This window comes from Pithys albifrons, chromosome 5 (assembly GCF_047495875.1).
Source record: "Pithys albifrons albifrons isolate INPA30051 chromosome 5, PitAlb_v1, whole genome shotgun sequence".
Lineage (NCBI taxonomy): Eukaryota > Metazoa > Chordata > Aves > Passeriformes > Thamnophilidae > Pithys > Pithys albifrons.
The window spans coordinates 70,616,015-70,737,910 of NC_092462.1; the positions used below are offsets into that span (position 1 = coordinate 70,616,015).

General features: G+C 44.4%; 3 protein-coding genes across 5 annotated transcripts; 1 reads left to right on the forward strand and 2 right to left on the reverse strand.

The window, feature by feature from the left end:
* Positions 1 to 7,230: 7,230 nt before the first annotated feature.
* On the reverse strand, positions 7,231 to 10,520 carry FOXI3 (forkhead box I3). Its single transcript, XM_071555267.1, has 2 exons — positions 9,821 to 10,520; positions 7,231 to 8,490 (listed from the first exon to the last, which is right to left on the reverse strand). The coding sequence occupies exons 1-2, from the start codon at positions 10,518 to 10,520 to the stop codon at positions 7,901 to 7,903; spliced, it is 1,290 nt and encodes a 429-aa protein (XP_071411368.1). The 3' UTR covers positions 7,231 to 7,900.
* Positions 10,521 to 63,494: 52,974 nt separating this feature from the next.
* On the forward strand, positions 63,495 to 84,211 carry LOC139672622 (histamine H2 receptor-like). Of its 3 annotated transcripts, none has more exons than XM_071557029.1 (7): positions 63,495 to 63,541; positions 64,357 to 64,561; positions 69,674 to 69,947; positions 72,339 to 72,515; positions 73,482 to 75,511; positions 76,612 to 77,666; positions 80,758 to 84,211. In XM_071557029.1, the coding sequence occupies exons 2-5, from the start codon at positions 64,357 to 64,359 to the stop codon at positions 74,158 to 74,160; spliced, it is 1,335 nt and encodes a 444-aa protein (XP_071413130.1). In that variant the 5' UTR covers positions 63,495 to 63,541; the 3' UTR covers positions 74,161 to 75,511; positions 76,612 to 77,666; positions 80,758 to 84,211. The 3 variants fall into 3 exon arrangements, with proteins under 3 accessions (XP_071413130.1, XP_071413133.1, XP_071413131.1); XM_071557032.1 differs by having other exon boundaries at positions 80,817 to 84,211; XM_071557030.1 differs by having other exon boundaries at positions 77,539 to 77,666.
* EIF2AK3 (eukaryotic translation initiation factor 2 alpha kinase 3) lies at positions 76,846 to 120,582 on the reverse strand. Its single transcript, XM_071557028.1, has 17 exons — positions 120,169 to 120,582; positions 113,187 to 113,316; positions 98,170 to 98,364; positions 96,193 to 96,323; positions 94,160 to 94,394; positions 93,749 to 93,908; positions 92,744 to 92,881; positions 92,107 to 92,229; positions 91,330 to 91,550; positions 90,913 to 91,025; positions 89,753 to 89,875; positions 88,388 to 88,537; positions 86,588 to 87,353; positions 82,048 to 82,215; positions 81,412 to 81,513; positions 79,149 to 79,211; positions 76,846 to 78,054 (listed from the first exon to the last, which is right to left on the reverse strand). Exons 1-17 carry the CDS (start codon positions 120,459 to 120,461, stop codon positions 77,878 to 77,880), a joined length of 3,288 nt encoding a protein of 1,095 aa, XP_071413129.1. The 5' UTR covers positions 120,462 to 120,582; the 3' UTR covers positions 76,846 to 77,877.
* Between the last annotated feature and the right edge of the window lie 1,314 nt (positions 120,583 to 121,896).

A 121,896-nucleotide genomic window follows, 5' to 3' on the forward strand; every position in this document is an offset into this window, starting at 1 on the left:
CAAAGATGATTGCACTGGGAGTAGAGAATGGACCTGAACACCTGTAATTATCATATGTCCAGAGCAGGATTCAGCTCATAATGCATTTTAACTCTTTTTTTCTAAGATTGTGGTGTGCAAACTAAACATTCCTACTGCAAAAGCTTGACGTATTTATAATGCAGAGAAATGGATCACAAGTTTCTGATCACTGCAGCTCTCAGTTTGCTGGTATTATTTCTGGCAGGTATAGCACATTTCCAGTTGCCCTGTGCTTAATCACAGGTCTTACACAAAAATATCATAAAATCCCTTGGGAGAGAACCAGTCCCTGAATGTGCAGGTCATTTGTGAGGTTTGGATGGAGGAAGACTAAATGCTGCAGAATTTCCTAGGCAGGAAATGTTCTCCCAGCAGCACCCATGCCTCTGTGTAAAGCCTCTATAGATAAGATTTAGGAAAGACATGTTGGGTTCTGTTGTGCTTTCCTGTAACAGCACCAAGGAAGGATGAGTTTGGAGCCATGCCAGAGTGTTTCGGGCTGACTCAGCAGGAATGGTTTAGTGATGGAGACACTGGAAAGCATGGATTTGACACATAACTCTGCTATTGCACTATGTGACCCTTAACAAATCAGTTTCCCATGATGTTCCTTGACCCCTTGCAGTAAAACAAGGACAGTAATGTTTCCTTGGTCATACTTGTCTCTTTAGGTTGTCACCTTTCCAGAACAGGGAATGAGGTTTCACACTGTGACAAGCAGCTGCTGTGTGGAATGAAACAGCATTCAGAGTCATGCTAAATTACCTTAACATTCATGACATGCTCATTGCTCTGGTCTTCCCACTGCTCACATATTTCCTGGGAAAGGGAAAATAAGTACTGTACCTTGTTCCCTTATAATAAACACGTTTCCTGATTCCTTGAAAGGTCTCCTTGGTTTCTTGTCAGGTCTGCCTCCCCGTTGTCCTGCCAAGGATAAGTGACTAATGTCAGAGAGGAAAAAGACACTAAACTTTTCTTCACTAAAGAATGACAGCTCTTATTATCTTTTGACAAGATATATCCACATTTAGTCACACACCGCCTTGGCTGCCGAGTCCAGCTGCTCTCTGTTGGCTCACATGGATTTACATCCAAGCAGGGATGAAGTGGTCCCTACCATTCCCATGAGCTGAGAGCTCTGTCTGAAGAGGCTGTGGTTTATTTTCACTTGCTAACTTGTGTGAGAGCCACAAACTCATGTTGTCTTCACTAGAGTGTAAATCTGTTTGCCGGAACTTGAAGATGAGCTCTGGTCCAATGAAGGGCCCTAAGGAAGAAGCTCCACCAGTGCAAGGCCAGAGTATCTCACCATAACTCTTTTGTGAGTATTCCTTCCCTCTTGCCCAGCAAAGCTGGTCCAAGCTTCTTCCACCAAACTTGGTTTTGATGCTACTGACCAAATACTAATTTGAGCTCACAGTTTCAAAGCTGCTGCTCCAAGTATAGCTTAGGATGCAGTGGGAACTGCAAATTTCAGTGCACTACAAATCTCAGCTCCTACCATGTCCTGTCAGGCTGACCTTCACAAGCAGTTTTTTCCAGGAGAAATGCAGAGCAGCCTGGACACATAGGAAATAAGATTTCCCTGCACATCCTGAAGCTTTATACTTCATGAGCAATTCTTGCAGCAAGAAAGAGAGAATTGCCTTACATATTGATCACAGTGCACTGCTGAATGATGCTTATACAGTTCACAGCAGTACATGAACAGGAATGCAACATGTAGAGTAAAAAGAGATCATCAAACCTTCCTCTTCCACCTCAAAATATTCCCTGGCTTTCCCCAAAAATGAATGAACCAAAGCAAGGCTGACTTGCTGCTACATCGGAGAAGGAAAGTCTGTGCTGGACATTTCTTCTCCCATAACAAAGGATGCTCATCTATGGATTAGGCCTGTGTCTTGCTTTGAAACCTCCTCAGAGTCCTCCATTTCTGGAGACTGTGGTACTATTTGTAACTAGATACAAGACCCCACAGACAAATGTCCCATATCTGCAGATATCAATGCATTCCTGCCCTTGGGGAGATCTAAAATCTTGGCCTAAATTAGCTCTTCAGGCTTCTTTGGCATTGTGTGGAGAGAAATAGGCATAAGTAGAGAGTAACTTGTCTGCCCTAACTTACCTAGCTTTTTTTTAGGGTGAGACACAATGTCCTGAAGCAAAGAGATTCCCAGGGAACCTTCATCACCTCTAAGGCACCTTCTCCTCTGCTTTGAACCTGTTGCCCAGCAGCTTTACTGGATGTCCATTGTCTGGACTAGAAGGAGTGTAAATGTCATTTCCACACACAGGCAATATAATTTGGCCCTATTTGACTATCATTCACCCTGCTGGAGGAAGCCCAAGCTTGGTTCTGCTCCATGTTTGCTTTGACTTCCTCCACTGCTTTGGAGTTGAGGCACCAACCCTGTGTCTTCCAAGATCATTGTTTGTGGTGGCCCTGAAGTGGTAGACTGAGATGCGGGTTCTGTCACCCTCTGAACAGCCTGGGAGGGAAACGAGACAGCTCAGCTCCACTATTTATGTCAATTAGATATAAAATCAGCACCCCTTGAAGGGTCCAAGGGCAGATTAACCATCTGATTTGTCACTGTTATTGCAAACGTGGACCAGCCGCACAGCAAGAGCTTTGCTTTGTCAATAAACCCCAGACACAACGGACTGCAGGAAAGGGAAAATGATCCGAGGAGTTGGGGTGGATGGGGGAGACAGTTTCCGCTCTCCTACTGCAGCCAATTGCCTGGATCAGGCCTACAATGTTTAATTCACAAACGTGCAATCTTGAGCTCCTTTTTCGTGTCCCCAGGCAGTCTTATAGACACCACTTGAAGTATATTAGAGCCTGGCTGATTATGGGTCTGCTCCAAAGCCCTCTGAAGTCAGTGGGAGTCTTTCCCCTGACTTCACTGTGTTTGGGGCAGGCCCTGGATGAATATCCCTCAGGTTAGACAGTTTAATCATCCATTCAGCACTACACAAAGCACATCACATACACTTTTAGCCTGCATTGTATGGTGTTATGAAACGAGAAGATTATTTGATATGATTCAGAGATAGCTCAGGTATAAGGTAAAAAAAAAATAACACCTTTGATGTTTAACATTACACTTCAGTTATTCCTTGAGGGGCGAATTCTTGTCACCTTACCCAGGTGAATATTGCACTCAGTAATTTGGTCAAAAACATTCCAACAACCTTCTTTTTAATAGAAAATGTTGAGGAGGAAAGTAGGGGTGGAAATTCAGCTTGATGAAGATTTCTGCTCAAAAGAGAGAAAAATAACAGGGAAATTCATATATTCTTTATTTTCACCATCAGAAATAAAAAGTATTTTGGAACAAAAATTAGTTTAGAAGGGGTTTTCTAACAGGACAGTAAACCCAGTCCTTTTCTTGGTTTTTTTTTTTTTAGGTTTTTTCCAAAATCTAAGGAGAAATAACAATTTCCCAACAATCGCAGTCTCCATGTGGCACAGCTATTTCTAGCTGAGGTATCAACCACCCATGTACTGTTAGCTAGGCCTGACTCTCATCTTGACTCTCCTGGGTCAAGCTATAAATTGAGTCTTTGTCACTCCTACTTCATGTACTATCAGAACGAGACTGACAGGACCACCTTCCAGGAATGAGCCAGGTAGAATTTAGGTATATTGCACACAAACTCAGGTTAGATCTGCAGGGGTTGTGAGGCTTTATCTCAGGAAGTCTGATGAGGATTTTTCCATCTCTAGAAATACAGAGAGGGCAAGGGAAGAATACCTTGTAGTTTCCTTGAGTACTGCTTTATCATTTGAACCATTCCTAAAGATTTCAGGAAAAAAAATCATTCTCAATCAGCATTAAAAAAAAGGCAGTAAAACCTTCTGTACAGGCACAGCAGCATACTGTGGCCAAATTCCACGGACTTTGTGAATGACAGGGCAAATCAAAGCCTCCTCCTTCAGAGGAGAAGCAAACCACAATCCATGGCCAGTGGCAGTAATTGAAGCCCCATTTCTAAAAGAGTTGGCGGGGGATGAAACCCAGCGCGGATGGCCCCCGCAATACCCTCGGTGCTGCTGGGGGTGGGGGGTTTAACTTCACTGGCACAGGAGTTTCCTTTGTTGACGGGAGCTGGGTCTCCTCTAGGGGACTGGGCTGATCCAGCTGTACTGGCAAAGCCTTTGTACTGTGGAGCAGCTCAAGTGCAGACCTGCAGTGGGTGCCTGCCTGAACCTTTGCTGGCACGTCGATAAGGCCGGGGCTGAGCAAAGTTAAACGACCCTGTGCTGGAGAAGTGCCACACGTAGGAACCAGCAAGCATCTGTGTTACTGATCCAGTGCATCTCTTGAAGTGCCTCTGGACCGTACTTCTTTTCTAGCAAGGAATGTCTTTTTTGAGGAGTTGCGTGTGCTGGAAGAGCCACAGCCACCCCTGCAGCTGTGCTTGCAGTCCATCAGCACAACCACGGTTTCACGAGTACCACAGTCTTGCCCAGTTGGAGTGGCATCTCTCTAGATGCCTATAAAGACTGGAGGAACTAAGCAAAGACAAGACTTCCTCAGATGCTCAGCTTTAGTGTCCAGCAGCTGGGATCTGTGGGCTGCCAGCCAACCCACGTGTGACGACTGTTCCCCTAACGCCTGAGAAGTTCTGTGAAGAACACATTTTACAGGGTGATTCTGAAGGCTGCCAAGGCAGAACGGATAGTGGCCTGAAGTTTGAGCCTCTCTCCAAGGGAGGGACAATTCTAGGTTGATTTTCCTGGAAGCAGGCTATGCCCTGGGCTTCTGGGCCATCACCCGACCCAGACTGGGAAGAGGCTCATTGTCATGGAGAACCGCCCATCCCAGGCTTGGCCTTGGCATTTAGAGAGGAGTGGCTGCTCTTAGGGTGGGACAGCAGGCTAATTGCCTTTGTCTTTCACCTCTTTCAATCGGGAATCTCAGTAAATCCCTAAACCCATGACAAAAGCCCTGCTACTTTTAAGTGCCTTTCATTAAACTCAATCCTCTTGCCCTCCCTCTCCCAAGATTTGCTAAAAAAAGGTCTCTTTTAATGACAAAAGGAAACCTAAAAGGCTGCCATTAGCTCATTCACTTGGCTCCTCTCTGCAAACTAGGTGTCTATTTGCTGAAATCTACTCTTGTGTCCCTTGGGCAGGGCCTTTACCCTGAGCACAGCAGGGGTGGTTCCTCAGCAGGAGGGATCGCAGATCCTGGTTCCAGCTAAGGGTGTACTTTCCCTGAAAGGAGAAGGATTTAGTGCTAATGGCTGGACAGGTGCACTGGCGACAATTAGACTTGACAAAACCTTCCTGGAGATCACCACCATCCCTCAGGAGCAGAACTGGATCACTGTAATGGTTGAATCCTTCCCTGACTCTGCCCTGGCAGGATCTGGCTATGCCACCACCAACCGATATGGCACAAGGTCCGTTGAGCCATGGGATATTTGCTGAGAACATTCTGCCAGGTGCAAGCCACACAATAACACAAATTTTCCCCTGATTCAGGATCCTCAGGAGCAAATGTGTATGGATAATGCCTGAAGAAAGATATAGATGATTGAAATGGCAGAGGGTAAGTGCTGAAACACGTCTGGATGGAAGAACATGAGCTGGACACACATGAGTGTCTCAATTGGGCTTGTGCTTGCTAAGGTCTGACAGCAGGCTGGCAGGGTGAGGAAGGGATGCAATGGTTACCCAGATACTCAAGTATGCAGTTCCTAGCTTACTTAAGAACTGGCTCTAAACCTTTTGGAGTTGTAGGGAATCCTTCCACTGCTTTTAGAACAAGCTCAGCAGTCCAAAATCCAAACAAAGCTATTCCACACTTAGTGGGATTGAACTCAAGCAGAACAAGATTGACCACCTTGTCTTTTTCCTAGTGATAATCTACTCTTTCCCTTCTATTATCACTACCACTTCATCACCTGAGACAAAATTAAAATTGGGAGGAATTACCCCTAAAGCCAGGAAGATGGTATCTATACTGGGAAGGTGTGATGGAGGGGGATGGATGAGGCAGGAGTTACCGTCCACCCACTGGTCTCAGCGATTGCACAAGTGGTGGTTTGTTAGTGCCGGTCCCAAGCACATGGAAGTCATCTGATGTTTCGTCATGGCTTCATTATATTTTGGATCAGGCCAGCGGTTTATCTTGCATCACTGTTATGCAGGTAGCCAGTGAAGAGGAGCTGCCAACTATTTGGTTTACTGAATAGCCTGCAGGGATGGCCTTACATCACGGCAGAGGCTCCTATGTTAAATAGCTGCAATTTCATGCTTAACTTCATTATTGATGCTACATTCCTCATGAAGACACTTATATTTATGCTCTAACCACACACAGCCCCCAACAAATAGCTTATGCAAACGGCAAGAATTAGGGGTTGATTGTTTAGCATAATGGCTACTTGAGGATGGATTCTCCTTTCCCAGTAGCAGGAAATCGGGACGGATTCTCTGAAGCACTGCCTGGCCCGCTAGCTAGCTGGTCCCACCTTCTCACTGCAAACAGTGTAAGCAGGTGCAATCCTATTAGAAAAACTGAATTGCAAAACGGATGGAGCCAGCAGCCAAACTCGGACCTCACACCTCCTGCTAGGTGGCATCACACTGGAACTGGCTCCGCTGCTTTTACTTTTGTAAGCTTCTATTTTTTTTCATTAAACCAGGCTGAAAAAGGGCCGTTGCAATTCAGAACGTTGAAAAAAAGAAATAAAAAAACCTAAAGTGCCTACTCTGCACAGTGAGACTTCAAGAGGCAGCAAAACAGCTCAGATGTGTCTCTTTTGGGCCCAGAGCAGGTAATTTTCTGCTTTACTGTGCAAATGAAATTGTTCATAAATCTTTGCACTTTTTATCCCAAACGGGGTGAAAGAAAAACCTGTTTCCCACAGAGTTTTAAAATACCTCAAACATACTGAGGAACAACCAGGCCAATTATCTAATAATTGTTAACATTTTATTCCCAACAGCTGTTCAGCCTGAAAAGTTTCATTAATGCACTAACAAACAAAAACAAAAAGAACAACAAATTCGAAACAAATAAAACGGAAAAAAACCGGGGGGAAACAAAGTAAAATAAATTTTAACAAAGTTTAAAACACATTATAAATAAGTACAGTTCCAGAGCATAATTTACAAATATAAAACCATGTAGAAACATATGTACAGAAGAGTTACATTACGTACAAATATGTATAAAAATACCCCAGTGTTTATTCTTGTGCTAAAGCTGCATGGCTAGAGTTATCTTTGGTACTAAGCTCAGAGAAAAGGATTGTTTTACATAACATGACCGCACTGTACAATATGCCATGCACAGGAAGACCCTCCATGGGTTTGAGGAGGTTTTGAGTGGGTGTTTACCCAGAGTATTTCCCTGTGCATTGTATATTGAAGGATCAGGGCAGAAGCAAGGGCTTACAGAGGCAATTGCTGGCAGAAGAGTTTTTTAATACATTGTACAAGGCACTTCATAAGAAATCTCTTCATTTTCTTTTTTCTGTTCTCTTCTAGGACTCGCTGGATGTCTACACTTGTCTCTTGTCGATACTGCTTTACAGTTATAGTTTTTAAACTTCTTGTTCTACATTCAGGATTAAAAACCTTTGACAACATTAATTCAGTTCACGACTGCAGAATTTGAATGGCAAACCACCTAGACCACCTAACATTTTCCAGGGTGGGGAAAAGACTTTGCATCTGCCTTCTGCTGGTGTTTAAGGGGTGTTCTTATTTCAAAAGCGGAGAAGATCTGCCTTCCTGGAAGAACTCCTGGGAAGTGTCCACATTGAAATGCTGTTTGCAATAAGCGTATGGTCCTCCATGCTGCCAGGTACACCTGCAACTCCCATTCACTTGGCAGCAGACTGCCCCAGCATCCTACACCTCAGTTCCATCCCTCGTGTAGATGAGGCTGTTTACCGTGAAGTTGTAGTAGTGGTTGTACTGGGCTCCCTGGCTGCTGCTGCTGGGATGGAAGGAGCTGTAGTAGGCAGGAGAAGGTCCTGCAACCCGCTGCAGCTGGTCTGGTGAAGGCACCTCCTGAGAAGAGCTGCTGGAAGCGGTGAAAGTGCCACTGCTCAGCTGTCCAGCAGAGAAGTTCCTGTGATGCAGGTCACTGCTGAGACCCCCTGTCAGCCGGCTGCCTCCACTGCTCAGGGAGCTCATGCCGCTGAAGAAGGTGCTGAGGCAGCTGGGGGTGGATGAAATGATACCGGAAGGAGAGGAGCTTTTTGGATGGTCCCTGGCAGAAGATGAGGGGTCCAGCTCCGGGGGTGGGCTGTTTCCACATGGTTTGCCTGTGGCTGGGATGGGCCGCTCTTCCTCAGCCTTCAGGCCCCCCAGGGAGGAGGCCGTGGATGCGGTAGCAGGGCCGTTGGGCTCAGAGCGCCGCTTGCGCTTGCGACGGAAGTTCCCATTGTCAAACATCTTCTCACAGTTGGGGTCTAAGGTCCAGTAGTTTCCCTTCCCTGGTGGAACACAGGAGACACGAGAGAGAAAGTAAGCTTCCGTGACAGTGAGCCACACTGCTGACAGATAAGCAGCATCATGTCCAACAGGCACACACCCCACATCTCTCCTACACCTGTTCCTCCTCCCTATTGTCCATCCAGTACATGGATCCAAAACCTGGCTCCAGGACATCACCACCTCCATCCCTCCAACGCCCGAGTAGGCCTTAAGACCACATGAAGGAGGAACCTCTCCATCACAGAGCATAAACCTAAGGAGAGAATCTGCACCTCTACCTCAGACCTTGCTAAAGAAAACGTGGAGTTCCCATTGCTCTGCCTTACAGAAGTTCAGGCACTTGCTGTCATCTCAGCAATGACTAACAAGGCAGTGCCTCTGCCATGGCTCTTCTCAGAAAAGCTGATGGAAAACCGGGCAGGCACTCGGGCACAGAGAGGGGGCAGCAGGCCAGCAGCACTGAGCTGTGGAGGTCGCAAACAAACTGCCCCATGCACAAGATTTGGTGTGAGGGGCAGTGGTGTCATCAGCTGTCTCCACACGCCTACTGCTCACGGTCGGGACGGGCGCAGTGACCCCAACAAGGTCCCGTGCGGGTCCAGTCCGGCACGCCCCCGACCCGCCGGGCCGGACCAGCGCTGTCCGGGCGCGCCTCCGCCCACTCCCGGGCACCGGCTGTGCCCCGGGGCCGCGCCGGACAGCGGCGGGCAGGGAGGGAGCCGTGAATCACGGCCGAAGGAGCCGGACCTTGCACAACCGGCGCTCCCGGGCTGCTCGGGGAGACGGCGAGGGCTGGGGCCAGCCGGCTCCCCGCCTACACCTCCCGCGGGGCAGCGAAGGGCCGGGCTGGGGCGAAGGGGGACGGTCACCTCACCCGTCTGAAGGGACACGGAAGCCTGGTCTCCTTTTTGCCGGCTCCGAGGGGATGGGGCAGCGCAGTGTCATCACAGCGCCGAGCCCCAGGGGACAAGGCAGCGCGCTCTCTTCAAAGTGCCCAACTAGAGGGGACGGAGGAGCGCGATCTGCTCACAGAGCCAGTCCCGAGGGGACGAGAGAGCCAGGTCTCCTTGCAATGCCCGGCTTGAGGAGACAGAGGAGTCTGTCTTCTCTCACCGCCGACCCGAGGACGCGAGGGAATCCGGTCTTCTCTCAGCGCCTGGCCTCGACGGCGCAGGGGAGCGCCATGTCCCCACAGTGCCCGACTACGGGAACAAGGGACCCGCCGGTCACGGGGACCCCTGCCGCCCCTCTCTTCACGGCGGTGCCGGCAGTCTGCACGCCCTGCCCCCGCTACTCCCACCAGCCCTCCCGTCCGGTGCGGGACCTCACCGGGGTCGTCCTCGTCGCGGGGCACCTTTCGGAAGCAGTCGTTGAGGGAGAGGTTGTGGCGGATGCTGTTCTGCCACCCGGCCTTGCTGCGCTTGTAGAAGGGGAAGTTCTCGGCCACGTACTGGTAGATGTGACTGAGGGTGAGCTTCCTCTCGGGCGCGCTCTGGATGGCCATGGCGATCAGCGCAGAGTACGAGTAGGGGGGCCGCACCAGCTTCAGCAACTCCTCCTGGCTGGCCAGGCTCAGCCAGCTCAGCTCCGCGCCGCCCGTCGACGGCGACCCGGGTGCCGGAGGCGAGCCTACCAGCTGCCCGCCCCGGGAGCAGCCGTACGAGGCGGGCGGCAGGAAGGGCGCGGCGGCGGCGGCGGCGGCGCCGGGCGGACCCTGCAGGTAGGGTGCAGGGCTGTTCATGCCCCACAGGTACCCAGCATTGGCGGGCGCCCCGTAGTCCCCCAGCGCGTACCCGCCCGGCCGCTGCCCCGACGAGGCGGCGGCGGCGGCAGCGGCGGCCGCGGCCGCGGCGGCGGCAGCAGCGGCGCCGGGAGGGTGCAAGCTGGGCTGGGGGTAGACGCTGAAGTTCTCGCTGCAGTACACCGCCATGTCGGGGGCTTCCTGGGCGCTGCGGGGCTGCGGGGGCGCGGGAGCGGCCGCCGGCGCCGAGGCTCTGGGCTGCGCCTGCTGCAACTCACCGGCGCTCATAATCCCTGGCCATGCAGGGCGGCCGGCGCTCCCCCTCGCTCCCGTCCTTCTCCCGGCTACACCCCGTGCCCCCCGGCCCCGGACCAAAAACTCCTGGGGGGCTACGGCGTGGCGCCCTTATAGGCGCAGCCGTGCGCCCGGACTCCCCGCCCGCGGCCGGGGACGGGGCTGGGCAGGCGGGCGGCGGCGCGCAGGGAGCAGCCAGTAGCGCTGCTCGGCGATGGGGAGGGAGGCGCAGGGGGGCAAGGCCGGGCCCCGAGAGCGGCGATGGGGGAGGGACCGGCGGGGGAGCTGCGGGAGGCGCCAGAGATTTGGCTCCCGGCAGCGCGGGGGCAGCATCCCCGAGCCGGACCCACCCCCTGGGCTGTGCCCGTCCCCACCACCCCCACTCTTAAGTCCTAGGGGTCTCTCCGCTCTGCTCGGCCTCCCCCGTTCCGGCCGCCCCCTCCCCGGGGCTCTCCGCGCTGCCCCGGCGCTAAGGGATGCGATCCCCCTTTCCCATGGATGAGATCGTCCCCGATACCTTCCGTCTCGACACTGAGGTCGGACAGGGATGAGCATCGCTGAGGTTCCCACGACGGGAACGCGAAGGGTGAAATTCCCTTAAACTCAGTTCCTGAGGTGTAACTTTGCCGCGCGTCTCACAGCAGCAGCCGGGGCTGAGATAGCAGTTCATTAGCTTTGGAAAATGAATTGCTTTGAATAAGGAATTGCCCGAAATTAAACAAACAGCATCGACGTGTTCGCTCGCGCCGCGGGCGGAACGGGCTGATGGGCAAAGGCCGAGATTTAGTGAATAAAGGTTGATTTTCGCCCTAGTGCTCCAGGGCAGCCTGAGGTAAAGCGCATCCCTTTGCAGAGAAGAAGCTCTCGGTGTTCACAACAATCGCGACACACGGCACCTTTACGGGGACCAGCTCTAGCAAATCCTCTGGTCCGAGGCAAAGCACACGTGTAGCAACAAAACCACTCAATATGCGGGAAGATTTAGAATGCCTTTGTCAGTCGCTTACCAGATAAATAAAATTTACATCTCATCCCCGGGTCTTAAATGGGATTGTTACTCAGTTTTCTGCTGGTAAAAATGCCTAAAAGTGCCCTTTCCAGGTACATATGCAAGGCGATCTCTGCAAGCACCGGACGTCAGGATTTGGGAAATAGAGGAGCGTTTGGGAAAAGTCTTTGCGTTTTGTATCTTTGATAAAATAGTTATAAACGCACTTGTAAAGCAGTGAAGCTGAATCGGGGCAGCTTTCCGGGGCTGCCTTCAATTCCAGCTTTTCATCCCTTTTGTGATCTAAGCAGAGATATAATAACTAAAGGATTTCCAACTTTCTATTTCGTTTTAAAACAAGTGAACAAATATTTTAAATAATCACTTAAAAGCGATTAATCACAGATAATCACTTAAAAGTGACTGAGTTAAAGAATTGCCATTTGGGGTTTTCTCCCTTAATCACAATGGGAGGTGTTTGGCGTTTTTTGCTGTTTTGATTTTTGTGTGTGATTTAATTTTTTATTAGTTCTGTTGTTGTTTTTTGGAGGTTTTTGTTTTGTGGATTTGTTTTGTTTTGTTTCACTTTTTCTGTTGTTATTTTGTTTCTGTCACTGTTGCGTTTGCTGATTTTATTTTGCATCCTTTCGGGAAAGAGCTTCCCGTGTGTATTTGGATAGCCAGAACAGCAGGAGAAAAGTTTACATTACGTTTTGCAAGGTGCCTTTCCCCTTCTCAGCTTCCTTGCCTTTAAGATTTATAACAGCTCCGCATCTCCTTAGAGCAGGGTCGCACTGGAAAATGCTGGCTTGAAGTCTGACCGGACAACAGGCATCTAAACCAAGCAGTTTATGGGGAAATCACAGCTCGAAAGGACATTTAAAGGACAAGAAAGAGGTAGATTTTTTTTAAAGCAACTTCCTTCTGTCTTTGAAGAGCTAAGCCGAAAATACTGTTCTCTAAAATGACTATAGATCTGTGTGTCCGTTTGGTCAAAACCCCCACATCGTTGCAGGAGGAAGAGGAGCAGTCAGTGGTATCGCCGTATCGCTGGAAAATGAGGTTTTTGCTCCAGGGATTTGATGTTTGGGGGCAAGGACAGAGCCATCTAGAGGAATAGTCCAGCTATGGCGACACAGGGAAGATAGTTTCCCTCACAGGCATAGTATGCTGCCTTCGAGTTTTCCTGAGCTGATTTCTCTGCTTCCAACAAAGGAAATGGGTGAGAAAATAATGCTGACTTAGCTCTAATAAAAATGCGTGTCCTCAGACAACTCCAGCTTCCTTTACCAAATAATTAGGAATGTGAAACAAAAATAGCTTTAGAGAGGTTATTACATAGCTGGGATGGCACAGATATGCAAACCAACACTTAATTTAAAGAGGGGAGAGAATAAAGCTTTGATGGTGTGATGGCTGTAAAAACATTTAATTTTCTTAATGCAGTTATCCTTCAAGTAGTGTGCAGTGTTGCCTTGAAACATTGTCAGCTCTCAGTACAGACCTGTTGCTGTTCCTTTCTGCCAAGGCACGAGGAGAGCATGAAGAGATCCAGCACTCTGCCTCTTTGCTTTCTAAATGCTGCTTTTTTCCCAGAGAGCTCTGGGAGGCGTTTGCCTTGCAGAAACACACCGGGTAGCTGGCAAAAGACGCTGAAACACAAAACTGAAATCAGTTTCAAGGTAAGAGTCTGAGGCTGGGAGCAGATTTGAGGCTGTGTTTTGGCAAAGCTGTGAAATGACCCTGTTATTACTGAGTGCCTGGGACATTCCTTAGCCTTGGCACCGAGTGTGGGGCAGTGAGGTCTGCTGGGTAGAGGAGCCTGTGGCACCTTGGAGTTGGGCTTAGCCATATCACCGGCCAGCTGCATTTAAGTGCAAACCTCTCCAGTCAGCAGCCTTGGAAAGTGTTTCAAGACTTTCAAGGAAAAATGCTGCAGGAGAGCAAGGTCCTCTCCATCCTTGCCTTGTGCTTGCCACACTGTTCCCTTTGGTGTTGCCTTTGTCCTTGTTGAGCATGTGTCAAGTGCTTTTACCTCTGCTAGGAAGACACTGTCTTTGCCTCTAAGGCCCAAGTCCTCTGAACATGTAGGTACAGGCTTAACTTTCCTGTTGGGAATCTCAGGTGTGTTCAGCTGAACACAGAAACCTGAAAATGCTTCAGACCTGAAGTTGCAGTGCAAGACAGTGTTGCAGTGGGAACCGATACCTGCACCCACCTGGGCCTCTCTCTGTTTCCCAAGGATGTTAAGGTCTTGGCACAAGGTATATATTGGAGGATCAGGACATATTAACACATATTGGCACTACTGGGAGGGCAGAGAAACCAGGATCCCTTCAGTGGCTCCAAATTGCTGCAGTGAAGCAGGTTTGTTTTGTTTTGTTTTGGCTACATTTGCAATATAAGTCAGGCTAGCAAGAAGGTGGTAACTCTATGGCCTACATACAACCTGCACATGAAGTATTCTGTTATATATTTCTCCAAAGTGGTCAATGAAATTGAAACCAAGTTCTTCATCTTCAGGGACAAGTTGGAGAAATTCTTTTCTCTTGCAGTGGTCTGGTACTGTGGCTCCTCCCTCAAGAACAGTAAGGAGTTGACTAAGAGCAGCTCAAATTAAATTTAAGATCTAGTATCACTCCCTTTCTTGCAGGCAAGCATATTGCTTCCTATACCGAGTACTTTACACCTATTAATATACTATAAGAATTAATATACTATAAGAACGTCTCTTTTTTATCAACATCTAATTTGTCCTGCAAATGGCTAACATAATATCTGATGGTGTGCAATAGATGTTTCACTGCCATGAATTTGAGAAGGTTGTTCTGTGTATGTATATACAGGTTGAAGTAATTTTTATCCCTTACCTAAGGAGAATAATGTATATTTCTTCCTTCCTGTATCTAGTCATCTATTGGACTGAAGTTCTGGTGATTAAATTTTGCCAACTTACCTTATGATAAGATCAGAGGTTTTCAAATCTTTCTTGATTTTTCAGACCCTACAACATTTCCTGGGGAGGTGTCCTCATTCCATGATATTCAGGGTACCAACAACAGGCTTGATTTGGTTTTGTTTCAAATTTGTGGTCTCCATAAAACACTGCAGGCTGCAGACTGGGGGTTACCATTTTGGAGTAGCACATATTTTCCCAGTATGTTTATGTGCTGCTGAGTGTGATGGAGCCTGTGGACCCAGCCACAAAGCAAGGACTAAATCACAGTTCATCTCAAGCCATAGTTACTCCAGCTCTTTACTCTGTGGGGAGCAAACACCATTGCTGAAAGAAACTGCTCTGTCTCCACTCCTGGCTGGTCTTTATGGCTGCTGTGCTCACACAAGTGTTTCTGTAGCTGTGGATGGGACCACTAATCCAGTTTGACAGGAACACCCTCTTCCCAATCCTATTTTCAATTTTTTCCCCCTTTTTTACCCTCTCAGGTTAGTTTTAGGCCTGTCTAGCCCTTTCCTGAGTGAGAGCTTGTTAGTGACTGATTAGCTGAAGTTTTGATAAAAGGTTCATTGTATGTAACCTCTGTAAATTACCCGGAGCTGTGCTCCTAATAAAAGTGGGATTAAATAGACACCTTGGGTGTGAGACAGTTGCAAGTGGGAATTTCAGAGTTTTGAGGGACAGAGGGATGTGGCCAGGCTTCAGTAACTGCGTATCAGAAGTGATTTTCCCAAAGCAGGGAAAAAAAGCCTGATTTTCGTGGTTTTTGGGAAAAAGGAATTGGTGGGAGACAGAAGGAAATCAGCTGTTTGCAAGTGGATTAAGCACATGCTCCAGGGCTTTGGAAACACATTTGCAGAAGGCCTCAATACCCTGCATTCCTCCATCCTCTCCTCTGGCTTAAATCTCATAAAAAGTATTTTAAAATCCCTCCTCTGATCTCATGAATTTAATCCTTCCTTGTTTTATTTTTGCAGCAATAAAAAAGTCTGCCCGACAATGAGATGTGTCTGACTTGGTACTATCAAATGGTGTCTTTTCTGTGAGGAGTATTAAGCAAGGAGCTTGTTCTCTCCTGCTTAAAACAAGAAGTTGACCTGGGCTGAAATAAATCACCTTCTTGCTTTTTAACATGGTTTTGATGTGTAAGGAGATATTTGAAATGGAACTTGGTGCTCTGGTCTGGTTGTCTTATAGTGATCACTGTTATAGAAGAAGGTAAAGACCAGTATCTCTTGCTCTTAATTCATTGGAATAAGCCACGTGTGCCCTGGAATGAGTAATGGAAACATAAAAACATGAATTTATGGTCAGCTAAGGAAAAAATAATCGAAGCCATTAGTAGATAAAGGCAGTAACTGTCATCACCACAATCACAAGGAAATGGACAAGGACTAAATTAGTATTTCTTTTCCATGTTTGTCTGGGGGAGACAAATCAGATAGTGTATTAGTAGCAGGTACTGGTGGAAGAGCATTTTGGGCTCTGTTAATAACTAGGAATTATGTTAAATAGCAACCACATAAATGAAATATTTTATGATCAGCCAGTCCCAGTAATTCGCAGCCAAGAGTTTCAGAACTCTTTAGACCAGTATCGTGTGGGCCATTAACTCTGGCTTTCCATTTTGGGACACTGGAAAGGTTTTAGAGGACTAAGAAAGCTGATATTAGCTCATTATTTAAAATGATCTGGCAAATGTTCTAGTCACAGGAACTGGAACTAGTTTATCACTATGTGGGTATAACCAAAACTGGGTATTCTACACCCTTTGTGTAATTTCTCATGGACTGTTAACAATGGACCATTTCCAGCAGCTGCCCAGGGCACACCTGACCCCTCAGGCTACAAGCTGGGTGTTAAAGAACCCTGTGAGACAGAGGAGTGTTTCTGTCTTCACACCAATGACTCAGGTGGGATAAATCCCCTCGGGGAGGTATCAACACCTTCACACCCAGCTTGAGGGGGCATCTACTAATGGGCCATCAATGATTCAAAAAATAGCCCATGACTCACAGAGTTAAATCACCCACTGTGAAACTCCCTGCCCTGGGGAAGGTACCGGGCATTCCCACCTGAATTTGAGCCTATATAATCTTGGGGTTTGGGGACTTCTGGTACCACTCATTGAATCCAGAGAAGGACCAGAACTTCAACAGGACTACAACTGCCACTCTTCAACAGGACTGTGACCATCATCCTCACAGGTTCCTTTTCGTTATACTTTGCACTCAGGGGGCCACGTGGTGCTCAGCACAGGAGCTAAGGAACACCATTCTGTTCACATTCCAGGGTGCTGGGTTATACTTCTGGGGTTTTGTGGGTTAAAACGAGTTTTTCTCTGTATCATTGTATTTATTGTAATCTTTTTTAGTAAATTGTAACTCTGACTTGTAACCTCTCTTGTGTTGGGTTCATTTCTCCCTCTGCCTTACATTTAAACCAGCACAGCAAATGATTGGGTGATGCTAGGACTGTCAGGCTGTCATTGTTAAAGGCAAGAAATATTGGGCACATCACTTGATTAATTAATTCTTAGAGGAAGGCAATGAAATCGATGCCAATGAGTGTATGGACACAGAAAATAGACCTTGTCAAATTAATTTGCTGTTCTCCAGGAAGAGGGAGCAACTCTTGATGTAACTGATTTTTGAAACTACTTGATTAGTACCATCTTGGAGGTGGATTTTTACAAAATGGTATGAAAACCCCATGGTGCTAGTTAAGTGGATCTAACTGGTTAAACAGAGATCTCAGAATGTCACTGTGAAAAATGAATCCTTGAGTCTCTTTTCAGGACAATTTTGTGGAAATTGGTTTATTATTCTGTTTCTGTCATTGATTTAGCAGGGCAATAAAGAATCATTGTCTACTGAATGTGCAGGAGTCTGAAACTGGGGCTATGGAGTGTTGAATAATGATGAAGACGGTTCACTGACACAGAGCTATCTCTGCATGGGAATAGGGAACAAATGGGGAGGGTGTCTTTTGATATAGAGAAGAAAAGGAGACATTTAGAAAAAAAAATCTGAGATTGAAGAGATGATGGAATCTTATCTCAGAAATTAATAGTTTCTTAAGTGGTTCTTGTAAGCAATCAGCTGTTCCTTGTGATTTTTTGGTGAATGAGGCATAGGAATAGGAAATTATAGTAATTTTATATTCATGCTGTATGAAATTATGATGATATCTATAAAATCATGAGTAGTGGGGATGAAGTTACCTATTATCCAGTCAAATACAAGAGCTATGGGATATCAAAACTGGTAGGAACCATGTTCCAGAGCAGATACCATTGCACACAACATGCAGCTATGCCTTGAAGCTTCTCAAGGAACTCTCTTTAATTACTTACAGGAAAGGAATATTATGGGGGACTTGTTTGCAGTCTATGAATATCTAAGCAAGAGTTGATGCATGAGGATGAAGGACAAAGTCAGAATAGGAACCAGTAGCCAAAACTGAAGCAGGACAGACAGAAGGGGCTCAGTTCAGCTGCTCACACAATGATAGTTCTCCACAGTTCTTGCCAATATTACTACATTCCTACCAGCAGTTCTGCCTTGAACAATGGACTTAAACTCCTGCTCCAGACTCAAGGTCTCTTCAGTTACTTTGCCATCTTTGCACTGTGTTTAATTTTACCCAGTACAGACAATTTCAGTGATATTTCCATCCTAGTTTATTGCCTGGTGGGTGATTTTGGAAATCTAGATACTGCTGTGATGCCTAAATTAGAATCATCTTGTCTTGGAAGTGTGGCTTTTATGAGAAGGGCTGAGCACCTTGTTATCCTCTAAACTAAAACCCCACTCGTGGGAAGTGCTCAAAAGATGCATAGTAACAGGTGCTGAGATCAACAGGGCTTTGTCTGCTGTAAAGACTACTGCAAAGAGACATTTTGAGGTCTGCTCACTCTTCTTGGCCATGTAGATGCTATCTGATATCTGTAGCTCGGTAGGTGGCTGATGAAGGGAAGTGCTTCAACAAAAGGATTGCTGGTAATGGAAGCTTTAGTCAGCAGAAACAGGAATCTGAGATCACTCTGGGTAAAATCTCATTGCTAATGAGTGTCTTGGTTTGAGGGGAAAAACCCAAAATGTTTACCCACAAGCGGGGGAGGGGGCCTTCTCCACAATAATCACGCCACTCTTTATCAAATTTGAGAAAAGGAACTTTAATACAAGAAGGATAACTGTCCCTAACTGATCTATCTATCTATCTATCTATCTATCTATCTATCTATCTATCTATCTATCTATCTATCTATGTAGGTATAGGTATAACTATAAACAGACCAGAGCAAACCGCTTCCCCAACACCACAGAGAAAAAAAACAAAACAACAATCCCCACAACAAGAAGTTTCCTTCGGGAGAAGAGTTATACTTATGGCAGTATCAGTGTCACAGCCTGGCTGGCAGCAGGGTGAGTTCCCAGATGAACTCTGCGTCTCTTGTCCTAAATGAAGAAAGGAGGCTGAACGTGGGGAACTGCCGCGTGTCCTGGAAGGCAGCTGCAAACTTCTCTCTCCCGGGTCACTGCCCCAGCCGGGGCGGGCAGGCCGTGACGGTGCAGGCGGCGGTGCAGAGACCGGGACCCCAGATGCAGGAACCAGGAGAAACAGCCGTGGAGAGGAGAAAACGTAGCAGCTCAGCAAGAAGCCACAGCAGTAGCCAGCAGCAGGAGCAGGAGAAAAAAAAAACAACCAGCTTCCCTCCTCGGCAGCACACACACCGCTCCTGCGTTCCGCCGAGCTAAGAATGGAAAAAAACGTCCCCCAAAACAAAAGAGACAACCTGCCCCCACCTAAGCGATCAGCAGGTAACTACTTCTTTTTGTTAACTGCTGGCATGGGAAGTTCGTGGCAGGGGAGAGAATTTACACAATAATCCCAAACTACAACAATGAGCCAGTTAGAGATGTACCAGCATAATACTGTATGCGTTTGAAAATGAGGTGGACAGACAAGGGTGCGATGCCATATGGAAAAACCTTGGTTTAAGGCAGTGATGCAAAACGCAAGAGAGGCATCAGCAGAAATATAAAGAAAATCCTGATAAATTGAAGGTTTGCCATCTTACTGAAATCAGTCGTTCCAATTAGGGCTGTGGAACAGGTTTCCTAATGCTTATAGATGTATGGGCTCCTGTAACAGATGCCGTGGAAGAATTTCTTTGATTTCTTTGAAGAGTCAAGACATGCCTAAGCCATTCCTTGGGAGTGAACCATTCATGTGCCCAGTGACTGATGTTTGTGACTGACCGGCACATGTCAAACACTGGCAAAGACAATACTAACCAAGAGCAGATAAGGGCATGTGCCTGCAGGCTTTCCTGAGGCTCTACAGACTCTACATAAGCAAAAAGAAGGGCAAGTGCAAACTAAACAGGTAAGGGAGCTGAAATGCTCTGATTGGCATTTTAAAAGACCAAAATTAGCAAGTATAGGAAGAGCAAGCCCTGGATTTCTCCTGGAGCAATGGTCTTCCACAGTCATAATCTCCTCACCTGTCTCAATAATATTTATTTAACACTGCTTGGTGAGAAAGAAAGCAGACCACTGAGCCTGGGTGTTGGAAGACATGCTCCACCTGCCCAGTGCTAAGCAGAATGCATAGGTGAAAAGACATACCCTGAACAGGCATACAGAGAGCAAAAGTGAAAATAGCAAGGGCAGTCAAGGAGAATGGATTTAAAAACAAGGCAGCATTAAAACATTCTTGTGGAAGTCCAAATCAAGATGATCTTTTATATTAGACATCAAGAAAGAACTAGTGTATCTTCCACAACATTACTATTGAGAGCTCTCTGCTTTGAGGGGAGGATGGGCTGAAGGATGGGTGAAATATTACCAGAGTTTTTACAGATGACTGATCAAGAGATTAAGAGATTCTCAGTGTTTGAGAGACTATAATGCTTGAGAAGCAGGTTGACAAGAAGAATCTTGATAGCAGAGGTGCAAAGAAGGCTAAGAGAATGGGAATTTTTCAGCCTGGAGAAAAGAAGGCTCTCAGGGGACCTTACTGTGGCCTTTCAATACCTAAGGGAGCCCCCAAGAGAGGTGGAGAGGGACTTTTGACAAGGGTGTGTAGTGACAGAACAAGGGGGAATGACTTTAAACTGTAAGAGGACAGTTTTAAATTGGATATCAGGAAGAAATTCTTTACTGTAAGTGTGATAATGCACAGACACAGGTTGCCCAGAGAAGCTGTGGGTGCCCCATCCCTTGAAGTGTTCGAGTCCAGGTTGGATGGGGCTTTGAACAACCTGGGCTAGTGAAAGGTGGCCCTGCCCTTGGCAGGGGTGTTGGAACTGGATGAGCTTTAAGGTTGTTTCCAACCCAACCCATTCCATAATTCTGTGAAATTTCAGGAGACTGAAGAAATCTGAGGGGCTGAGAATGGATCAGTGGGCCTGTAGCATGGATCACTAACACAACCAGGAAACTGTTATCAGGAAAGAAAATATCCCTTAGACAGGCAAAAGTGTTCCTAGAAAGTGAATTCCCACAAGGGATTTTCCAAATCCTGTGTGTTTCCTAATACCCAAGAAAATTCCTCACTGTGTTCCTTGCTGGAGGATTCAGAAGGTAGATTCAATTTCCACAAAGCAAGATGGACAGTACAGCAAAACCAGTGCAAGAGGCTGGTCACTGTCAAGTTCAGAGATATCAAGAAGCACTTCAGTGCTTTGGTTGCACAATTTCAAGAAGTTATTTGAGCCAGTATGTTGCAATAGGTGTGTGGAGTGTCCTAGGGCTATATGATATGTGTAAGAAGCTCCTGAAAAACATTATGAAGAGGTGAGATCAGCAGTCCTGGTCAAGAACAAGCTGAACAACTGGTTCAACACAATGACTGGTAGCAGACAGGGTGACTTGATAATTCACAGTAACTTCTGGAGCTGCCTGTAGAAAGAGAAGGATGGAGTTACAGTCCCCAAAGACTTTGGGCAAAAACTTGAGGATGATCACATCTTCAGTGGTGGTGCCTGTCCATCAGATGTGCCAAATCAAGGTGCTGTGTCCCACAATGAATTATGCAGATTGAACATTAGTGTGAGCCAATCAAAGACCAGGAGGAAAGGGAGAAAGGACAAGAACTACACAGACAGGTAGCAGCTGGGTGGACAGGACAGACAGCCCTATTTATCTGAGAAATTTTACCACACAGGTCAGCAGAAGATCCCTCACAGAGATCTGAAATAGGATGCAGCTGGCATACGTAGGCATAGATCAACAGCCATGAAAAGACACAGACAAATGATGGAAGCAAAAATCAGGCTACTCAGTACTCCCTGTCCTTTCTTTGTATGCAAAGAAATGAATGGCTGGGAAGGCAAAACAAAAAAAGACAGCTGATCTTTGCAATGAAATGGCACAGATAGAGAGAACATGTCAGAACTGGGACTGTCAGCAGAAGGGTGTGCAAAAAGCACAGCCATCCCTGTGAGGAAGCTCTGACTGCTGGATGGATGGATAATCGCTTTCAAGGTACTCTGTTCTTTACTCTGGTAAAGGGAAGATGGTTATGATCCAGATGTTAGGAGACATGAGTTTATTGCTTTTCTTTTTTTTTTTTTTTTGGTTGTTGTTTTATATTTTTCTCAACAGAGATGTGGACCCTTATGTACTGCACTGATACCTGTAAGCAGCTACTTAATGTTTCCTCATAGACACTTTAAGTCTGCAGTCTGTGGATCAAAGGGCCAGAGGACATAAGGAAAGGAACCTGTACTTGCTGAACAGAGTGGGGCACTTGAGAATGGCTTGTAACTGTCCTCTATGGTCATTAGTCTGTGGGACAGAAAATAAAGGGCTAACCTCTCTGGAAATAGAGGTGGCAAAGGCAAGGGAACTGGGAAGGAGAAGGGGCAAAGGGCAGATTTATGCTTGCAGTAGTACCAGTTCATTCTTGAGCAGTGAAGCTGCTTTGAGTTTCCAACCATGGGACCTGTGTCACCAGATCACTCTAATGGGCCAGGAAGACAGAACCCTGACAGACAGCAACCAGCACCAAAAATGCAGAAGAAGAGGCAAAATCCAGCTCAAATTTTCACACTCTCCCCTTGATCTGGCTCTTTACAGGTCAGGAGATTTCTGAGGAGTGGTGAATTCACATTGCATAGTCCCAAAGTTTTGGATGGAATCCCTAAAAAGAAAAAAATGTTCAGGATGGAGAGAACCAAATGATTTAATCTGGGTTGTAGGAAGGGTGAGTGAGATAGAGGTGATTGAGCAGCATCAAAGGGTGACAATCAATTTGAATTTCCCCAGAAGTGATGTTGATGCCTGTGTTGCTTCTCCTTCTGCCTTTTCTTTAATTAAATACCAAATGTTCCATTAGTAGTTGGAATAACATGCTGTTCTTGGGGAAAAGAAAACCCAAGTAATCCCTTTATCTGCTAAAATAGATGATTTCTAGTAGATTAAACAATGGCCTTTCAGCTACCAGAGCATAGTTCAGGCCATAATTGAAGTCCTCTCCTTGGCCTCTCCTCGGTCCCTCACAGCCAGTAGTCCGTGGAGCCCCATCATCAGAGATAACCTCAGTGACTCTTGTCTGCAGTGAGTGTTTCTCCAGATGAGGAGATTAGTCAGAGATAAAGCATATTACCTGAAAATAATAAGTGATTATGGTCCCGGACTGTCTCTCCACATTCATTTCATGCTGGTTAACCCTTGCAAAACTGGCTGCTGGTTGGGTCTAGGTCTTTAAAGAGGAGGGAGGGTGAGGCAATGTTTCCAATGGCTGAGTGAGAAAGTAGAAAATCTGCCTTTTGTTGTCCATTTCGTTGTCTGAGTGGGGATTTCTGGGAAAGGCAGGAGGTACTCAGCTCCTGGCATTGCTGCAGCCCACAGTCCATGGGGGAACTGGAGCTGTGCCTTGTGGTATTCTTGTGGGGTGCCACCACCCCCTGCCTACTTGTGCTGGTCAGCTTAAATCTATGAGGTCTTAAAACTCCCTTGCAAGTCATATTCCATTTACCTGATAGCAGCATAGGAAAACACCGGGTGCCCAGTACACACGCACTGGCTGCATCTCCACTGCTGCATTGAACAGAACCATGTCATGGGCCCAGCCAATGACCTGCAGCAGTCCATGCTGTTAAATTTTTAGCATGGACCAGGCATGTTTTGGGATTCAGAGTACTCTCCCATCTGCAGGCATGGCTCAGAGGATATAAACTTCTCAGTGGGCAGTTTCCATGGGACCAGTCTGTTATTAGCAGTGCTGGTTGGGCTGTGTGGATGTGAGCTCAGGGCCAAAGAAGGGTCCGTGGTATTTTTCCAGCATGGATGTAGCTATTCTAACTTGACAACACAAAACTATTTATAGCTTCTGCATTCATTCAGAGAAATAGAAAAACCTTGCAAGGCTTTTACAGCAAATTTTCAACAAGTCCAGGAGGAAAAAATTATCATATTGTGGTCTTCTAGAGATTTAATGTGGTTGCCTAGGAGAGAATAAATTTGAAAGAAAGCTGAAGAAATGCCTTGAAATCTGCTTATGGGGCTCTCTGTTGCTTTCACTGCTGGGAGGGAGCTCCTGTGCTGCAGGAAACAAGTGTCCCAGTGGGAAAATATTTTCATTGGTCTCCCTGTAAATATTACAGATGAAGTCCTGGCCCCGTTCAGACCACTGGGAGTTTTGTTAATGATTTCATTGAGACCACTGCAGTTTCATTCATAAAAGGCTTCTTCCCATCTCCCATGCCATTACAGCATCCTCTGTCTGTCATCAAACTGGTCTCTGTGAGTGAGGGGCAAGCAGGTTCATCCTTCTTCCTCTAAATGCTTCATCAGCCTCTCCCTTGAAAACTGTAAATAAAGGCCGCTGGGGATAGCTTTTCTGCTTGACCCCTCACCTGAAATGAAAATAAAGGTGACTGAATTTCATCCTGATGTGGAGCTCCTTCCCGGGCTGGCTCTTTCCCGTAGCTGTTGACAGTTACCTGCCAAGCCCCATGGTTACCTTTGATTTTGCCCTAATGACACCTCCATACTTAGGATGGCTCTGGGACTGTAATCCTCTCTGCAGCCTTAACCAATTTATGGGGTAACCTGAGACCAGGCTCTCTCTCCCGTGGTTTTTCCTCTTGTTAACACTCACTGAAGGCATCAACAAACTAAATGCAAAGGGTTCATTTTATCACACACCCAAGGTTGGTGAATCTCTGCATTCATGCCTGTTGTAAATTTCAGCCTTTAGAAAGTAGCTGCATGTGCTTGCCACATTAAAATAGCACAGTGTTTGTTCCCCCAAAGTGTGCTGCTAAAACAAACACTTCGTTAGCAAAACCCAGGCAGTGCTCCAAGGAGCTGTTGAGGACAGAAGTGAGGATTCAGCAAAGTGGGATTTATCCAGTTTTGCCACAGGTTTTCTGTGTGACCTGTAGCCTGCTTTGTCTCAGAGTGCTTTGTCCTTAAAATCCTTCAAGTCAAAGTCCTTTATATGTCTGGTGTGTTTAAACTGTAAGCTCTTCAGGGGCAGGGCTTTTGTTGTTTGCAGTGCAGCTCTTCTCCCCGATCTCTAGAGGACCTACCTGTGTGTGTATAATACAGTTATAAAAGCTCAGGCTCAGCTTCATCGCAGTGAATGAGGACACAAGTCCTGGTCTCTGCTCCCTAACCTGTATTAATTGGCTTCTCTAAAGGAAATCTTGGGGCAGATGATTTACACAGTGGCGGAAGTAGGAGGAGGATCCCTGGGGAAAGCAAACACTTGAGACTTCAAGGTGGGATGAGTCTGGTGGCACACTTCTCTAATGACCATCTGATCCAGGAGGTGCCCGCTTCCTAAGCACAGATCAAAGGCAAAAGGTGACTTCTGAAATGACATGCAGCCACCTCTCGAATTGCTTAAATTCTCTCCTCCTGCTTGTGTTTGATCTCACTTTACTTTTCCTGTCACTGGGAGCAGGTGGTTGCTTTATTCTCCCCGACAAGTTTAGATCAGCTGAACAGCTAATGGCTGCAGTGAGAGAATCTCCCAGTTGCATATACACTCTAACCCTTGGAGCAGTCAATGGAAAGGCTCCTCTTCACTGTAGTCAGTTGTGGATGAGGTCTGGATGAGCTGATTTGGAGCAGTTGCTGTCCTGCCAAACTTGTCTTTTGGAAGTAGACGAGATTGTAATGTGAGGTGAGACTCGAGGAAAGCCCAGCTGGCTGACACCCACGTACTCCTCCAGACATGTGGGCATACGGCTCCAGGATTTTCCATGATGTGATATAGATGCACATTTCCTTTTTATGTATTGTTAGCAAAAGCTCCTGCTTGTTATTCTGGGCTCTCTGCTCTGTACAGTGGCTCTGCTGATAGCTGGTGAAAATGTCAGGCTCTTGGCCACCATATGGTGTGTTATGAACGAGATTTCAAGTGACAGGCGTAAGTCAAACCAGCGTCTTATTGTAACCAGAGTTACAGGAGATCAAGAGCCTGCCCAAGATTTGGGTCACTTATGTGCGCTGCTTTGAATTTCATCTGTTATTTCAATTTGTCCATAACACCGTTCTGCATTACTCCCGTGAGTAATCTAATTTTTAACCTTCTCCTTTCCAAGGAGAAAAAGAAACAGAATTTACCTAACAGGCAAGCTCTTAACAAAGCCTCGGATACCTGATACACATAATGGTCCCAGAGGCATGTTTACTTTGAACTGAGTGAGTGAGTGAAAACCATTTTGGAAGGACTTTTTCACCTCCAGGGACTTAACCTAACGAGGAGAAAAGTGATGTGGTTAAAGGGCTGTTTAAACAACGGGCATCAGGGAGCAGAGATAGGTTCTCCAACGATACAGATATGCGTTTGTCTTACACAGGTGCATAAATATGCAATGATTTATATCACAGGACACAATGTATAGACAGTGATGAGATTTCAGCCGTCCTCTGCTGATGGATGCATTTTGGGGGATAATCACAAACAAACGGCAGATTGTTTCAGCAGGTTGCAGCAGAACTGCCTAAAGATTTGGGACGCCACCACTGAGTTCACTAGCTGCCCTTGTCTTCTGCACAGAGGAGTGTCTGTGCAACAAGCAGTTTTACTTTGAGGACTCAGTTCTGTGAGTGATTTAGGTGGCTGGAAGAGAACTACTGGGACATCAGATTTAGGCTGAAGGATGCCGCTTTTTTCTGCTCACAAGATGCCCTAAATGCCCTTACCAATTTATCAAGAAAACAGGAGAGAAGGATGAAATAAAAAACTCCATGGGAAACATGCCCATGCTGGACCACTGCACTACCACGAAAGTTCATGTTTTTAGACCCAAATGGGTGACTGACCTCATGCTGACAGAATGGGCTGTCAACACTCATCTCTTGAAGAAGTGTCTCCCCTCTGTGCTTTGTCTCCTGGTGGTGATAACCTGAAAGGAGATGCACAGATTACACCCTGCTTCTTCCACATGTTGGGGGTCCTGCTTACCGATCACTTCCCTCTTTCAACATCCTCATGGGGGCAATGAATCTTATTCCTAGCCCAAAGAGCACTTTTCAGGGGCTGGGTTGACAGGCATGTCCTCCTTGTCCATGTTTTTGTGCCTTGAGTTGTTAATAGCTGAGATGATTCCCCTGAACCCTGCCAGTACCCAGTGCAGTGCCTTGCACAAGAGCAATACAGGCTTAGAGAGCGTCGTTGCATTTCATAGGTGAAAAACCACAACAAATATGGTAAGTTAGGACCAAACTGAAGTGCAGTTTGTGTTGTGTCCTACATGCTACTGTAGTCTTACTGAGGCTACAAGATTGACTTTCCAGAGGAACATAGGTGCCTCAAAACACTGGGGGAATGACCAGCAGGATGTCAGGAAGGAGCTGCACAGGTCAGGTACAGAAATCTCACTGTTTTACATTAAATTAGGCCCTTGACTGTAACTTATACTCTTCCTATCTGATTGCAAAGGACTTGAGTTCAGCTATCAGACATTTGGGCCCCTTGGCAAATTATCCCAAGGTGCTACCAAAACACGTAATTGTCTGCCTTTGACTATCTGGTCTTGGCTGGCTTGTTGCAATTTCCTTCTGTGCATGATGTGGAAGGGTCAAAAGCACCAGCACCCTCTGAAAACCTCTCTGAATGTTTAGTGTTATTATTGCCTTGAGAAAAATGGGCATTTCCATTCAGGTGAGTGGTTTAAGCATCTGATCCCAGAAATCTCAGCCATTGCCTCCTTAGAGTATTGTGAGAATAAATCAATTATTTAAGAGCAATTTTCTCCTGCAGGTGTTTATAGCCCAGTATTTGTCTTCCGCACTATCTGCTGTTTCAGAGGTGTGCAGACAGTATATGGAGAGCAGCCATGCAGAGTACAGTGAGCTCTCCTCAATGAACTGCACCCAGGGCAGTGAAGCTTTAGGAAAATATACAGAAAATATTTATGTGGGGGAAGGAGAGGAGAAAAAGGTACAAGGAAAGCTGCCTGGTCAAAGAAATTATGACAAAACAACCCCACAGCTGAGATTCAAACACTGAAGTGCCTGGTGCTGCTTTGTGTAGCCCAGCAGAGTTTGAAAGATCATGCAGTGGATAATGGTGCAGAGAAGGAGCAATTCCTGCTCGTGTGAGGCCAACACAGTATTTCCACTCATTCCAGCTGGATGTCTCCCATGAGCAGCTCATGCTGAGTGCTGCAGGGATGCCAGGGGAGGGATCTGACATGGAGGAGCATCCTTCAGCTGTGTTTCCCTGTATCAGGGAACTCAAGAGAAAAATGGGACCATTGTAGAGAATTGGATTCACAGGAGAGATAATACCACTGCAGCCCACAGGCAACTGTGAGGGAAGCTGTAAAAAGTCCATATATCTAAAAAGATTTTTTAAAATGAATGTGGCTGGTTTACTTTTTCTCCATATCAGCATTAATGAAGAGGCAGATAAGTTCTCTTGAAGGCAGAGGAAGATGGGAGCTGGGAGTTTGGTTCCTAACTACTTCTATTTGGGATTATATTGGCAATTATCAGCCCAATCTTTTGATATTTGGGGAAAAGAAATGGGAACCTGAACAGTGATAGTGGGCTGCTCCTGCATAAACTATTCTGGCAAAATGCCTTTTAATTTCATGTGAGCTGTGCCTGCGAGAAGATGGAAGGATCAAGCTATCATCAAGGAAGATTAGGATTTGGAGCCAGGTTTTGGAAATTGTCTCCTATCTCAGTAATGAATCAGACACCTTAGGTGAAATTTGGATCCTACTGAATAAGCATTTTCCTTTTTTGTGTTTAGCAGGGCCAGGATTTCATCCCTAACTTCAAACATACCCAAACACTGCTGTGCCTGCAGCATGGAGCTGATTACCAATGTTACATCCTAAAATTTTATCTCATTTATATTAGCCTTGCAGGACCTGATTCTGCCCCCCTGTAACTGATGGATGTTCCAATGCTGAGTTCAAGATGATGGGACTATTCCTCCTTTGCCATGCTGCATTACATACTTATGATATTTTAAAAGTAATTCTTCTTAATTTATATTATTCCTGATAATTCTAGAGTGCAGATTTGGTTTCATTTACACCAGAAATTTACACCTCTCTGCCTGAGAGGAAGACACTCTTAAGGGCTTACTGATATTTGTGTGTTTGACTTTAAGGCAGAAGTTTATTCCTAATTAATTGAATAAGTGCTCTAATCCCTGGCCTGAGGGTTTCCCATAGAGCATTAGCTGTATTAAGAAGGAAATGGAGTGTAATCCCTTTAATATAAGCACAGGAGAACATGAGAGTTTCACATTTCTGGAAATAACTTCTTTCCTTGTTGTATCATTTATTCTAACATTAATTTGCATAAAATGCAGTGGGGACAAAGGGCTTCTCCTCCTTTCTAATGCCAGTGTTGAGCTGTTTGCAGCACATGACCCTTGCCAGAGCATTAGCATCCTTAGGCTCCAGTTGCATGCTGATGCCTAACTGTGCAAAGAGAAATAACTCTTGGAATTCAGCTCGTTCCAACAGTGCCTGTGAACACAAGTCTGTGACCAGCTCTCCTCTGTGGAGGATGTCACCTTTCTGGCTCATCAGCAGTGTTTACTACTATTTGCATCGCTCTAGTAGCAGAACCAACAAGCAGGCTTATGTGTAGCTACAGATATTGGAGTCCTGGATGAGATTCAGCTCACCAAAAACAGGCTTTCTGAGAAAGCAGTTTATTTCAGCCCTAACTATGTGCCTACACCGGTCACATGAATTGGGCTAAATGAGCCAGGAAGTCAGGAAGGATCAGCTCAGAGGGAGATGTTGTCTTTGGGGACAGGCATGATTAGTCCTTTGACAAAATACATCCAAACTAGGTGAAGGCTTGGCAATTTTAAAAAGAATAAATACTGCTTTGTGGATTTGTACCTGGATTTCTGTCTATTTGTAGGACAGAGGACTCAGTATGGGCATCCCCAGTTGTCTCATGTTGCAGTTCATCAGAGGCAGAGAGCAGCAGCATCTGAATGGGACAGTTCAGATGTGCTCAGCCACCCTCGGAGTCCAAGTGGAGACCCTTGCCTGCCTTGCTTTCGCAGCATTCTCATCCTTCCTCACAGTGAGATAAAGATGTAGTTTTCTTCTGCTCAACACATCCACAAAATATGTTCTTTTCTCCCCAGTTTCTCCATCTTTTTCTCACGTCTTTAGCAGGAGCTGGGAGTGCTTCAAGAGCTCAAGAAGGGCAGGCTTTTTCCCTCTCCTGGCCCCATGTTCCCAGCATGGCTGGGGTGCAGCTGAAGGAGTGGGTAACAGCTCCCTTGTAGTACTACTGGGTGCCTTCTCCTCCAAAAAACAGCCCCCAACCCCTCCAGACTCCCCCTCCCCCCTGCAAGGCCTCCAGGGTTCTGAATTATGGTTGTGTCACAATGGGACAGAGTTTTCCCTTGACCCTGGAAACACTGAGGCCACACAGGCATTGGTGGATTCCATCCCAGACACACCCTGTCTGAGGAGGTCACACTTTTTCACCCTCTGGGTGGTTCTGGGGCTGCTGGTGGTGGGATGCCTCCATCTCGTCCCTTCTGGGTTCCAACAGGCTGCATCCCCTGAGGTGTCTGTCTCCATATGACCTGGCTGGGCATATTTTGCTTTGCTGAAGTTGGATGAAGTCAATCATACTCTGACAATTTGAGGTGCACAGGGGTCTTACAACCCCACCTGAATCCCTTTCTTCCTGTCAGTAGCCAGCTTCAGATCCCTAGGTTCCCTGTCCCTTGAGGTGGGATGGAGGAGAGGATCTGGTTTGCTGGTTTTTAACTGAGTGACTGTTCTGGTCCAGGTTCCTGGTTCACCATGGACATAATGAAAAACACAAGGCGCTGGAAGGTAAAGTATGACAGGACTCTCATCCTCACTGGTGTTTGACTAATGGGTTTGTTTGGGCCTGTGGGTCTGGGAAGATAATAGGAACTAGTGATAACAGAATTCTGGATCCTGGCCAAAGGCAGACACTGATCTGCCAAGCCCAAAGCAGGAAATGAGTGAAATGTTAGGAAAAAAGGACTGAGAATATATTCTTGCCCAAAGTGGGTGACTATTGGCATGGCACAAGAAACCCTTCCTAAGGTTCTGTGTGCCTGTGCAGTTATTGTAGGGGTTCCTTCTAATCACACAGACAGAGTGCAGCCCCTACCTTGGCCAGCCAAGCCACCCCTGCATGGTAGACATGTCTGTGCAGTAGGCACCTTCAATTAGAGCTCATCTCCCCCAGTCCTTGCCATGCACTGACAAGTTATCACATTTAAAGTTTTAGCATGAAAACAGCTTTTGGGCCAGCCTGAAGGCTCATCTTGCCAGCTTCCCTGGCTCCAGCAGTGCTCACAGTACATGCTGAGGGAGAAGACACGGCTAGTGCTATCTCCCTAAAATCCTCTCCCAATCTCCAGAAGTTTGCACTGCAAGGTTTTTCAGTGCTGAGACAGGTGTCACTGGCTTTATATCCCCTGGCAGAGTTTTCCTCCGTAGTTTCTCCAGTTGCTTTCCAGAATGAGTATTGACATTTGGCAGCACTTTAAATAAGTGATAGGCACACAGGAAATGTTACTGAGATAGAAGATGGAAGCATGTGCTGATTTAACCTGAGTGACACTAGACCTCAGCAGCTGATCAAAGTATTTTGGCAGCTTCATATTAGTTCTCTGCCTGGGGCCATCCAGGCAGTCAGAGGAGGCTTGAGAGAGGCAGGAGAAAGGGAGTGTTTGTTGCAAGGGACTGTCTTGGACAAGAAGAGCCCCCAGAAACCATTGCCAAAAGAGCATAGGGACCTTCCTGGCCACCCTGCTTGGGGCTTAACTGAGCAAGGAGCTGCCTCTGTTGGACTGGCCACAGGTGGCACATGGGACAGAGACTGTGCCCAGAGGAGCAACTCATCCTCTCTGAGCTATGAGGGAGCATTTTAAGGTTTTATCACTGCTTTTGAAGGCTTCCCCTGAGGCTTAGTGTTTCCTTGAGTTTACCTTCTCTCATTTTTAGCTTCCTGCAGCACTGGACATGTACAAGAGTATGTACCGGAAGGACTTTAGCTGGCATGACACTTACAAGCCACCTGACCAGGACAACCTACAGGTACTGTGGTCTTTTCCTGGCTTGGCTGTTTGGCCCCAGCTGTCAGCTCCACTCTCATGGCTGCAGGACAACTGGGGACTGGGGTGGTGCCAAGGGGGCAGCAGGCACAGGTGTTGCCTGCACTGGCAGGGTCTGCTTTGGTCTCCACTGCTGTGTCCCACCAGCAGGTCCCATCATGCCCAAATGCCCTTGGCTTGTGCCCCCATCCCTTCTGTGGGAAATCCCCCTTGCACCCTCCGGTAAAGCTGTTCGTGGGGAGTGATGCTAATTACACTCATTAAGTCAGGGCACTAACGACTGCTTGCTGAACTGGTGCCTGAGCCTTGGACTTCTATTGCTCCCCGTGGGGCTGATGGAGTACATCAGGATTAGACCCATCCCGGTACCGCCTTGAGGAGGGAGATTGCACTTGGGATGGAGATGGCTCCCTGCCCTGACATGGGCCTGAGAAGACTTCTGCGGGGAAGCTGAGGTTGTTTTTTTTCTAATCTCCCTGCAGTAAGAGCGACCCCCTGAGCTATTTAATCTGATTTGCCTCGCTCCGCCTGCCCTGGCTTAATTGCTTGTGGCAGCCCGGTGGGGACAGCTGCGGTTTGCACTGGGCCACTGCGGAGAAGTGGTGGGGGGCATGTTCGGTTGCTAAAGTGCTTTGGGCTCATATGCTCACGAGAGACGAAAAAAAGTTGAGGCTGGGGAGGAAAAGGGGGGGACAACAACAGAGAAATCATTGTGTGAAGGTGCCTGCCGGGGCATAGGGGCTGTCTGCAGCCACTGCTGCCATCCTCGCCTGGGCAGCAGCCTGGGGAGCCCTCTCCTCTCTTCCCCTCTCCTCCCTTTCCCCTCCTTCTGCCCCGGGGAGCGCTCCCGCTGCCAGCAGCCTTCATTAACGGTCTTGCTCGGGGCTCCTGCTGTTCTCTGGGCTGGCGAGGCCTTCCCGGGCAGCCCCAGCCTTAGGTGACTGCTCCACTTCCAGGAGTCCAGATCCTGGCTGGGAGGGCAGGGTTTAACCCCTGCCTGCTGGACCACAGTTTCTAAGCTGTGCATCTCAGTTTCTTTTTTACCTTTTCCCTTTATTTATTTATTTATTTTCTAAAATTCTATTAATTTTATTTTTGGAAGGCTACGTGCTTGCTGTGGAGGTCCTGATGTAGTTTGGGAGGCAAGAAGGGGGGGAACTGAGATATGTCTGATTCTCTTGGGTTGCAACTTCCTTTGGCTCCTTGTTAGTTCCCAAGGCCTGCTAAGCAAAGCTCTCCCACTGGGTAGCATGATGATGAGGTACTCAGGATGCCCAGGTTTCCCTCTTGGCCCTGATAGGATTTGTTCTTTTTAAGACAATAAAGCAACTGTGATGTTTTTATCCTTGAAATTTTGGGCAGTAACCTGCTCCCAAGGGAAAGGTGGGGAAGTCCTTGGGTTAAGGACGAAAGCACTGGCTGGTGAACCATCCCCACTGTGGGCTCCTGAAGGTTCCTATCCCTCTGGAGGTGCCCCATGACGAGCTCTGGCGATCCTCTGTGGGGGAAGGCCCCAGACAGAGGGAGTTCCTGTAGCTCTACAGCCTTCACTTGTCCTACTATAAGCAAAGTGAAGGAGAAACCACCTTTGGGAGATCCCTGAGAACCCTGGAATTTGGGGGACAGACAGAAACCCACAGAGACTCAAAACACCAAAAAAACCATGGAGACCCAACAACCACCTGTGAAGATGGTTCCTGCTGACCCTAGCAGCTTGGCAGTGCTCACAACAGGAGAGTCCCTTTCTGAGCCCCTAGAAAGAAGCATCTGGAGACTCCGTGTGTAGCTGAAAAGGCTGGAGGCACCAGTCCCTCCAGATCAGCCACACCAGCAGCCCCTTTAGCCTTTCCCTGACATGAACCCTCTCCCACCATAAAACCACTGCTTGTGCTGGGGCCCCCTCCCTCCATCTCTCCCTCCTACTGCGTACCTGGGGCCACTTTCAATGACAGTTATGGAGCTGCTCTGTGGCTGTTGTATCCTCAGGGATACCGACCCCACCAAAGCCCTGGCTTTGCTGTGCACTGGTGGTGAGAGGTGCTTGGTGATGCTTTAGCAACTGCCTTTCCCAATCGCTGCCTCTCCATTCACATGGAACGTTTTTCCTGCAGATTACTTCATTCCATCCTACTTCAGATGGTTACGTACCAAGATGTTACTTACCAAAGTCCCAGCCTCCCATTGCACCGACACCGGGCCGGGCAGGGAAATTGGAGATTCTCGCTGAGCCACAGGAAGGGTTGCTTTGTTGCCAGGGTCTCCCACATCCTGCTCACACAGCTGAAACAGAAGGTAACCCCCACTGCTGGCACCAGCTGCTCACAAACAGCTGACTGGCCACATCCAGCCACCCGAGGGGCTGTCTGCCTGGGCCTCTGCCAGCCCCCCCAACCTATGGACCATGCTGGCTGCACATGGATGGATGGAAGTATCCTGATGCTGTGTTGGTCCTGGGCTATGGCTGGCAAGGATTAGCAGCATGGGCACAGCACCTTGTGACCATGAACATGCAGCTCCCAGGCCAGCTCAAAGCATAGATGTTGTGAGCTGGGGGTCTTAGGAACATTTTGGTGCATGAAGAGCCCCTGCTAGCAAGGAAGAATCTTTTTAGTGGTTTTATCTTCACAGCTCTGTTGGGATAGAGAGACATGCAGTTAACCCCATGTTGCAGGTCACGAACAGAAGTGCAGGGAGGCAAAAAGCCTCTGTGGTTTAGCATGAGGGATTTGGGTGGTTGAACACCCTTCTGTTAGGGGTACCTGTTGGCCACACCATTTAACAGCTTGCTTGCATAGATTAAAATGCTGATAAAAGTGAGGAAAACAAAATGGGACGATTACCAAACATCATTCTTTCATGCTCAAGCATCCTGAAGCAGTGGAGATTTTCCTCAGAGTTCCTGCTTGAGAGGGAAGAGGGCAGCACTGCTCAGCAATACTCCAGAAGGAAACAGGAGACATGGTTGGGGATGTCCTCTCTGTTCCCTTAGCTGACCCCTCCCAGTGTGGGATGTGTATGTCTGGATCCTTTCATGAGGTGGGGAGTGAAGACACAGCCATCTTCAGTAGCTTAAATGCCACCCTGAAGATGAGTTGAAGTAAACCCCAGCAGGCTTACTCCACTCACTAGAAGGAGATTCTGAACAAGCAGCTCAGGTGGACATGTCTCCATATGGACAGTTAGTTGTCCATTTGGACTCCAGTTAAAATCTGAGAGCTTTGAGCATCTCCTTGCCAAGCCCATCTGAAGCTGTCTTGTGCTAATGACAAAACTCCTGTGGGCTCTTCCCTTTCTGCTCTGCCCCTGTGTATCCCAGGAGTGCAGTATCTCCCACAAAGACTTTCCCTATCATACTCAGACCTCCTGCCAAAGGTCTCGTCTCCTTTTAGCACTTCAGGACAATGTGGACAGCATGGCTTCTGCTTGCTTTGCACCAACATAAATCCTTCTCCTACTTGTGCCATGAACCAGATCAATGCAAAATTGATGCACCTCAGCAAGGCTCTGCTAAAGGGACTGTCTCCCCTGATTTATGCCAGCCGAGACTCCATCTTGCTGTGGTTGTTTACTTGCTCCCACTCAAGGGTGGGATTTGGGTGAGTAATTGGTGGTGATTCCTGACTAATGGACTCTCTTTTCCCCCCATGTCTTAGAGACATTGCTACACAGGGAAAAAGTGTCCCCAGGCCTGGTCACCTATGTGCAATTCACCCAGGGTTTGTACCGGGAAAGGCTGGACAATGCTGAGCAATACAAGAACAAGATCCTGGGATCATCTGTTTGCATGGAAGGTCAGTGGATGGAGGTTCTGGCAGCTGCCCCATGTGAATGACTGCTGGTCTTCAGCCTGGCTTTGGGTTTTTTAATTTAATGTGAGAAGAGACTGAGGAAAGCGAAGGAAAGGTGATTGACCCAGGAAGGGACCACAGAGCCCCCATATCCACCTGCCCATCAGTGGGCAGAAGTGGGGCAGATAAAAAACATCTTCTAGAAGAGGTTGTAAATGATGCTTCTTTCATCCCTGTTTCCACCGGGGCCACCCCGTGGAGCACAGCTCTGCTCAATGTGGTCTCCCTGGAAATAATGTCACAGCACAGGAACTGCTGCTGCAACCACCCAGGTTGCATTAACAGCCTGATGTGGTCATGCACGTGGGAGATACCTGTAACCTCAGCCTCAGTGAAAAAAACAGAAATACTCTACTAATGACTCATTATAGGAATGTGTAATTTTTAAAATACAAAGAAAATCTAATGTCTGCAATGGGTGGCTTTGCTTTGTGTGTCCTCCCTGCTTTGCTGTTGTGAGATGTTTATTCACAGGCAGATCTGCTCAGTCAGGACACACATCAAGCTGTTAACATGCAGATGAGACACCTCTGGAGAGCTGGATAGGAGATGGCATCCCTTCAAATCAGCTCCTGCAGGGATTTTTGAGGCAGACAGCATAACTGATGTGATGGTCCTCACTTAGGGGTTAAGTCTGCTGTAGATCTCGTCCCTTGTTTAGTTCCTGATTAGTGGCATGATGTAAAAGAAAATCTGGACAGTAGGGGAAAATATGTGACAAGTCAATGTCCAGACAGGAAGAGCACAACGTACTATTTCCAGGTCTGTCTTATGTGGCTTCTCTCGCACATAAAAGGCTATAGAAAACAAGGACTGAATAATCTCATCTAAAAGACCCTATTTACACCAGGGAAGCAATTCTTGCATTATCCCTTGGCTAACCCCTTCATCGTGGTAGCTCCAACAGGAGCACTGGAAGTACAAACAGCCGATGGAGCTCAGAAGGGGAAACACTCAGACCGTGCAATGCAGGAGATAGACCCAAAAAAGTCTTTAAATTTTATTTGGACTCTCTTTCCCTAGACTGCTCTGAACCTGACTGGAGGAGTACCTACCAGCTACATTTCCCAAGCCGGACAGGAATCCATGGTGGATTATATACGGAGCAGACAAGGCCCTCTCCCATTTTCCCTCCAGAGAGCCGCTTCAACCAGTAAGGGAGGAGGGGTCGGCTGGTGGGAGCTGGAGACAGGGTATGAGTAGGGGAGGGAGGTTTTGGAGCTGGCTGGAATTAGAAAATGTTTCTCAAGTGTATTTCTCCGTGTTCATGTTATGAAATGAGCCCTAAGGAATTTCCTCAGGGACAGATCCATTCTCAAAGCCTGCTTAGCCTTTTCTTGAAAAGTTTTTCAGTGGGGTTGATAGGAGTGGGGAGACAACTGGTGGAACAGCCTCATCCCTGTGGAAAGAAAACACTGAGATGTCAATGGAGCTGAGGCAGGAGGCATGTCTTATCATTTCCATGCCCAGGCTTCCCCTGGGAAAGGGCTCTCTCAAATCAAACAGGGCAGGAGCTGTTTGTAATGTGACTCATCTGCACACTATGAACCAAACAGGCATAAACGGCTCCTGAGTTCTCATTTCTCACTGAAAGACAATTCCTCCCTGCTGCCTCATGGCCCCCACCTCCCCCCTAACACACATATATGTCAGCTCTGCGTTGAAGATTTTGATCTGTGATCCTGGAGTTTTGTGTGGGCTGAAGAATGAGCCTGTGTAATGGTAGATCTAGGTGGGAGATTGATCCCAGTGACAAGCTGTGTGTGTCGCAGCACCTGCACAGTTCCTGATGAAGACAGGCTGTTCCTCCTCTCTCTCGTGCCAAATGCACATGCTTTTGTTTGCTCTATACAGGCTCCTGGCTGGGTGGTCAAATGCCTCAGAAGAAGGGGAGGCAGGTTGCTTTTCCTGGTGCACAAAGCAGAGAATGGAGGTCCCCTCCTGATCCCCTTGTCCATGTTTTCTGCAGGGGCCGTTGGGTATCTGAGTACGCAGACAGCTACAGTGTTTTCCTGAAGAAGCTGGACTGGTCCACGCCAATCCCTTGCCCATGGCTGTTGTCAGGGAAGGATTTGCGATGGACACCATGATGGGCATTGCACGGAGTAGTGCTAAGGTGGCCATGGTAAGTACCAGGATGACCCGTTTTGGCCCTGGGAATTGGGATTTCAGGAACTGAGCCAGTGGGGAAAAGTATAAACAATCATAAGACCTGGTATAAACCACCATGAGACCTGAGTTAGAGCTTCAGTGCTGAAATGTTCTTCTGGGTAGCAACATTTGCCCTGGGTCATTGCCAGAGGACTGGACTAGATGACCTGCAAATGTCTGTTCCAACCCAAACCATTCTATGATTTTCTGGGCTCCTAGAAAGTGATTTTTCAACCACATCTAATTAGGAGGAGAATATTTTTCACCATGAGGATGGCCAAGCACTGTCTAGATACAGAAGAGGGAGGGGAATGTCATGAAGATGTTCACTGGGTGATAAGACTGGGTCTGAGCAGCCTCATCTAAGCTGGCCCTGTTGGATGAGGGCACCTATATTATTCCATGGTTTTCTGATTTCTCTTATTATGTGTTACCTATGTTGTTCTGTGATTACAGCTCTCTGGCCCTCCAAGCTGCCTGTGATATTGCTCATCAGACACCCTGAAAACCTGGAAACCTCCTCTCTTCCAAACCATGTCTGTCAGATGTGAAATATATGGCAAAGACCATTATCATTAAAATTTCCCAAGAACATCAACTATTATTATTGTCAGAAAAAGACTTTTTTGGGGGAACGGTGTGGGCTACAGAGCTAAATTCACACAGGCAGTTTCAATTTATGTACTTTACAGAAAACTTGATCATAAACTTTGTCCCTCAGCAAGAAGTAGTTGTGTGTTAGACAGCACTGTTTGTGTTAATTTACTCTCTAAATCCTTGTGCACTCAGTGGGTGGGAAATACCCATGTTATCCAGGGCAGTTGAGTACCAACCTTGCTGAGTTCCATCCTCTCGTTTGTATTTAACACTTTTCTTCAGGGTTTGATCATCAATTTCAACTAATGCTCGATAAGCTGGAACTGAGTTTGCAATGACAGTTTTGGAGATTTCTAGGATTTCTGAAAGGACCGTGGCTGCTCCCAGCCTGAAGATGGCAATGAAGAGCCGCCGATCCCTGACCCGGGAAGGGCCGACAGCCCTTTTGCCGTCGCTTTAGTGATCTGACTCTGGGTCTTCTAAATTGATGCCAAAATTATCCTGGAGTAGATGGTGTAGAGAATCCTTTCCTTAACTCCTAAAACGTATTTCTGTTAACGGACATCCTTGCAGTATTGAGGGATAAGCAAGAGATTTTTAAGAGCTGAAGTATCAGTATTAAAGAAAAAACCAAAACCCCACTTATTTTACTGTATTATCAAACATCGCTAGACCTACTGGTGACAGGGACTATGTAGACATAGCAGCATGCTGGTCCCTGCCCCAGGGTGTTTATCCTCTGAGGGAATCACCTCTCCTGCTTACTTATACTCCGCAGGTGTTTCAGCCCATCACCAACTTATCCATGGCAAATTTTATTATTCACTTGCTGCAGCACCTTAGGAAAGTCACGTGCATGCCTGTGTTTCTCTCTGGGAAGATTTAGCAAAATAATGTCTGTCAGGGCCAAGCTCCAAGCAGATGAAGGGAAGTAGAAAAGTCCAGTATTTCTGCAAAGCTGCTCTTGCGTGTGGCATTGCTGACCACAGCCCATGCAGCATTTGTGTGACATAGAGTGTTTCCACTGTAGCTTAGTGGACTAGTGCCAATTCTGGGCGACAGAAACAATGAAACTACCTTTAACTTTAAATAGAGGGGAAAATACTTGCTTACATCAGAGACTCCTGAGGAGACAATTTGACTTCTTTGGGGAATGAGACCATGAGACTCTAGATGTTCTTAATGGGAAGATGCACTTTTGCACCACTTAAAATTAATCCCATGGCTGTACTGATAGTTTTCTCTTAGAAAAAAGCATCATTATTCCACATCCTCGTGTGGCAAACAGGCTCCTCAAGCTGATTCCCACACTGCTGTGCTATATTATTTTGTTACACTGACAGGGGCTGTGTCTAGATAAAAGCTCAGAGCACATATACAAGGTAATACCGCTAAGAAAAACATGTTGCTAAATGATGATCAAAATGGGCAACCACAGTGGAAACAAATGTCTGAATCAGAATATACGGTTGTGTTACGTCAGCAGCACTAATGAAGATAATCAATCAGGCAGATGGATGCTGGGTTTGCTAAAGTGGTCCTTAACTGTGTGCCAGGGAGAAGGAAGGAAGCTGCTGATGTTCAAGATAAATGTTCTTCCTGGATTTTCTGGCAGCATTGCTGGTTTAGGCCCTTCCCAACTTTGGAGACCAGGCTTAGAGACGCGGCTTTTGAAACTTGTTCTCCCATGTTTCAGCCCCTGCCCAGGTTACAGCCTGTTGCACCCCCATTTCCTGCCATTTCTCTTCCCAGTTATACATTTATTTTCTTCCAAAGCTTTGTTTCTCCAGCCCTCATTGCCCCTTCTCATTATGGGTCTGTCATGGCAGTGATTGCTGTTAATGCTTTTTTCTCCCTCCAAACTCCCCATTAATGGAAATGGTGATGGTCCCGTGGCAGCTCAAACACAAAAAAGGGCTCTCACACTGCCCGAGGTAGTCACCTCTGCGTTGTAACAGGGGACATCCAGGCTGCATACAATATATCCAGATGACAGAAGATCAGCTTCTCTATTTCCCTGGTACTTCCCTGGATGGATCCTCTTCATGTGAATGACAGTTAACAATGAAGAGCACTGGGGTCAAAAAGAGGTGAGAAGCTCTAGCCAGTACTGGCATTACCTCAGCACCATTTGTTTTCAGCTCTTTTTCTGCTCAGCCTGGGCTCACAGCAGAAGATGACACCATCCATGAGCTCAACAGGACTCAAGAAGGGATGCACCAGGTTTTAACACTAGTAACAAAGTCCAAAACCCGCAAAGCAACAGAGAGAAACAAGCTGGGCATGAGTCAGAATGTAGCTAGTGGAGATTAGGAGATGCTTTCTAGGACTTTGTTGTCTCGTTATTGCATGGCTGACCGTAGGCATATTTCTTCAAAGCATTTGGTGCTGTCCAGTGCCCAAAACAGAGGAACATTCCTGGATGAAGGCTACTGTGATCCACCAGTTCTCTGGGGGGAAACTCACTGGAGCCATGAGAAGGACTTCAAGTCCAGGTGGTAGCATCCACAGAGCAGTCAGAAACGTGTTTCCACTTGGGACTCAGTCAGCCCCATCACAAGAAGCACAGCCCAGTCAATGCAAAGCTTACAGGTTTTCTCCTCAAGATACAACTTCCGGGAAAATAGGGGTTTGGTAAGGCTGAAGTTATGCTTTTTCTGTGAGTGCCTTAGTGCCATCTCCTGGGTGAAAGGGGAAATTCTCATTTTGGAAGTGTACATGTGGTCCAAACACCCTTACTTGTGCAGGTTCAGTCATTAGTAGCTGGGTGTGTGAGTGGGGTGTCAGGATCCCACACTCTGCCTCCTCCTGCTTTACATAAATTTCTTCCTTAGGGATTCATAATGGAGATGTTTGTTGAAGGCAAAGGGTGCTCTGAGTTCATCCCTCACATCACCATGAATTTTGAAGTAGCATTTTCCATCTTTAATTTCATCTTTTCTATTTTCCAGCATGGAAGAACAGATTGAACCCTAAGCTTACTTCTTGCATCCTTTATGGAAAAATTAATTCAAAATGATCATAGGTTAATGCAATAATGACTAGTTTTGTACTTTGGGGTTTTTAGATCTCTCCACAAATTATCTTATACATTAGAGGTGTAAATCCTCCTTGTTTAATAGTTTAATGAATTTCATAGTGCTGAAAGGCAGGTTAAAATATGTCTGTGACCATGCTGGTCCCCATGTAGAATGACTGAACCTTCAAATGTGTTTGATGCTGCCTGCAGTTTGCATGGGAACAGGGAAAAATCCCACCACAACAAAATCCCTTGGAAGAGCAAGGTTAGGAAGAACTGGTGGTTTGTGACAATACAGGCATAAACTTTCAGAGGTGTTTGTAAAGTGTTAATGAGAAGCTGAATTTAACCCCACAGAGTCCCAACATTGGTGCATGGGATTTCAGTGGTATAACGTGATGTTTGTGGAAGAGAAGAATCTGCATCAACATGGCTTTTACGCCTTCACTGCTCTGCAAACAGCACTCGTCATGAATGCCACCACTTTTTGGAAGGCTGCAGGGACATTCAAGGGTTGATCCTCAGCTCATCACTGAACAATCAACTTTTCCTCATGTTTTAAACAGAATTCTTCCCATGGCTACCATTTGACCCACAATTATGCAATAAATCATCCAGTATATGCCTCATAGAGCAATAGTTGATGATGCAAATCCACTGTCTCCTGCAGCCAGGTCTCCTTTGGTCAGTCCTGATATGGCTCAGCCACCAACCTGAGCAGAAGTTATAAGCAAAGGGAAAGAACTCAGCAATTAACATACTTCACCAAACTGTGATTTTTCGTCAAGGGATGATGGCAAAACAGCTTGTTTTAAATAATATAGTTTTAATGAATCCTTCTTGGACAATGATAGAGTTCAAAAAGAGATGGAGAGAAGGAGAGAGAAGGATGAAAGGAGTATTGTGATGGCTCAGTGACAGTCCAGGACAAAAGCAATTTCCATTCACTCCTCCAAATTTCCCTAAAATCAAGACTTTTTCTTTCCAACCAACCTTGACTGTTCTCATGCCTCTTTCCATGCTGTTTCTGTGTGGCAGCTCAGGTGCTTGTCAGTGTTTGGGTCCGTATCTGTCAGGCTTGAATGTGGGGCACTACCTTCACAGAAGCTCATAAGTACTTAAATGGTCATCACTGACTTTATTTGAGCTTGCTTAGTTGAAGAGAATTTCTCCAATTTGGTTAAAAACTGCATGAATCATCCAGCAGAAAATGAAAGGAAATGTATTGCTGAGATGTAATGACTCCATTTCTGGTGTACAGATCTGCCCGACACTGCCGCAAGATAAAAGCGAGTTTACACTTATTATTGACTACATGATGATGGCAAATCCTCTGCATGCAACTCCCTGTCCTGTACTCTGCTCAGAGGCAGGTACCAAATGTTTTGTCTCAATTCTCCTTCTTTTGGAAAGAAACACACATGCCTGCTATTGGGCTTGGCACTGGCACCTCTGTGCTCTTTTTGGTCAGCTTGCTCACTGCTTGATGGATTTGCCTCCATCAGATGGTAAAGCTTGGAATTTTCCACTCATACTATTTTTTAAAGCTTTTTTTTTTCAGGTTGCAAGCAACATATTCTGTAATATGTTTTGATTTTGCCCAGTTTTTTCATTTCTCCTTTGATGAGTTCAAAACAAAATGTTTCAACCAAGGTCTGGGTTGACCCCCACGTCCCACTTTCCTCTTCAGATATTTGGTCACTGGACTTTCAGAAAATTGTCTTTTGGGTGGCCAGAGCTTTCCCTTTGCCTTGCAGGTCATTCCTGGTGCAGAGGATACATCTCAGGTATGGTGGGATCATGTGGCCTTCATAGACATAGGCATTGCTGCTCTCCTAGTGAACAGTGGTGCCATCCAGCCAGGCCTGTTATCCTAATGAGGAGCCAATCTTACATGGAATTCAACCTATAAGAATTATTTCCCTTTTTTAAACATTGTTAAATGGAAACACTCTATAATATTTACAAATTCAATTCTCATCCTTCCATGGTGAGCTGGAGACATCCAGCTGTATGTGTTACTCAGCAGTAAAAATAAAACGAGATGCCAGAGCAATAGAAAGAAATAAGAACATTTTAATTCCTTATAGGCTCAATATCAAGGGAAAATATTCCCAGAGAGGATACGTGGCTCCTGGGTGGGTTACTGATAATGAGCCCATTAATTAAACAGGTCAGCAGGGCAAACAGTCACATCAGAAAGCTCCTGCTTTAATCAACATGTGAGAGTCTTCCAGCCTGGAAGCTGCTACTTCCTCTGCCAAATGCTTCTGCTTTCCATCATGAGATTTCACTGTATTTATCCAAGAAATATGCATATAGAAGACACAAAAAATTGCAAAAAGTTAAAACAAGCCCTCCAGTGTTTTATTTCAATCATATTGTCTCAAGTGTTGCATCAAAGAGCAGGTACAGGCTGAGATGTGCCACCTATATAATTCCCTATACCCTCTTCAATTCACCTGTGATACTTTACAGCAAAAAACCTAATTCACCTGGAGGGCCAGATCAGCTGCATTGCACCACATGTAACAGGGGGGCTCCCAAAATCAGATTGCGTTTCCTACTGCAGCATGATCACCCTTGTGCATTCCTGCAGGGACTGGTGGGGTTCACATACTCTGAAAACTGCATCCAGAGGCTATTAAATTCACTGAAAAGATTTCCACTGGTTTTGACAGACATTTTAGCAAATAAGTAAAATATTTTAAAAATTAAATGTAATAAAAATTAGTGAGAGGAGCCCCCACCATGGCTCTTTGCAGCCCCACAGCTAAAAGGGCTCATCTTCCTCATTGCCCTTCTCTGCCATGGTTCCTGCAGTTGTCACAGCCCCAAATGAAACCAATTTTGCTCCTACAAATCCCACTCTGTGGGTTTTACACTAACTGAGCCTTACACTGGCTTTGCAAGATGTTGGTGCTGAGTTAGGCTTGTTTACATGATCATGCTGCACAGATTGGTGCTGAGTACTACGTGTGATGGAGCAGTAGAGATCAGTCAATAACAGAACCCTCAAAAACAGGGGCACTGAATTAAAACAGAGCACTGAACCTGTGAACACCCCACTGAGGATGTTGGAGAAGTACAGCCTTGAGAGCTGGGAAAAATATGTTTCAAACCTATCAAAGAAGTCAAGAAGTGCTGAAATAGTTTAGCAGCAACTCATGTGCTTGGGGAATAAGATGCTCTCTGAGTCTGTGCAGCACTTGGAAGCTGCCTAGAAACTCTGACATCTTATACAAGAGCAAGACCTTGAGCTTGGAGGAAGCTGAGGGTCTCATAACAGGGGATGAAGGTCCTTGTGGGGTCACAAGCATCACATGCTGCCTGGCCCAGGTATCCTGATGTTTCAAGGAGCTTTTCATTGTGTGGGAGGATGATGGAGAACTTGGTGTGGTGGAATGTGTGCCTGGATCAGGTGTTTGATGGTGAAACCCTCAGTTACATCAGTGTTATTGGTGTGTGTACGTTGCTGCCTTGAAACCCAGGCAGTGCACACACAGGGAATGGTGTGTATTCGGCAGCCACACTACTTGTATCAGTTTCCTGTTTCCCTGACACAAAATAAATGGGATTTATTCCAAATGAAACCGTGCGGCCGGCTGGAGAAATGCCAGCTCTGATTCTTTGGTTTGTCATACAATTCTTTCTGATCCCAATACTGTGTTTTCAGGAAAAACCTCAAAGCAAGCATTTCTGCAATCCTTGGAAGTCATCTGGTTCCCGTCCTCTCTGTAGGTCACACTGGTGAGACATGAAGGAGGAGGAGACTACAGGAACACCCCTCAGAGTTCCCCTGTTGACTTAGAAAGGCATGGGGGCTTAGGAGAAGAGAGTGGTGGTGTGGATCTGTGGGTGGTGTGGATCTGTGGGATGGAGAACAATTTGGAGGTGCCCAGGCAGAGGGGAATGACTGCAGTTTACAGGAACCAGCCCATCCTGGTTGGAGGTGGAGCGTGGGGTGTCAAACGAGTGTGAGGATAGAATGTTTTGTGGTTTGGGGTTAAAATTGCTATAGGTTAAAACAAACGTGGGAATAGCCTTTAAACTGGAATTGGGCCTCTTACTTTCACTGGCACATTTCTAGCTTCTAAAGAAGAGGAAAGGAAACAAAGAAACTGGATAAAGAACAATACTTCTTCTTTTTAGGAAATTCTAACTACCTTTGTCCATTCATTTTGGACCTAATATGATCACTCACTTTTCCCAGGGCAGTGTCAGCAGTCTCTGTGGTCAGAATTATCCCAATCATGCTCACAGGTGGTGTTGAAACCGACTTGGAATTTCAAATGGTTTTGTGGTCAAAATAATTTTTCATCCTGAATGAGCATTGCATTGCAGGGCACCTTCTCTTTCCCCCACATTTCACCTCTGCAAAGGAGGGATAAAGTTTCTGAGTGTGAGTCCCAAACTCCCAGGCCCGCAGCTGCTGGGGAAGGACTGACTGGATGGTTTTGGGATGCTCTTGGGGATGGGACTTGCATGACAGGACAGAAATTTCAGAGGCTGGAGATGAAACTCTCCTGCTGAGTCACCTCAGCTCTGCAATGCAGGTACTTTCCCATCACTGTATTCCTCCCTGTTTTGACCACTTTTCTGCGGATGACCAATGTCTGAGTCACCCCTCATAAAGCTGCTCATGGATTCACATTTTCCACAGTTACTGCTCATCCTGTAATGGATTCAAGCACTGTTTGTTTTTTATTTCCCTTTGGAGGTGGTAGAAGCCCACTCCGCTGTCCCTTGATCACCTCCATCTTGATAATTCAAAACTTTGACCAATATGAATAGCGAAATATGATAGTCTTGTCTGGGGGGGGTGTGGGTGAGTAGCATTGAAAACTTTTTTTAAAATTTTATTATTGTTAAATGTTTCCACATTTAAACAGACCATGAAGAATGGGTTTAAAAGGAATCCTGAAGGCACTTCTATAATGCTAAATGAGAGGACCAGGGAAATTAGCTGAAGCACTGGAACACAATGGTCCACATAACTGTATTAATGGCTGTGTCCATGACTCTCCAAGACAAACTTGTTGTAGTGACAGTCCGTGGAGATGAAAGCCAGTTCTGGCTACTCAAACCTGTGATCAGGTTTTGGTCTTGACCATTTTTTATTTAGCACTGTAAGTACATTTGTGTGCAGGTATGTACGTGCATGTTTCAGCCTAATTATTGTCACAACACTGTGTTTTCAGGAAAAACAGCATGTGCTCCCCATGCTCCAGATGTCCAGCATCCCAAGTGTCCAAGTTACAGCTCCTCTTAATCAATCCCTTGAGCATCACACCAAACCTCCTGCAACCAGTCACCATCTGCCATTTATCTATCACAAATCATTCATGACAACAAATCTTTTACCCACTTGCCTAGACACCCAGGCAAGCTCCATGATGAATTCAGCTTTAGGAGTCCAAATTTTCGTTGGAATTTTCTGGCTGCACATCTCCCTCTATACAGTACCTCTTACAGTGGGCCAGCCTTTGCTCACCTTGTGATACCCTACAGACACTTATTAAGAGATATTCCACAACAGAAAACATCAATCTCTTCCAGCCTATGTTGGGTGCCATCCTCATGTAGCTCTTCTGGCAGCAAAGGCTCTGCAGAGAGCTGAGGATGGATGGTTACATGCCTGACGCAGCATGGGAAGAAACATATTTAACTGCTAGACCACAAGTGGTGAGTGGTGATATCCATTAATGCCAAGAGCATCCTGGTGGTGCCTGCATGCCTTTCACCTCCAGGTTAGCGCTAATTGCATTGCCAGGCTTGGCCACACAGTACAACAGGCTGTGAAAACTAACAGCACTTTTCTTGTGAAGAAAGCTCAGAGATTTAACCAGCTAAATGGAAATCTCCATTGGCGACTCATGAAACCTGTATTATCCCCTCCCATTCTGCGTCCAGGAATACAGCACTGATACTCTATGGAAACCTATTATGGGTGAGTGGGAACTCTGCAGTTATAAAACAGAGTGGCCTCTTTCTTTAGTTAATTTATGGTGCCAAGTGAAAAGCAAAGCTTCAGCTTTTCATGTTGTGAATAAAATATTAAACTCCTGGTGTTTTGGTTTGTGTCACAAGGCTGCCATGTGGTAGTGGATAACAAGAGTATTGGTTTGGTCTAGCACTGAGCTGCAAATTTCTGTGCAGCTCTGATGACTTTATTCTCAGACTTTTCCTGACCTTCAGACTGATTCTTATTGTAGCAGCATTTGTTCCCAGGTGGGGGCCACTGATGGCTACCAACACAGGTTTCACTGCTCAGAGGTTTTGCCTTCTCAAAATTGTACTGTAGCAGGGACAATCTGGCAGAGCAGCAGCAGATCATCAGCTGGAATCTCACAGGGCACAGTGTGAGAACCAGTATGACCAGAGTCCTCACTGGGGACTTCGGCTTATGTCAGAAGTCTCAACAACATTTTCAGGACATGGAAGCGCATTTTAAGTAGGTTTAAATCTTACTTGCGTCTCTGTTCAGACTCATGCCTTGTTTACTTTGAGCCCTGGGTGGGCTCAGAAAAAGCTTTGGGTCAGTCCTGCCATGCAGATGCATGTTGTTTTTGTGAACAGGTCTCTGAATGTCTGCAGGAGCCCTCCAGACTCCAGCAGATTCCTCCCCCTTGTTTATTCATCCCCAGCTGACATCCCAAATGTCCACCTGTGTCAGGCACTGTCAGATGTGTTTGCTACAGGATTCCTATAGGCAAAAAGGAAAACAAAACTCTAGTTTTGCTTTATCAACATTGAAGATGTGTTTTCTAAATGAGGGCCACTTCCCAGAGTGTCTCAGTGACTTAGAGGCCAATGTCTATGCCATAAAGGGATTTAAATACACAAGACCAGATTATGGCTTTGAAAGGAGCCCTTAGGCAGTACTGGAAGTCTGTGAGCTCCCTGTATTTTTGGTAGGAAGGGTCTTTAGGAAGTTGATCATTTGACAAAGAAAGAGGATCCTGATATCTCTTCAGGGATTGTCTAAGTCCATCTATAATTCACTTTTTGGTTATCATTCTGGACTGATGACCTTTTAAACAGGACCTGACCTTGAACACCTGCTGAGAAGGCAGAGGCTGGGAACCAGGTTGGGGTGGGGGATGTTGTCCAAACCTCTCTGCTCTGGTGCTGTTCCTCTTCTCACAGAGTTCCCACAACTCTTCAGGGCTGGCAGGGACCAGTGGGGGCAGGAGCTTACAAAGCACTGGAAAATTGGTGAGTATGGCAGGAAGGTGCTCCTTGGGGAAGGTGGGCAGAAATGCTCAGAGCACCCACCTAACTAGACCATTATCCTCTTAGAGGCACTTGTCTGCCTGAGTTTGATGCCTTAACCCCAACCACAATGCAAAGTGAAAACTGGGTGTGTTGGAAAAGTAATCCAGAAACAATGGAAAGGGGAAGCTGCTGAGTATCTGCATGAGGCAATGCTGAGCCCAGCTCAACCCTGAGAAATCAGGTAGCTCCCCTTGTTTTCATCAGCAAAAAGAAATTTCTCTTCTTTGTAGCCTTTTCCATGTAGCTTAGCCCTGGAATCTGCAGAGTGTGAGGATTCTGGGAGAAGGTGACACTCAGATAGCTTTGTTTTTCAGTTTAGAAATAAAAATTCTTTGGGTTTCCCACTTTACAGTGTTTTTGCCAACTTGGAAAAGGTACCAGTGAGCCCCTATTTAAAGGGATAAAAAGGGTGAATAACAGGAGTCTAAATCTTTAAAGGGTGAACAGGCTGTTTTTTGCTTAAATACAGAGCTGGAAGGGTAAATTTAAAATCCAAGCACTAAGTTGAAACAGGTTATTTTTCCTGTGTCAGAGTTTGAAATGAGAAATGTAGATTGGCTCCCACATAATTTTTTTTTTAATTCCACATGTATCCTTGGTAGAGATGAGGGTGAATCATGGGAGAAGGATGCCACTTCGGGAGGAGCAGCCAAGTGTGACATTGTGACTGGTAACCCATAAATTATACAGGGAGAATTGCTGCTTGTTTAATCTTGGACTCAAAGCCAATCAATATGTTTTCTAGTTTGCACTGATGGAAGTTCACAGGCTCCCCAGGGTACCTTGGGTAGCATGTGCTGGGTGAGCGTTGACTCTGCTGCTAATTCCCACCTCTGAGGACCCACTTCTGCCTCTGCAGTGATGTATTTTCATTATTTTATGTTATACCACAAGCCAGTGAAGAGGTGCTGCGAGGTACCTCCACCTAAGGAGTTTAGAAAATCTTTAAAGACAGACATTTGTCATCTTTCAAAAGATATGAGCACTGAATTTTCCCTTTATTGCTTTCCTAAAGTTTCTGTGTTACAGAAAAGCAATTTCACCTGAGGTTCACCTGAGACTAATGCATCTTTATAAAATATTTCTGTCTTCACTTTGGAGATGGTTGTTTTTTGCTATATATAATTTCTTTTTCAGCCAAACTTAAAATATTTTGCACTTTTAGTGGGATTTTTCACTTTCTAACAAAATATATCAGGAGCCCTATATGCAATCAAGTTTGTGAAGATTCCAAGTAAGTTTCCCTTTCCTCAATATCAAGCATGAAAATCTGGATTTCAGACTCAACCTGCTAACAGCAATGTTTTCTGTATTCTGCTGTCCCCTGTTATGGGAATTTAAGTGATTTTTATAAGCTCAAAGTTATAAGTAAATTGAAGTACTCTTTTTTAAATTGACATCCTCAACCACCTCTTCTGGCCACCAAGTACCTAAGTACCCTCTCAAGACACTGCAGAGAGGAGACTCTGTAACAGTTTATTTTATCATATCTTTCTTTTTTGGCTCCCTTCAGGCCTTCTTTGCCAGGCTCACTCTAGTTTTTTAAGACCTGTTGGTTTAAAATGTGTATTATCATTCAAGTGGTGGAGGATGCTGATGCAGATCAATTACTGCACACCACTCCTGCTTTAACAGAATTGCACATATTGGCCTTGCAAACCACAGAAGCACAGTGCCCACAAATGAAATGCTGCTTATTTTTTAAATGGCAGCATTTCTCTCATAGGAACCTGGGGAATATGGTCAATTCATAAATCAGGGCATCGGGAAAAAGAAATTGAGTTGCAAGGTTCTGCTCCGAGACCTTCAATTTCGTGAGTCATGCAATTCACAAGCAAAGGTTAAAAATCTTCTTGGGCTTTAACTTCTTGTAATGCAGGGGCTGCCAAACTCTACTGGCTGCTGTGTCTCTTAAAAAAGGGAGAAATTTAATATGCAAGATTCTCCTCCTAATGCATGTTTAATTAAAAACTTAATTGGTTTGAGCTAAGTAATTCTGAACTCTGTTAAAGTAAATGAGTATTTAAAACTTGGGACAATCATGGCAAGCACTAGTGAAGAAATAGGATTTTGTTTTACAAAAAAAAAGATTTAAGGTGACAAAATGTAGCATCAGGATCTGTCATACAGCCAAAAGTCTGAACTGGACAGAGGAGGGGAACCTGATATTGCACATTTTTTTTCTCTTGCCAGAAACTCTGTTGTGTTTTCTGTTCCCTAACAATTGTTTTTGTGGGTTTTTTTGGTTGTGTCTGTTATTATTTTTTTTGTGAGGTGGGGGAAGGTGGGGGTGGGAGGAGGTGGTGTGGAGTGAGCAGCTCTTGAGGAGGTTTGTGTGTAATCTTTTTTCCTCTATTTAATGGAATAACATTTCCCAAGCAGTCACCTCACTGGAAAGTGCAAAAATTGCTCTAATTGGAGCAGCCTTTTGGTACATTCTTGCTCTTAGTTTAAAAAAAGATAGCATGCAGTACTCTCCATTAATGCTCAGTGCAACATGAACTATAGAAAACAAAAAAAGGAAAAAACCCCAATTATTAGAATAAAAGCCCTTTGGGTCCCTCTTAATCTTCTGCAATAATCTACAGAAAGTGTCTGACTGCCTAAGACCTGATGACCTATCAAAGGGATCCATTCTCCAGGATGAAGCTTTTTGTTCAGAGATGTTGTGGCTGCCCCACCCCTTGAAATGTTCAAGGCCAGGCTGGATGGGGCTTGGAGCAACCTGGTCTAGTGGGAGGTGTCCCTGCCCATGGCAGAGGGGTTGGAACTGGATGGTCTTCAAGATTCCTTCCAACCAAGGTCATTTTGTGATTCTGATTCTATGAAATGCAGAATTCTGTATTCTGCAAATGGACTTGCAGCTAAATCTCTGCTGGGTTTTCTACACAAACCTCATACATTTGGGAACAACCCTGAATAGGCCAGACAACAAGAATGGTCACCTTTGGGGACGTGCACAGAGAAGAGGACAGAGAGTCTCCCCTACAGCCAAAATGCTGCACAGCTCTGCCTCTTGCATTATCTGATTTCAGCATATCAGAAACACAAGTCACCTGTTACCTTGTCTTCCTCTGTGGACTCATCCCCAGGCCCCAGGAAGGTACTTATCCCTCAGAATTCATGAAGCAGAGAATGTAAAATGCTTTAAATTCAGTCTCTTACATGAGAAGGGTTCAGATGCTCCCTGGGATGCTTTGTGGACCTGCCCATCCCTTAAAGCATCAGACTTGAAGCTGGCAGCATCCTATCCCTGGTTATGCAGCTTGTGAAGTCTTTGGTGTCTGTGGTGCTGGCTTTACCTCAGGTTATTTTCCTCATTTTATTTCTGGGATACTGTGGGATTCATCCTTCAGAGTCCAGGAACTCTTCTTCAGCCACAGTTTTAATAGATAAGTGCTAAATTTTTGACTATGAGTTTCTGTAAAATGCAGCCACTTCCAGCTTGTTATGGTCAGATTGCCCAGATTCCTGGACATGCTCTGCCAGCTGTGCCAAACAAACCACTGGATGGGGGTCAGGAAGGTTCCCTCAGCCCTCTCACTGGGCTGTTCTGTACCTCCTGAATGAAGGGACTCAGGAAAGCTTCTCCTGCTCCTCAGATATTTTGCCATATACTTGAGCTTCTGAGGTGGCCACTGAGCTCAAAAGGACATTGATAAGAATATCTGGAAAAATAAGAAGAAATAAACTTCCACTCTGGATGAACCCACATTCCACCAGTGACAGGTACTGCAGATATCCTCTGGTTTGAATCCATGTCTCTGTGCTACCACATGTCCCTCTCTAGGTACACACATGTCCCAGCTGAGCCAACACTGTGGACAGGAAATCATTACAGTGTGTATTTCTGGTATTGCCAACCCTTATTTCTCCATAAAGGAATTGGTTTTCTCCTGCTTTTGAGACAAGACCAAGCAAATTACCCATTGTGACAGCTGGATACATGTTCTCCAGAGGTTAGAGAAGTTCTTATTGTGAGGGAGTGAATGAAATGTACCTCAGGTGTGCATGCTGCCTAGAGAAAGGAAAGTCTTGCTTGATTCACTTTCAAACAGAAAAGAGCAGAGAAAATAATCTTGAAATTGCAATAATGAGAGAAAAGTCTTGCTTAACTCACTTTCAAATAGAAGAGAGCTGAGAAAGTGTTTCTGAAATTGCTTTATTCTGGGCTGTATTCCGCTGCTGGGCGAAGGCAGAGGTGGCTGCAAGAGGATGCAGGTGTACAACGTAAATGCACAAGAACAAACCCTACACTGTAGACACTGAACAGGGCAGTTCCCAGCTTCAGCAGCACCAGGAACTCAGACAAACATCCCCATGCAAACCACTTCTTCAGCTAAGAAGTCTTTTTAATGAGTTTGAGGAAGCTGAGATAAACCAATGCCCCAGGTCCTCTTGCAAACAAATGTCTGCTTACAACAGCCTTGCTGAAGTTCCAGCGTGCTGATGCTCAGCCCAGGGAGAGGAGGGGAGGGCCCTCAGTGCCCAGCTGTGATTTCTTTGGGCTGGCTCTCCTGACTCTGGAAGGGGAGACTTGCACAGCCTGAGAGATGTGGTGCAATGCAGAGAGCAAAGTTTTGCTTCAGGTGGTGTTCGCAGTCAGGCCCAAAGAGGACAGCGCCTCCCATCAGTGTCCTGCGAGCCTGACGGTCACTCTGACCTTAATCTGCTTTTGTGGACGTGCCTGATAAAGGAAAGACAGCTTTGTGGTTACAGATGGTGTCAGATCTAAAGTGGTGAATGGCAACTTCATCATTAAAGTCAGAAAAACATAGTTTTGAAAAGAAAATAAAATGGGTCAGAACAACTTATAACCTGTGCTCTTGTTTATATGTGGTTCCTTTCTATGTTCAGATTTTACTTCCTTCCCTTGATTAAAACTGATTCAGTCAAGCTGCTAATATAAGTAGTCTGGATGCCAATTCTTTGAATCCAATCTAAATGTATCTGGCATAAATCATATTTGCCCAGCATAAGTCTGTGTCAAATAAACAAACAACCTAGTTTGCATGAAGCCAGACATGAAAAATAGAATAACTAAGATGTAAGCTTTAGTATTTCAGATTAGGCAGTGGAAAGCAGGTAGCTTATTACTGGGAAAGGAGGTCTTTGGGGGTCCTTGGAAGTCAGTCTGACATAGCTGCCAACAGAAATTAATTTTAGGACTTTGTTCATAAGTTATTGGCTAGATAAAGCAATCAGTGTTATAGTTCCACACAGTGACAGCACCTGGTGCATTGCTTTATGTGAATGTCTGGGAGAGAATTACTGAGCTGGGAGAACAGAGGGAAAGGGGGAGGGGGGAAGCAAATATGAGAAAGCAGTAAGATGATATATAGATCTGCTGGGTGGCCATGATTCTCTGGCAGGGCAATGTGCATACACTCTCACCCCCTGCCCCAATTTCTGTTGTCCTCAACAGTGATGTTGTTTTTCATTCCCTTCTCAATTTTCTTTACATCTCTTCTTGGAAAGGATAAGGTTTTGATGAGAAGGGTTTTTGTCCTGTCCCTGAAGAGCCATGTAATACATCTCAAAGTAGTTCATCATTTCAGCAGACAAGTTGCATTTTCCTCTATTCAGCCTCTTCTATATCATGACCTATCAAATGAGTCTCCCTCTCTATTGCTCCTTCTGAGATCCAGCAGATGCTGTTGTGAGGTGGCAGAGGGCACAGCTGGACACAGCTGGGCATCCCCAGCACAGCTGCCTGCAGCTGGTGGCACACACACAGGCCTTTAACCACCTACCAACCTGTGCAATGATAATTGCAGCCCCCCAAACTGTTTGATCTTTTTATCTGCTTTGTCTGACTTGGCATTTATATTCTGTCACTTCTCTTATCGTCCAGATTTAATGACCAATAATATTCACACATCATGCAAAAAGAAAAATCCTTGGACTATAACACCTAATTTCCAACATATGCTTCTTTAATCTCCCCAGGGCTTACTTATCTTTGGAAGAAAGCACCATTTCCAGAGTCTGATTTCCCATCACAGTGAAGCAACATATTTCTCACCTTGCTAGTTCAAACACATCCTCATTTCTACAAACACTTCCATAGGCAGTCAGGTCAGGTGTGTGTTCTCAGCACAACTGTGGGCAATTATCCCACAATTCCTGGTGGAACAGCAACACTTTGAACTGCTCTGATCAGCTTTCCACCCATGGAGCTGTGAGGCATATTGCAGCATCAGTTAAGCTTAAAAGGACAAGTGATGTATGTTTTTTACATGCAAATGCTCTACTGGTATGTCATCACTATGTTACTGAAGCTAATAAAAGGTTTTTCTATATTGGCTATTGAGTTATCTTATACAGCTCTAAAGTATTTTGTAACTGTAATTGTCATTTTATTGACAGGTACTGGGAGGAGGGATCATGTTCTTAAAAAAAAAAAACCTAAAAAACCACCTTCCAATAGGCCAGGTTGCAACCTGGCCTTGAGCACTGCCAGGGATAGTCATTCACAATTTGCTGCAAAAATTTTGTGTAGTCCAGGCCTTAAGGCTTGTATATAATTTTTAGCTCCTCAAGTGAAAATCCATATTAAAATGTGAAATATTAACCTTGCCAGACAACATTTTATTCTTCAACTAATGAATCACATGAGTAAACAAGTCTCTCCTGGATTCAAGACGAAATGCCTTGGAAAAAAAAGTTATTAATTTGCTGTTGCTGTGCTCTTCAGCATAAAGTAGTCTGCACTGTGTATTATGTCCATTCCACTTGGTCTGGGTAGGAAGTGATAAGATTTGAAAGGAGATATCCAATTAAAGCTAAAAATAAGCCACAAATATATTTGTCCAATGACAAAAACATAATGCAGCTTTGCAGAGAAAAGCACGGTGTCTCAATGCAGCATAGGATGCTCTGAGATATTAACCATCAGAGCCTAGCTCTTTTTCTGTACACGATTTCCCTGTCCACCTGAGCATTCCTTTATGATTTGTCATTTCCTACTGTGAGTCTTCTCTGAAGATCAGACACCACCATCCTGACATCACCCAGCGAGATAAAGTCTGTGCTCCAGGATCATTGAAAGGAGCCATCGGAGTGGAAACACACACATTTCACAGCCCAGCAGCCAGCCTTGGCTCCAACCACCCCAGGAAATGCTGTGCATGTGAATGAGACCAAGCACTATGCTCCAGGGATGGGACATTAAACAAGAAGGAAAACATTTTCAAAGTGAAATGAGACTGAATCTTGTTGGAAACAACAGGTCCTGGCATAAGTGCCATGGAATCTGAGGAAGAGCATTAATAAATTCTGTTTCAGAAATATACTGACTATTGCACTATGAAAGGATAAATTGCTTCAAAGTTCTCCAGGGCTTCAGAAGTAACTTTGATTTTTAGAAAAGTTAACTATTTATTATAGCAGATTCATCATGTCTGATGTTGTGAAACTTACCCTTTGATCCCATCTTCCACTTAGCCCAGTGCACTTCTCTTTGGGTCTGGTCTGCTCTGACATGCTTAGAATCACAGAATCATAGAATGCTTTGGGTTGGAAGGGACCTTAGAGATTAGCCAGTTCCTGCCAAGGGCAGGGACACCTTTCACTAGACCAGATCACCCAGAGCCCCATCCGACCTGGCCTTGAACACCTCTAAGAATGGGCCAGACAGTTTCTCCAGTCAGCTTGTTCCATTGCCTCACCATCCTCATAGTAAAGAATTTTTTCTCAATATATAAAGTAAACCTGCCCTCTGTCAGTTTGAAACCACTCCCCTTTGCCCTGATCATCCATGCCCTTGTCAAAAGTTTATCTCCAGCTCTCCTGTAGACCCTTTAGGTAGTGATGTAAGGTCTCTCTGGAGCCTTTTCTTCTCCAGGCTGAACAACCCCAGCTCTTTCAGCCTGTCTCCATAACAGAGGTGCTCCAGCCCTCGAAGCATCTTCATGTACTCCTCTGAACTTGTTCCAATAGGTCCATGTCCTGCTCATATTGGAGGTCCCAGAGCTGGACAGGGTGCTGCAGGTGGGGTCTCAATACCTAGTGTAGTCGCAGGTCAGAGAAGTTGTGCTGTGATATCCAGACGAACCCTGGTCTTCCAGTGAGGTTTGTGAGGAAGTAAAAAGGTATTTAATGTGCAGCACTGTGCAGCCATGTGAGGGGGGCATCCTGGTGAGAATGCCTGGGGTCTCACCATGGTGTACTAGAAACCTTCCTCCCTACCACCTGGTCCAGAGCAGAGCTTTCAGGCACTAGACTTGCTCCTGCACAGGAGATACCCATTAAGATGTAATCCAGAGAGAGATACACTTTTGGTTTTAAAACAGGAGGCCTGAAAGATGGCTTTTCACAGCCGTTCATTTTAAATGAAAAGCTACCTTTGAATTCCTGGGTTATATCTGGACAGACTAATGAAGGCAGGGCAACTTCGGTAAAGCATTCACCTTGTGTTTGTGATACAAATGTAGTTTGCAATCCCATCCACAGTGTTTCCTGAGGTCTGCCCAGGGCCAGAAGTTCAAGCTGTGATAGCAGAGGTTCAGTAGGAGCAGGCTTTGGCTTTGGTTGCTGTGGTTGCTGCAGTAAGAAAGTGCATGACAAGAAAGTAGTTCCTAGGGAATGTTGTGCTCAAGACATTGTTCTTCTTGAGCGTTGCAAAATGTGTGTGTCTCCTTTTCCACTTGGCCAATGGTTTGTTTCTTCATCTCTTCTGGGCTGTACAAACAGTATCACCCTGTGGTGGGGAGTGTCGTTGAAGGCACTGGATTGTCTTTTAGTGGCTTATCTTCTGCAATGTTTCTGGCACACGATAATCCCAGATGCCTGGTGAATTCTTCCTCCTATCTTCTCCCAGTTACTCAGCCTAATCCTTTCCAGCCTGTAATCGAGCCAAGCAGACTTGTGAGACACTAATGTGTTCTGTGATTGCAGTTTGCTTGCCAGCGTTTATGACATTTGGAAAGACAGTGGTGAGTCATGCGAGACAAATGGTTAGTGCCATCTATTTTTTTATGTATGTATATAATTAGGTTTTTCAGCAGAAGAGAAAACAGCCCCTGTCCAGCTTGTCAGGAGAACAATAAAAAGAGAGGGGAAAAATTCTCTTTAGCAACTTTTTGCAGCCTGACAAGTGGTTTTGATAAGTTTCTTAGATGGCTTTTTCGTTTTTTTCTCAGAGTTACACAATAATTTCAATGCTGTTGCTAGAAATATGCAACAGAGCCAGGAAGCATAATTGTTGGAAGCAAGTAAAATATGGCAGCTATACAAATAGATACTTTGTCCCGATACAGTGTGTAGGATATACTGATTTTTTTCCTTCAGTGATTTTGTCTGTGGGTGTTTAGTGCTCTTCTCCCTCTTAGGACACTGTTTTGTGTATCACTGTGCCCACTGACGTCTTTTCTTCCAAAGTCAACAAAAGCCTTTGCAACTCCCCTTGGTAGTCTCTTCAAGAGATCTCTAGTGTCTACTCAGTGGGTTTTCTGACTAGATTTATAATTTTCTCCATCTCTCACCTCTGAAACCATCTAAGAGATAACACATAGAACCACAATTTTTGTTTCAAACCACAATGTTGAGTCATTATTCAGTTTTTGGCAGGCAGTGAAGGCTTAAAAATGTCCACTCACTTCTGATGACTCAGTTAGAGCATCTTCATACCTCTTGGGCTTGAATTTTCTGATGGTCCTTGAGAACTCAAAGAACACACAAAGCCTAGTTACACAATCCCACTAAAAACCCAGCCAAAGTATCCTAGTCTGGATGCTTAAGAGCAGAGGTGCCCATAATTGAGAGCACTTCAGGGAATGTTGGTCTTACTCACTGGGTTTCGGTTTATTCCTTATTAAAATAAGGGTAAAAATACCAAGGCTCCTTCCTGATAATGGGCTTCTGTTTGCACAACACAGTGATCCCCAGGTGAAAGTGCCGTGTTGTAAACAAGGGCAGGGAGTGTGCCCACCTTGAAACCCTGACCATCTGATAACTGGGACTTGCCCTGTACACACAAAAACATTTTGCTTAGAAGTACCATCAAATTTCTGGAGAAATCTTCCACACAAATAAAAAGCACCTGCCCAACAGCTACAAAGAGATAAACAAGCCACTTCAGAGATGTGAACCAGCAGTTTCATGAGAACACGCAGCAGATGCTTGTGCACTTCAGTGCAAGCTGTCCAGAGTTTCTAGAGAGTGTCCTGATGTCTGACAGCTCGTTCTACTGTAAAAATCCTTATTGTTTTCAAGTAGACTCAGAGATAGCCTTAGATACCTCTGTGTGAGTTATAGGATATCTCAGGCATTATCAGCCAGTGCAAAAGGACTGTGATCTGGCAGCATTTAGATCTGTTATCCCTCTATGGCATGAAATGTTCAAGGTCTCCTTAAGGAGTGATGAAGATTCAGCTGGAGCTGCTCACTGTTTTTTGAAGGGAGGCCAGTGTGGATGAAATGAAGCTGCAACAAATAACTCAGACATTCAAGAGCTTTCAGGAGCTGTCACTGTTAGAATGCACAAGAGTTTCACCATTTCTGTTTTTGAACATGCTTTTTTAATTTATGAGCCTCAAACTCTTCTCTAGCTCAAGGGACAATCCATAACAGAGCAGAATTTGAACACAAACCTCCATATATGAGTTAATTCAGCTCAGTACTTGCAGCTGAGAGGTTGTGAGCAAAGGTATGGGAAGAGTGACTACAGGTCCTTCTGGCAACCACACTCTGCTAGTTTGTACCAAGGAGAAACTCATGTAGAATGATAGAAAAAAGATTTTGAAACTCATTTTCATCATTAAGCAGCAACCACTGTCCTCTCAAATGAGTAAGGCAGACTGTCCCTCAGCAGTGCCCTTGCAAACCAGCCCTCTGCATCACTCTGATCTCTGTCACAGCTGGCCAGTCCTGCTCTCTATCAGAGATTACACCTACATCCTGAACATTAGGGAAGACTGGGTTGGATCTGCACTTGGATGGGAGACGTCTATACATTTTAGAGTTTGGTGTTCAAAGTTATGTTATGACTGCTGTTCTTCCTCTCCAAGTGGGATTGATCCAGTGACCCAAAACTGCCTGTAAGACCAAAACCATTGAGCATATGCATAAAAACCTCTTGACATTTACAAACGCCAGCTGTATTGAGCTGGTTTTAATTTTGGGGATTGTTTTTCTTTTATTCTTTCTATAATTCCATAACTGTATATCCATCTTCCTGTCTTGAATTAATGGATGCTGTGATAATAAATGTCTGATAAACTCTATCCCACGCTTAAGTAATTCCCATGGATTTCACGAGGAATGTTTTGGGTCTTTCCAGTTCCCTTGAAAATCGGGAGGATGTTGGTTTTTCAACAGACTGACACAGGCTGAAGTTCAGCAGATATGTGGAGGTATTTGCAGGGTTAAAAGTGTATCAGGAGAAATAATGCTGGAAGGCAAACTTGGAAGGCAGTAGGAATACTTGTTCTATTTATTTACAGAATATAAATTTCATATAATTGAGGCAGAAGAAATTGGGAGACAGCCATTGGAGAGAAGTGAGACCACTTTTGGGATCTGAGGGGCAAGTGGAAGCAGCATAGAACAGTCAAGCTGAATGTCTGGTACAAGCAATAGAGCAATCCCTCTGTGTTCATTTTAGGAGGGAATATGCCAAGGCATAAAGATTACAAATCCCACCTGAAAACCAAAATACAAATGGGGTCTGATGAGGGAAAACTGAAAGTGAAATTGTCAGGTTGAATTCATCAAGCACAAGGAATGTCTCAGACACTACAGCACATAAGATATTAAAAAAGCACAATCAGGGAGCGCAGCAGGTATTGTGTGTCAGAGGAACTCCATTGCTTGGGCTGATGACTAACACCACTTACACAGAAATCAAGGCCAGCATGCCAATGCAACCTGACAGAGAGCTCATCAGCTGCTTCTGATCTGTAGGGCTGCCAGAAAAGTGGTTAGCAAGTGCCTTCAGAGGCTTCTGTTCAGAAACTCTGTCAATCAGCAGAGTTAGAAAAGAGTTATTGAACAGTCGAGACAATGGTTTGTACAGTTTCACTCCTGTGTAAATCAAGACAGACAAGAAAGCAAATGCTTATTTCTTCTTTGTACTTCTCATGCTGCTGCTCTAAGAAGGGGCTGAACAAGAGCCAGTGCCAACAGGACAGGCTCCCACTCAAGGGGCAAAGGAAGAGAAAACACCAACACAAGCCTGCCATTCCTACAGGCCTATTTACCCAATGCCCTATGATTTACAGGCCATTTTATCCATTATCCTCTGTGCATTTCATAAATCTCCACGTGTGATGTGGTTATCACACGCCATGGCAGCAGCCCAACTGCCGAAGCCTTGATGTCTAAAACCCACCAAGGAATGTGTTTCCTTGTATGCTTCCATTTGGCAACACAATATGTTGGTCTGAGCTCCTTTCCCCCTCCCCAGTGGTTTTCACAATGCTTTCCAAATGGGTACCAAGTGTAAATGAAGCCTCAAACCATTCTGAGTATTCCATACTGGGCCATCTCATTTGCCAGTTTAAGGAGCTGTACCTTGGTATCTGCATAAACGGCTCTACTACTCCTCAAATTTTCTGAGATCTAGATGTTTTTGATATGTACATTTCCTATTACTCTGCTTGTTGTAAAGATCAGAAAGTCAAACAAATTTGATCTTCCCTCACTCCTCCCTTTCCAGATAGCACTAAATATCATGTAAAACCAGAACCTCAGCAACCCGTGACATCCTAAGAACCCCTGCTTGACAATATCCTTGAAATTCCGCTAAATATTAAATTATGTCATGTGTTTTGATAGTTTGTGACATCAGTCACAGATGACATTAACACAAGTGGCTGACACAGCATTTGCAGCACTCTCTCCAAGCCACTTTTTTCCCTCTTCTTGATGTCATTTCCTTTGTCGTTTCTCTGAGATTGGTGCTACTGAAGAGGTGCAGGTCTTTACTATCATTCTCTACTCCATAAAAACTGAATTATTGGAGTCTGATAGCCTGCCTGGATTACATGAGGACAAGGGAGGAAACCACGGCCAGATGACCCTCTGATACCATGGACAGCAGCAGAGCCATGTGCCCTTGACTCCCAGAAAGCCAATTGTATCCTGGGTTGCATCCCCAGCAGTGTGGGCAGCAGGTCAGGGAGGTCATTCTGCCTCTCTACTCTGCTTAGGTGAGATCCCACCTGCTGTGCTGTGTCCAGCTCTGGGAGTCCCAGGATAAGAAGGGCATTCATGTGTGGGAGTGAATCCACAAAGATGCTCCAAGGGCTGGAGAACCTCTGCTATGGAGACAGGCTGGGAGAGCTGGGGGCGTTCAGCCTGGAGAAGAGAAGGCTCTGGGGAGACTTTACAGCACCTTCCAGTGCCTAAAGGAGGTTTTAAGAAACATGGGGACATGTTTTAGCAGGACCTGTTGCCATAGGACAAGGGATGGTGGTTTTAAACTACAAGAGGGTAGATTCAGACTAGAGATAAGGAAGAAATCTTTTACAGTGAGGGTAGTGAGGTCCTGGCACAGGGAGTGGAAATGCATATATTAAAGTAGATTTTCTTATTTTCAAGAAATAATCTGCTATTCCTGACTCAATAAATATGACACAAAATGATCCAAACATGCTCTTCCATCACAGTTTATTTGTTATTATCAAGCACGAATCCAAAACCTGTGAGGCCAATGGCCATTCAAGAGCTGGGCTATTGCAGAAAGAGGACAGTAAATATGGGTTTCTTTATTTTCCACCAATGCTGATCAAGAGGTTTCCTGTCCAGACCCACTGGGAAAACTCTCCAAGGACATTTTTGGTGATATGTGAAACCACAGTCCAAAACCTCTGCAATTGTCTTTGGAAAACAGGTGGGCAAGGAGAATGACTCATTGGTGACAGCAAGCCAGCAAGAAGAGTTGATGCATTTGGGTGGGACTTGGGAGGCTGTTTTAGAACAGGGGCAATGGACACACCCATCACACACACCCATCTTTGTGTGTGACACTCACCCAAGCACTCAAAGAATGAGATTTTTACCTTTTCTTGCCAAGTTCATTTTCTACCAGCAAATTGAGTCAGCTCCTGAGGAGTCCAAAAGGTGCCTGTCACTCTTTCAAGCCCAGACCTGCAACTGGGAAGAGGAATTTTTCTTTCCACGCAGCCAATTTAGCCAAGTTTCCCCTAGGAAAAACAACCCGCTGCCCAGTTTCCAACTGCTCCAAAACCCAATGCCCATCAACCATCACTTCGAGCTCGATGCAGCCTCCCCAGCAAGGCAGAAACGGGCTGGGCAGCTGACATGTCACCAACGCTGCTGTCACAGGTCCCTCTTCCAGTCTGGGATTTTTTTGGCATTTTGGTTCAGTTTATGAACAAAACACTCAGTTTAGCAACAGGGAAGGCAACCCCACTGAACACCACTTATTTTCATGCGTCAGACCGCCGTGTCCCTGCAGCTGCGAAGTGGGATGGAGGACTGGAAAGGGCTAGTTTAAAGGCAGAAAAAAAAGCATCGTTTCCACGGGGAGCCCCGGCTCCCGAAGGGATGAAACTATTCCCAGCTGGGAGCGGGGCGGAGGCGCGGGGAGGAGCGAGGAGGAGCGGGGCGGTGCGGGGCAGAGGAACAAGCGGGGCGGCTCCCACGGTTTTCTCGGTAAGTGCTACCGCCGGCATCCCCATCTCATCCCCGTCCCCGGGCAGATTCTTTGATCCCCTCCCCGAGCAGGGCTCCCCGAGGGCGGGACTGTCGCTGCTCGCCGCTCAGGGTGGGACCCCCTCTTTACTAGACACCTCCCAGGCAGGTCCTGTGCCCCCTGCCCAAAGGACACCGCCCACACCCCAAATAGTGTCTCCCCCTTCTAACAGGGGTTCCCCTGCTCCTTCCCCACCTCCAAGACAGACCCTGTCCTAGCGCAGGACCGCCCAGCCCCTCCCTGCGCTGATTCCCCCTGCCCCGACTGATGCACGGGCAGATGTGCGAGATCTGCACCATCCTCGGGGCTTTGCCCTACCGGGGGCCGAGGTCTTTGCTTCCTGGGGGATTGGCATTTTTACTCCCCGAGCTTTGCAATTTTTGCCCCCCAGAGGGTTGGATTTGGCACCTCGGGGGCTAGGGATTTGCACCCCAGGCGTTGGTGTTCTTGCACTCAGAGGGTGGGGTTTTGGCACGCCAGGGACTGTGGGTTTTGCACCCCAGAGGGTGAGGCTTTTGCCTCGCCAGGGATTGGGGTTTGGCACCACAGCTCAGTCGCTCCCCTAACACCAATGGTATTGGGGGGAGCGGGGGGGGGGGGGGGCGGGCGAACAACCCTGTGTTTGTAGCGCGGGTTTAACTTTGCCTTGAGTTTCACGGCTGTGAATACGCTCCAGTCTCTCCTCTCTCATCTGAGCAGTGGTTGCGAGAGATCTCTTGCTGTGAGAAGCGGGCGGGTCTGCCAGGGGGTAATCTCAGCCCTGTGCTGGCTATAGATGCGGGTTTCGAGTCCTGCGGTGGGGCAGGAGCCACCAGCCTCACGCAGCCAGCAGGGCTGGGAGCAGCTCCGTCAGGAGGAATCCAGAAGCCCTGCGAGCTCTGAGTCCTTCGTCCGCTGCTGCCGAGCAAGCTCCACGCTCCGGGCTCAGGGAGCTGCGCTGCTTCAAGCCGGCTGGCTGCCTTCAGCTGTCAGTTTTGAAGGTAAGCATATCATGTTTTGCCGGGTTTCCAGCCCCGGGGCTGCCAGAGAGGCTGTAGGAGTTTTTCTGCGCTGATTTGGGGGTTGGTAAGAAAACATTAGTGCCCTGATAATAGGAAAGTTGGATAGAGAAAAGGAAAGTCATTGCAGAGGCTCATTCGCTGCGTGGCTTCCTTGAATGCACGTTGTACAGGCGGAAGCATCCCCAGGGATGTTCCTGCTCCTTTATCACCACACACAGCCTTGCACAGTAATGCACTGTGCAACAAATTACTGAGCTGCTGCAGTTTTGCTTCACGGGGAGGGGGAGAGGAATGTGTTTGAGGTCCTGGGGCAGGTGTGGGGTTTGAACCGGCTGCCATGCATTGATTCATTCTTGGTTTACCAGAGGAGCAGTCTGACAGCGAATGTATTTTTCAGTAATGTATTTCCAATTTTCATAATTTGTCTAAGATTTTAAAGTGCAGTCAGCCTTGAGATTGCAAAGCTCCCCCCCCCCCCCCCCCCCTTTGGCTTCAAAATATACCTTTTACTGATGAAATTAACCTTTTGCTTAGGATTTTTCTGCTGAATAAATTAGGTCAAACTTTTGGGATATTAAAGGGAAACTGAAATGTTGGAGTTACTTTGCTCAAGCAGCCTGAGAGAAAAATCTAGCCCATCAGGTTTTATGAAGAGAAGGAAAACTATAATACCCAAATAAGAATAATGCAAACCATAAGCAATCTGAGATCCCTGGGAAACCTGGGAAGATCCCACATCATCATACAACTGGGCATTTATCCCATTGGTTTAAGAGGGCTCCTTAGAGGAAAAACTGAAAGACTGATGTTGTAGAAAGCCTCTAGGCAGTATCAGCAGCATAACCACATGGGCTGCTGTAACTCCTGAGAGAATTTAAAAGCTGCAATATTTTCAGGTGTGGAAATACAACCCTGGGAAGGATGGCACATCCTGCTTTGTCCCAGCAATTTCCACAGAGATGTTTGTCTCATCCCTTGCTTTGCTGTATTAACAATTGTTCAGGTGCAGAAGCAGCACTTCTTAATTAAGTTAACTTAGTTAAATTAGCACACTTAGGATAAGTGCTGGCTGCTCAGTCAGGGGCAAAAAGGATTCGAGATGTCCAGCCTGGGTGCTTGGCTCTAACAGGGACTGTGGTTGAGCTTCCAGGGACCCTCTGCCTGGGGATCGCCAAAAAGGAATCAGGAGCAGCAAGACCCTGTTGTTGGCACCCTAAATTAGAGTTCAGGGTTCAAACCTGAAGTTTCAAGCATCCGTTATCCTTTCTTTTTGTTGTCAGAAAAGTTGATGTCAAATAAGGACAGGCTTATTTCCAATACTCAGCCTGTCTTTGTGTTGACCAGAGTATTTCTCTAATGTTTTTTGAGTGTGGGCTCATCTGTCTCCCGATTTTGTTCATCATTGTGTCATACTCCTACATTAAGGAGCCTGCTGTGAGTTTTTCACTTGAGAAGACCTTTTAACCCAGGCTGGTGGCTAAGATGGCACTTGGGGAGCACAGAGATCTTGCAAAGAGGAATTCTAATAACTGTGTCCTAATTCTATTTAATGTTTGAGAGTGATGTGTGTTTACAGGCCAGTAACAGGGCACCATTGTTTAAGTAATGATCTGCTTTAATTAGAGTTGTACTAACACTGATACAGACTTAATGACCCTCTGGGAACAGTCATTGTTTACAGGAAAAGGAAGATGTGACTTTGAAACATTCCTCTTTCAGTGTTATATCTAAAAACCCCAAAGAATTAATCCAGAATTCTCATCTATCGTTCTCATCTATCCACAGCCATAGACCAAAAATCTGGCATTGATTTTTTAAAAACCTTAAGACCTGGTGTTTTAGAAATCAATATCAAATTTTAAGGTTTTTAAACTGTAGGTTCATCAAACCTGATTTTTACTGTTCATGTCTCAGAAGCCCCATGGTCTCCTGAGAGAATGCGGGGCTGACTGGGTGGTGTTAATGTACTTAAACTGGTTAGGGGTCAGCTTGAAGTGGGAATGAGAGGACTGTTTCCAGACCTTGCAGGGGTACCAGAGGTGTGAGGACACCAGCATCTCCCAGTAGGTATGGAGGATGAGCTGGAAGATGGATGTGGAGCACAGAATGGCCCTTGCAGTGGCAGGTTCTGGCACTTGGCTGGCTGTGTGGCTGTGGGTTGTCTCCATGTGGTTTTCCCAGCTGGCAATCACTGTGCTGTCTGTGCAGACCATGCAGGGAAGAGAACTGGCTGAACAGTTTTTCTGCCAGCAAGTGTGGCTGTGTTGAAATTCAGCTGCTTCTCAGGAGCTCACTGAATCTGGTGACATCCCCAGTGGGGCAGTTAGAAAGAATGGTGCGGGTTATCCTCTTTCCTGTTAGTAACAGGAGAGCTGGAGACAGGATGTTTTATTTTATTTTAGTTTTGTTTTATGGGGTGTTACCAGGAGATTAGATGTTGTCCAAGGAATATTTTCATTAAGACTGATGTACTTAAGACACCCTGCAGACTTAAAGGCAGTACTGGCTCAGGAGGCTGCCACAGGTGTGATGTCCAAAAAACCTGCTTGTTCATCCCAACTTGGCTGCAGAGAAGCTTTCCTCCTTGGTTATTTCTAGGCAGTTTTAGCTATTTCTTGATTTTACTTTCTTTTCTTTTTTTTCTTTTTTTAAAACTTGAAAGAAAGGAAACCACTAAATCCAGAAAGTGAAGAGAAGTAAAGGGAGGAAGGTGAGGATTTTGAAGGATGAGTAGGTGCATGTAATACATGATTGCATCCAAGGACAAGGTACCAGTATTGCTTTTAGAAAAAGCAGCCCAGCTTCACAATCATATATTAGTGCTTGGGAGAAGTCAGCAGGTACATGGATGAGAAGCATCTTGCTGGTGTAGCCTAATTGGATCTGGAAGGTTTTCAATATGATCCCTCATGATGGGGGTTTTAAGGAAACTTAATAGTCCTGAGTCAAGAAGGAAGTTCCTTGTGAATAAATACTTGTCTGGAAGGTGAAATGCAGGGGGGAATGGACAGTGAATTACGATGTGGAAGAGGGGTTAGTGATGCTCTTTGCAGGGATAGGGGCTGGGTTATGTGAGATTCTATAAACTTTCAACTGGAAAAATCATGAATTGTGAAGTGGTGATATTTGGAGGTGAAACAAAGTTTAATCAGAGCATGAAGGATAAGCTCTGACTTAATGAATTGCAGAAAAGCTTTTATGAGGCTCAGTGAGCATTACAGTGGAAGAAGGAACTCAACTATGAAGTAATGGAGTTTGGGAAGATGGAGAGAACTTAATTTCCTCATTCATCCTATTTTCCCACCTAAAGCAGCAGGCTCTGAGCTGCCTGTTACTGCTCTGGAACAAGACCTTAGGATGGTGATAACCCAGTGGAAATGTCTATTCAGTGCTAAATGACAAATCAGAAATCATGTCAGGGATGGTCATGAGAGGGATGTAGGACAAAACACAGATTGTACCCTTAGATAAATCGAGTCCTTGTGGAAATTTTCCGGAATTTTGGTCCATCTCAGAGGCTCAGAAGAGCAGGAAGGATGGACAGGAATCCTCCATTGCTTCTGTATGAGGGATGAGCAAGTTGGTCCATCTCAGAGGCTCAGAAGAGCAGGAAGGATGGACAGGAATCCTCCATTGCTTCTGTATGAGGAATGAGCAAGTTGGCAGAGGCTCCTCAGCCTGACCAAGAGAAGAAGAGGGGGCTGGGGGATGTGACAAAGGTTAAAGAGCCCACCAGTGACATTGAGAGAGTGGATGGGTGTTGTTCACATGATGTCTCTTCCAAGGACCAGAGAGCACCAAATAAAACTAGCTGGGCACAGGTTCACAACAAGCAAAAAGAGGTGTTTCTTTGTGGATGACATGGATGCTAAAAGTTTGCAGGGGCCAAAGGGGAAGCAGAACAGCTTCATGATTTAGAAATTCTTGAAACCATCTTTAGAGGTAATTCTGGATCATAGGCTGCTGGAAGGAAAAGCAGATACTGGGGACATTTTGCTACATGCTGTCTTGTTCTCATAATTCTCCTAAGACACTGTGAGATAAGACATGTTGCACTAGAGGGATGTTTATCTGGACCCAACCTCAGGCTGCACTCAGTGGTGATGCCCTGGAGATCTGGGATCAGCCTGATGGTACTGTGCAAGCAGAGACCAGTCACAGGAGAAGTGATGATATTTAAACAATTTGACATCTGAAAATAATTCTATACTTCTCTTTTCCCCAGAAGTTTTGTCTTTGCCCTTAACCACATCAACGTGTTTTGAGATGCTGGATTTTCTCCAGCACATTGTTCCCACCTTCCCAGGTACCTGTGAGACCACTCAGGCAAAGTCTGGGAACTGAGCTCTGGACACAAACACACCAGTTTCCTCCACTGAAAAATCCAAACTGTAAAATGATTAAACTTCCTGTGTGGTTACAGACAGCTCTCCATGGCCATTTGGACTGGAGGATAGAGCTGCACACAATGGTAGTGGAAAACCTCTAAACTTCAGAGTCTGAAAAAGCACCAGGACAACCCAGGGAAGGGCATGGGCTGGATAGTGGGGTTACTGAAGCAGTCAGCCTGGGCAAGCAGCCTCAGCTGGTCTAGGGGTTGGCAAAGATGATGATGAGAATATAAAATCATAGAACAGTTTAGGTTGGAAGGGACTTTAAAGATTGCCTAGTTCCAGCCCCCACGCTTTGTGGACATGTGTTATTCAGTGGGATTTAGCCCAGCTGCTTTAATTTTTGCTTTCAGTTATTTGCTTGTCCTCTCTCTGTTCTCAGTACATTTCTTTTTTTTTTTTTTTTTAGGGGGGGCAGGGTGGGGTGTCTCACACTTCATCTGATGATGCATTTTCATTCACAGGAGGGCTTTTAATGGCCATGAAGGACTTCAGTCAGTACTGCACATTTATCTTCACCTTTAGGATTTCAGAAACTTCTAATGGACTGATAACCATGGGACAATGATGCCACAGGCACAGCAGGATGTGTGGAGTTTTCTTGCAGTAAATGAAACAAACATTACTTCTGTCCTTCATTTCACTGACCTACAAGTCATGCATTAAAGTAATTTTGTATTTTCCCTTTCCTCTCTTTTAGATTTTAGCAGTGGGAAGATGCTGATGGTCAAAAATGAAACTTGGCTCTCTAATTTCTCCTCTGCTGCCTCCTCCTTTGTGAGAGGAGGGATTGGGCTCCAGGAGGTGGTCATTGGGCTGATCCTCACCCTCATTGACTTGGTCACACTCCTGGGAAATACCATAATCTTCCTCTGCCCCGTGGTGGAGAAGAGGCTGCGCACTGTCACCTACATGTTCATCATGTCCTTAGCCATGGCAGACTTCCTCGTGGCTTGTCTGGTCATGCCCTTCAGGTGAGGAGTGTTTGTACACCAACAGCAAACAGTGACCATATGCATGGATGCCCTTTCTCCTGGCTCTGCATCTGCTCTTTGAGCAGGGCTGGCTGGAAGTTCACCTGCTGGACTTAGGGCTGGGATTCTGAATGTGCTTAACTGTGGGTTTGTGACTATGTATGCTTTCATGTCTCTACCCTGTGTTATGGATCCCCTAATTATGGTATAATAGATAGAGAGACAATTCCCAAGGGTTGGCCATATATGGATCCAGGATATCTGGACTAGATATCCAGCTTTGCAGGTGGCTCCAGTGCAACGAGTCCCCTCTTCCAGGACCAGCTCTGTGTTGCACTTAGGGCCAACGTGTTGGTAGATGATTTTGCAGACTCCAAGAGTGTGGGGAATGTGACCTGAGAACTGCATTAAGAGCAGTGACTGCTGATGGAGTGGTTGTTGTATCCCATCTTTCCCACTGTCTTGACTTCCTATCTGTATTGCTGCTTCGAATTTGTTTGCTCCTGAGTTGGCATGTAAGCACATGCCAAAGAGAAGGAAAAGAAGTGAATTTAGGAGACAGTTTGGCTCAGGAAAATGTGACAGACAGGAATAACAAGGTTGTCTGACACCTGGTGTCCTAATCTCAAGAGTAAAAAGAGTAAAACATCTGGTTTGTTCCTGGCTTGGCTTGTTTGAAGGAGTGGCTCACCTGAGCTTGGTTTGTTGTCTGGGTAGTCCAGTCAGTCCAGTTATTTCCAGGATGAGTATTTCCAGCTGCTCTTTCCTTTTGCAAGTGTAAGTGAAACACAGTGATGGCTTCATTTCTGCTCAAAGTGTGCAATTTTATTATGCTTTTACTATTCCTTCACACCCAGCATCATTTCCAAGCCGCAGGGACCTTTTACATCAGGGAAGAGGGAACAGGTATCCACTACCCCTGGTGCAAGAACACCTGCCAGGACAGGTGCATCCCACCAGATGTGTGCAGATGAGAGCTTGGCACCTCCTCAGCTGGGATGTGTATGAGGGACAGTTCTGACAGCAGCATGGCTACTTCTGAAAGGCCACAGCACTCACACCACAGGCTCTGCAGCATCTCTGGGGTAAGGAGGTCTTTGAGGAATGGCAGCCATGCACCCAAGTCCATTACTGAACCTGTACTTCAATTCTAATGTGTCATTTTCCCATCTGAAAAAGGGCTATGAAAGCTTTCCATGTGTGTGCAGTGGGACCGTCCCTGCTGCCCACATGGGGACCACCATGGTGTAGGGAGAGGCTCTGCTATAGATTAATGTTTGCTGGAGTTTTTGCTGGTCATCTCCCATAGCAAAGAGCTGCCGAGGGCTGGGACTTTTCAGCAGCACTGCACCCACCCAGAGCAGTTGTTGAGCTCTAGAACAACCTTCACAAGCCATTTTAATGAGTTGTTGTTAGTCAGATGTAGATCAGGCATTGTCTTTTTCTCTCCTCTGACATCAAGTTGACTCTTTCTGCCATTACTGGACACACGGCCCACCTGAGCTCTGCAGACCAGCAGCCCTGATCTCACTGTATTTAACCAGCAAGCTGTGAAGTTACAGGATAATTAAAGCTTTGCAAGACTGGGGAGTTACTCATCAAATTCACACACAATGGTGATTTCAGCAGCACCCTGGGAGTTGCAGAAAGCTGGTGAAAGAAAGAAGTGAATGGTGTATCACTGAATGCTATAGAAACGTGCATCAGCCTTCCTACAGCTGCCATATGTCCCTTCCTTTGCTGCTCACTTCTCACAAGCCCCTCTTGACTTTGCCAGAATTATTTCTGGTATAATGTCTGTTTTAAGTTGGTGTGTTTACCTCACTGAGGCATTTATAAGCTATATAATGTACAAGCTGCATGGGGTTCCTCCCAGGATTTTTTTTTTTTAGCCAAGAGTTGAAATTCTCAAGGTCTGAAGGGTGAAATTGGATTTAAAGTGAGCTTCCTAGGGCACTGCAAAAAGCTGTGATGAACAAAGCTGTGCAAATGTAAATTTGTGGAAATTTGTGGGGCAAAGCACCTTTCTCGAGGCACCCACTTAGGGTGCAGGCAAGAAGCACAGGTTTGGTATTCTTCAGCCATGTTTCCCCTGCCTTGGGTTGTGCTTGAGGATGAATCCCTGCTCTCAGAGGTGCATGCCCACCTTTAATATCTTCTTGATAAATTATGGTGTAACCTCAGGGCAGTCATGAAGAAATAGAATCACAGAATGGTTTGGGTTGGAAGGGACCTTAAAGGTCATCCAGTTCCAATCCCCTGCCATGGGTAGGGACACCTTCCAGTAGACCAGGCTGCTTAGAGGCCCATCCAACCCGGCCTTGAACAACTCCAGGGAATGCACAAACTCAGCCTTTCCAGCTTTGATCTCCACCCGTTTTTCTCTTGCAGTATCATTTACGAGGTGACAGGAATGTGGCTGTTTGGGAAGCTGTTTTGCAAAGTCTGGATCTCCTTTGACGTTATGTTCTGCACAGCATCCATTGTCACACTGTGCTTCATTAGCCTGGACAGATACTGCTCTGTGGTGACCCCCTACCACTACTCAAGAAGGATGTCCCGTGGCAGGTGAGTGGAGTTGCTTCTCCAAATTGTCACTTGGCATTGGCCTACAAAGATTTGGGACCAAATGAGCTCCTGACAGGTGCTATCCAGAAGCAGAGTGATGTGGCAAAAGGATCTTTGCGTTATTTAAAACTCCAACCTCCCTGCTATGGGCAGGGACACCTTCCAGTAGACCAAGTTGCTCAAAGCCCCATCCAGTCTGGTCTTGACCCCTGGCATGAGCTTTGAAACACTTCCAAGGACTAGGGAAAAGGAGACCCAGAAGAATGCACGTAGCAATAGTTCTCCCTCTCTTAAACTCACCATGTTTTCTGAAGTGATATTCAGGCAAACCAGGAAGAGTTTAAAGAGTTTATAAGTTCCTGTGATGGCTTCACGTGAAAGGTTGAAATGAAGACTGCAGGGTGGGGAAAGTCATGCGACAGAGAGGACACGGCAGCAGTGGGGTGTTTTACAGGATGGGTTCAGGCTCTTTTGGGCATGTTTTTCCCTCTACTACTCTTGCTATGTACAGTTTGTGGAGCATGGACAGTTGCCAAAGCAAGGAAGGGGTTGTGTGGCCACCATGGGCAGGTGCTGTGCTCTTGTGTCCATCAGCTCCACCTCCTGTTATGTCTCAGGGGATGAAATAATGGCCAAATATTAAAGCTGAAACCAAACAGAAAAATCTACACACTGCTGTTTTAAATCATAACAAACACCCTCTGTAAAACCTTTCATCACCATTTTTCCAACCAGCTCTGAGCATTTCTTTCACTGACCCCAGTTCTGTAAACCACAGACCAACTACCCAGTTGTTATTCATGTCTGGACTTACTGTATCCCAGCTTTTTCCCTTCTCCAAGCCCTGCTGGACTACTGAGCAGTGATATCCCACACAGGTTACCATGGGGATTGAATCGTACTGGTTGTTCTCAACTCAAAATTACTCAGACCCTTTCTCCCCTCCTCGTCTCCTTCCTTTTGCAGATGCATTGTGATGACCTGCATGGTCTGGGTATATTCCTCTCTCATTTCCTTCCTTCCTGTCATGCAAGGCTGGAATGAGATCCCTGGGGTGGACTTTGATGCGGGCAGGGAATGCATCTTTGTCACCAACTGGATTTTTGCCATCGTGGCTTCTGCTCTGGCATTTTTCATTCCCTTCATGGTGATGTGCAGTATGTATTTCTTCATCTATCGAGCTTCGCGGCTCAAGGCTACTCGTATCATGTCCCAGACCCTGGAGATTCACTACCACCCCAACAGCAAGCGGCAGAACCACTTGCAGCTAGAGAACAAGGCCACAAGGACTATCAGCATCATCATTTCTGTCTTTGTGCTGTGCTGGCTGCCCTACTTTGTCCTGAATGTCTGGCTTGCTGCCAGAGGCACCAACTCCACCAGCACCATCTTGGTTGACACATTCAAGATCATCACTTGGTTGGGATACTGCAACTCCACCATCAACCCAATGCTCTACGCCTTCCTGAACAGGGACTTCCAGCGGGCCCTGAAGAAGCTGCTCATTTGCAGGCACAGGTCCCAGGTAGACATTGGAGAAGACATGGTTTCCATAGCCACCTTCTCCAAGACTGCTCCAGACCTGGAATACAGCACAGCAGTGCCAGTGCCCAACAGTGCCCTGAAGGGCAAACCCAAGTCGTAAGGATTCAGGATCAGCTGCTGGAGGTGGTGATACAAAAAGTGTCAGAGCACGTCCTAATGGAAAAATAACAGGTAGCAAAACGGGAAGGGTGGGCTGAAATACTACAGCTGAGGGCATACAACAAAGATGTACTTCTTCACCTTCCACAGTTTTTAGAATGAGGAACTTTGATATTTTAGGGACAATTTATGATACTAACGGAGTTATTCCTTCCTGGATATTCTTTTTAATGAGCATGTCCTAAGACAAGCTCAACCATCATGTTGGGGAAAAAAATTACCAGTATAATGTGAATTTATCTTTGTGTGCATCCTGGTGATCAGTGTCAGCTGGGACAGTGTTTCTTACCAAGCCACTGTAGCTCTCATTTTGCAACTTCATCATGATTTGACCAATTTTAGTAACTCCACGTGTATCAGTCTATATATGGGAATTAAGAGGGTTCTGGCCAAAGAGCAGAGCTTGTTTCTTACCGAGGCACCACTCTGCAGCCTGGGCTGTTGCTCATGGTTTAGCTCGCTCACTTCTGAAAGATCCAGAGGTTTGGAGCTTTCTGTGAATTATCTGTGTTTAATTTTGGAAGGGAACATCCTATGTGGCAGACTCCAGGAGAGGAGGAAAACATGTAATATCAAGAGCAGAGTGCCCAAGGGCTTCCAAGGGGGCTCCAGGTGGCAGACACCACACAAAGAGAGGATGTGAAGAGGAATCATCACTTGTCTGTTTTGCACTGTGATGTCTATGGACTGTACGGACATAAAAAACCTCATGATAAATGGGGATGATTATTTTTACTACTCCCAAGTGCTTGTCTGGACTTCCAACAGCACTGGCTCCCTGCAGGAGAGTTGCTGCACTCAGAGCCTGCTTTTGGACTGATCTTCTGTGGGCATGAAACTTCAAAGATGGTTTCTGAAATTTCTTCTGAGTGTCAGTTACCTCCTTGGGACAGGCAAGGCTTCTGCAGCCTGGGAAGCAAAGCAGAGCAAGCACAGCAGAAAGATGTCCAGGCTAACATTTCATGCTAAAACTACTGGACTGAGGCGCTGAGAGGGGTGAAGAAAGTCACTCTGCTGAAATTTTTTTTAAAAATGAATAGTACAAGTCCTGACTCCTTTTGATCTTCCAAATCAAAGGTAACAGAGGCCTGTCCTCAGAGGTGCAGCACAATGCAAGTAGGTCCTGCCTGGACCAGCTTAGCTACTGAAAACACTGGTATAAGGGCCAGGAGTTCTCTCCCAAAGGCCTGGTAGGAAAACCATCCCTGAGCTGGAGTTCTCCTGTCAAGTGGCTCTTGATGGAATGGGTTAGGTCTCCCAGATCCTACAACTCCAGTAACAACATGGAAATGGTAAGTAGAGTAACTACACCTTATTCTGGGGGAAGCATCCAAGTCCTGTGGGCATAAAGGTGGACTGGGTAGGATTCTTGCTGCTGCCACCCTGTTAATTGTGATAAAATGAACAAGAAATGATGTTCCAGCCCCAAGGCCAATGGGAAGGCAGCTGAGGGACAGGTAATATCCCCTGCAAGAAGGGGACAGGAGCACAGAGCAGGAGAGCCCAAGTCAAAGCCCCTCTTGCAGGGCTGTAGGCTCCCACCTATCCTAGTCCAGGTGTCCTTCCGCAAAAACAGCTGTCAGGTGGGTACACACTACTCACAGGAAAACCTCTCTGATTAGGGAAAAGGCTTTCTCAGTCAAACCCTGGTGAAAAAAGTGCAAAGACAGGGACAACACACTATAGCAAAGACAGACCCAGCTGAGCGTGGATAGATGCTTTTGTGGATGGGCATGGATCACACAGGGGAGGGTTTGTAGACACCTCTGAGGACAAGTGTAATATCCCAGAACATGCAGACACACCTAGAGTGAACCATGCACCAGTCTGAGTACTGAAATGTTGCAGGGCCCTTGGAATAGGCAGCTATCTACATAGAGATATACAACAACTTAAAAATACCTTATCCCTCATTTCCTGTGCTCCATCTGTAATCACTGAGCTGGCAGGGAAGTCAGAGAAGTTGCAAACATTTCACTGTGCAGTTGTAGCTGATGCAAATTGGGAAATCCAAGGGAAGAGGACAAACTTAACTTCTGCTTTAACCCAGCTAAACTCAATTAAATTCTGTTTCTGACCTAATATTCACTGCAGCATTCTGGCTTCTCCTGGACAAGCCAGTATCTGGGACAGTTATTCAAGAGCACAAGGGAGACAATCTTTGTAATTCACTTTTGTCTTATCACAAAGATGCAGAGTGTCAGCTGGTCACAGTGTCACAGCAGAGTGCAGTGATCCCCAGAAAGATGTAAATCCAACACCTTCTTAGGAAACTGATTTCAGAGGCTACAACTGTAACAAATTTAAATCTGTGAAACATAAAAATGCATTTATACAAGAATTGTTCTAACAGCATTAGAGTTATCCCTTCTTCTTTCTTCTCTGTTAACAGGTGAGAGATTGGCTCCACAATCCACTCTTTTTAGAGCTCAATTCCCTTCTTTCTCCAGATGATATCTCACTTCCAAGCAGCATATTTGGTTTTGCGTCATCACACACGCTGTGGCCAGTGTGAGACAGGAAAGCAAAGGAAGTTACAGGAATGCAGAGCCCATGCTGTTCCCACTGCACAGGGCTGCCATCTGCAGCACACACAGACGTGGGCTTCCAACAGAAGCAACTACTATTTTTGTCTTATAAATAAAAAAAGTTTATTAAATCATTTAGACTTGAAAGAAGTCACAATAATCAATGCACTCAACAATTACAGCAAGTGCATCCTGTACACCACCAACCCAAATGGATTGATTCTGTATTTTATAAATAAAAATTAACATATTTACAGTGAGAAAGAAAAGCATGGCATTAGGCAGTTAAATTAGCAGATTACACAAATGCCTACCAGTTGATTTTTTTTTTAAAAGTACAAATCTACAAAGATTACATACGACACGTATGACTTCAATAGGTTTAAATTTTCAGAATCACAACATTTTCGTACATAATTTTGACTATGGCTCTTCCAACCACTGCCTATAAAACCCCCCATTTAATGGCAAAAAGCTCCTTTTCCTTCTCTACAGCTTCATCTGTATAAGATGCATTCCCTAAGATCTACTGTAGTGCAGAAGTATGAAATGATTTCCTCTAATGACTGGCTATGGACAGTGACAATATGTACAACTGTGGTACTTTTTTGCTTTAAAAACAGTGCAGATTCCCAGTTTACCCACCAGGGACAAAAATGGAGTCATAATTCATTTCAAAATCATCTTCATTTCACCAAAGAGCAAGTGATCCAGATAGACACTCACTAGGCTTAGAGACCGTAATTTGCTCTATAAAAATACAGTATTTTAATTCTATTTACATGTTACAGATCTCTTACTCACCCAGCAAGCTGACATTTACAAGCTTCAAAAAACCCCAAGAAACCCAAAAAAACTGATAATGGAGCACAACATTGGTAAGCACAGTAGCTGGACCCGTCCACCCCGGAGAGTTAAGGTAAGGAAAATGGAATGTGAAAAGTGTGGTTACTGGTTTTTGTTGGCTGTCAACGTAAAGGAAAATCTGTCCAACACGTCTTATATGCTAACCATGTCAAAAAAAACGTTTAAGTAAACTGTTTCCAAGATAAACATTCTGCTTCATAGGATCCTTCTGCTGAACAATCCCTGTAAAACCTGCCGAGTGGAAGAAGCGATCCTGAGGATAGTTATTTGCTTGGTTGTCTGGAATGTTTATTTCCTGATAGACTCATTGTCCGTGACCTCTGCCTAAGCACTGGTTTGGGTGGGAGCTCCAAGTCTTCAAAGACAGGATTTTCTATGATTGCTGCAGCCTCTGGTCTTTCTGTGGGACTTGGAGAGAGCATGTCCTTCACCATGGTGTACTAAAAGAAAATGTGACACGTATTACACGAACCAATTCATAAATTCTTTCTTCTTTAATGTGCTGACTTAAATTGTGGCTGTGTGAACAAGTACAAAATCCCCCCAGTTCTTTCTGAGCAATTTGGGTGTTAGTGCTTTGGCTCAGTAGTAGAAGTGCATTAAATAATTTAAAATATATCAGTCTGCATCTGTTAAACTGTCTTCACTGTGAAAGACCACAAACCACTTGGCAAACCAAATCTGACCCAAGATTTAACAGAGTTATAAAACCTTCACATTATTTGCAATAAAAAAATTAAATATATGAAATATAATTTACAAGTAGTTTTTAGCTTCATGTTTAAGTCACCATGTTTTAAGTCATGCAGTAATTTGCAGTTTCACAGCAAATCAGAGGTTTTCCTTTAATAATAAAGGTAATTTGAATATTTGCTTCAAATTTAATCAGAACTGGTATCCTGCTTCAGCTGAGCACAGCACATCACCTTCCCCCAAGCAGCCTACAGCTGTAAAGCAGGAAAGGCTGGTCTCATTTAGCTGCTGGTCTGAAGCTACTGTGAACACCTGAAAGCATCTGAGCTTTTTACTGGGGAGGTTTTGTGCACCACCTCCTCTTTATCTGCACCCACATCACTTTACAGACCTGACTAATAAGAACACAGCACAATTTGCTGATATGGTTTCCCACATGGGAGATCCAGTTCCTGGAGGGAGATCTCATCCAGCCATAGTGTTTCCTACAGTCTCCTCTCTACCTGTCTGGAACTCTGCATTTTCTCTTTGGGAATATAGATTTGTTGCAAGAAATCATATCATGAAGCATGTGAAATGAATGACTGTCAGTGACAGAGGGAAAACAGGTAATATTGTAGTTACTGGAGGTAAACTGTGTGACAAAAGTATCATCATCCACCTTACTGTACTGTTACAGTTTTGAAATGTACAAAGGTACAGGGATAAAGAAATGCATCTTAATAACACAAAAGTCAGGGTTTTTTTCCTCCACTTTTACCTGCAAAGCAATTGGAAAACAAAGAAAAAAGCTACAATGATTAAAGAAAAAGGAATGATTAATAGCATCAAATATACTTACCTCTTGTGCATATTTCTGAGTGAACAATGGTGGAAACTTCAAATTTCTAACATCACTTAAAGTCTGCAAAAATAGAAAGAACAACACGTAACTTTTCAAAAATACCATTCTCCAGTAATATTATTCCATTCTTCAAAAATATACAAACTATGCAAAGAAATCAGCCTCATGAAAAGAAATTTTTTAAAAAAGTCTTGCTTTAGTGATTAAAAATCACTTGAACAGACAAGTTGCTGCTTCTCCATGTATACAGCCTGCAATAGGAGTTAAAAGCATTGTGACCTCTGCAGCTTTAAATCAGTCAGATACACAAACTTGCACTTTGTTTTCAGCTCAACAAAGTCAACAAATCTGTGCACCACCCATAATGCCCAAGATGGTCTAACCCAGTACTAAGACACATGAAATGACTGTCCTGTCTTAACAATGGAAGCACCAGTCTTTATTTAACATTTATGGAGGAATGAGCAGATTTATCAGCAGTTTGGAAAGCAGCTGTGTTGGGCATGTCTGTGTTTCTTCCATACCAGGGCTACTGGCTCCATCTAGTGACAGTATTTCCACTGTGTTCAGCCAGAAGCAAAATATTCAGCACTTTGTTCCTTTTAGGAAGGATCCCCTTTTTCAAAAGTTTGAGCACAGAATATAAAAATTCTAAAGTTAAAGCAAAATTCAATTTCACTATTACTCCACTGAAAGTATAAACTGACTATATAAACAGTGATGGGCAACAGCCAAACTCCTGTTCAAGAGAACTGAGTTTTATGACATTAAGATGCTTCAGAAAACTTTTTCTTCTTCTCTGCCAATTCAGTCTGCATTAAGTAACCTATTTCAAAACATCTAATTTGGAAATAAATTGCACTGTCACAGACTAACTGTGAACAGCTTGAGACAGAGGCAGGTCTCATACTCCACCTCTGGAGATTTTTCCACCCAGTTGTCCTGGATTCCTAGAATTTGCTGGGTTACTTGGTCAGGCAGAGCATGTTTTGCTTCAGCAAGCAGTGCTAATGCTTGGCTGATGCCAATGAGAACCTCAGGGTAACAACTCAGAAATAACTACTGGAATAGTCAAACTCCAGAACCTGGCAGTGGAGGGGGGTGGGGGTTCCTTTTTTGATTTTAGCAGAAAGAGTGGAATGACAGTGAAAATCATGGGAAATCAGGGCATGTTTTTATCCCTCTTTTGAAGTAAAACATTGGAATTAGATGCATTTTAGGTTTTGTTATGCTTATTTGCTTTGCTTCTATTCTTAGGACAGAAACTGGAAGGGCAAAGCTTGTAGTGTCTGCTGCAGAAGATGGAGAATGCAGGAGGCTCTTTATTGAGAATCTTTTTCTGGTAAAACTGATTTAGGGGAATAGAAATTAGTTTTAGTGCAAGGGGTTCAAATTAAACACTAGTTCCTCCCCTAGACTATGCTCTTCTGTGCCACAAAAAACCAGAGCATTTTAAGCAAGAGACTGCAATGGGTGAAGCACTTGGTCAGGCTGTTGTTCAAGTTGTTTCTTTTCTGCTAAACCCGCTCCATTCTCACATGAGAATGTAACCCCCCCTAAGCACATATAAATGATTACGAATTGTAATGACTCTTTCTTTCCACAGGTCACTGGTCACCATGAACAAGAGGAAAAGCCTTTCTGACTGTCACCCTTGTTCTCTAGGAACTTGTTCCTGAGCAAGATGGATCTCATTTTAACAGGAAGCAAAAGCTGTAACACCCCATCAAACATCCCAAATTCACACTGGATGCAATGAAGGTCATCAGTTAAGAGAAAATTGTGCTTGAAGCTGAGTGAGACTCACAGCTAAGATTCACTACAGGAAAAAGAACAGCAATTTTTCACAAAGTGCTTTGGGTGAAAAAGCACTGCAGATACAAATGAAAGAAGAAATAATAAAAATGCACAGCATGGTTCCAATTCTTGAATGAAAACCAAGCCAGTAGGCTTAAAGTCACAAGCTGTATTTGTTGCTTGAGTTCTTGGATATCCTGGTTCAATAGTTTCTCTTACTTGGCTTCACAACAGAGGAGCTTTGTAAAGAAATTAAAGCCTCAATTCAGCTGCACACATTATGAAGACTGCAATTAATTTATTTTCAGTGATTCAGGGGATCTGTACAAGGCTGATAAAGAAGTTGTGCTGCTAATTGCAAGGCTTTTTGAAAACTGACAGGAACCTCTTGCCAGTGTTTCACCAAGTGAATAGCTATTTTAAACAAATGCTCAAACTGAGGATAACCCAACACCACACATACCTTGACCCTCTCCATCTGTGTGCTGAAAGGGTAAAGCAGCTCAAAGAGAATCAGTCCCAGAGAAAAGATATCCACTTTGTGCGAATAGGTGTTCCCACAGATCTGAAAAGGCAAAATTAGGGTCAGGACAATCAAGCTTCTCACTGTATGTACAAAGTAAACAACACCTTTTCAAAGCAACCTATAGAATGGTCAGCCCTGTGTAGGGCTGAAAGCTACAGCACAGGCATGTTGGCAAACTCCAGCAATGAGCATCACGGAGCAAGATCCTGATCCTCAGCTCCTCTGTGCAGACCCAGCTGCAAAGCAAAATGTTTCACCTTACTCAAATCTCATGCACTAGAGTGTGTCATTCCTTAATTAACTGCAATGTTACAGTTGTCTTCCTATTGCATTCAAAGCAAAAAAACCGAATGCATTCAGCTTGAATCATTAGCCCCTTTTTTGCTACAGTAAATACATATATTAAAATTTTGGGTTTGGAATTCAATTGAGCTCAAAACTCTGCTTTGATGAGAAAGAACTTAAGTGACTTGATTGCAACAATTTACCAGGAGTGCCTCATCTTTGAGCTTCCAGGAATTTGGGGCTCTTCCAGGCACTGCCAAATACAGCTTTAAAGGAGAAAGCACAAACCTGTTCCGGGCTCATGTAGAGTTTGGTGCCTACTTGTCCTGTGTGCCTGGCATAAGCTGGCATTGGGGTCAGCACTGATTCCTCCTCCTCATCTTGGTCCATAGCAGTTACCAGTCCAAAATCCCCAACCTTTACTATGTCATCCATTGTGAAAAATATATTGGAAGGCTGAGAAAACAAAGAGGTGAAAAGAAAAGAAAAAATAAGTAACAAAAAAGTGCCTGTGTTTCAGTAGTTACAACACTTGCTTTTAATTCATAAGTCATGTTGTCAGAGTTAAAAACACACATTAAACTCCCAAAGTGTAACAGCTGACAATTGTAGCTATTCAGGAAAAGGGAATTACACCTGCATTAATCATTGTCCCTTCCTGAAACTCAGACTGCTCGTTTCTTGCTGTTCAGCAGCACCACACAGGTCTGCTGAGGAACATACACGGGAGACAACAGCTGGCTGGGAACTGCAGAGACAAGTTATCCAGCTCCCCATCACATAGCACATTCACACCAGATGCTGCAGTTCTGACTCCTGCTCTTTTTAATTTTAATCTTTAAGTGCTAAACTCATTTGCTTTATTATTAACCAGCACACAGCACATCATCCTAATCTTAAAATTACAGATAATGCAAGCCTGGGAACAAGGTCTGCTTTTCAGTGTAAATGTGCAGTTTGACTGGGGAACAGCTGTCAGCATAACAGAATTAAAACTTTATTTTTGATGGAAGCTTAAGGACTTTGCAATTCACAGGAGCAGCAACAGTGATGATCTGACTTAAACTCTCCTTTAGCTTGTTTGCCACGTACCACCATCCTTGGCTTAACCTACTGATAAAAGAAACTGGAACTGGGATGTCATTCCCTTGCTAATGGTACACATCCCACATGGTGTTTCAAGAGATTTGCATCCCGGCTGATAGAAGAACACCCACCAAATGAATAATTATTTCTTTAAAATAAAACCACCTCTGTTACAAACAGAAAAAACAGTTTTGGGGGAAGGACAGACTGATCCTGCACAGGGGAGGAGGCAGGAGGTTATGTACAGGGAAAGGGTCAAGGTGTGGTGAAGAGGCAGGTGGGGCTGTGGAAGCTCCTCTCAGAGCCCCTGGAGCCTCAAGGCTGGGAAAACATGATTCATGCTTTGTTGACACAAACCCTGGAACAGGAGGAGGCAGACAGATAGAGGGCAGTATTTTCCCACAAGATTAAAGGACTACAGAACTCACTATTTCAAAGTCCATCTGACTTCCTTGGTTATGACAAACCCACTGTGTGCGAGAGAGAAACAGGACAGAAAAAAAGACTTCTTGGTTGGTTTTTTTTAAGCAATGGACAGCTCTGAGATAAGCACCGCAGAAACAATTCCACAGTGCCCACATCCTGCCTCTGAAACTGCCTTCTGAGCCAGGTCTTGTCTCCCACTGTAGTTCTCTGCAATGAATGTCAAGCCCTTCAGAGTCACAGCACATTTAGGGAACCAAAGCTACTACCCTGTAAATCCACAGGGTATCCAGGCTCTTCTTGAAACATTTAGACAGCACCCACCCTCTGACTGCACACTGATGCTGTCAAAAATCAAAATTTTAAAATTTTGCTCAAGGAAGAAACATCCCTAGTAGGGGTTTGTATCCTATTGCTTTGTACCCATTCTCCTCCTCCAACATAATATGTCAACAAGATTTATCTTGCTTCCTCAGGAAAAACTCCTTTTAACAGAAAGTTTTATTTCTCTATTTCTCTGGCTGCACACAGGCTGTCTCTGAAAAGGCTGAATAGTTTCTACAAAATATTGAGAATGGATTTTCTGTTGTTGCAAAGTACCAGCAAAAATAAAACCCCAAGATCACATTTGGAAAGATGAAGTCTAAGGCACATGCACACAGTTTTGATTTAAATCATAAGAAGCATACATCAAATATAACCACCCTCTAGTTTAGTTATCTTGCCACCTGCACAAAGAAATTTCTCTCCATATTCTTCAGTCAGAGTAAGAATTCCCATCTTTTCACAGACATGAATAAGCTTCTCACAGATCTGGAAGACTCTGTTTAACTCAATTAATGCTGCAAAATGTATCCAAGACTGTTCTTGCAGTTCTGTGAAACTGATAATTTCTTTTGAGCTGCCAAGCATGACTGACAGCTTATCCTGGGCATAATAGTAAATTCACTTGACAGACAGACTTTTGTTTCTGTACTCCATTTTCTTCAAAAGAATTTGAACTATGACCTATTCACTTGCATACCTAAATTCCTGCCAGTATCTCTGATTAGCAGGAGCCCAATTAAGGCATCTTAATGTGCACTGTTAATTTACATATTTAAAATGTATTCTTTGAGCTTTTAATATTCATACATACAAATTTATTTATACACAGATCTACTGGATTTTGTTGGTGCCAGTGGGAGTGAGAACTGGCCTCTGCTATCACTGAGCTCTGCCTGTAGCCAGGGCAAAGCAGCTTTGCAGGTTATTCACTTGTTAGGGCTGGCAGGAACTCAGGGTTGCATGACCAATCTCTTGGGCAAATTACAAAATTGGGTGAGATCTGTTCCAAGGAGCTCCTGGAAAGTATAGAAAATAATTAAATATACTGGATGGTGGGGGTTTTGGGCAAATTAACACATAACAGACAAACTCTGGGATCCAAGAATAATATCTGTACGAGCATGGAAAAGTTTCCTGGAGAAGGAAGTTGTTCATTTGGGGAGAGCATTTCCAAGTTGGTTATATCAAGTAAACAAAATTAAATTTCTTGTTCAAATTGCTGCCAGCATTGAACTTTTAAGGTGTTCCAACAAAACCCTCCACACCTGCTGATTAAGACTTAGAGGGTTTTCAGTGAAGATCTATGTAAGGTTTACTGAACAGTGATCTCAGTGAAGAGTTACAATTGAGTATTGTTAAGAAAAGTTATTAATTAACATCACTAGCAACATAGTAGTATAGGGATTCAATAACTATTATGGTCAGTTTCTCAAGCACTAAAGATTTTTCAGATAACTAGTTCAAGGTAATTGCCTAATGCCGGTGGAAAAAAGAAAAAGAAAATATTTGGATGAGTTTTTCTAACTTTGACATACCCTTTTAGTATCACTGAATTTGAATTCCCTTTTACTGCTGCATCTGAGATGGCATTTTTATCTTTTGCTTCTACTGATACCAAATGATTACCATTTGAGAGGCTACGACAGTGACAACCATTGCAGTAATCACTCCACTGAGGTGGGTACTAATGACTCAAACAAGCAAAGAGGAACACGACTTGCCTCTCCACTTTTTTGCAAATGGCACCTCATTTCTAAGAACTTGTGCTACTAAAATTAACTTCAGTTGGGCTCCTCAATTAAATTCTGCTATTAAGTAACACATCCACTACTTTAGGGCCGGCCAGATTAGCACTAGCACAGTAAGATCATAAGCAGAATGAAATACAAGGTGCAACAAGTTACTTCTGACTTCAGTTATGTTAGACAGCAGAGGTGAAAACCACTTTTCCCAGTCTGAACTGTCTGGGTGGTATCAGGCATTAAAGATATTATGAATCCTTCAGAAAGCTGCATTTTTGATAGTCTGCATTGACTTAAGAATTCAACTTCATGACAGTTTACATTTTGATTCTATAGCAGTAATACTTAATTTTTACTTTCCCTAACCAAGAGGAACATCGCTCTTCTTAGGCTGTATTGCCATAGAAAGAAGGAAAATAGAATCATGGAATCATAGAATTATTTAGGTTGGAAAAGACCTTTAAGATCGAGTCCAAGTGCCAACTTAATGCTGCCAATTATCTGCTTCACTTGAAATGGCAGAAGAGGATCCAAAACAGCTTTATCACACAGCTGAACTGAACAACCCTGTCTACAGAACATGAATTAGAAGTTCCATAAAACAAATGCACCTGATCTGTGCCAGGTACAAGAAGTCTTGCTGTAAGTAAGACTTTAATTGCAGTAACAAATGATGAATGTTTATTTCTTGGAGCACTGCACCTCCAGATTATTGTGCAGACATTAACTCAGCGTTTGCAACACCCATGCTGAGCTCACTGATAAGAGTCAGCTATTTTAGCAGGATTTGTCCTAAGTGCCATATTACTCCTCCCACATACAAAACAATTTTACCTGTATCCACACACTCTCATGATCGGTCAGTTTAAAGCAGAACTTGACCTTGGACTAACCAGCCTGGCACTGCTGCTTTAGGATCAGTGAAATTTGGAACTGTTGATGCTCAAGTCTGTTAGGTAGCAGAGGGACAGTTACTCTGTGATACCATTTGAGCCAGTCTAATGTTTCAGGAATTTTACAGCACCAGGGACTTCTGTGAGATACCTTGGGTACAGATAATTCAAGTTAGGATAGCTCCAAAGATAATCTCACAGCACTAAACCAGAAAACGTTTGCCCACAGGACACAGCCAGAGAGATAACCATTACAAGCACAGTTCACAGAGTTCAGGCATTCAGTGATGATCATGACAATAAATAAATAAAATTAAAACCCCAACATATTTTCTACAGTAATGTATGAATACAAACCTTGAGATCCCTGTGCATTAATCCTTTGCTATGCAGAAAGTCAACTGCCTCAGCAATCTGCAGAAATATCTGCAGACACTCTGTCCTTTCCCTCTCCTCTATCGCGCATCTTCTGCTCATCCAGTCTTTGAGGTTCTCTTTCCTGCAGAGCTGCATCTGGATGTAAAGGTACACCTTTGGAGATGTGGGTTTGACCTTTTCTGCAGTATTTTTAGAAAGGTCCAGGCTTAAACTTGTTGGCCTTGGTGGAGAAACAGAGAGGAGACTTCCTGAAGTAGATTTCTTGTTATCAGATTCCTTTGCACTTTTCCCTTTATCCTCAGAAAGACTCTCATCATGTGAAACATCAACTTTATCTTCCTTACTAGAAGCGTTTCCACAGCCAGAATCTTCAAACACAATAGAAGAGGAGGTTCTTTCCTTCAGGTGTACAACAGGAACAGCTGAAGAACAGATTTCTAAGGAGGAATTTTCCAGCTCATTACTGTTGATAGTACTGTCTTCTACATCACAGCCCATAAGGACACTGTCCTGAAGGTTTAACAGTGGATATTCTGAGTGCTGCAATTCCCTGTTTTCAGAAACTTCCAGAGGAGAAAACTGGCTTTCAGATGAATCTGACTGATCACAGGGTATCCCCACAGACTTCACCCACTCTGATGAAGTGGCAATAATTTCAATGGGTTCCTGTGTCGAAAATGGCTCTGTTCTGATCTTAAATGATGGGACATCCATAGGGCTGGGAGAACTGAGTGGCCAATCAGTGCTGGAAGAAAAAATTGAGAGATCAATACTGCAGAAATTGTAGCAGATTCCATAATTCCATTCATTCCACTAGAAATGCATCTTCAGAAGGCCAGATTTTAGCAACTGCTACCTCTGAGACCTGTGTCATACTGCAATGGTGAATGAGTTCTCAAGTGGGGGAATCACTACCAACCAGGATTTAGCATCTGTTTGTCTTAGCAAGGATAATGTTTTCTCACTGAGGCAAAAGTGTTGATAAAGGAAAATTTAGCAAGCTCTACTGCCTGGATTCCCAATGTGCAATTGGGCTCATCTTCAGCTTCAAAATATTCAGCCCTTTGGAACACCCATTGCAATGACTATTTAAAGTTCCTTGGAAGAATTACAGCTGTGAAATGTTAATTTGATGCCTGAAATAAAAAGGTTGCTGTATTCTAAAAATTGTGAGGCGTGTTAAGATATTATGAGACCACTCAATAGTCTTGTATTGGGCCTCATTCTTTAAATGCCAACATACACCCACTTTTTCCTTTCTCTTTACAATCTCTAAACTCCTTCATCTAATTTTCCATTTTTAACCTACCTCTACCAAGCTTTACAAATCATCACTCTGATTATCCCTCACATAGTTCTGCTAAAATAAATTCATTGAAGCCCTGGAGTACTGAATCAGACCCATCTAAACCAAGACAACAAAGAGGAGGAAAGCAGCAGAAGGCAGAGATGCCAAAGTTTGAAACAGAATCACAGTAGCAATGCTCCAACCTTCCAGTCACCCAAAGATTCAACTACCGAAGTTAAATTCAGAACTACATGGTGTTTTCTAAGCTGGAAGAAGGACCTTAACACAACAGAGGATCCAAAAATGGAGAGACACTATGCAGAAGGGTAATATATTTGTATCTTGCTCAACTGAAAAACTGACAGGCCAAGGTAATAACCAACTCTTTCCTACCTAGTCCCTCAATCTTCCTGGATCCTCTACCAGTTCTGCAGTTCTGCTGATGTACAGTGTCAAATTCAATTGTTAGAAAAATCCAAACCATGGGTTACCTTTCATCTTTTAACCACTGTTCATCCATCTTTTCCTGCCATCTCTCAGGAGGAGCTTCCAGCCACGCATTGAAATACCGAACAATCCCTGGATGTTCAAGTTTAGCCAATGCCTTGACTTCCCTCATCACCTTCTCACGAGCCAGATCCCTGTGATTTGGGGTGGGGACAACAACAAGAGACATGGTCACAAAAAAGCAACAGCACAGCACATACATTTCTGAAAAGGATTTAATCAAAGACAACCCAGTATAAGCCAGGCCAGTAGCATTGCTTTTCAAACCAAGAGAGAAATATGTTTTAAATTCCCCAGAGTAATTCCTTTAGGTTAGAAATGTGGAGGAGCAGTACGTGCTCATGTTAGATAAATATTCAGTCAACCCTTTTCACATAATTACAGGAAGCAAAACTGAGAAGAAAAGGTTCCTCTTCCTCTCAACTGTTCTCAAGTATAAAAAAGAAAATGACTAAACAGCAATATTCTACAGGGATGTAGAAGACACTGACACAAAAGACAGACGGCAATACCTCGGGATTTGGTTTTAACTGGCATAACTAAGGAGACTGCATAAGGACTATCTCTGTTTTGTGGACAGGAAAACAGGAAGCCTCCTGTCTTACTGAATTTATCTCTCTTTGTAAGACTGTAATGTGATCAAATGAAGTCTAATTATTTTATTTAATGGGTTTGAATACACTTGAAAAAGAAGAATTTAGACTACCTTAAATTTCAAAACTTTTAATCTTAAATAGTCATGCTTACTTAACACATTAAAAAAACAGTAATTCTAGATTTCATAGCTTTACCCCCTCCCTCTTGCTGTTCTAACTTGAGATTTCCAGAAGCAGTGTCTCCCATCTCCCACTAAAAGGAAGTGCTGCAAGCTCTGGGTAGGGTAATTCAGCAGCATGGCTTGACCACCTATGACTGAGAGAAAAGGTAGGGATTGTGGGACCAGAAAATTGAACAAATGGAGGCAAAAAAGCTGGTGAGGGAGAGAGAAAATAAAAAGAAGGTGAAGTAGGAAAGGTAAGGAGAGGAGGAGAGAAGCAAATTAACAGTGCTACAACAACTAGTCCAGTTAGCAAAGGCTCTATTCATTAAGGAAAGCACAGGAGTTCCCATGGAGCCACAATATCCTCACAGGGGTCCTGCTATCCAAGAATTTTAGCCAAGCAGGTCACCCTTCTGCTGTGATTTCATATGTCACATTCTTGATGCCAAAACTGACTCAGCCCCCCACTGAAAACTGTGTCACTTAATCCAATGAAATAGCTGGGAAATCAGCTCAGGAGCAGATGGGTCAGAGCAGGACAGGATTCCCCCATTCATTACTCCTGTCTCTCAACAAACCCATTAATTACCTGTTGGGTAAACGGATCCTTTTGATAGCATAGTTGCAGTCATCCACTTTATTTCTGGCTTCAAAAACCACTCCAAAACCACCACGACCCAGACACTGAATTGGTTCAAAATCTGTCAGATACCTGGGAGCAGAAGAGTGTGAGGGGGGGACACAAGAATGGAGGGAGGGGAGAGGAGAAAAATGCATTAGTATAGATAGAAAAATAAAGTCATTTATGACTGTGACTGAAGTAGTTTTGTACAGGCAAAACATGCTGAGCAACTTGAAGCATTTCTTATTTTTCCCTGCTCACCCACTGAGGCAATCAGATGGTTCCCTATTTATGAAATGGGCACTTGCTGATTGTGCATTTATCGTGTCTATCCCAACCCAGCAGGATCCATTCCGCATGCACTGGACCAGCTGAAGAGGTTTTTCAGAATATCACGTTGCATCCTTCCTGGATCATGGGCCATGAGTATGTAACCTGATTTTCTGCACTAAACTAGGTGGTGACAGCTAAGTATTTTCTAGATCAAGATTTGCCTTTAACCCCACCTCAAACAACTATTTTCACAACTAGTCTTTCTAAACACCCTTTCTAAAACATCACTGTCCTTAAACCTTTCTTACTCTCCCTCATTTTAAATACTCCAGCTCTTGCTTTCAGTGCAAATGTACAGGAAACAGTCACATTTGCTCCACAGTATCAAGACATGCCCCTATTAACCCTTCTGTCTTAACCAACTCCTCTGTAACAGCAATTAAGGTTTTATTTCAAGTACACACTGCTTATTGTGCAGAGTATATAAAACGTCATCTGTTTCCACCTAAAATTGCCTTTCTCTGCATTAAACCATAAACACAGAGGGAATAAACACTGATTAAGACCTTCAAGAATCAATCTCCCATTTTGCATATCAGCAAGAAATATGACAGCAGCCTTCCTGGTCACATGTAACCTGTTGACTCTCTGGGATTGCTTAGACTAATCACAACTGCAATGTCCTGTCAGTAATGGGGTCATGGAGTTCTTTGTGCCAGTTGCTGATTATCCTGCAGTCAGAGGACTGGGAGTAGTTAGATAAGGACAAGTGAACACCTTCTCCTTCTATCTCCAGACAATTAGTTGTCACACTGCCTGAAATCCCTGTATTCATTGTGTTGAACAGAGCTCACCTTGACACGTATCCAGAGCTCTTGACATCACTCCAGCTGTGGTCGTTAAGGTCTCCACAAGCAGGCTCATATTTACAATCAGTCTGACACTGTGTTTCAGACTCCTTTCGCAGCTATCCAGGGTTTCCACAACAAGAACAAAACAAACAAAAAATTAACTCCTTAAGTACCTGAGACTAGTTTCCACCCCAGACATAGCATTAAATAAATATCTCTCAAGATGTTGAAGCAGTTTAATCTACTTGCTGAAGCAGTTAAGCAAACTGTGGCAGCTGGCAGCCTTCACAGACAGATTAAACAATAAATTTAGGCTTTTGACTTCATTAGCTATTAACTTATTAATATTACTCACTGCAGACTCAAAACTGAAGGAAGCAGCTAAAATATTACCTTTAGGATTCAGACAAAGATACTTACTCTGCTGTAAGGATGGGGATGGAAAAGTTTGCGTACGATGAAAGTTGTGGCCACAATACAAAATAAAATGGTGCCAACAATTTCTTTCCACCAGTGAAGCAGAAGAACAGGGTCTTTTTTGCGAATATTCTTGTAATTTGTATCATCAAAAAATCGAACAGTGATCTGGTTGCTACGTTTATTTCTCTCTCTCTTGTAGTAGGGTAAGTAATAACCATTATCTGTGTATGAAAGACATAAAGGGACAAGATTTACTTGCAAGTAACTACCAAACAATTTTGGCTTCTCGTTAATAGGTTTCCTACACAGATAGAGGGTATTTTTGTTTGTGTTCCCCATGGCTTTAAATGGCACATGAGCAAATTAAGTAAATCAAGGTGATGGACAGCAAAGTTGACCACTTCAGAAGGCCTGACCACTGATAGCTTTGAGCCAAGCGTGTTTCCTATGGAAAACTTTTAGAAAATTTATATTGTTAGCAAATTCTGAAGAAAATAATTCCCAAGCTTCTTCCACCCAGACCAACTATCAGTGGCAATGGCAGTAAACACAACAGCTCAGCAGTAGCAATTCCTGGCACTCTCAAGTGCTTTGTGTGGCACTAATTGTACCTACACCACAACATGGAAATCCTACTTTGGGCAAGAATTTCCTGGTTCATCAAATGTTAAAAGAATACAGGTATTCAAGATCAAACAACTGATCATTTGTTGAATTTCACAGATAACAAATGGGCAGACCTGGCTATTTGAAAAACAAATTTGAAACTTCACCTACCATAAGGATACTGCAGAACTGACAGAGCTCCATTACTGTACTCCTCATGAGAATACTTGTCATTGCTGAGGCACTTATCAAACTCATCAGAGCCCACCAAAACTGGGGTCCTGGAAGGAGAATCTAAGCAGAAAAGATACAACTTTCTGAGTTGAATTGTTCTAAAAATTTTGTTTTCATATCAATTTAATGAGAACTCCAATTGCATAATCTTAGAAAACGCCTCTTTGGACCAGACCATGAAAAGCAAATTTCATGCAAGGAAACATTAATACGGGTTATTTTAAGGTGATAGTTATTTAATGCCTTCTGCCCTTGCTAAAATAGTAGTTTTGGACAGGTCAATTCACTCATATTCACATCACCGAAAAAAAAATTCTTCCTCTTTTTGCTGAAAAATTCGATTTAGAAGACCCAACATTTCATTATTAAAAAAGACTGTCAAATCCATTGTAAAAGAAAGCAGACATTAAACATTTATTTAGGAAAACAACCCGACTTAATAAAGCACAGAAATAGTTCCTGAATTGCTTTACAGCTGGAAACATTAGACTAGTTTGGAACACACTGCAAAGCACTGTGATGTCCTGTCTTTTCTCAGCTAAGACAATAAATGAAACTCTGAATTGTTACTTACGAATTAAAGGTTTCCATTTGATTTTGGGAAGGGGAATAATTGCATTATCGTCCCTGGATTCCAGAGCCTTTGGATTGGTTGGGAATTTCTCAGAAATTCTGACTGATGATTGAAGATACAGCTGGCCCCGGAACATACCTAAGTAATAAACCAGAAAGCATAGTAGTCTTCAGATTTAGTTCTCTTCACCCTCAGAATAAAATTGTCCAGTAAAATATGTGGATAAAAGCATTTCTGAAAATATTTATTTATATTTTGAGACCCAGAGATACTGACTTTGATTGCCAGGCTGAATGAATTCAAGTAAAATGTTCCCTCTGTTCTAGAAAAGCAGATCAGGACATCTCATCTTCACTGCTGAAGAGCTGGTGCTACAGGAAAATGCCAGCAATTTTTAAGAGCTACAAAGCAGTTCGGGTTTTGCATAGGTAAGATCCCTCTCAAACTTCCTACCCTTGCTAATGCTGTACAGATTACTCCTGAACAGCCATTACCAGGAAGGCTGGAACAATCTGGCTTCTTCCTATTGTTATTCTTTATCTGTTACCCTAACCATTAACAGAAAAGCTACAAGGTGTAAAGACTTAGAGAAAAAGGATTAGGCAAACAAAGACTTAGAAAACCAAAGCACATTTATCTCCCAGAGACAGACAGACAGATGAGGAGGAAGACCTGGAGCCACTATTTCAAATTGTCACAAACCACAGTCAATGAATTCTGTCAGCTGGATAAAAACTTAGTCATGTAAAATCTTAAATGAAATTTCTTCATGGTTATTTACTGTAATCAGTGTACAAATTGGCAGGCAGTAAAACTGCCTGGTTAGCTATAAACCTATCTTTTAAAATTTCTAAATCTCCAATGTACTGAAACTATGAAGCAGTGAATGTTTCAGAACAAAAATGGAAAAGATTCATAGTTTTGAAATCTACCAGTACATAAAGATCTGCTTTACTACAACCTCAATGGAGAAGTGAGTAACATTTAGTACAAAAAATGTCTCACCCAAATAGACACTGGATTCTGTGGCCCCTCTGGCTGCTTCCACAAGATCTTCATCTTCCAGTACTTCATTATTTGTAGTGTAACTTGTGTCATCAAACAAACTGATTGGAATTACTTTGCCATCCTTAAGAAGCCATGCAGAAGCAATTGGAGTGCAAAACTGAAGGAGAGAGAGGTAATTGGAAAATTAACGTCATATTAATGAGCTATTATACCAGAACAATGCTAAACAATCTGCCTAAATTCCTTAATTTTTGTAACAGATACAGCAGCTCAAAGTCAGAAGTTTGGTTTAAAAATTACAAGCAGATGTGTGCTCTTTTACAAAGACAGCACCTGAAACCCGAGATGAAAGAGACATCTTCAGAACTTCTACTTTTGTGATATTTAATATTCTGTCTTTTCCCCTACCTGGTATTCCCATTCCAGATGTCCTCCTCGTTTGTTAAAAGCCATCACCTTCCAGTCAGCCACTGAGACCTTTATCACTGTATCTTTCATCATAGCTTCCTGCTCATCCACATCCGAAATAATTTTTGTTTCTTCTTTGTTCATGGTTGATTTAAAATTGCCCTCAATGTATCCTGCTCTGGTTTCAATATCTGGGACATAGCGCAGCTCAAAGTGACCAACACTGAAATTCCACCTTAGGAAAACAGAAAAACTTGGTAGAAACAACTTGTATATCCCAAGGAAGCCCCAAATCCTCTCTCCAGAAGATTCTTAACCTGAATTACCTATATTTAGCCTATATTTTCACAGTAAACTCTCAGACTGTCAGATGCACAGAACTGTACCAGCAGGGGAGTGCTAGTCCAGAATATAAACCAAACAAGCTGAGAAATCTTGCCCAACATGATGGGTGAGCTGAGAAAACAGCTGGTGAAGGAGGGTCAAAGCCACTGAAGGTTTAGTATAAGGAGAGGGCAATTAAAATCATCAAATTGTACAGCTGGATCTGCTCAGTAGACAAACATTGTGGAGCTGATGAGAAAAATGAGTACAAAGCTTTTAGGAAGCAGCATCCTACACAAGACATATTTCTCTTCACCAACTGAGTGAATTTAATTGGAAACAAGATTTTTCAAAGTCAGGAAGGGACAACACTTTTTTGTTTCTTTTAATTCCACATACAACCTAACACATATCCCTTGGAAGATATTTCATGAAGCCAGGACTACTCATGTCTCATAGGTTAACACTCAAGACAACTGTATAAGGAACAGAGTTTTATTGCATAGCAAAAAGTGCTGCAGTTCTTGTAAACCAGCAAAGACACAGATGAGAAAGGATGGCAAGTTTGTGTCCTGAAGAGCACAAAGGGGTAAATATTTCTTGAACAGTTTGTTTGGGTAGCCAGAGTTTCTGATCAGTCTGGCAAACACCAGGAGCCTAAACTGTCTCCTTAAAGAATTCACACACTTATGATAAACGTTTGACATGTTTTACATACATGATTTATTTAAAATGTTTCTTTCTCTGAACTAAAACCCCAGATCTATCTCATTCATTCTATGCCACCAGGAAAGAAACCTGTTTCTGACCACAAAGACAGAAGAATTCTGCTGCCCAAGATGCAATACGAAGGTTTTGACACACCTCTCCCTGCTAATATAAGTCTCTAAGAATCACGGAACCCAAGATTTATCTTCTCAGATATCTGATCTGTTAATCTGTTGGGAGTTCTCGTTAGGTCATCCCTGATACACTAGAGATGCACAACCTGTCACATCCTGCTGCAAACAGAAGAGGGAGCAGGGGAACAGGGAATGAAGAGTTCCCTACTAAATTTCTGGGCAGTTACTGTATCCATGTATGGCAACAAGCCTTCTAAATGTATTTCATCAAATGTGTTAGGGGAGGTTTTTTTAGCAGAATACATGTCTGTATCTTTATAAAAATCTTAATGTATTAAAACTTCAATGTGACAGCGTTAGGAAAATCACAGATTGAACCAGTGTCTGCAGCTTGTAAAAAACACACCACCTACATTATGAAATGAACAACATAGATTTTAAGAATGATTTAAATGATCGACTAAAAAACTCACCAGAGACAGCTACCACGAGTAGGTAAAGAACTTAAAAGTGAATCAGTAGTTTGTAAGAAAACTTTTAAACTTTCTTCTCTTGTACAAAAAGCAAGATAGAACTAACAATGTCATTTGCCTTGTGCAGCAGAGCAGTGATAAACTGAAGTATACAAGGACAAAAGAAGTAACTGTCATTTGATTCATAGATTCTCTGTCTAACCATAAAACTGAAGCTCAAGACATTTTTCAAAAGCACTGAAGAGCAAAAAGGTTGGGTCTTTGCCAACAGCCAGGTGCATTCCTTTGGTTAACAACCCAAACTCCTGTGCAATTCTCTAAGGAGAGTAAAGAGAAGGTCAAATCCTTAAAACTTGACATATCAAGAAGTGTCTGTGACTGTTTCTGGACTCACTTTTCATTGCCACTGCGTGGTCCGACAGCACGGACTGTTTTCTGGGTCCGGTGTAACAGGAGCGTCTCTTCCTGCTCTGTGTCATCGTCATCCCACCGGCGACACCCCACAGCTGAGCAGATGTACTTCACCTACAGGAAGAGGCAAAAGACTCCTCTGAGCACCTTCAAAGCAGATGTAACCAACAGCAACACTCAAAGCTAACAATCCCTGCAACACATTTTTGGCTTGCAGGCAATTTTGAGCTCCGTGACTTTAGATGCTCGACTTAAGGGATGCTGAAAAGCCTGGTTTAAGAGATAAGGGCTTTTCAGAACTAGAGTTTTCAAAGGATCCTAGAAAGTTTACAGCTTGTGGTATTTTGACTACCATTTGACTATATTTTGCATGTATTTCTACTTCTAACAGAAAGAAATCTTAGCGCTCTCTTTTCCCACTATTTTTATGGACATCAAAAGAACATTCCTGCGAGACCCACAGCATAATTCTGCTTTCATGTCATATTTGTCTCAGCATAACTCTATCAGCTTCGAATGAAGCACTATTGATTTATATAAAATATTACAGAGCCTTTCCCCTTTGCCTTGTCAGCTATTTGGGGAAAGAAAACCTTACTGAACTCTCACAGTCACACAGACTTTGCAACAGTCCCAACCTCAAACAGAATTTGCATTATATGGGCAACTGTACTTTGAAAGTTTGGATTTAGGAAGTTTGGAATGACATCAAACTGCCAAAGACAAGAGACTGTCCAAACTCTTAAGAACGAAGAGTCAGGCACTATTTCCTCTATGAGACACCACTGCTACTGTGTGCATAAGGCAGGACTCAAAACAGAAATGAAAATCTCCACTTCCTGAGTACTAAGGGAGGAGCAGCATGTTGGTCCACAGAGTCCTCTTCTATCAGTGAGGAAATCAAAAGGAATTAATGAACTTTTGCTTTGGGTCTATGCTTTTTAGCACTAGTGATGACTCTACAGCACACCACAGAATTAAAATGTATGGTGAAAATTAAAAAAAACCCAACACCTTGATTTTGCTGAAAACAAACATTATTTACTGAATCTATTTTTTAACTTGTTTTAAAATGCAGCAATGTTTCTGATCTAGCAAATGTCTGTTCTTCACTATATAAAGTATCCACAAGCATTTAATGGCATGTGACACTGAAGATGGGGGGGAGGGATGTCAGTTCTAGGACTGAATAATGCAATTAATTCCTGGGCTTTTTCTAGCCTTTTTGTCATCTGTGCTTTTTCAGGATATACAAATTTGAACCAATGGGTTACAGAAAAAAACATCTGAACTAGTCAGATAGCAAGTAGTTTTTAAGTCTTATATAAGACTTTACAATGTAAGAAGAGCTTCTTCCGGGAGAGAATAAACACACTGACAACTACCAGTCTTAAACTTTTGTATACCAGGAATGTTTTTCTTTTCCCATTACTTTTGAAAAATCTGAAATTACTTATGAAAAAAGTGTTACCTAAAGCCTTACCTGATATGCAGTAAGAGGGGTTCATCTCTCTTACCCTCCCACTTGCCTCTGTTCACAGACACCCTGTCCCTTCCCTTGTCCTGGCTCTGGCACTCCCAGACCCCGTCCTACAGCTCATACAGCATAAAACCAATCCAACAAAAAGTGGACACTGTTCTGTTGGGTTTGCAAGTTCAATCAGCTTAGCAAAGAGTGAGACAAGGGTTAAAGCCAGCACAGGGGGTGCAGCAGGAGTTGCCAGGCAGAAGGAGACTGCAGTGAGGGGCTCAGGTAAGCCACCCACTGCATTTTTTGCTCAAGAAGCTCAGACTCTCCCCTTTTGTACCCTGCAGTTGTACACTTGAGCTGTACCACAGTTTAGAGCCCAAGAGTTACAAGAGTTTGCAAGACAGTGCTTGATACACACACACACACACACACACACACACACACACACACACACACACACTCACACAAGGCACCTTTTCAAGCTCTTACCTTCCCTGAGTAGGAGCTCAGGCCATAGGTCGTCAAAGACTTTCCCCCAACCAAGACGACGTCCTCGCCAAATTTGTAGGATGACTCGAGAAGAGATTCAACTGTGAAAGGAACAGCTTCCATGCTCTCTCGATCCCGATCCCACTGGAAAAGGTCCCCATCCAAGGAAGGGATTATCATCTTATTTCCAAATACCTAAAATAATTGAACTGAAGGTCAGCTATGATTTAACTACAATTTTATCAAAACACACAGACCACAAAAGAAAACAGAAATGCTGCATATGCAAGTCCAATGCATTACATTCCAGTGTCCTATTTTCTTATTCCGGAGTCTCATTTTCCAAAGTTACACTGAAGACAGAAAAATTTCAGGCCTTCAAATCAAATCCATATTTCACTATTCTTATGTGAAAAACAGTTCAGGGTGTGACACTTCGTCAAAACATTTTAAAGCTCAACCAGCTGACAGGTCAGTGTTAATCCAAACTGCAGAAAATATGATGTGGGCAGAAGGATTCTCCAAGTCACTGGTGAAAGTGCAAAGTTTTGCAGAGTATTTGTGATAGTTTCAAGACAGTGGCATTTTAAAAGAAAAACTGAGCCTGTTTTTACAATTAATGACTACTCCAGAATACCTTATGTTCTGTAAAGCAGGCAGAGCAATTACCACTGAAATCAGAGCTCACATTTCACCTTTGCCTTTCCAGACAGTTAAATGTGACATCTCAGAGTTTCTCATGTTTAAGCACACTGTCCCTTTAAAACTTGCCTGGCTTTTTCCTAAACATACAAGTAAAAAATAAATTAAAAAACTCTTCACCGGGATATGACATTTCATCCATTACACTGAGATTTTCAAGGAGATCCTAGTTCGGAAGCATGAGTCATTGTCAATGAGTACTAAGGGACTTATTAAGAAACTCATTATCAGCATGATGGACCATAACTAATACCGTGGAGCCACAGTGGCTGTGCCCATCAAGAACAGTGAGAAATTGTAATCCACACAATCTTAGCTGTTGAGGATATGGATTAACACGGAAGATTTTAAAGCTTTTGCAGAACCTCTGTCCATTTGGGCAATATCCTACAACGTCATTACATTAAATTCAGGTACTTTAAACATTAGGATTTAAAGGCTACTTCTAGCACATGTATATGAGTCACTTCAAACAAAATATTCCTGCTTAGACTCCAAGGCACACATTTATTACAAAGTGATACAAAAGATGCAGAAGGTGTCTGGTTATTATTTCTGGAACTACTGCAAGGATCTGAAACCACATCTTCTGCATGATTCAAATTCCCTCTAATATGAAACTTTTTATTCCTCTAACTGGGTCACAGACAAGCCAACAGCATTAAGCAAAGTTGGGATTCACCTAAACAGGGAGGGAAAGACAGATGTTGTAAATGTGTGCATGTCATGACTAATATCTCCTCTTACACTGTTTCACACACCTCATTCAAAGACAAAATTCATGTGAGCTACCCGACAATGCTGGTGGCTTTAAGATCCCCACAGGATTCAACACCCATACTTTCTGGCTTTGAAAAGCCTCATGATGACTGACAATTAAAATATAAACTCCTTTCAGGAGCACAATGTGTAATTGAAGAGATGATAAAAACAAATCCCTGAGAGTAGCTGTGAAGCTCTTCACAAAGCAAAATGAGGTGTGTTCTTTCCCTCCCAGGTATTTACCTTATGGTAAAAAGGCCAAACATCCTGGAAGAGATATTGAATGAGGTATCTGTGATACACAACACATGTTGCATTAAGGAGGAAAAATAAACACAGAGCTTTATGAATACACAGAAATAAATCAACAAGAAAGGAAAAATTCCTGGGGCGGGGAGGGGTCATTTGTAAAAATCACCTGATCAGTAGGGAAAAAGCAAACAAATAAGGTTTACATAAGCATTCAAGAGCTGTCTTGTGATCCCGAGAAACAAAGGCACGCAGATTTTGGAAAACACCTTTTTAAAAACAAAAGATGCCTGTGCCAAAAGTTGCAGCTGTAACCATGGTGGAGTATCTTGTTAAAACATTCAACGCAGGAGGGGAATATCACAAAATGGTTTTGTAATGTATTTTTTCAGAAATGCATAATAGTACTGGTGACAACTTATAGCCTGTGCAGCTGTCACTTTGCATTAATAATTCCTCTGTAAGGTTTCTTTCTGCACACGATCCATACACCTGTCAGCAGTTTGGATGCCCACGTTCACCTCCTGCTCCAAGGGCTGCAGACCATCCCATCGGTTTGTGAAAAGGCAGAGGTGTAAACTGCCCGGGAATTGCTGCTGAGCAAGGAAGACACTCGGTGGGCAACTGCAAGCTCTGGGGACATCACCTTAAGTGCTTCCCTTGTCTCAGAGCTCTTGCTTCAGCACTCCGGGTATGAAATTTTCCACTAGCAAACAATTGGCCATTTCTAGGAACCACACACCCAAATTCCCAGCACGCACGAAGATCACTCAGCAACACACACGTGTATACTTCCAAGATAGGGATCAAATCAGGCCATGCCTGCAAAACTTCCCCGACAGTGGGTCACTGCCTGCTCACCCACTGAACCTCGGTGCCCATGAGCTCTCAAGGACAGATGACACCGTGTCGGTCAGCTCTGCTGATCACCTGCCCGTGCTCCCAGCCTTGAGGGCATCTGTGGGAGCAGCACGTCCTGTGTGACACTGGGAAGGAAAGGCTGAGAAAAGACACAACTGCTGTGGGTGAACATACCAGGACAGGGAGCACGGGCAGCAGGAAGATCTCCTGCAGTGAAGGACAATGCCAGGGTAGGAGCAGATGGGGTTAAACTGACCGTGAGTAAGTGCAAGCCAGACATGTGGGTTACCAACCATCACAAACGTGGCACTTCACTACAGAAACAGAACAGGGAGAAAAAATCCCCTTCTTTTAAGATGACTTTATGTATAACAGTGCTTACATGACACAGTGGTGACAAGGGGCTGCACCTGATTACCACAAAGGTCTTCTTTTACCAAAATAGCTTTATTTGAAGAACGGGGCAGGTATGCAAATGTGCCACTTGCAGGTGTTCACATACACATGTAAAAAAGGCATTTGTGGCCACTCGTGGTGACATCTGGTTTTCAAAAGAGCAGTTCAGCCAGAAGCTTTGGAAGGACATGAATAATAACAACAACTCCTATCCGAATTATGCAGCTCATTCTTTAGTACATCAGAAGCAGCAAAGGGACTTTCCTTGAAAGTACTAGCAAGTAGCATCGGCATGCAGCTCAGGTAAAGGAATGACATCACCCTGTATCTCAAAAGCATTACCTCATCTCCTAATCCAAGGAGTGAGTCACCCAGGCAGTCAGCTGCAAATCTCTTGGCACAGAAAATGTAGGTTACCACGATGCACTTACACATTCCTCTGATCTGTCAATGTAAATAGCTATTTGTTCAGCTTCACCGGTCAGCAATATGGCACATAATTGTTAAGTGGCTTGTCTTTCAGAAGTAACACTTAAAAAAAACAAACCCCACATTAACTATCCAGCCCTGAACGAGATGCTGCTCTTTTTGCTCATTAAAGAGTTTGAAGCCCAAGTTCTCCATTGGCTCTGCGCGGGGCTCCGCAGCCCTATCAGCGCCGAGGGCTGCGAAATCTCCAGGCCGACGGGTGAGGTAATGCAGTTACTAAAAAGCCTTCACAAAAAAAAGCGAAAAGGCATAACGATCCGAAATGGCATACGCTACCAGGGAATTTGCTGTCTAGACTCTTTACTGGAAAGGAGGGCACCGTGCGCCAGGTGCCACGGCAGGTTGATCGGCGCGGGGAGCTGATGATTTATGGCAGTGGAGAAAAGAGAAACGGGGAGAAAGGGAAAAAACTGTGTAAACAGAGATCAAAACGAGCTGAAGTACTAAAGCTTCCAGGAGCGGTTTAACAGCAAGCGTGACATTCTACCCCATTCCTAACACTCTTTATCATCCAAAGCAAAAAGCAAGCCTGCTCACATGCAGACACATCTGAGCCAAGGCTGGTGCCAAAACACTCAATATTGTTGTTTACAGATGGGCTGGACTGTTTGAAACTCCAAGGAAATAGATAAACACAAGTAAAATATTTTCCTTATAATAGGAAGCGTTATTTTATGTCTTCATGTTTTTCTAACACTTCAGCTTGTAGTTTTCAAATGTTACTGTTACCATAAACTGTGAGAGCTTCATTCCAGTTACTAATTAACTAAGACTAACCTATATGATCTTGAATGATAAGTGCACCATTTTTTCCTCTGTATGATCATCCCTACAATAGGATCACTGTAACAAACAGGATCAAAGCCTACATCAAGCATGTAAGAAAGCTACTTCTCACTGAGAACTATGTCTTCTAAGCCTCTTTAAAATTAATCTAAGCAGCATTCTAAAATTCACATATGGCAGCTTCATTCTAAAGGGTAGAAACAAGAATATGCACAAACAAATCTGGGAAAGAGAAAGCAATCTTGTATGCTCCACATTAAAAAAACAAACAAAAAACGCCAAACCCACAGGCAGACAGTAATACAGGTATTCCTACTGCAAATGTTTACAGATTTTTCAGGTTACACACACACGTTTGTTGAGATGTCCCCAGTTCAAGCTGGTCTGGAACTCATCTATTGTCTGCTCTTTTTTGCTGTGCATGCAGGGAGGTCATCTGCACAGATCCACAGGTGTATTACTTCCTTCCAACAGAAGAGGTTAATTCTCCTCTTCACCTTAGATTTCAGGATGCTGATTTGCCCATTCTCCCTCCAGCTACCTTGAGAAACCCTGAAGCACAGGGCAGTACAAGGGTGACACTGTACTCTTACCAACAAGCAAACCCTAATCACACAGCAGCACACTGGGGTGAAGGGGCCAGCCCGAGCCTTCAGACTTCTGCAGGGCCACCACTTTCATAAGAGGAGAACAAAGATGGAGGCACCAGTATAACCTTTTGAACAACAAGGGCAGTTGAGTTAAGCTATCGCACTGCCTAAAGCACTGGTAAAAGAGCAAAGTGTTCTTCAGAGCGTATACTGCTGTTTAACCACTCAAGGAAGAAGAAAATTGCCTGCAAAGGGGAGTCCATGATTTACATCAGTGCAACAACCTTCTGAGACGTGTTCAAGGGCAATGAGGAAGCTGAAGCAGGAAATACCAATAGCCAGGTGGTTGCTTGTCTAGAAAATCTTTTCTTGTGAGTGCCTTTGCTTCTGATCTCACCACTACACTTGTTTACAAAGTGCATACCTGTTCCTGACCACCTCCTGGGTCTGTTAAGCAGAGTACATGCCCAGACCTCTTCAAGGCCAGAGCCGTGAGAAAGGCTGCACCTGGACATTGGATAAATCAGTATTTTATTGAGCTGTTTATGGAGGCAGGACCAGGTGGCCTTCCTCCTCTGGAGAGGTAAGAGCCAGCCTGTGCCAGAGCAGCACATCAGAGGAGCCATGGAAATAAGGTTTTGTCTCAGCTGGGGAGTGACAGACTGAAAGAGCACACACACGAGCTCTGCACAGCAACAGGAGCAGAGATGTGTCTCAGACCTCAGGCTGATTTTTACCATCAGACTCTACAGCTCACCCAGCAACAGTTCACAGCATCTGGCAATTGACCAAACCTGCTCCCCAGCTCCTGCCTACATTAAGATCCTTATGACACAACTTTAGGTCTACTGCAGTCCTTCTTCTCCTTCCACCAGCTCTCGTACCTCACAAGTTGGTAGTTTCGATTTCGTTTTTCATGAATACATGAAAAAAGTCATAAATGCAACTTTCATGGCCCTGCATTTTGTGTAGGATGAGCACAGGAAGTGTTGCTGTAACCCTGTGCCTTGATAAGTACTAGAGAACTCGTTTCAAAACTCCTTTTTTCTCTGTCTTCAGAAGAACACCTGCAACATCCTTCCAAACTTTAATAAATGACTGGAGTTGGTATCTTTGTCATGATTCTACACTTCAGATCTTAAAATCTGATCAGTTTTAAGCACCAGGGTCCTGGCAAAACTGTCTTTACACCAACAGTGTAAAAAGAAACAGATGATGGCACCACAGTAGAGAATTATACTCTCCTTTCCAACATCAGGGGCACAGTATTTTGTTTAGCTTGAGTTTGCCCTTAAAAGTCTTGCTCCTACTCTGTCCTCCGTCCTCCCTTGAAGAGCCATGCAGGGAATCGGAGGAACCACAGCATGATAACCAGACCACCCCAGCTTCAAAAGAGATCACAAACCCAATAGTGTTTGCTGTGCAATCAAACAGACCCTTCTTCTGAAGACAAGCAAACTAAAATACCACTGTTACTTTAATCATAGTCAAACAAGACTTGGGGCTTTGACTACAGAGATGCCAGCCTGCTCTGCTGCCATGGTAACAGACTTTTAAAAACTGTTCTCCTTAATAATAATAAAAAAACCCCAACTGCACGGTGCTTTAAGAAAGACTTTATTTTGACATTACTCCATCCCCCTCTTTTCACAGCAAGTTTTATTAGTAAGACTGTAAGTCTCCCTAAACTTAAGAGCAATGCTTTCTGAGACAAATGATGCTGCAGCTGGAAAGCCCATCACTGAGCTTCCTGAAACTAACAGCACATAAGGGCGTAGATTAGTGAAGGAAATGAAAACTACTCAAAGCCTTGCCCCTCCAGAAGAGGCCCTACACAGAAGTTCATCAGCCACTATGGCAAAATTGGTATTTGTATTGGGTTTGCATGGCAAGGCTTTGGTAGTGGGGGGCTGAAGCGATGGGAGGAACCCCATGCTGGAGCAGGGGAAGTATGAGGAGCCCTCCCCTGAGGAGGAAGATTTGGTTTTATTTCTCATTATTCTGCTCTGGTTTGACTGGTAAAAAAATTAGTTTTCCCAAGTCTTTTTTGCCAGTGACCGTAAGTGGTGAGTGATCTCTCCCTGCCCTTATCAAGCCTTTTGATCTATTTTCTCTTCCTCTCCAGGTGAGGAGGGGAGTGACAGAGCGGCTCTGGTGGGCACCTGCTGTCCAGCCAGGGTCAACACACCCCAACCCTGTTCAGTACTGGGATGTTTTAAGGCGATGCTTTCACTCCATCCCCCCTCAAAGATCTCCTGCAGATTATCTGTACTCCTACAGCACCACCTGAGAACCAGCCAAGATGCTGCTCTTCAGAGACAGGGAGCACAGGCAATAGCAGAAGCTCAGGGCACTTCAGGGGTCCAGGATTCAAGCTGACCTCTGCCAGGCCTTTTGTGTTTCTTCCCCTGGCCCTGCCTGGACAGGGTGGTTTTCCAGACAACGACACAGAGTCCATGTGTCTTGAAAAATTAAGTGATAGAGCAACTCCTATAGGAAAAGAGCCTGATACAGGAGGAGGACAGAACACAGCAAATCAGAGTCTCCTCTTTCTAGGATGCAATGAAAGCGGAGTGAATGAAACATGCAGTGAGTCTGACAGAAAGATTAATAGCTACCTCCTTATGGAGCTCAAAGTCCAGAAGAAACTCGGAAATGAGATGTCAGCAGCTTGTGCTGCTGGAGGAATGATTTGCTAAACTGTCTAAAATGCTTAGCCTTTGAAACAGACACTTCTTTATATAGATATGGGTTGAAAGTTAAAAAAGGCTTCAGAGCACAGTAAATTACTTTGATGTGTATTGGGCAGCTGAATTCCAACCATCTAAGTTATTTATTCATCACCTGAAACAGGTATTTGTCTAGATATTATTAGAGTTGATCCATTTTTATATCTGTGAACAGCGAATACAAAACATTCAGTGTGCTGTAGGCAATTAAATTACCAGCTCGCTCCCTGCCCTTATCTCCACACAGTGGGTGAAAGGCCCAGGGCACAACGCAAAAAGTGGCTGAGGGAGCTGGGGTTATTTAGCCTGGGGGAAAAGAAGGATCAGGGAAGACCTAATTGCTCTTTACAACTACCTGAAAGGAGGTTGTAGCCAGGTGGGAGTTGGACTCTTCTCAAAAAACAAGCAATAGGACAAGAGGAAATGGCCTCAAGTTGCACCAGGGGACGTTTAGATCGGATATAAGGAAAACTTTCTTTACTGAAGGCGTGGTCAAGCATTGGAACAGACTGCTCTGGACAGTGGTGGAGTCCCTGTCGGGATTTAAAAGATGTGTAGATGCACCACTTAGGGACATAGTTTAGTGATGTCCTTGGCAGTGCTGGGTTAAGGGTTGGACTCGGTGATCTCAGAGGTCTATCTCCACCTAAACCATTTCATGGTTCTACTAAAGACAACTGAACAGCGACAGTGATGATGGTAAAACATCCTTTTCCAATATTTTGTAGCATGTTGACTTATGTCTGTGAGCGTGAAACGCAAGCTGGTCATAAAGATTAGCCCAGAGTGACTCTGAGAAACTTTCCTGGCTTTGTTCCCGGCAGAGCATCACTTGTGAGGACTGGAGTTGAGAGCTCTGGTATCATAGAAGCCACAAAATCCCGTTCTGCAGCTGCCACGTGTCTCATAACAGAAGCTGTCATCCCCCAAAACATCCTTAAAGCACAGTGAAAAGACGCACATCAGCACTTCATCAGTGCTAACTACAACCAGTGTCAGCAAGACAGACATCGAGCTGCAGCTACAGGAAGTCTTTTGGTTTTTTAATTGAACAAGACCTGGAACTGAGATGACTGAAGATGTGCAGTTTCGATAAATAGCCCTAAGCAACAGCCCTACTTGTCATCTCAACAAAAAAACAGGGTGCTGCATCATACCAGCCACCAACTCGGCTCAGGCATCCACCAGCAATTCCCCTTCTCCCCAAGTAAGTTTACCACTTCCCACTAAAAAATTTGGTTGCATTTCCTAGACTAGCACAACTTCCAGCTATCAAAGTACTTTCAAATAATTAGTCTTTTGCTGATGACTTTTTGTCCACTAAACATCATGAGAAGTTTATTTTCGGGAGAATTTAATTTACACGTTTCAGTTTCACCAAGAAAGCAGCAGAAGTCTGTCCTCAGAAATCCACAGGTGTCTCTAGTGAAGTTTCCCAAGACTGTCACCTCTTCAAGCCCATGTACATCGTGTGTTTCCAGCAACAGAATTGAAAGGAATCACTTTTTCCATCAGGAATCCTAATACATCCTTGTAGTTAAAGAGCAGTCATCCATTCTCTCCCTGCAAAACAGACTCTACTCCCCCTGATAGCCCTACTAAGCCTTCTCTGCCTCAATTGCAATTAGAATTTATCTTCCTTTGAAGTACAATTCTGGACACTCACTTCTTATTCATTATGAGCTTTTCCAGGACCATTTAAGACACTAATCTGTCTGTCTCTGTCTACCCGCAGGCAACACAGGATCACATTTCCTTACCCTGCAGAGGAATGGAGATGGCAGCTGATAAACTGTCACACGGGATCTTTTACCACACAGTTTTTTCAGTTTTGAACTGGTCATCTCCAACCTTCCACAACAAAACTGCTGTTATCAATCCCCACATCTTGTATGTCATTTAGTAGTTTAATTTCACTACTATTATAGAAAACCTGTAGGATTGAGAACTAGATGATGTCCCAGTCTTCCTCTAGAGGAATGATACCCCCAGCTATCAAAGCATCTGGTGGTTCTACGTCTGTCTCAGCAGTACACAAAAATAAAGGCCAGGTACAGGACACTAGAATACTCTCTCACACACTGAGATAACCAAAATTATAAGACCTTCCTTAGAGGTAAATAGATTTTCCCCTAGATAAGTCACCTCAATAACCAGACCACTGATTTACACTCTGCCTGCTTGAAGAGAGTGGCAATTCAGGGCTTTACATCTGGTCACAACATATTACAGCTGGAAAGTAAATTTACAGCATTAATAGAATTTTTAAAATTTTATTCTTTGCTTTGAGTAAAACTGTCCTTTAAAAACTTTTGCACACACTCAAACACTTAAGAGAACCAACTTGCTGTTGTCTGTATATGAAAGTCTGACCCCACAGCACAGCATTTCCTCCTTCTCAGTACACAGAGACTCCTCCAAGCAGAGATTGCTTTCGTTGCTGGTGTGTCCCAGGCCAGATGTTTTAAGATGCACAAATACATTAAAAGTTAAAATTAACAATAGCAAGCTAGACAGAGCCATTCATTTTTAAGCAGAATTCAGAGAGAAAGCCATTTTCTCAAATTTTGGTGTAGTTTGAGATGAATCTCCTTTTTGTTTGTCTAGTGAGTGTTTGCAGAGTCAGAATGGTTTTATGCAGGTTAATATAAATTCCTAATATTCAGCACTGCACTTACCAGCTGCTATAATAACCTTTTAAGTGAATACATTGAAGTCTGACAGTCTTAAGTGTTCCCCACCCCTACCCAAGACAAACACATCTCATCTTATCCTTGGATGGTATTTACAGCCAGTGACTCAACTGAAAAATAACTGTAGTAGAAAGCTGTGAACAAACAAAAACTTAATTTTTATTCAACCTAATAAAATGCTGCTGGAGGAGTGCCCTACATAGTGCATGAGACTTTCCTAATTCTTTCAAAGACACAGTTAAATTATTTACCCTCTGCAAACCTCTGGCAGGACACATAAAAGAAACCACAATTCAATAGCCTCAGAGGGCATTTTGACCTCTTGTCTTGCTCTGACCCTTTTCAGTGTGGATTTTGCATTTTCTTCTGTTCCAAAGTGTAAGAGGTCAAAGGATGAGAATTGCTGAGTTTCTTCCTGTGTTCCCAAAGCAACTCAAGTCAGGTTTTAACTCTTCTCTGGCTTGACTGGTTACAGAAGTGGTCTTATACACAGAGCAGGGACGTGCAGGCAGTATCTCAGAGTTAGCCCCAGGTGCCTACACACTTCACAGCAGAATTTAATATTTCTTTTGGGATACCAAAGGACTAAAAATTTCCTTTGAAAGGTTAATGATGCTGATAAAGGAAAGGGGTGGTGGGGGGGAAGAAGATACACTCATGCTGTAGATTAAATCCAGGCACTAGTGGAGTATTTTGAGATTTCAAAATCCTTTCCCAACTCACACTCTCAGTATCAGTTTGTCTTCTCCAAAGAGCAGAAAAGGAACAGTCTGCCAAAGGCATCTCTGGTTCACTTTACCAACAATGCAATGAGGTTTCAGGTGACTTCAGTATAAAACTTCTTTGCATCTCCACTTTTCTCTGGAGAAAAAATACAATACTGGGCCACTCCACAACACCATGCCACTTCTGTGTCCAAAAGGGATGAGAAAGATGCCTAAGATTGTACAAAAATTGATGTTATGTGGCTATCACAACATGAAAAGTTAAGATATATATGTATATGCCTCCAATGCAATTCAAAGGTCATGAGAGTCTACAGGAATAAGGGTGTTGACAGACCTGGTGACATGGCATAACACAATTATTCCATTTTTCCAGGATACAGTGGCTTGTTTGCTCTGACTGCTATAAATGTCAGCCTTGTGGGCTGAAACTGATTTTGTCCCATGATCCCAAATCTCAAATAAGGAAATAAGATGCTTACTTAGGGATTAGTCCCTCACAGCCCAGTGTCGAGGCAATGTAGTTACTTTTATCGAGTCCATCCCAGCGCAGCCTCCGCCCAGAGCTCTGGAACAACTCTGAGCATCCTCCAGCACCTCTGACAGCGCAGGGAAAGGTTGTGTCACCTTCCTGAATGTGTTTTTAAGCTGTTATTCTCACATCATCACCACCTAGTACCCAGGTATTCTCCCCTTTCTCATCACACACCAGCCACCAGCTTTTACACAGCAGTATCTCCACCATCCACCCAGCCCACAGGAGGATTTTTTTCCTGACTCCATCTGTTCTCCAGCTTCCCACTGTCCCACCAGCCATGACAGCCACTGCTGGCCAGTCATTTTAACACATAGGCAAGTTCACTCTGGCGTTTACCTCATTCAATAGATCCTTTAGAAGAAAGACAGAAGCCCACTAAGGAATTTAGTAAAAAGCTATGAAGGTAAGAGAATGTAACATCCTTATTAGCAAATGACAACAGCCTTATGATGGGTTATGAACAATTCCCACTCATTTCCACAATGATTAAGCATCATTATTTCAACAGGCTGAGTCTGCCCAAAGCATTCTTTTCTAAGTATGGACAATGTATTAATTACACATTTAAATTTTAAAGAAAAGTGTTTCATTAAAAGTAAACTCTCTTTATAAAAGTTGTGATTTAATGACTACTTTGAACTCCATCAAGCAATCTTTACATGCAAGGGATAAGAAAACTTGGAATTGTAACCATACAGCTTTTCTAGAGAAGGGTTGTCCATTTTAACACAATGAATAGGGAAACAGAGTTTTTAAATTCTTATGCACAAGACTGAAATGCAGAGTCATAACTTTTCAGCGTTGGCATCCTGACCATGATTTGTTTATGTTGGAGCTCAGAGACAAGGAAAGAATTTTAGTTACCCAGACACACAATTAGTACTTCAGCAGCCTTTCCTTTCTAATTGATCTGTTCACATGACAAACGATGAACATCTCACTTGTCAGTGTCTTGAGCAGTAGCTTCAAGATCTGAAGCGTCTGACAGATCTGCTGGAACACTTGAAATTTCACTACCTCACTTTCCTAATTAACACTCGAGCTCCAGACAGCCAGGCTGACATTTTACAGTTAGGCAGAGGAAGTAACTACAGTTCTACTAAACTGAAAGTTCTGAAGATCTAATGTCTATTCTTAAAAGGCACTTGGAAATTAAATTCATGCTTTTGCCCTTGGACACAGAATTACAGTTTATTGCACTCTCACTTGAGATAGTTAAAAAAACTCATCATCAAAACAAGAAAGACACAGGGGCACACACTTTCCTCGCTCTGACAGAACACGAACTTTTATCACTACAAACGCAACGCAAAAGGAGTTTCTTACCTGCCTTTTCTTGCAAGATGTAGGTTAGCAGCTTACATAACATGCTGTTTTATGATGAATTATTTGTGGTTGCTAGCACAGAAACCTTTGTTACCTCAAAAATGTTGGAAGAGGAAGAAAAAGCCTCATTACAGTTTGAGAGAGTAAAACTCTCATGCCACATGCCCAAATCAGAAAGGAAATATCAAGTGCAGAGATGACAGACTGAAATTTCAATGAATTCAGTATTTTGGCCTAAACCAGAATTTTCACACCAACTTTTATGAGGCAAATTACTCACTGAAGTGATTCTAGATTCACTGCATGAAGACTTTCAGCTACTACTGACAGCAGATTAAACATTTAAATATTTAAGTGTGGTTTATTCGGAGTATTCACTACTTTTGTTTCTTGTTAAATTCTGTCTTAACAGCATTTGTTTACATGACAGTAAGTCTAAAAAGGCCCATATTCGTAATGCTTAGACAGCTTCTAAAAGGCCAAAATGAAGCTTTACTTCCAAAATTAGTTCTTTCATAAGTTCTGCATCTGAACTGCCAAAATCCAAGTCAGTGTCTTCAGCCACAGCTGTAGAGTGAAACAACTTGAAAGCCCATCTGAAAGCCCAACTTCCTCTGTGCAAAACAAATGCTCTTGAAAAGTGTATTTTTATGACTCCCACAACCTACTGATTTGTAGCCAGAGAAGACAATTAAATATTGCATGGACAAGCTACAATTTTTGTTGTCTAAACACCAACCTTTAGTTACTACAATCATACACATAGGAAAAATAACAAAACTCTGGACAGATCAGTTGAATGACAAAATCTTGATGTGCAAAAATACTTCTATATTCTGAAATGCTCCATTCCCAAAATCTTTAAAACCCAGACTTGTGATCTCATTTGTAGTGAAAAAATCAACTGTGTAATTGCACAGATTTCAAATCTGTGCTTTTTATAACCAGTGGCTCTATTTTCATATAGTCATCAGAAACTGTTCACAGCAACAGGCAATAGACCAGTATTTTAAGTACCTGGCATTGAAAACATTTGTGAAGGATCACACTATCACTGACACCTTCCACTTCACCATTTCTGCACTCTTTCCAATCCTGCTCTTGAGCATATTTTGGGGGGAAAGTTCTTCTTTCCTATAGTGTTTTTTCTAGACCACAGAAACACACTTGAACAGGTGCATCCATAAATTAGATTCCCTCTCAGGAACAAAGAAACATGAATTAACACTCACATTACTTCTTTACACCAGAAGAGAGGTCAAGTCCACAGACAGGAACAAAGAACTACAAGCAGGAAGCCCATACAGTCTGAATAACCCTGAAATCAACTTTCATTCTCTGATGATCATTGTGCAAAAGCGTGAGATAGGACTGGTCTTCAAATCCAACCACCCATGACAGGGAAGGACTATACTTTGTCATCACCACAAATTATACTGGCGTTTTTATTCCTCCTAATTCTAGGAAATAATGACTCAAAGTCCTCACTTCTCCACCACAGGATAAAAAAAGAAAAGAAAAAACCCCCCTCCTTCTAACTTTTAGCCTAAGTTTATTCAAACTGATGGTGGAAATAGCACCAAACTAGAAACTTAACTCTAGATTTTCTTCTTACAGTTCACCAGCCAGAAGTGATGCAACCCTTTACCACTCAGCACTTCAGGGTGACCTTCATAGCTCTATTTAATTGCTAACACATTGTGTTTCACAGGCAGGCTGCTTATCTAGTATAAAACACCCAAAACACTCCTTTGTTCATTTATTAAGTCACAAGGACTTTCACTTTTCTTGAGGGACAAAAAAAAGAAGTCAGCACTTGCCAAAACATACTTTAGCAATACAAAGCAGATGATCCTTTTATTTGTTCCAAATTACAAGTAACTTGTTTTCACTCAGCATTACATACAATTCCCAAACTCAGTTACATCATCTCGTTTCACAGTTATCACATATGTCCAACCCAAGGCTAAAATGCTGACACATTCTAGTTTGAAATGGCAACATGATGTAAGCACTCCAAAAAAAGAAAAGTTTGAAAACAGTCTGGATAAAGTTTCGTAGCTAACTTTGCTGCATTATTTAACATTTACCAAACCAGGAGGAAGTGGCTTCATTTTCTTACAAACAACTCAATTTTAAAAGATTTAGTCAGGGCTGAGATTAAGCCTTACCTCTGGTTTACTGAGACTGGATGACACAAGAGACCCAGATCCCACATCCAGATCCCACTGTTTTCTCCCACTGTTTTCTGGATCCAGTGCAGCAATTCTTCCATCCAAAGTGCTGATAATTACTAAAGATCTGCAAGATGAAAATATTCACAGTCAAAACCACAGCAGGATGGACTTCACCTATCAGTTGCTTTTTATGTTTGGTAAAATGCAACTCCAACCCTAAAGTTTTAAGTCTATATTTTGCAAAACACCAATTCAGTTTGGTAGCTCCAAGCAGACCAACAGCAGAGTGCAGAAGAGCTGGAGTCTCTGGCTGGATGTCATTAACTAATTTACATGTTGTAAGACACTTTCAGGGTTCAGTGTCAGGGTAAGAGAGTTGACTTTTTGCTCCCACTTGCAGATGTTACCACTGTTACAACACTGAATAAGATAATACTTTTTGAGATATCCATAAGACCAGTATGGATCCTATTTTTTCCAATTCCTTCCAAACTGATCTTTAACCTATCCTTTCAAAACAATCTAAAGCTGGAACTACAAACACGGCAAATCATGACATAAGAAATATTAAGTTGCAACTAAGATTTCGATGGCTTTGGATGAAACATTGAAATCCTGGATATTTGACAAGTCTCTGAATAAAACAAGTTCTTCCTAAGGCATTCACAGGGCACTGGAAACAACCTCCAACACCTGCAGACCACAAAGCAAGCAAAGAGTCTAATCATAGAACAGAATCATAGAATCGATTGGGTTGGAAAAGACCTCCCAGATCATCAAGTCCAACCCTTGGTCCAACTCCAGTCCCTTTACCAGATCATGGCACTCAGTGCCACGGCCAATCTCAGTTTAAAAACCTCCAGGGATGGTGAATCCACCCCCTCTCTGGGCAGCCCATTCCAATGCCTGAGCACTCTCTCTGGAAAGAATTTTTTTCTGATCTCCAACTTAAATTTCCCCTGGCAGAGCTCGAGCTTGAGCCCGTGCCCCCTTGTCCTGTTGCTGAGTGCCTGGGAGAGCAGCGTAGGGTTTAAGCAGCCCTGATGTCTGGGGGATACATGGCCATGGAAAGCTGGCTGCTGATTTCTACAGTGCCTGAAGCTCCTCATTTTCAGTAAATCTTGTTCCTTACAGAGCTGTACAATTAGAATAAGCATTTCTGTTTGGGTTGAACTCAGGCATTAAAATAAACAAACAAACAAAATAAACAACACATCAGAGACAAAGCATTGACAAGGCACTTCTGAAGGGCCTTTTTTTTTCTTGAAGATTGTTTCTCTCTAACCTCAAAAAACTGGGATTGTGTTGTCAGTTTTGGCTTGCAGCAAGCTCACCAGTCTTCAAAGGCTGTGGAAGCAGAGCTTGATCACTTTGCAGGCTGCTTGCACTGAGGGGGGCTGGATCTGGTGACCCAGAAGGACCTTTATAGTCATTGGTTTCAATGAGAATAAGAGACTGTGCAAATAAAGTGATGGGGAGATTACCCATTTTCAGGAGGAGGGAAAAGGGCAGGGGGCTGGTAATGCACACACTGACATGTATATGAATCTCTATGTTAAACAATAAGGAACAATAAATTATTGTGTAGAAATGAAGCCAAATATAGTCACTTGTCCAAAGTTACTGGTGCAGTAACACGGAATTTAGGGAGGAAATGACGGGGGCTGTCAGTTTGCCTTAAGAAGGGGAAAAATCAAAAGCATGATCTTAAAAACATGTTCAGGGGTAGTGGCTCATTACACCACTCACAGCAAAGGTCATGTAAAACAAGGCAGTTTTACATGTAAAAGTAACCCACATGATTTAGAGGAACTTATAATATACTATAGCACTCTACCCTTAATAAATAGAAAAATAAATACATCTTCGACTGTGCCAAAAATACCACAACAGCTCCTACTTCTGAAGGTGGCCAAGCATCCCATTCCTCCAAAAGCTGAGTTTAAGAAACTGTTAGAAAAATACCAATTGTGCAAATATTTGCACAGTAGAAGATGTAAGTTTTTATAAGCTGAGTACAAACACTTATTCCAACTGTACAGAAACCAAGACTGGGTTAATAATAAACCAGACTGCAGGAGACTGACTATTCTTAAGCACTGTAAGCAACTGCTCACACACTAAAGGCCTTGGACACACATTTAACAGAATCTATTTTTTTTACAGTAAAACAATTTATCTGAAGCCCTCTAGCATTGCATAAGAAAATATTATTCCAAGTGGGTCTACTTAAAAATTTTATGTTGATCCTCCTGACAACAGCTTATAAAAAAAAGGTAGAAATGTAGCTGGAATGAAGAGAATTTTGGCAGCAATATTGTAGAGAAGAAAAATGCTAAAAATCACACTGTGAAATGTTTCCTGCCCATGTACTCCCATTGTTTTCCTGTATCTAATTCTTCACATTTGACTTCTCCCTCAGGTAACAAATGTTTTATGCCTTTGTATCTTACCTTTCCATACTATCTTTCCCCACCAGATGCAAACTTCAACCTTCCCTATGGGTTCCCTCTTTATTTGAGTCTCCACAGGTTCTCAAGCTGGCAGTTTTGGAATCTGTGCCTGCATCCCAACCTCCAGCCACCCAGCCCGTGGTGTAACCACAATTCAGTTATAAGTTTAGATGATTAGGAAAGAGGAAGGGGGTGTGGGGAACCTTTGTACTACAAACAGCACACTCTTGGAGAAACTGGTTTAACCAACCCCTTCTGTATATCATAAAAATCCTGGCTTTTCCTGGGTGCAGTGGAATTCTTTATTTGTTTTCTTGGCCACCAGCTCTAGAATGGACTTTGTTTCACCTCCTGAGCAAACACTTCCATGACACATAAGAATAGGACCAGCTCACCTATACTTACATCTGGAAGTAGGTTCAAGAAAAACATCCATTTATCTCTTTTTTAATGAGTGACTAATTTTGAACTAAATAGCCATGTTTATGGTTCCATCTTCATCTTTCTATTCAACAATAATACTGCATGTCAGAAAAAAAGTGCTGAAAATCCTTACTCTTGTAATTAAATCCTTCATTACTTACTCTGTTTTACTATTAATTAAAATCTTAATACCCAGTCTCCTCTTCTTTGTTGGACTCCAGTAAGTTAAAATCCTGTCACTTGAACTCTGCTGTAAGATCCTAAATTTGCCTACATCTGCCCAAGATCCAGACTGGTGTTACACTTTATCAGATCTTCCATTTTTCCAAGTTTCCCCCCTTTTTCTGCTTGCAGCTTTGGGTACTGAGAATATGAAGGGGTGACAAGAGATGTTCCCACTGCTCAGGCAGTCTAATGAAGCACTAGATTAACATGTTCTGACAAAAGCAGTTTGGGCAACTGCTTCAAGAAACTGTTTCAGAGCAGGTGACGTGGGGTGAACTATGGTAAGCTCACTGCAGTGTACTATGCCCAATTCTTACATCAAATTCTTAGAAACACCAGCAGAACAGAGTCGCAATTCCATAATAAAGAGGGTCCTTGTACCCATCTGTTTGCAAGCCCTGGCTGGCTGGAGATGTTGGGGCTGTACCTGTAATTCCATTACAATAAACTGAGAAAGGGCTATTTCAGATGCACCTTTGGGACTCCTAATCGACAAATTGAAAGGAAAAGGAGATCCTGAATCAGTTCCTATTTTGGTTAAGCCTGATAAACTCTTTTTCTCTGAAAAACAAAACCTTATCACTGGTTTTATCAACATTACGTCCTGGCTGGGGTAAAGCTTAAAGACTGGCCAACAAAACCAGCTCCCAGTAACACACATGTTTTCAGAGAACACAACCAAACTGGACTCCATTCTGCATTCCACCATCCCACAGAAAACACCAAATATTACTCAAAGACCAAAAGTCACAACTATAACACCAAGGAAGTGAGGAGGATAAGGACAAACAGCATCAAGGCTGCACATTCCTGAAACAGCAAGGTGTCTGTTGAAAGTAAATCACAGACTATACTGTGGAGTCAAACACATCACACAGATACTAAACAAGTTAAAAATACAACAACCAACATCACAAACCCGTAAGTAAACAGTCTCCAAAAGCCTGGACCAAAGCAAAAAAGATACAAAAAGGAACTCCTCCAACTTAGGCAGTTACTTAGACCACAGGATCCATCAACCAGGCACCTGGAAAACGAACATCAGTAACATGAAGATTTGCACTTCACTTTGCCTGTAACTGGTGGTCCAGAATACATTGAGAACCAAGGGATGGGGAGGGGAAGAAAATCCTTCTGAGCCTTAGAGAGTCCAGCAGCAGGACTAAAACAAGGGGCCAGTACATGGAGCATACAAAGATATCAGCAGCTGGCAGGGAACAAGCTAATGCTGTAAAGTCAGATTTTATTTGTACCTTGTCACTATGAAAACACATCTGGACACACTTCCCCAATCCTGAGCATCTACAAACAGCCTCGTGGTTAAATGAAAATGTTCTCTTACCATTTCCTATCCTCTTTTGCTCACAGACAGGAGCTTGTTATTCAAGTGCAGTGAGAATGTTCCTTCTTCAGAACAACTACTACAAACTTCCACATATATTGACAAAAGGTCAGACCTGGGCCTTAAAAGCTTTGTCTCCCATCACAAACACAGCCCACTTTTTGAGATCAAGTGGCCTGAGCACAACTCTGTTCTACTGTACAGAACTGAAGGTATCTGATTTACCTGCAAAGAGAAGCAAAGGGCTAAGATGGCAAAGGAAGATATAAACAGGACATTTCTTTAGTTTATCTACACCCTTTCACTGCACCAAAACTTGGTATTGATTCAAGTAAGTTGCTTTTGTTAGGAAAACAAAGCAGAACTTGCCATCATTTTGGTACAATATTTATCCCTATTCCTGCTTCAGTTTTTTAAAAAGCCCTCAACACCAAAATCCTCAATGCTCAAAAGCCATTTGAGACATTGCAAATATGGCTGTTTATCAAACTTGAACTCTAAGCAGCTATTCCAACAGCAAAACCTGCATGTTTGTATGCAAAGAGCACAGTAACTCACTAACCCTCATATTGTCTTCTAGGAAATTAAAACAAATCTTGAAACCCAAAACGAATACATTCATCTACAGAAATAAATAGCTGGGGGTTTGGTTTTGTTGTTGTTTTCAGATTATTCTTCCCTGTTATATTACATGGAGATTGCTGAAGAACAATTAGCTGAGGTGAGTGGAGATCTCAGAAATACAGATGAAAAAAATAAAGAAATGCAGGCAAATACTATGGCCAGGCAGCCATTCTATTTTTATTTGATGACAGCAACTCTGTTCCTACGCACTAATCAATTGCAGAACAGCTACATTTAATCTCAGACTTAATTTACTATATTGAATATCTTTAGTGTATTCCTCTTAGCTCTAGCAGTCAAAGAGAAAATGTATTTTTAAAAATTTTCAGGGCTAAATAAAAATTGAATTCAGTAGAATTCTAATAAATTAGATACTATTTTGATGAGCTGATACACAAAAGAATGATCCTGTTGCTAACTGGTGAGACTGCCTTCAAAGGAAACAGGATGGCAAGTTATCAGCCAGTTTCTTCCCCTAAGTGAAAGCTCAGATACACCAACAACAAGCTCTGGGCAATTCATTTTTAGAAGAGGTTCTCAAATATAGCAGGCCTCTAGTCACGCTCTTCTTCCTTTAAACTCCGGCTGTGGCTTATCACCTCATCGCTCTCAGCCAATTCAGAAACAGAAGGGAAACAGCTCAGTAACATTTCTGCACTTGAGTCATTCATCTACATCTCGCTTTTGCCAGAGCTTCTTGCCACACACAGATATTAAGTATTTTATTTCCCCTCGTTATAGGCTGAAACTCGCTCATCAATTTGTATCGCATGTTTGGCATCCCTTCAGGCACACCCCGCTGTCTGTGCTTAACAGACAGTTAAGTAAACAGGAGTCGGACTGAATTCTCTTTGAAACAGAAAGAAGCACTGACAGAGAGGGACACGATGCTCTGGACAACTGTGAGTTGCAGGTGTTGGAAGAGTTTCGACTACAAATGCGGTGGTTTAGGGTCTCCTTCCCGCAGGCACAGAACTGTCCCCTGGGACCAGGGCAAGGAAGGGATCGAGACGTGGTATTACCAGGGGGAGCAGACGGGCCAGATGACACATAGCGTGACATCCGGCAGCTTATTTGTCTAAGAACCCAGGCACCCTTTTTCCCTGCTAACAACCGCGTGAAGAACAAGCAGCTCAGCGCTAGTGAGGTCCTGAAGTTCCCTTTCTTCACTGTCACATCCTTCCCCTCGGTCCAGCCTGTCCTTCACCCCCGCGGCGCTGCTCCAGCCCCGTCACGGGACTCACCTATCCCACCCCTTCTCCCTGCGCCTCTCCTGCCGCCCCGGGACACCTCCCTGCGTGTCCCACAGCCCAGCCCCACGCACGACCCCTGTTTCTCCACGCACCCCCTTCCCAAGCACCACTCCGAACATCCTGCAGTCCAACTCTCCCGCCTCTCTCCGATATTCCCACTCCAACACTTCCAACCCATCCCAGGGCTATTCTCACTCCTGCACGGCCCCTTCCGCACGCGCGACCCCCAGGACCCCGCAGCTCCTTTCCCACGCACCTTCTCCCTCCCCGACACTCCCCGGCTGCTGATTCCCAGCCCAGGAATAGTCCTGTGTCCCCCCTGCCTCCCCATACACCGATCCAGGACACTCCCCCCTGTTCCCCCGAGGCACTGACCCCACACTGGTCCTGAGCCCCCTCCCCAGCATCACCCGGAGACCGCTGACCCCCGTCCCTGTGCCTGACCCCCTTCAGGAGCCCCAAACACCGACCCCCCACCCATGCATCGACCTGCTCAATCAACCCCAGGCACTGACCCCGACACACCCCCCCCAGCAGCCCCACACCAATGACTCCCCCCAGCAGCCCCACACACACGACCCCTCTCAACAGCCCCAAACACCGACCCACCCTAACCAGTCCCACCCCCCGCCCCCTGCTCAGCACCCCCAGCCCACCTGCTGCCGGGCTGGGCCTCTCCACTGCCCTCCGTCTCCTGCTCTCCGGGGGGCGTCGCGGTGGCCACGCCGCCCTCATCGTCCTCCACGGTCACGTCTGCGGGCCCGGCGGGCAGGGCGGCGGGGGCGGCCGCAGCCCCCAAGCCGAACGCGGCCTCCCCAAGCCCGAACGTGGCCTCTCCGGCCGCGGCATCTCCCGGTCGCGGCGGCTCCGGCCCGGCCGCCGCCACCCTCGCCAGCACCACCAGCAGCGCGAATGCGGCCAGAGCGCTGCGGCCCCTCGGCCCCCGCATGGAGGGGCCCGGCTCGCCCGCTGCCGCCGCCCGTTAGGACATTGAACGCCGCTGTCGCTGTCGCTGTCGCCGCTGTCGCCGCCACGGAATGGGCGCGCGCCGCGCCCCGCCCGCCCGCCACGTACCGGCTCCCCACGCGCGCCCGCCCCCGCGAGGCGGACACGCACCCGATTGGTCCGCTCCGCCCGCCCCTCCGCTCTGATTGGCTAGCCGCGCCGGTGAGGGGCGGGAAGGAGCCGGGTGTTTGTCAACAGAGCCCGCCGGACCAATAGGAGCCGCGTCACTCCCGGCCCCGCCTCCTGCCGCCGCGCCGGCCAATCGCAGAGCGCATGATTCACCGCGCCGCCCTGCGATTGGCTGTCGGCAGGAGCGCGGGTGGCGTGGGCCCCGCCCCTTCCTCGGCCCGGCTGGAGACGTGGCTGTTCCTGCGCGGGGGGCGGGGCCAGCGGCGCGAACCACCCGCGCGGGGGGGAGGGAGGGGAATAGGGTTGCCTCCCCCCGCACCGGAGAGGGGTGGACTCGTCGCGCGGGAGCGGAGCCTGCGGAGCTTTTGGGAATGGGATGCGCAGGGAATTGGGGGAGTGACCGCCCCCGGCGGGGTGTGGGGAAAGACTGGACGGGGCACGCGGTTATCACACAGATATTTTTCAATCTCATTTGTTCTGTGCTTCCGTGGTGCTCCCCCGAGTGGTCGAGAGCAGGACAGGTGACCCCACACCTGTGTATGCCCCAGGTGACCCCACACCTGTGTCCATCCCAGGTAACCCCAGTCCTGTGCATGTCCCAAGTGGCCCCACTCCTGTGTCAATCCCAGGTGACCCTGCACCTGTGTCCATTCCAGGTGACCCCACACCTGTACCCACCCAGGTGACCCCACACCTGTGTCCATCCCAGGTAACCCCAGTCCTGTGCATGTCCCAAGTGGCCCCACTCCTGTGTCAATCCCAGGTGACCCTGCGCCTGTGTCCATTCCAGGTGACCCCACACCTGTGCCCACCCAGGTGACCCCACACCCCAGGTGTGCACACCCCCCCCCAGCACACACAGCCCCGTGACCAGCAGCCCCACCATGTTGGCCAAGTGTCGTGTCAGCCTCACAAGCCACCTGTCCTACATTCAACTCCTGCTCCCTCCATGTGTTCATGGCGAAGATGTCAATGCCCCATTCCAAGCCTGGGCTGGTTGGTGCTCTGAGCAACCTGGTCTGGAGGAAGGTGTCCCTGCCCATGGCAGGAGGTTGGAACTGGATGGTCTTTAAGGTCTCTTCCAACTGAAAGCATTCTGGGATTCTGTGATCCTTCATGGCTATTTTCTGCCCTTCCAGCAGTTCCTATTATTTCCTTGGCTCCAGGGAGCCAGAGGAGCTGCTCCTGCAGTTCTCACCATCAAAGCTGGCTGGTGGCCACTACATGTCTACAGCCTACAGTGTCCATGT

What these genes read in the sequence shown, in the direction of transcription:
- FOXI3 (XM_071555267.1), bottom strand. Translation starts at nt 10,520, where the DNA reads ATGAGCGCCGGTGAGTTGCAGCAGGCGCAGCCCAGAGCCTCGGCGCCG. An exon ending in CCGCGACGAGGACGACCCCG is followed by an intron (nt 8,491 to 9,820) that starts GTGAGGTCCCGC and finishes GTGTTCCACCAG; the next exon opens with GGAAGGGAAACTACTGGACC.
- LOC139672622 (XM_071557029.1), top strand. Translation starts at nt 64,357, where the DNA reads ATGCGGGTTTCGAGTCCTGCGGTGGGGCAGGAGCCACCAGCCTCACGC. An exon ending in TTCAGCTGTCAGTTTTGAAG is followed by an intron (nt 64,562 to 69,673) that starts GTAAGCATATCA and finishes CCTCTCTTTTAG; the next exon opens with ATTTTAGCAGTGGGAAGATG. An exon ending in TGTCTGGTCATGCCCTTCAG is followed by an intron (nt 69,948 to 72,338) that starts GTGAGGAGTGTT and finishes TTTCTCTTGCAG; the next exon opens with TATCATTTACGAGGTGACAG.
- EIF2AK3 (XM_071557028.1), bottom strand. Translation starts at nt 120,461, where the DNA reads ATGCGGGGGCCGAGGGGCCGCAGCGCTCTGGCCGCATTCGCGCTGCTG. An exon ending in CCAGTCTCAGTAAACCAGAG is followed by an intron (nt 98,365 to 113,186) that starts GTAAGGCTTAAT and finishes CAATTATTTTAG; the next exon opens with GTATTTGGAAATAAGATGAT. An exon ending in AGGATCCGTTTACCCAACAG is followed by an intron (nt 88,538 to 89,752) that starts GTAATTAATGGG and finishes CCCAAATCACAG; the next exon opens with GGATCTGGCTCGTGAGAAGG.